Consider the following 117,139-nt stretch of genomic DNA (forward strand, 5'->3'; position numbering starts at 1 on the left):
TCTATCAAAACCTCAAGAGTTGTACATAATAAAAACATCGAAATGGCCGGATGTCAAACCTTAGATCGACTCCCTGGGCTAGGGTCTTTTTTCCCTCTCGCTTAGGATCGTTTCAAGTTAAAATACCTTTTTTAAAGTGTTTGTGATCAGGTGCGGTCGTCGACAATGACTACTGCTAGAATACATTATTATCATTCAACGATTTTTTTTTTTTTGGTGCCAGAAATATCATTATTCAACTATGTTAATGTTACTATTATCTCGTCTCAAATTATTTGGTAGTATTTTACTATCATAAAATAGATGTTTTTGAAAATTTATAACTTTATTTTAAAAAGGTAAATTTGTAAAGTATTATTATTGAATTTTATTAATATTTTTAATGTTATATTAAATTATCTTATAATTTAAAATAAGGAGTATATAGATGAAAAATTTTAAAGGAACCCATTGCGCCACATTATCTATAATCCTTCTAATAAAAATATAATATTTAAATAATATTAAATATAAATTAATTATGACAATAATAATAATAATAATAATAATAATAATAAAAGATAAAAAATAACTATTATTTTATAAATAATAAAATATCTATTTAATAATAATGAAGTACAAAATTTTATTTAATTGAAGTAATAAAAATTTATTAGATGGACCGTATTTATGGGAGAGGGGTTCCTCCCTTTCTTTTCTCTCCTTTTCTTTTTTTTTTTCCAATCCTCACCATTCATTAAATTCATAATTAAAATAAATTTATTAAATAAAATCAAATCAATGGTGGAAATAAAAAAAGGAGGGAACATGGGAGAAAATAAAGGGAGGAACCCCTCTCCCTTGTATCCATCTAAAAATATGAAACTCTACATCATCAGTCATGAGATGGAGTGTCCATGTGTCATAATGAGCTGGTATGGGTGGCCTTTCATGATTTCTTAGTTCCACATCTATTAATGAAATGGTCACTGTCTCAAATGGTTGAATGGGCCATTGCATTAGAATGAATATTTCAATGCGCCAAACATCTGGGTTGCTAATTTTTCCTCTCATTACCACTCCATTTCCATTTATTCTCACGGACCAAACATGCCCTTACAGCTTTACTGTGCACCATGATTAAATTGCTTGCTTAGAAATGCTCGAATATTTGGGCATCAATATTATTCATGCATGAACCTTCAAACGTTTTCTTCCTTTCATTTTTTAGTTGTTGGAGAAAATTAATTAATTCACCAAAACACCATCATCAGCATCAATCAATCAATTTCAATTCTAAATCTAAAATTCAAATGACCATCTACGGCACATGATTAGTGTGCTTACCAAAATATCCTTAGCAGATTGTCACTCAACACCAAGATGCATATAGCACACTACCATTATTGGAAAAATGTACTCTCTTGTCATTGCAGGTTATGTTTGCATTTTGATTATTTTTAAAAATTTAAATAACCATAATAAAAACTTATAAAATGGATTTTAAAAAAATAAATATTTTTTTTTCTTAAAATCAGCTGTATGAAAAAAAGGAGCCCAACATAGAACTGAAAAAATCTATACCATCTAGACTAATCAATCTGACTTGGTTAAAAAAAAAAAAAAAAAGACTAGTCAATCTGACAATCCACATCCATCATTACAGAAATGGTTGCACCGACTTTTTTTTTTTTTAATTAAGGCTCTTTTTATTCTTTCAGGGCCCTTTGCTAACCTAATGAGATGTGTTAATAGGGCTCGTTGAAGGCTCCTTCTCTAATTGGGCCTCTCATCACCTAACTGTTTTTGTTTTAAGTTGTTGTGTTTGTAAGGCCTAGTAAAGGTTATGTTTTGTTGCTTAATAAAATATTTGCCATGTTTGTTCCAAAAAAAATCCATATTGACTTAAAATGAAAGGTTCCTTACTAATTGCATACTAGCTCGTTCATCAAGCTAACAGGGAGAATTTTAATGTTAGGATCTAATGATCTAATTTTTGGATGTAGGAAATTTTTACTCATTGATCTAAGCTAGCCTTGTTTTATTTTTTCTAATTTTACGGTGACCTTATACCAATATATGTATATGATCACTGTACCACACAGTCAATTTTTTGGTGGACTTGTGTACAATGCATATCCCAGTAGAAAAATGATTTTGTAATATTGTTGATGTCCCAAAATTATCACCTTTGTCATACATTTTTGTGGTTATGCAAGCACTCCTCTTGGACCACAATATCGGATTTTTTTAGAAATTTTATTTAGTTCAAGATATAGGGTGTCGAATAATTTTTATATATACTTTTTAACTATACTCCTACTTTATTTATTACTTTTTTAAAAAAAATCATTCATTAAAATTTTAATTACTATTATCAAGATTTATATATATAATATTTAATGAGAGTATACATGAAAAGATGCTGACATTTTTGAAAATTTAAGATTTCAGCTAATATCATTTGTAAATAATAAATTAATTAGCTATGACTCATATTATAGTTTGAAGGAGTATGTCAAACTCAAAATTAATGTTATGTCTTTCATCAAATATATTCAATATATCATATTTGTGGGACAAGGAAAATAAAACAATAGATTTGTTCTTAAAAAAATTTCAAGAATATTTTGAAGACATTGATCGAAGATTATGTGTTATTTAATTTGGTGTGTGTATATAAAATATTCAGTTAAGTTTGATAGGAATTGATGTGGTATTGATTAATTGAATGTCCAAATTCATTTAATCCATGTCACCCATCATTCATGCTAGATATACCTGTAATTTGTTGTTATTAATTTTTAATGTGTTTGATATTTTAGTACTGGTATGAAGCAATTAAGCTATAGAGATTGGGGACAATCTTTCTTAATTAGTACCATGGATGGCCCTAGCCATTTAATCTGAGTTTTAATTTCATTATCCGATATTGAAATCGCATATATGTCATGCCATTCGTTCAAGATATCTTTATTTCAAATACATCTTAAAAATTAGATTTTTTTTTAAAAGACGATTATGGTAGGAAAAAGATTGTCACAAGGATAGTGTTCACAAGATAGTTTTGGTTGGGAAGTTTGTAATGAAGAGATTGATGAATCATGGTAATATGATCTCAGTGATTAAAAAAGCATGAACTTGTGGAAAGGTGTTGATATGATGGAGAAAGCAAATGATGCTTATATTTGCAAGTTTGATTCTAAAGAGAAGTGTTAGAGAATTTTGAGAGGAAGACCTAGTCAACTTTAGGGCAGCTATTTAATGTATGCTGATAGGAGAAGTAGCATATTCTTGAAGAAATTGATTTCAACAAGGCTCCCTTTTGGATTCAACTTCACAATTTACAATGGAAGCTATAAATGTAAGTAATGCAATCACTCTTGCTAATAGAATTGGTGAAGTTGTTATGGTTGAGAATCTATTTATCAATGGCTGAATGATTAGATTCTTCACGAGAGTGCGTGTCTTTATTGATTTGAATCGTACTTTAGTACCTAGTTTCTAGATTCCTTGTCTAGATGGCTCTAGAATTTGGATTGATGTTAGATATGAGAAGTTGCAAGATTATTGTTGTAGATATGGAAGAATCGAGCATGATATATGTAACATCCCAATTTAAATTTTAATAGTTAATTTAGGTTAATAGAAATTTTAAAAAATATTTAAGAGGTAAATAAATTAGTAGGAAATGATCATTAAATCTAACTTAGGATATAATTCTAAATTAATTTTTTTAAAAAAAATTAATTAAAAAAATTATTATTAATTAATTAATTAAAAAATATTATTAAATTATTATTATAAAAAAAAGGTATGCAAAAAAAAAGAGAAGAAGAAAAAGAGAATTGCTTTGGCCGCCGCATCAATAGTAATATAAAATAATAAAAAAAAGGGAGAGAGAGAAAAGAAGAAATAATAATAAAAAAGATGTGGGACCCACTGAATTTTTATAAAAACTCACCCGTTTCCTTTCATTTCTTCAATTCTTTTCTTGCGCGAGCTAAGGTGGAGAGAAGCGAGTCGCCGGTGCGAAATATCTAAATTTTTAAGGTAAGAGTTTTTAATAGGATATTTAGGGTGTAATTTTAAGCTTTTCAAGACTAAGTAAGTGTTCTAAAATTTTTCTTAGTCATCCTTCTTCTTTGGTTTCTGAGTTTGTAGTGGTAGAAAATTTAAGATCTGAAAGAGGGATGAATTTATGTTGAATAAATATGGTTTTTGAGGTTGTCAGTAGTATAATAAATGTTCTAGAGTATAACTTTGTTGATGATCTTTGAATTTGTGGCTCATGGATCAAATTCTAAACTAGATCTGAAAATATATATTGATTTATTGAGGTTTAGATGATTATTTGGGATGAGAAATGAATTATTATGGTTATAGGATTATGATTCTAAGCTAGAGACTCAATTTTTAATTTTTGGGTATTTTAGGTACGAATTTATGAAATAAAAAAAATTTTGATAATAGAAATTAGTTTAGAAGTTAATTTTTAGATTATTAATGTTTATTGATAATTAAAAGAGGAGTTAAAAAATTTTACTTAATAGTATTAACTCTAAATTTGTATTAAGATTGAGATTAAAATTATGTTATATTTTTAATTCTATTATTAGAATTATTTTATTAGTTTCAAAAATTGAAACTAATATTTATAAATAATATGTTATTTGTAGATTGTATTACTGGTGAAGATTATGGTGAGAGAGAAATTTTAAGGAATAATTTATTGAAAAAGCCACAAGGTAACCATGCTTTTAATTTGTGATTAGTGTTGCTTCATGTTAATTGGGTGATTATTGAGAAAATTATGAATTTTGTAATATTGTATAATTGTGCAATATTATTATAAATTTGTTTAATTATTATGGGAGGTATTGGGAGACTTGCTATTATTGTTGTATTTATGTGCCACGTGGTACGCCCCTATTGAAGCTCAATAGGTGGCTTATAAGGGCTCGGCTAATCTACCTTTGGCCGGGTAATTTAGCACCGAGTGAGGGCTACGGTTCGAGGTTAATGGGGATATAAGGATGGTTGTTTGTGTTTATTGTAATATTTCTTATATTTGTTGGAATTATATTATTTTTAATTCTCACTTAGTAAGCACACACTTAACTGTTTGTATACACTATCATAAATTGGCTTTGGTTACTAGGACTTTTGGGTCTCATTATGTGGTTAACAATTTTCAGGAGAAGAGCCACGAGTGACACGTGAAGAGTCCCAGAGGCTTAGTGGTATAGATCCACTGTCTCTTTTGGGTATTTAATTTATGATTTATAATGTGTTATATTGCCAATATTATGGCTTTTTGTTTATTGTCAATTATATGAATATATAAATGTAATCATGTCTTTCAAACTATTTCTATTTTTGGTACAATTTGGATGACTGTAATTTTAATATTAGATTTACTTTGGATTGATTAAAATGGCATGATTATAAGGTCAAATAACTGGCTTGTGTTGAAAATTGACTAAATTGCTTATTTTACTTGTTGGGAGTATAAGGATGGATAAATGTGATTTAGATTACTTGTTGGGAGTATAAGGATGGACAAATGTGATTCAGCCTAATGGCATGTGGGAGGTAAAAATTTATCTGAAATGTTATAGTGTGTGAGTTAAAGCCAATTATAAAATATTTTATATTGAAATTATTGATATAAAAATGTGTTGGGTGGCCGTAACCCAACTATAGTTGAGTTAAATTATTTAAAAAAAAATTTGGTATGTTACAATATATGATTATGCAGGGCTCTTAGACTTTTTTCAAGTGTTAGGCTAGAAAAACCTCCATTTAGAGCTTGATTGGTTGCAAATGATGTGAGGAATTGGGAAAAGGCATTGGTTACAATTAAGAGCCGAAGGAATGATGGTGCTGCTGATAAAGGAAAGATGAAAGCCCTTATTGAGGATGTGGACAAGGTTATTAAAAGAAAGAGTAATCGTCCTTTAGTGATTTAAGAAGGCATGGCTAATATTGGTGGGAAGAAGTGAAAATAGAGGAATAATGGTGGTAGTTTAGGAAAGTTTTAGGAAAACAGATGAATGTTCTAGAGCTTATGATTCTACCTCTATTAATGATTTCCATATTGTTTCCAAGGAGGTAGTGGATATTAATGGTTTGAATTCAAATCAATGAAGAATGTATATTGATGAAGTTGGATTAGTGTGATCAAGTTTGAAGAATGTTGATATGAATACTAGATTAGTAGCTTCTATTGTTCAAAATTATGGGAACCTTGAAGGCAAGGCAATTGATAAGATAAGTTTTCCTTCTCAAGAGAATGTTTCTTGTTTAGCAATGGTTTTTTGTATTAGAAGTGAGAATATCAATTCAGTGATAAAAGGTGTATAAAGAATCAACTTGAAACATGAAGTGCTGGGGGAATTGATCCTTTTGCTATAGAAAAAAGGAAGATGGTTGTGAAGGTTAAGGAGAATAAGAAAGTTGTTTATTGTCTTGTTGAGGATTTAAAGAAAGCAAGAGAAAGGAAAGCTCGGGTTAAAAGAAAAATGGTTATTGATACAAAAAGGATAGCTCATAGAGGAGGTATTTCTCCAAAAGAGTTAGCGACCATAAGGAAAATATTGAAGGGTTGCAAAATATAGGCTTTGAATTTAAAGTTGAGTTTATGTCCAATAGTGATGAGTTAATGGTTGAAGGTGTTCATGGCTAGCCTTTAACAGCCACTAAGGGGACATGAAGTTAATTTCCTATAACTGTTAAGGACTTGAAGGAGCCCTGATAGTGAAGAATCTACAAGATGCCTGTAGTAAATTTTATCCCTCAATAGTGTTTGTTATAGAGACAAAATTAATTAAAAAAAGGAATAAAAAGAGTTAGAAGAAGGTGTGGTATGCTTAATGAGTTTTATGTGAATCTTCGAGGCTTGTCAGGTGGTTTGGCTTTATGGTGGAAAGAAGAGGTGAAGCTTGAAGTCTTGCATCATTCTGCAAATATGATACATGTGTAAGTTGAGTCTATTATGATATAGGTACCTTCCTTTATCACCTTGTATATGGTCCAATAGATGAGAATTTTATATTAACAAATTGGAATAGATTGAGGGCTTTGGTGAGAGGTATTGATGGCACTTGATTGTGTCTAGGAGATTTTAATGATCCTCTGCCATAAAATGAGAAGGAGAGGGGAGACTGACAACCTTTAAGAAGATTGTGAATTTTTAAAAGGTATTATCTAATTGCAATATGTTAGATCGATCTTGAGTTTAAAGGATCACAATTTTCCTGGAATAATAAAAGGATTGGTATTGTAAATATTAAGCAAAGGATCGATCAAGGTTTGGGTAATATTGAGTTTCTTGAGCAATTTCCTAAAGCTTGGATTTTTCACTGCAAACCGGTTAGGTCTGATCATCATTTACTGTTAGTTTATCATTGTTTTCAAGATTTAGAGACTCTAAGAGCTTTCAAATTTAAGGTTAATTGGGTTTTTCATAAGGATTATCTTCTTATTGCATGCAAGGAGTCGTGCTTAGAGGGTGATTGGGCTAATTGCTTGCCTAATCAAAATATTTATTAGAATTCACCCTAATGTAGCAAGGGTCAACTTAAGTCATCTTTCAAAGAGTGATTTATGTCTAACTAAGAGGTTAGCAAGTAGAATTAGCGAGCCAATTATTGCGATTAAATTACCTAGTTGTCTACTAAACTCATAACTAAACTATAGCCTAAAAAATTGAGTGGTTTAAATTTCTCATTTTAAGAAGTTGGAATCCTAGAGATTAGTTGATATTGAAATCATTATCTTCTTTTATATTAAGTCAAATTATGCTTCCTAAACTCCCTTGAGCAAAATTGCATTGGATTTAAGAAAACTATCTTAAGCTAATTAATCTAATTAGCTCAACTCTCTAAGTCTTAGACTAAAATCCTTAGCTCATTTCACTCATTGATGTAAGAATTAGTCAAGTAAGCCATTAAATTCTCCCTTGAATTCCATAGCCTATCAAGATTGAGCTATCACAAAACTATGTCAAACTACTCAATATTAAAAGCCTCAAAATTATAAGACTATGCAACATCAACACAAGCAATTTATTAAATGAAAAATACAATACTATGTAAATTCCATATAGTGGCCAAAATATCCATTAGCAAACAAGGATAGAAATAATATCACAATTTTCTTCTCTTTATACAAACATTAAATTCACAATGGAATTACAAGGCAATAACAATTAAATCCTAAATTAAGGAATATATTCACTAAATCAAAGAGAAAAGAAAAGGAAACAAAGGAAGCTTAGATATATGAATCTCTTGATTCATCCTCCATCTTTATCTCTCTAGGATTCCACCAAAGAGCCTAGCCACTCATCTCTATCTCCATGAAAATCTTAAAGTTCTTGAGGTAGCCGAACTCCATTCTTGCTTAGATGAAGAATTTGATGCTTGGATCCTTGGAAAAGGTCAAGGAAAGGATGAGTTATAGAAGAGATAAAGAATGGTGTGTGTGTGTCTTGTGGTGATTTGAATAAGAAAATGGTGAAGAATGTAGTTGCATAGGATGGATGAAAATGAGAGAAAAATGAAAACTAAAGATGAACTTGTGAGAGAATACGAGAGAGGGTGTATGGATGATATGTGTGGTGAGATGAATGATTGTGTGATTTGAAAATTGCTTATGAATTCACGTGCAGAATGGAAATGATTTAGCTTCTAATTAATTAAAATAGAGGAAAATAAGATGAAAATGTAAATGGATACAAGTCACATGGGAAAATCATGCAAAATGGCATGCTCTTATTAACTTGTACATGATTCTAAAGTGTGTTAAATTAATCACATGCTTCGTCTAAATTTTAATTAGATCTACCCCAAGAAATACGAGCATTTACCTATCCAAATAATCAGATTTCCCTCCTTGAAATGTTTGCCTAATTGATCCACATGTGCACATCTTACTTATATCATAAAATACACATAATTCAATTTAATAAAATGTGGCATAATAAAATCTAATTAAAGTTCAACATTACATTCATATTTAGAAGAGATAATTTAGTAAAAATATCCAAGTAATAGGTACATAAAGCTATACAAAATTCACACATAAATGCAAACCTAAAACTTAGTTGAAAGAACACATTCGAAAAAGTCAATGAAAAGTGTATAATAAATGAGTTCTATCAGAAGGTCATAGTCCTCTATATTTGGTTGATGATATGGTTGAAAGGCTGCATTCTTGTAAGAAGACATTGGTTAAGTGGAGTAATTTAGAGATTTTGAATAATCGAAAGTCTATAGAAGATTTAAAGAACCAACCTGGTAAACGTCGTTCAGGCTTTTATTCCAATAAGAAGGCTATCGAGGTAAATAGGCTTAAAGGGTTAATAGAGGAAGCACGGTAAAAGGAAAAGAAATACTAGTGGCATCGACCTTGCATTCATTAGTTGAATTTTAGAGATTAAAATACAAGATTCATTCATAACTCTGTAATACAAATGAGGGTTATAAATAAAGTTTTAAGGTTGAAATTTGAGAATGGAAATTGGCTTAAGAATTCTAATGATATTGATGCAAGGTTCTCTAGTTTTTATTTTGAGTAGTTTCTGACTTTTTGCCTTCTAATTTGTATGATATGGAGGAGACTTTGAGCTATGTTTGTATTACTGTGACAAAGAAGGATAATAATCTTTTTACTAGACTTGTTGTGGAAGCTGAAATTGAAGTGGTAGTTGTTGACATATGTGCTTATGAAGTGCTTGGACCAAATGGCTTCTCAACCTTGTTCTATCAATAAGCTTAGGTTGAGGTAAAGAAGGAGTTGTGTGATATGGTTGTGAATTTTTTTAAGAATAATGCTGACTTAAAGTTACTTAATAAAACTAATATTGTGCTTATTCCTAAGGTAGATTGGCCTGAAAGTTTTAACCATTTTCGTTCAATAGGTCTTTGCAATGTTGTTCATAAGGTGATTGTAAGAATTCTCACTTGTAAAATTAAGGGCTTAATGAGTAGATGCATTTCTTAATAGTAAATGGCTTTTGTAGTTGGCAGACTTATTCAAGATAATAACATAATCACTTAAGAATCCTTTCATCATTTAAAGTTGAAGAAGACGAGTGATAAGGCTGAAGTTGCATTGAAAATTATTCTCAACAAGGCTTATGATTATGTTGATTGGTTTTTTTTTAATATAATGAAAGGAATAGGTTTTTGTGGTAGGTTTATATCTTGGATCGTGTTATGCATTTCTTCTATTAAGTTCAATTTACAAATTTATGGGAGGAATATTGGTCAAATCAATCTAGGAAGAGGAGTTCATCAGAAGGATCTATTTTCTCCCTATTTTTTTATTATGGCTGTTGATTTTCTATCTCTAATGATCCAGTTTCATGTTTGACAGGGGCGATTTAAAGGGAATTAAATTGTCCCAAAAGGGGCCTTCGCTTTCTCATTGCTTCTTCGCTAATAATGCAATGCTTTTTGTTAACGCCAAGAAGGATAGTTGCTTAGTATTGAAGAGAATTTTGAAAGTTTTTTTGTACAACTTCAGGTTAGCTTATGAATTTAGATAAATATTGTGTTTCTTCTCAACTAATGCTCAACCAAAACTTAACGATAAAATTTGTTATGTGTTAGGAATTAATGCCTCTGATAATTCAAGGAAATATTTGGGGCTTTGACACTACTGCTTTAAATTTTGCTTTAAAACTAAGTAGATCTAAAACTTTTGCTTTAAATTTTGCAACTAGTTGTATTGGGTTGAGGTTGCAAGGTTAGAAGCATAACTTATTTACTCTTACTAGAAAGGAAGTTCTTATTAAGGTTGTAGCTAATTTTATTCCTATCTATCCCATGAGTTGTTTTGCTTTTCTAAGAAAACTCGTGTAGAGAATGATAGGTTGATTTTTGAGTTTTGGTAGGGCAAAAAATGAGAGTGATAGTAATAAAATTCATTGGAGGAGTTGGGAGACAATGACCCTTGCAAGGATGATAGTGCTTGGGGTTTCAATCTTTTATGGATTTTAATAAGGCCTTGCTTGCAAAAACAACTTGGAGGCTTTTACAAAACCCTCAAGATGTGTGGTGAATTTATTTTCCTAACAATGATTTTATGAAAGCTATGAAAGGACCTAAAGCATCTTGGTACTAGTCTAACATCCTTGAAGGATAGATCTTTTGGAGAAAAGGCTATATTAGAGAATTGGTAGAGAATGTGAGGTGAAGGTATGGATAGGTGGATTGTTGGTGTAAGGGAAGGTAAATTACTGTCACTTTATAATACTGAGATTGATTTTGCTTTAATAATGGCTAGTTTCATATAGGGGGGAAATGGAATTTGAGCCCTGTTGTAAATATCATTTTAAAGAAGGAGGCTAAGTTGAATTTGCAAATCCAGCTTCCTTCTTTTGACTATGACGATTCTTCTGACTATATGGTTAAGTCTGGGTATATTGCTAGAAGCTTGAACGAAGTAAGTGTATAGCAGGATCATGGCCCTTCTTTATAGGTTCTAAGGCAATTTTAGAGGAGTGTATGGGGTTTGAATATTGTACCCAAGGTAAAACACTTTGGAGGATTTTACATGGTGCACTAGCCATTACTAAAGCTCTTTACAAAAAAATGTTTTAAGTCTCCATTTTGTTTGGCGCATAATGAGGGTGTGGAGTCTTTAGAGCTGTTCATGGTGAACAACAAATACCAAGCGTGCCAGAGACGCTGAGTTTCAATTGATAACAAAAAGGGTCTTAAACTCCCTTACCATAGTTTACTCGAATGTAAAAAGATACGAGGCTTTAGTAGAATAATGTTTGATTTTATTGAAGTACAGGGAATTACAAGTCTAAACTAGAAATTAGCTGATAAAATTAAAGGCTAAAACGTATATAATGTGAGTCTTTGGTTGAGTGTTGACTACTTTCTTTTATGTCTTCATCTTTATTTATAGTATTAAAGTGGTAGTAGCCTCTCCTTTAAAACCTAGCATGTTCTGTCGAAAAATCAATAATCTCGTGAAACTTATGGCACGATCTTTTTCTATACTCTTCATTTTGGTAATCAGCCTATTTCACTGAGATACTTGGTCGTGAAGTCTGTAAATTTTAACATTTCTTGAGATTGTGTCTTTTTGTGCCAACAATCAATGCTTGCAGCTAACAAGATTTTGACATGTTTATTCATTATGGCCTTAATCGAGCTATGGGGTTGGCCCTTTCATTTATATTGAGCCTAACGTTTCAATTACTCAGTCCAACTAGACTTGTGATCTATCTAAATGACGTTTTATATTTTAGCCTAAACAAGAGCATTTCTCGTTTTTTGGTCCTTGGACTCATGCTTATTGTTTTGGGTGTCCTTTGGATTTGTATTTTGATCAAAGTAAGAATGGGAATGTTATGCTGTGTTTTGAAATGATGATAGCAAAGGAAGGTGGTTTGTTTGATAAAGATAAATCTTTTATAGCAGCTTTGTGTTGGGAAATTTGGAAAAGTAGATGTGATTTTGTTTTTAATGTACTTAAGGTTGATCTAGGGAAGACTATTAACCGAGTTGTCAAATTGGTGAATAAGTTTCATAATGCTCGAGATCTGCTCGACAAGTCTGAGCACATGATGTGTAAGGAAGTTGTAGTTAGAAATCTTGTTTAGAAGGCACTTGAGTTTGGGTCAACGAAAATAAACTGTGACGGTGCTTTTCAAGGCAAAGGTAAACGTGTTGGAGTGGGTAAAGTTTGTAAGGATTATAAAGGTTGTTTTCTTTGTGGCTTTTACAGATCATCGAATGTTGGCTCGAGTCTTATGGCTGAATGTGTTACTGTTAAGGAAGCTTAATTGGCAAGCGAAAGATTCATGGACTCTTAAGTATGCATTGAGGTAGATTGCGAACCTTTGTTAAGTGTTTTGATTTCAGATTCCTTGAATGGATGTGATTGGCGTTATGATTATTTGTTGGAGGACGTGTTAGCTCTCAAGAAGTTAGTAGGCTGTACAGATTTTGCTTTGGTCACTTGCCAAGGTAATAGTGTTGCAAATCATCTTGCAACTTGTGGTGCTAAGAGGATAGATATGCAAGGATGGCTTTCGGTGGCACTATCCTCGTTAATGGTGTTTCTTCAAGTTAACTCTTTGAATGCTAACAGTGTGACTTTTGCCATTCCTGATAGAGCTGGTATTGGATTATGTTTCTCTGTTAGTGTTCATCACTCTGTTACTGTATTGGTTTTTTTTTTCTTTCTCGATTTTAATGTGTGTTAGTTTGTACTGATAGGTTTTTTATAGTTTTGGCTATTGGTATTTGTAAACTTTTTTTGTGATTACTAAAATTGACTTTGGTTTTGGCTGAAAAAATTATTGAATCTGCAGAATAAAAGATGGCATTTCATTCAATAATTTGAGTGAGAAACACGCACACAGTTTTCATGTTTTCACTTATAATTTTGATGCTAAACAGTGGTGAAAGACAAGCCATCAGGTCATAAGTTGATAAATTAAATGCATTTTTCAAATAGCACGTGGATTGGAGCATAATTCAGGTGAGATTTTTAATGAAAACCATAAGATGAGTATAATATGCTGAACCATAGTATAAATTATAGTTAATTAATTTATTATTTATAAAAATTGTTAGTTAAAATTTTAAATTTTTAAAAATATTTATATTTTTTATTTATATACTTTATATAAGAGCCTTGATATAATAGTAATAAAAATTTTAATGTATTATTTTTTAAAAAAATAATAAATGATGTGGGAGTATAATTAAAAGATAAATATAAAAATTATTTAATATATTATATTTTAGATCAGATAAGAGTTTTAAAAAATATCTTGTACTATGGTGAAGAGAGAATATATCAAGAAGAAGCTTTCCGTGTAATAAAAAAAAAATGCAGGACATGGCAACCGCGTAAAAAGAGGATGATGGGAAGAAAGAGTGAAAGAAAGGCAAGCAAATGTGAGGAATTTCAATTGAAAGGACTTGAATTGAAAATGGGGGCAAAAAAGAAAGCAAAATGATAAAATACTTAAAACGCTTCAAAAAGCGGCCACACCCCCTACCCTTCTATGGCGTTCCGACACCCAGAACTACCTTTTCTAGATTTGCAAGCAACTGAAGTGGGCGGTCGTGCGTTGTGCCCATGTCACCAATTGTGTTCCGTGTATGATGTGCAGTACAGTCTGAGGACCCACACCCCACTGCTCATAATCCTGTGTGTATTATTCTTTTATTCCCCATATTCATACATTATCGACTCGTGTACTCTACGTCAAAGATTTCTATTTTTTTTCCAAAATATTCAAACGGAGTCTATATTTCTGATTTTTTTTTTCTAATTTTAAAATTTTCATATTTTTTTAAAAATTACTTGTAAGTTGTAACCTAGTTATTTCTTAAAAAAAAAAAAAGACACGGCTCACGGACACACAAAAATTTTAATTTTTTAGCTAAGTAGCTGTTGATTTATGGGAATAGCCGCCTCGCCAAGAGCAGGCCACGTGTGAAGGGCTCCCAACGGCTGGATCCCACTTAGCCGAACAATTAAAAAACCTGTTACGCCTGGCCGCCTTTGGCGCCTCGTCCCCCCACTACCCAGCGGCTTCATTGCTCACGCGTGTCCTCCTACGTGAGCGTGAACACTATCATTAAATATTCATCGCCACATGCCCTTTTGTGGGTTTCGGATCACCCTGTGCTTCCTCCTACTATTCATATTCATTCTTGTCACCCACTCTAATTTGAATAATTATTTTCATAGCTGTTTTAGACATTCCGGAGCTTTTATCTGAATAACATCATCTGCTCCCAGGCATGTAAATTGTGTGAATATTAAATTAAATAAAATATCAATTCAATTCAACATTCTAAAAGTGCATAAACTTAAAACTTTCTCTTTTTTTTTATATATTTTTTTACAAAACTCAAAACTAAAATGTTACCTAAATAAATTCTTCGCATTCAACGAACGAAACTTGATAAAATAAGTACCCATTTTTAGTTTTTAGTGAATTATACAAAATTCCATTCCCTCTTTAAATATACATAGAAATATGCTTTCATTTTAAAAGGTCATATAATCATTTCATAATAAAATTGTATAGTTTCAAAGACATTAATATTAATTGTACTTTTATATAACATGTATTTTTTTTTCCCAAACTAAATTGTGTCGGTTTTACCATCTGACAGGAGGGAGACGTGACGGCAGGCAGGAATTGCGCAAGCAAGCAGTTGAACAATAATAGGTTTTTTTTTTTCCTTGAATTACTCTAAAAATATTCTTGGACCAGAATAAGTTTAAAAATAGTTTATTTTTGGATGTGAGGTGGAGCGGGATGCGTTGCGGTATTACGCGAGTGAGACATAAAGAGGAAAGAGGAAGGCGTGGGGGAAAGAAGAAGGAAGGAAGGAGGGAGGGAGGGACTCGGGAGAAACAAAAGGCGAAAGCGATACCCCTCAAGTCTCCACGGATTCCGCCGACGCACAACGTGGGTCCCACCAAAAGCGGCATTTGGCGGCACCACTCTTCTGTCTCCCCTCCTACCTCTTCCCTCCCGCGGAGGACAACGAATGGGTTGCGAGACCACCGTGTCGTTAATTATTTAATTCATTTTTCTCACAGAAGGGAGTCGGATTTAAGATTGCAGTTATTTGGACGGCAAAAGAAGTACACGTGGCCTCCACCGTATATGTTGACACGCACCCGTCAACACGGAGCTTCCCCTCCGTGGGACCCCCGTCTCTTCCCCCTCAGTCCCGTGATTTGCTTCTATCCTTTTTCCCATCCAATCCCCATCGCTGCCCCTCCCCACACCCATTCGTTGCCCCCGATTTCACATCAACGCTGCAATGCACCCTACCCCACTCTCACTCCTATTTAGATTCACCGAATAATTGAATTCACTCAATGAATAATTATCCCAGTTGGTCAAAAAATCAATAATTATCTTAATCACTTTTTCCAGATATTATTTTTCCCAAATTCAAAACAATGCTCATGATTAAAACCATTATTTATGTATGTATCCTCTCTGAAAAATTAAAATTTAATATTATATGACAACATATCTTATAAACATTTTATTGAATCAAACAATTATTATATCACATGAAACGCCCATCTTGAACCACTAATCAGATTCAAATATCACCTGTACCCACTCACTAGCAATATATTATTTTATTCTAATGACTTCTTATTCTTAGTCTCGCAAATGCCGCATTTCAATTTTTCACCACCAAACATGAAACACCCATATTACTTCACCCTATTTATTAAATGTCCGTACGATGCAGACAGCGACCATATGTAATTTGATTCATTTCTATTCCCTCGTTCCCCGTTTTATTCCTCTTCTTCCACGTTAATGTACTTGCTTTCTCCAATTTCGTTCTGGCCCGCAAAGCCATTAACTTTATAGAAAGGGCGTGTGATTTGACGTCGAAATGGGAGATCATCCGCCGGAAATCACCCATGCAAATAATTTCTGACTTAGTATTTCGTATACAGTATTTGTAAATAATTTTGTTAAAATATATCAAATTGGAATTTTCACCGTCATCAGGTTCATCTGAAACCGCAAGTTTCCGCATTCCTTCAAGATAATATCCCCCCCCCCCGGGGGGTAAACTCCTTTCAAGATAATATCTTGTGCCTGCGTGATAGTAGCACCTATGTGCGTTTGGATTTTATTTGAGAAAAATTGATTATCATGATGTTTGAATAAATTTTTAAAAATTAATTTTAATAAAATTATGGTTTGAAAAATTGGGTGTTTGGATAAAAATTTTTAAAACCAAGACTTTGGGGCCAGAACTGATTTTCTAAGTATATCCAAACAGAGCCTGAATCGTCTTAACACAAAGAGTTATGAGAAATTTATTGGACGTGCATGAAGGTTTGGCCAGTTTGGTGCAGTCCGAACCATTGATTGCAATTGATTCGCTCCTTTTATAAAATAATTAAATCACCCCCACCATCAAGATAAATATTTAAATTTAAAGTAATGGTAAAAAGAAACTACCTGGATTGGCACAACTAGGGCGGCCCACTTACAAACCCAGTAAAGATCAGACACAAGTTCGCGATTAAAAATGACCTGACGTAAAATTTGGCCGGAAACCAGCTAGGCATAGACTCCACCTATATTCATCCTCATATTAGGACTAGAATAAATATTAATGAAATCGAATGAGTTTTTTTGAAAGTTCTGGAACAGATCAAGAAAATCTTCGCCAAATGAGAAAGATAACTTCATATTGAACAGCATTTTAAAATATTGTCCTGTCAGAATATCAATTTACAAAGATGCTAGTTTTCTACACGAGTTCACGCTTGTACAAGTCCAGAAGTGCTACAGCTACGATAGTTTGATTGAGCTTTGGGTTTCTTATGCGCGACTGCGCGACTACAAAGCTTCAGGCGAATCATTATTTTTCATTCCCGGTTCAGTTCATTTCACCTGAACACGAAATGTTCCGCTAGAAAAACTAAGTCCAATTCTGGGGAAACAAAAGAAAAGAAAGTTAAATTAAACTATATCTAAACTCGAGAGGTTACAGAAAGTTAAAATGGATCCATAGATATTCGGAGCTGGTTAATTAACTTAAAAAAACAGGGGATATGAAAAAGGCCCTATTTACACCAAAGATGCAGTAATAACTAATAATTAACTTTTCTTCGGCTCTTCCCTCACATAATAGGAGATTGATGATTAGATTAGATTTAAAAAAACAAAAAATAAAAATCAGCTGGGCAGGAGAAAGCGAAATCTCAATCGTCCGATGGAGGAGCCAGGTTAAGATCAAGATTGATAGCTTTCTTAGGCTGACCATCAATGACGGAGGACGAATCGGACTCGCTTGAAGCCGCACTTCCCATTTTTGTCTTAACATCGACCGGCAACGGATATGGCTGACCCACAAACTCAGCCCTACCACCAGCAGCCGGTTCAAAATAGAAAACCGGACGCATACCTGGTACTAAACCCGCCATGCCGCCACCTCCACAACCGAACGCCATGTGGTGCGGCTGAATCGGAAGGAACGGGAACCGATCCACGACAACGCCGACATCGCAGCGGCGCGTTATATCACGCTCTGAGCCTTCTCGGCTGGAGGACTCCACGGTGCTAGTCTCGCTAGGGCTCTGGTTATTTCCGTTGAGACCGCTTTCACTGGGCAGAGGAAAGTTGGTCTTAGCCTTGGGGCCACGGAATTGCCGGGCGGCGGCGTCGTAGGCTCTTGCGGCCTCCTCCGCCGTGTCGAACGTCCCCAGCCAGACACGACTCTTCTTGCCGGGATCTCGTATTTCGGCGGCGTAACGGCCCCACGGCCTCTTGCGAACGCCCCTGTAGTGAACCTCCTTGGCATTGTTGGGCTTGCTATGCTTGATACCGAGCTTCTCCTTCACAGCCATTGTTGTGTTTCGCATGATCCAAAGAGATATAGAAAACAACCACTCGCGTATTCACAAGCTTGGGTTGTGACATGAAAGTGGTGGTTATATATAAATGTGGTACGAGAAGGCAAGGAGGCGTGATTTTCTTTCTTATTTTTTAAATTGTTTAATTTTTAATCAAGAAAAAGGGCAGAGGAATGTGATGTGTGTGAGACAGGAAAAGGGCGGGACGAGGGTGGAGTCAACCAGCGGTTTGAGAGTTTGACTGCGGGGAGAGCAGCCGCCCAAGGGTGAAAGCGAGGGGGGGGGGGAGAGATGGGTAAGGTGATGACGTGGCACGCGGGATTTTCGAGACAAGCGGCGAGGCGCTTGATGTGATGCCGGCTTTTAACCTAACGTGCCGTTATTTCGGCTCGCCTTCTGCTTTCTGCTCGCCTTTTCCGTCCACTGCGTGTATAACACTACTCTCCAAATTTTTCACATATAGTTTCAATTTTAAACTCTTTTTTTTCTTTATAAAAATTTCCAACCCGGCAACGCCTATCATCTTCTTCCCTTCAGCATGAAACCAACCTTGTTTTTTTTTTGGCCGAATGAAATCAACCTTTCGAATGATGCATTTTCAAAATACTACATCTTCTGCATTTTTAATCCACTATAGCCGGCTATATGAATTAATATGATAATTCACAAATAAATCAAAATAAAAAAGTGATTGTTTATGGTTGATTGATTATTCTCCACTCTTCATCATGAAAAAAGAATAAGCAAATTATTCGAAACATACCACTTTTGATTATAAGCAAGATGCTTATTTTTTCCTTAAATTTTCGGTGCTAAGTGAGAAGTACGATGCTTTTTTTAAAAAGGAAAAGAGAAATTAAAGAGGGGAAAGACGAGCGTGTTACACACGAAAAATAGGCAGAGTTGGTGGAGTGATTGGATTTAGTTGGATAACAAAGGACCAATTCTCACAATTGTCAGCATCCTTCGTTGCAAGCTCCTCTTTCTCTCTTCTATCTATTTCATAATTTCAGACTCGCCTTTTGAATCGTTCTTTTGGACCGACAGTTCGAGAACCGGGAGTGAACCTGACCACTTAAACAGAAACACGTGTCCTTGTCTTGCTCATGACGCGTCCTCTAAGAAGCCGGTCACGCTCTGATCATCATTTGTTTCGGTGCCTTCCATCCAATTTACGTCTTGGTCCCTTCTCTTCTCTTGCTTCTTTAACTAATCACCGTGTGCCCCCAGATCACTGACCAGCAAGCTTCCCCACGCTAATTGCAACCACGCGCGGCTGCGATGGATCTGGAGCGTGGGATTGAAAGGTGGAGTATACGGCAAAAGGGAGGAGCGTGGGAGAGATAGGGAGGCAGGCGTTGCGACGTCGTAATCGAGCTGAAATTATGCGCCAAAATAAATAAAGAGATGGATGCAAAGTTGTCATTTGTGCCTAAAATGGCAACACAGATTACGGAATTCAATTAAGGGCGGAAGTTTCCTCCTTTTTGTTTCTCGACTTTTCCATTATTTTATGACATTTTTTCCTCTTAATATTTCCTCCCCCAACGTTCGGACAATGATTGCTTGTGTCTCTTGGGACTTCAGGTTCCTGAGGGTTTATATTTATTTGCTAGTTCAAAAAGTGTTTATATTGATTTCAGGTGATTTGGCCAAAAAACAATATTTATTGCAAGAACAGTTTGGAAAAAATATATAGTTAGATCTCAAAAGATTGGGTTAATAATAATTAGATTTTTGACAATTTTTTTATTAAAATAATGAGCCACAAACGCAAACGATTGCGAACAAATGAGTCTTGATTATAAGTAAAATATTTAAGTTTTGAATATAATTTTCAATGTCAATTTATAACAGGGGCTTTTATTTGTAACTGTTTTGACTAATATCTACTACTCAGTTTTGAAGAAAATCGTCCAAGCTAATCGTGTAATCCACAGCCTTTTGCTTACAGGAAATTAGCCTTTGTCATTTGTGCTAATCCAAGCTTAGTATAGGCACGCGAGTCTATAATGAATAGTAGCACCCCCTCCCCCCCCCCCCAAACCAAGAACCTCTATTGGAAATTTTTTATCCTATTTATAAATTATTTTATTAAATTTTTATCATAACTTTTTTCACTTAATCTCTATTGAATGTAGGAAAAAATAAATATATTGTTAAAGTATACTTTTTTTATTTAAAAATATAAGACATTTTTTAAGAAGTTAGATGTTCAAAAATGTAAGTCATTTTTAATCTTTGAAAGTATAATTATTGTCTTTTTTTTAAAGTATACCTATTAATAATGACTTTATATGTATTATAGAGTATTTAATAAGAATAAATATAAAAAGATAGGATTAATTTGAAAGTATATAACTACTTTATTGGGATTAAAATTTAATTAAAAATGCTTTATATTTTTTAATGGAGGGAGTATATGTTTGACAGGGGCAATTGAAAATTATTAAATTTTTAAACAGAATTAGTAAATTCTAAGATTTTTCCCAATTTTAATAAAATATATTAAAAATATCTTATAAATAGGATCAAAAGAGCATGGGATGATATGGTAACGGCTCAATGCACCTTTTTAAAGTAAATTTAATTACTTGGTTGGAAATTATTTTATCTTTTAAGGGGAGAGAAGGCCTTGTCACTCGTAGTCACGCAAGTCTATCTTGAATTATATCAAGATGATAAAATCATTTTTGTATTCTTATAATAAATAAACAAATATCTCTCGTGTGTGTGTGTGTGTAGATAATTGAGCTGTGCAAGATGCATGTGTTAAATGCATGAGTAGAGCTGGGGAGAGTGTTGATAAAATCCAAATTAATATAATTATGACTAGAGAAGATGTGAGTAAAGTTCAATGAATGTAAGGGCGCATATAATAAATAGGCTGCCAAGCAAGCGGAAGGTAGTTGAAGTCCATTCGCGCCTCTCACCTTCCAGCGCAGACACTCTTCCTGGAAATTTTGCAGCGATGCGCGCACCGCGCCCAGTTCTGTATGAGATCTTCTTCTTTTCCTTATATGTGGCCCCACACGGCCACATTTATAATGTTCTTTAAAAAAACCTCTTTAAAATAAAAAATGGTTAATATATTTTTTTCTTGAGTAAAAGACAAATATTTTGTAAAATAAGGTTAAAGATATTGTAACCGGATTAAAACACACTTGCCTGACACAAAGGCCTGGTTTCGGAGTTTAAACTGAGATCATCCAGAGTTGTTATTAAAAATAAGAAAGAATTATATTCAAGCACTACTCAAATAAATTAATCTTAATTAAAAATTAATAACAAATTTTATTTAAAAAAAATAAGTTTATCACATCCTAACAATAACTTATTTTATATTGATCAATATTTGTAAATAATTTGCTTGATTGGTCATTGAATGTAATTATCCCTAAAAATAAAGGTTTAAACAAAGACAAAAGAAACAGAATATCATCAAATATGGTGGAAGACGATTTCCCTCCAAATCTGAGAAGGTTCAGAGTCGCCGGAGAGCATGCAAACGTCATGGGATGTGGTAGAAGCTGGTGATCTCGATGAAGAGTCTTGTCCACTTGATGGATCATTCGAGGCATTCTAGGGCAAATGATGGACCGTGAAGGTGGCGGGAGCTATTTTCCATCCAGATAACGTTCTGTGCTGCAGATCCATTTGAGAAAGATCATAACCTGAATCTGAGCAGTTTTCTTTTTCTTTGAGGAGAAACAAAGGATATTCCGACCCAAGCCAGTGGTCGAGGCGAGGAGAGAGGTCAAGCATTGTCGATATCGATCTAGTAAACCTTCTTCCTCTTTGAAATTCCTACAAATAGAAGTCTGAAAGTAGAAGCTATGATTGAGCATTTTGATGATGATCGAAAAATCAGTGATTGACCTTTTCTGATGGTTACATGTTAGAGTTGATTAAAAGGGCTAGGTGGCGGAACAACGTGACATCAAAGCAAAGTGAAGAGGCGATGGGAAAAAACTCTTCTCTGTTGGGGAGAAGGATGAGAGGTTCTCTCACTAGAGTGGGAAAAACCGAAAGTCCAAGTGGTTAATATATAATTAGACCCACTAAGCGTACTAATACTATATTTTTTTTAATAAAATGTTTACTGCTAGATTGTATAGCTAGAACATGAATAGTAATAATAAGAAAGCATTTTTTTCTCTCTAACTTCTAAGTCACTTTCAATATTTTTTATTGAAATTAAAAAAGGTTTTTTTTTTGAATTAAAAGACATGTCAAAAGACTTGAAAGTATAAAGCTTTAGTTATTCACACACTATTTGTTTAGCCCATAAATAAGTCATATATCTATTAACGAGTTTATTTAAAAATATATAAGTAAGCATTAATGTTATGAGCATCATTGATCAAGCAATCAGCCACTTTCATATTCTCACGGTTGGAATAGAAAATCTCCACTTCACTGGTGAAGAAAATTAATTTTTGTGACTTAGTAATATCTGAACATAAAGGATAATTCAAGTCCCCACTAGTTTGAAGTAAGTGGATAGCTTCAAGCAAGTTAGAATGACACTGAATTTTCTTCATGTGGTATTGCTTAGCAAGTGTAAGACCTAAATATAGCGTAGATAGTTCGACTGCAATGGGAGAACTATACCTAAGTTTATTTTGAAAAACCCAAGATTCAATTACCTCAAGCATCCTAAGAGACTCCCCTGCATGTTGCAAATCCCTGACAATACACAAAACTATCAACATCTAAGCAAAGATAGCCCTCTCATGGTGGACTCCATCTTTGTTCTCTTGTGTTTGTCCTTTGAAAGACCTTGTGCTTAAGTCTTCCATTCTCTAGCATTTCAGCTAGTTGCATTTCAGTCTTGTGTAGGATTTCCACAACTTCAAGTCATTCCCCTTTTATTGTCCCTTTCATCTACTGTTCCACAGAGACCAACAAAATAGTACAAAATGTGGTTAGACATACTTGATTGTTCTTGTTTTAGAGCCAAGATTACTCTAAATATTTCTCGTTAGCCATACTTGCAAACTAGAAGAGAAAAAAGGTTTGCATATATATGGAGTTAGTAATATATGACTACACTTGTTGGGTGACCTGACAGTCACAAAGTATGTGAATAACTATTTTCTCATTGTGACATTCAAAAGAATAATTAAAGTTTATAGAAAAACCTCTCACAACTTTGAGTGAGTTAGTGAAATTCTCTCATGGAACACTTGTCAAGAAAAGTGTTTACTGTTCAAAAAAAGGCCACTTCCACAGTTTTAGCCAAACAGGCTCTATAGGTCAATTCCCAATTCTTCAAAGAAAAAGATATATTGATTTAATGCTAAAGTTTAATTAAAGGATGCTGTCTAGCAAAAATAATCATCTTGATTTCCATTGAGTCGTTTAATCATCATAATTTTTTTCACAATCCAAAGAGGAATAAATTTAATCATCTCCCTCCAATTCCAATCACCATTGTTATGAAAAAAAGTATTCACAGAGGCTCTTGGGTCCAACAAACGATGGTTTTTATCCACATACTAGATTAGAGGTTTATTTGGAGGAGACCACAAATCCCACCAAACCTTGGCATGACATCCATTACAAATTTTCCTACAGACCAAAGAAAGTTTTAAAGGTTGTTAACTATATCTAAAAATTTCACAAATATTCAATCATTTTCTCTATGAAATCAGGAGTAGTATTCACTAGAAGCATTATTGAAAGGGAAAAAATTTGGAGATTTCATCCAACCATGAAGTTTTGATGTTTATGTTCAGTTTGCTTTAAAACTAACAAACTAATCAGGGCGCTTTAGTATTTCAGCAAACTAGATTATTTTTTGCGCCATATACAAAATTGACGATACCTGACAATTCTGGGCAGACTGTGTTCGAATCCCATCCATCGAAATGTGTAGAAAAATATCAAAATATCATTGGCACTTTAAATCCCCATAAATTGGACAAGAATTCAGCGAGTCCTTAAGCCCAGGCTTTTTAATTAATATTCTCACAACATTCAATCCCTGGGTTCAAGGACCAAAGACCCCGAAAAGAATTCCACATAGGCCTCAATGAAGGAAGTAGGCCCAGGATAGTTTGACGAGAATGCACGTAACTGGAACTGGGCTGGATAATGTTTAGTACTTCTTCTCAGTTCTCAAGAACCTTTTCGCCCAACCATGTGGTCCAGCTGTCAAAAAGGACATGCCACTTGTATAACACAAGGAAACTCTAGCACCAACCTGTCCATACGACGTGTTGTTAATAGGTAGCTTTAGAAGCTTGGGGCATATTTCCTCCTCTACATCTTCACAGCATATCTAAACAGTTCACAGAGATAAGCCATTTTCACTCTGTCTCTCTCTCTCTCTCTCTCTCTCTCTCTGTGTCTATAACTGTTCCGTGCAAACACATTCACAGAGAAGATGCCGATTGATGGATCATGTAAGTGGCATTTCCAGGCGAACCAAGAGCTGATCGCAGCATCTTCGCTCTCTGTACGAAACACGGTCATCACTTTGGAAAGTTTAAGCAAAGAAGATAAAAGGCCGACCATCCCTCTCGGCCATGGTGACCCTACAGCCTTCCCCGGCTTCCAAACCACCGTCGCGGCAGAAGACGCCATCGTCGATGCCGTCAGGTCTGCGAAATACAGTAGCTATTGCAAAAGCCTCCAAGGTCTTCTTCCGGCAAGAAGGTAGCGTAGCTTGATTCTCTCCCATGCACGGCCGTTTTCTGTGTTTCCTTTTTCCATTCTACTTCTATCAACAAATCTTTTGTAACCCTAGAGCACCGAAGCTTGAAGAACGATGATCTCACTTACTTTTCAAGCTTTGATATAGAAATTAAAGACACAAAGATACAAACACAAAAGCTAGCGCAACGCATGTAGGATGCAAGAGCGTTGTTGGTTCAATTCTCTATTTTAATATATGCCTTTTTTTTTTTATCAATACTTTAATATATGCCTTGACTGAAATCAAACTCAGTCTAACTCATAAGTATAGTGATTATTTAGCAAAGACCGACTCTGCTTATTAAGTGATTGAACAACCCCTTTAACATGAATAAATGAAGACATGAAAATGATTTTTTTATTGTATTTTTATAGCCGCTACGTCATTAATTTTATAACAGAATCTCGGTGTGCAGATAAATATGTTAAAAAAAAAAAGTTACGTCAAAGTGTTAAAATTGTTTATCCATAAGCTGATATTAGATTATTAACTATAAATTAATGAAAATTTAATTAAAATATATGAAAAACTACATAAACACAGGGATGGTTAAAAAGTATTTACAAATTATCATTTATCAATAAAATCTTTAAATTGGCGGTGAGATTTGATCCATAATGCAATATTGTAAGTTGTAAATCAAATTCTTATAAATTGAACTGATATTTGTTGGTGATGTATTCACTTAAATGCGACAGAAATGATATGTTTGTCACATTAATTTTTGGTGAAAGTTGCTCTAACTTTTTAAGTATATAGATTAGTTAACTACCTTGACTATAAACGCTACATAAAGTCTCTTTTTTTTCTTCACCCCAAAGGGCTTTCCCTCCCGATATTTTTTCCCCCCGGGCCAGCCTGCAATTGCCAAGTTGAAGAGTGTAAATAACATTTTCATCTTTCTGAAGCCTAACATTTTGTCCCGTAATACGACACATTTTTAACAAATTTACATCCTAATAAATTAGTAACTGGCATTTATACTTACATTTTTTTTTTCATGTTTACTATTATTTAATAAGTTATCTCAATTAAAAAGTCTAATTAATTACATCACTAATTAAGATTTTTTTAAAAAAATTGTATTAATTATGCTTTGTGAAGTTTACCTAATATTTTTTAGTATGATATTGATCAGAGGAGTAACATAGTTGGACAAAGGAAAAATTTCAGTCAGCCTTCTTAACCAACATAATTTAAGTCAACTCTCAAAATTCTAAAATTTTACGGTACATTTAGAGGGCTGAAATGAAATTAAAATACTGACTTTATTGTATCTGGTGAACGTAAGTGTATAAATAACTTGTGTAAGGAAAAATGAATAATTGATATAAATGAAATAAAAATTATAAATTCATAATGGTGTTATATTATTAATAAGAATTACAAATTTTACTTGTGTTAACTGTTCATTTTCTTTACATGAACAATTCATGTGCCTAACATTATTAGAATAATAATGTCATTTGAATAATCTTTTTAATTTCATTTCAATTTATGCAGTAAAATATCAACATTTTTGAAGATTGATTGAAATTATGTCAAGTCAAGCGAGTTCTCTTGCACATAATTCATCCTTAATAAATTTAAGGATTTATCTCAAGTTAAAAAGTGTAGGTGTTTGTGAAATATTACCCCGTCAGGCGTTATGAAAGGAAAATAAAAGAAAGAAAAAAAAAGCATGCATGGTTTTTTTTCAACCCCAACGGAAAAAAAAAAAAAAAAAAAAGAACCCTTGTGCTTGAAACTCCAACGAATTAACAAAAACGATGCAGGGCAGTAGCAGAATACCTCTCGCGAGATCTGCCATACAAGCTATCACCAGACCATGTATTTCTTACAGCCGGATGCAAGCAAGCCATTGAATACATTACAGCAGTCCTAGCCCGCCCTAATGCCAACATTTTGCTTCCGAGACCTGGCTTCCCTGACTACAATGCTCATGCTGCGCTTTGCCATATCGAGATTCGCATATTTGATCTTCTACCGGAAAAGGGTTGGGAGGTTGACCTTGAAGCTGTTGAAGCTGTGGCAGATGACAATACTGTCGCTATGGTCATCATAAACCCTGGCAATCCTTGCGGAAATGTTTATACTCGCCTGCATTTGATGAAGGTACCACTCGGATTCATAGCCTTTTGATTCTTAAAGCGGATATGGAAAAATGGTCTAACTGTTGATATGACATAACGACTAATGTTGAGATTACATTTGTGGCATGCAGTTTCTGAATTTGACCAATCTTATTTATATCGAACTATTGGTTTTTTGTCATGATGCTGAGAGACTTGACAGAGGAGGATGTTTGCCATAATCATTACAAAAACTTATTCTGTATGTTAAGACTTGAGAGTCTTAACTCTCAAGATTGAAGATACATACATGCAAGTATCATTCAATCAGTACATCATTAGCCAGATGCTTGATGCTCTCTCCCCTGATTAAATATGGTCATATTTTTCAAGTCAGACATCATGTATTATCTATTTTTCAACCTCTGAACATCATTCATGGAATCCTAGATGTTGATGCAAATGAATATGTTCCATTCATTAGGTGGCAGAGGCTGCTAGAAAGCTTGGGATCATTGTAATTGCTGATGAAGTTTATGCTCATCTCAACTTTGGGGAAAATCCTTTTGTTCCAATGGGGGCTTTTGCATCAATTGCTCCTGTCGTCACGCTTGGATCTATATCCAAGAGATGGCTCGTTCCTGGCTGGAGAATCGGTTGGCTTGTTACAAATGATCCTAATGACATCCTAAGAAAAACGGGGGTAATGTCTTCTATGAGGACCTTATACATCTATTCATAGGTGGCTTAGAAAAACTTCTCGATGATCATCTGTGGTGAGCTGCACTGATTTTCTTTACTTCCTTGAATTGAATTCATTTGTATTTTTTAGGTGGTCGAAAGTTTAAAATGTTGTAAAATCAATACATCTGAACCTGCCACTTTCATTCAGGTTTGTAACTTTCATGTTTTGATGTGATATCTAGTTTCACATGCCTATTTGCTAGGGCCATATATAGAGCAAGCGGGATCCCTTTTGCAATTAAGAGTAAAATTACCTGTCCGACATCTTTACTTTGTTTTATTTCTCATGAATGATGAATCAATGTCTTATATTATTGGTTTTGGTCTTACATTTCCTGATGTTATAGGAATAACAGTTTTTTCTTCTATTTTTCTTCTTTTAAATAAAACAGGGAGCACTTCCTGATATCCTTATAAAGACAAAGGTGGAATTCTTTGCTAAGATTATTAGGATCTTGAGGGACACTGCTGGCATATGCTATGCCAAAATCAAAGAGATACCTTGTTTCACCTGCCCATACAAGCCACAGGGAGCAATGTTTATGACTGTACATGTCTACATCATTATGTTTGTTGTTTTATATATAGTTTATTGTATTTCCTTCTAAAGTCACCAGAAAAATGAGATTTACGAATTTCATTCCCAGGTAAAACTAAACCTAGCACTTCTGGAAGGAATTCATGATGATACGGAGTTCTGTGTGAAGCTGGCCAGGGAGGAATCTGTCGTCGTTTTACCAGGCATGAATTTAAGTTACATCTTAGTTTCCTGTGACCTATTTCTTCTCAAGTTTCTGCAAGTAAAGTACACGTGTGATCTCTGAGTAGTGTATATATAACATGCTCATGTATTGCAGGCATGGCAGTTGGATTAAAGAACTGGCTACGCATAACTTATGCTGTTGAACCTTCAGCACTTGAAGAGGGCCTTGAGAGGATTAGAGTATTCTGCCAAAGGCACTCCAAGAAGTGATTTGGACTGATCTCATTCAATTGCAGTATCAACTATGAATCAATATACAAAAGAGCTTAACAGAAAAGGACGTCGTTGGTGTGATCAGTGACCAACAGCATTTCGTTGGATCACAGATTATCATTTGCGTTAGCTGGCACTGCTTGTTCTTCATATTTAAGAACTGAGAGTTCAAGAGGAATTCTTTAATATGTGTTTTGCTCAAGCATTGGCTTTGGTATGTTTTGCTGATAGGCCGGTTTGTTTTGTTGTTTTGTTTCTTAGTTTGCTGATATAGGTTGTACTTAGGATGCTTAATGGTTTCTTAGCTCCTTTTGCTTTCTCGTCTTAATTGCTGTAATTAGTGAGTGTAATCTGTTTTTTCAATATTAATAAAATGGACTTTTGCTTGGCCATGAGGGGGAAAATTGGCGTTTGAAATGGTTGGACCGAAGAAAAGCATGAAGAAATAAGATAGATTGAGTTTTATTGTTTTTTTTTTTTTTTCACACTAACTGGTATATTATCGTGTGTTCAGTTTGCTGCTTTTTCATTTTTGTACCTTACCAGTGAAACTTTGTGATGAATAGTTCTGATAATTAGTTGTAACAATGATTTATTAGGCTAAATATTCATTTTTAATTTTTTTATCTACTTGAAATGATTTTATATAAGACGGAAAAAAATTCGTTTTTCATTGCTTCCAAAACTATACGTATTTGTTGAGCTACATTTTCCTGGGATAACAAGGTCACGGAGAAATCATACAGAAAGGGGGGGGGGGGGGAGACAAATCCGAAATAGAAATATTTACAGGCAATGGGAGTGTTCAGAATCCTAAAATTAGCGTTCAATTAATAACTTTATATGAGCAAGCTAATCAATCTCCAATTTTCTTGATAGTGCGTTGATTGAAGGATGATATTGGAAATAATTCCTTTGAATAAGACCAGTGGCTTTTATATTCGAGTCTTCATTTTATATTTTATATTATTGATTGTTAACATCAATGTATAGTTAAGCTGATACTTCTAATTATAAAGTATCCAATGCATGCTGATGCAAAGCGACATGCAAGTCAAATACCAAGCCATGCCGTGTGAATAAAGTGGGAAATTATCATCTCCGTCAATTGTAAATAATTTTCTTTCAATTATATTTTGTAATAATATAATATCTATCATATTTAATGAACTTTTTAATAAGTTATATTATTCAGTGGCAGGTTATAAAATGATGATTTACTTCTTAAATCTCATATAATAGAGGAGAATCAATTATTCTCTTTGTCAATATTGCAAGACACTTTTCTTGAAATATCATGTTAAAAAATATGAAATACATGAGTCTTTTAGGGCACTGTTAACAAAACATCTTATTAAATGAAGGTAGATATAGAAAGATTGTTTAATTTTAAAGCTATTAACTAACTTATTGAGTATACAATTTAGTTAAAAGTAGGTTATAATTCTGAACGAAATGAGTATTAATTAAGCGAGTTTGATATGGTGGAAGCAATGGACAGAGGCTGGCGTTGGAGGATCCTTCAGCTTGGTCTTTGATAATTTTCGCAACCTGCCTGTGAGTCTCATTTCCTGACTTATAAAAATGTACTTTTAGAAATCTCCTCTGCCTCTTATGCTATGCCCTCAAAATCAGCATACTGAGATGGGCTTCAGTTAATGGGCTTGGGCTTGATTCAGTTTACCGGCAAGTGGGTCTTCATGAAGCCGTAGTCCAATTGAGCCCTGTAATGACTACACGTTTTTTTTTTGGAGAACAAATGACCACAACTACAAGTTTGCTAAATTGAAAGAGATTTTTGCTCTCCGTAAAAATTATTAAAAAAAATATTTTACTTATTAACATGAGGTGTTTAGTGTTCTTTGAAAGAGAGTATAGGGATAATAATGCATGTTAACCCTATAAAAAAATATTGAGAAAAGTACACCTAGGTTTTATGAAAAAAAAATTTATTATCAAGAGATATCATGAAATTTATAAAGTATTTTTAAATTTTAAATCTTGCACGTTTATAATTTGATAACAGGCATTTATAACTTGTTATTTACAAGTTGCAAATATCTGTTGTCAAATTATAAATACCATTTATCAAGTTATAAATGTATAAAATTTAAAAATTGAGAGTATTTTATGAATTTAATAAAATTTCTTGATAATAAATTATCATAGGTGTAATTTTTCTAAAAATGTTCTCAGAGGTGAAATCCATTTATAAAAAAAAGGGAATGCGTCAGAACTTTGAAACGAGGCAGCTACAAATGGGAACTGGATCTCCTCAGTGGTCAAATTTGATCCGTTCAAATGGTCCAAATCTGACCAATACACTCATCATACGGCTATTATAAATATATCTAAATAATTTATTTTTAAATAATAAAAAAATATATTTTAAAATATTATGTATGTGTAAAAATAAGTAAATAGACTTAGCCTATTTATATAAATAAGTCTAATTATAAATTTAAGTATATTTTTTTTTAAACCAATCATACGAAAATTTAAACAGAACATGTTATATATTTCTACAAGCGAGGTTTAACTTATTTAACAAAAATTTAATTATATTAAAATAAATAAATTTGTAGATATATACAGTCTGTCTTGTTAAATTTTAATGTGATCTGTTTAACAAAAAAAATCATGTTTAAATTTATAATTAAACTTATTTTTATGAATAGATTAAGTCTATTTATTTAAAATTTAGCTTCATACATTGATATTTTTATTTTAAAAATATTATTTATATATATTTTTTTAATAATCATGTGATACGTGCATTGATTAGATTTTGATTATTTAAATGAAACAGATTTGAACGTTGAGTGACGTTGACAGTTTGGCCGCTGAGAGGATCTGCCGATCTGATACCTGCAAACGGCAAAATAGATTGCCCACTCAGAATAGTTGCGGCACATGCAGCCATCGCCGTCCAATCGAAAGTCAGACGGCACATATTTCTTGTTTTTTCTTTGATTTTTTACTAAAATGTTATCAGATACTTCTTTTTTGAAACAGGACAAACATTATTGAAATTTAAAAGCTAAAGCAATGAAACGAAAGGTTACAAAATCCCAAATAAGCTGGTTCGTTTGTTTTGCTGTGAGTTGTCCCTGCTTTTCCTAGTAGATACCTTCTCAGTTTTTTTTTTTTTTTTTGGATAAAGAAAGAAAGCAACAAGAAAGTACTGAAACAAAAAAAAAAGAAAAAAGAAAAAGAGCATAAGGAGGCCTCAAAGAGCCTGGAGCATCAAGACCTGTCTGGACATTATAGAACCCTGGAGGTGCGGCCAAAGATCTCTTTGCCAACGCATCAGCTTCATCATAGATTCACGAGGAATCTTTTGAACAACGACATGCCAATCTCTCGCCAACAATTCTCGAATTTCTGAGATTTCTCTCCAATGCTCATGCAACTCGAAATTCCCCCCTTGAGAAAGATCAACTCGACATTCCCTTCGAAACTGATACCTTCTCAGCTTTGACGCTTGGGAGAATGATCCATTTAAATTAAGTTTTAACTAATTTTAAAGTGTTAAATTTTAAAAATTTATAAATTTAAATTTAACTTTTATAATTTTATTATGATAAATTTATAACCTATTTTTTAAATTTTAATATATGTGGAGAATTAAAAATTTATTTTTCTATTTAAATTTAAAGAACAAGTTGTAAATTCATCATAAGAAAGTTGTAAATTTCATAGCCAAACTTGCAAATTTTTAGAGTTTGATATTTTAAAATTAATTTAAATATAATTTAAATTAATTGATCATCTATCTATCAATCTCCCTTAAAACAATGAGAATTTCGTTTTAGGACTATGCTTGGTATATATTTTCTAATTACACTCAAATATCTCTAAAATAACATTACAAGTTTGGAAGATTGATATGAAATTAAGTTTCATGGCAAAATAACATTATTACCCCTAATGTTTAAACAAAAATAAATAGCATATGAGAGAAGGCATAACTTAACAAGCAATATGAGGCAATTTACAAGTACTATTAGACATGCTACAAGTGATATTAGTAATTTAATAAATTATTGATAATTTTACATAGGATGAATATTGCACAAGTAATATTCCAACATTAACAAGTAATGTAAGTGAATTTATAAGTAAAATTTCACAATTCACAAACAAAATTAAGGAGATTTACATTAATTTGAAGACAAGTACATGATTAGACTTTACAAGGCATTTTACTTATGAAGTTAGTAATTAAACAAGTTACATAGTTAGGTATTTGACAAATAATATTATGAACTTGACAAATAATGTAAGGCATTACAAGTAATATTAGAGTTCTACAAGTAATGTTAGTAATTTAATAAGTCATAAATAATTTTACATAAATTGAATATTGCACAAGTAATATTCCAATCTTAACAAGTAACATAAGAGAATTTACAAATGATATTTCATAATTTATAAGTGATCAAGGGAATTTATATTAATTTGAAGATGAATACATTATCAAACTTTACAAAACATTTTACTCATGAAGTTATACAAGCTAGTGATTACACATTTTAGGTATTTAACAAGTAATATTACAGACTTGAAAAGCAACATAAGGCAATTGACAATTAATATTAGACTTTCTATAAGTGATGTCGGTAACTTAAGTCCAACCAATCCGAATTACCGACTCTACGTTAAACTCTACTCATTTTATTTATATCTATTTTTAACTTTAAAGCTTTTCAAATCATATTAGTTATTACTTTTTTGCTTTAAAATGCTCGTAGGTATGTTTTATAAGTCCTAAATATCTAATAAGTAAAATTTTCATCCCAACACATTTAAAATAAAATTCAAGTGGTTATAATTTATTCTCTAAATTCATCTTTAATTTATAAACTGTTCTAGACAGGTTTAAAAATAATCTTTACGGTTCTTAGAATTATTAAAAGTTATATAAAATTCTTTAAAATTATTTTCTATCATTCCAAAATAGTTCTAAAGTCACCGTTCAATGTCTTTATCCAGACTTAGGATCTCTCTTTAATTTTAAATTCACCTAAATTTAGTGATATTAGATAGAATGAAAAATTATAGGACACTTACTTGATATTAGAAAGTTTCAACCCACACTTAAAATATCTAAAATGTGGCTTTTCTAAAATTTTCCTCGCTTGCAACTCGCTCTCTCTTTCTTCAATTGTTCTCGGCCGCCGCGCAAGGGCTTGGGACGCTTGCTGAAGGTGAACAAAGGGTACTCATAACAATACCCTTGCATCACCAAAGACCAAGCCAATTGGTTTCAACATACATTACTATTGTTGCTGTTGTAGTTTTCTTATCTTTTCCTTTTATTTTTAAACTATTTATTTTTTTCCGTTTTCATTTGCTTATTTTCTTGTTTTCTTTCTTTCCTTTTCTCTTCTTTCTTATTTTCTCTTTTCTCTCATATACATATACATACATACATACATACATACATACATACATACATACATACATACATACATATATATATATATATATATCAGAGTTTTTTTTTACTTTCTAACCATTTTTACAATAAATCCTATATATAATCAAAATTCTTTAAAAATAAAAAAATAAATCTTAACTATATTTGGGCTCAATATAATTTAAATAATATTCAAATAAATATAATCTTTTAAATAAAAAAATTAAGATCATATTTATTTAATCCCACTCGATTTTTATGAATTTTTCTTTTCTTGAAAATATGTTTTGAAATTAAATCCTTAATATTTATCTCATTTTGAGCAAATTCTCCTTACTTAAATACTTACATGGTAAATTGAAATTTTTAATCCCACTCAAATTTTAAATTTTATTTAAGACTCTAATAAAAGAGTTTAATATTAAAATTTAAATTCTTTTATATTATCTAATTAAAAAATTTAAAATTTATGGATCTCAAATGTAATATTTTAAATTTAAATTCCTAACCTAAATTTATTATCCACTCATTCAAATTAAAATACAACCTAAAGCCTTTGCTTGTTCGAGTTATTTGATGAAAAGACGACAACATGAGGAGACAAGATTCATTAACACTTGATTTTTATCACGCACGGATATTTTATTTGACATATTCTGGAGATGCTGGGTTACATTTTATATTAAGCTTAATTCGCCGCATTTGTTTTCATTATCTTTCACCACTAGTGAACACAAGTCGCCGGCGATATCCATCACCACTCCGAGCAGTGATCTCTCTCTCTCTCTCTCTCTCTCTCTCTCTACATGTACACATATGTATATCATCCATGCACATAATCAAGCAGGGGGAGCAATAGTAAAGGGGAAGAAGGAGAACTCAAGCTGATATAACTGGAAATTAAAGAAGATGGAGGCTAATGGATCGAGCAAGTGGCGTTTCCAGGCCAACCAAGATCTGATCGAAGCGTCTTCCCGATCCGTACGAAAAATTGTCGTCACTCTGATGGAAAGTCTCGGCAAAGAAGATACAAGGCCGGCCATCCCTCTCGGCCACGGCGACCCTTCCGTGTTCCCCTACTTCCGAACCACCGTTGTGGCGGAAGACGCCGTCGTCGACGCTATTAGGTCTGGGAATTACAATAGCTATTGCACAGACCTCCAAGGTGTTCTTCCGGCGAGAAGGTAAAGGAGTTTTGCACGACCCTTTTCGGTATGTTTTCTCTTCCGTTCCATAAATTTCTGGAATCCTATAATTACCAAAGGTTGAAGAGCACCGAAACAGAAAACTTGAAGAACGGCGATCAGTGATCACTTATTATTTTCTAGAGGAGGCATAGAGACGCAAATATGCAAACAGAGGGACCTAACATCGGTCTCGTGCTCATCGCGAGATCTAGACCGATTTATATTATCATTTAAACCCATTTGAATTTGGGCTTTGATCAAACATCTTCACGTGAAGTACAAAAATTTCCTAAATTTCCAAATCTATTCTAAAAATTTTTCAGATTAATCTACATTGGCCTGAATTAACACTCTACTTGCAAGGAGCTTGGTTTTTGAGGGGCAATATATTTTGTTATTTTATTTGAAAACATAGTATCACTCCATGACCATGGTTTTTTGCCAGTTTTATTTTTGCATTTGGGATTTATGCCCAAATATTTGGGTCTCTGCCACCTTTTTTTTTTTAGAAATTCTCTTCCACTTTACTATGTCACAATTTTTATTGAATCTACCAATCAGACTAATAGTAATACTGCCTCTACCCATTTTATAAGATACTCGATTTAGTTTTATTTTTTTTAAAAAAAATATTACATGGACTTTGACTAATTTTTTATAAAATCCAAAAATCAACGAAGCACAAGTGCTTGAAATATTTAATGCATCGTGTTAAGCATGCCATAACTGTCGCATTAAAAATCAACATCAAATCACTATAATTTTTTTTTTTAAAAAAACTACAATCATCAATCTTTATAATTTTATCGTGTTTTGTTTTAAATTTTTATAATTTTTTTAGTATTTGCAGTCAGTTTTAAAAAGATTATACTGGATGACATTTACTTTTCAAATATCTATAGTTTTAGTTTTTTTTTAATATTTTTAGTTCTTAAATAATTGAAAATACTAAAAAAAATTATAAAAACAAAAAGCAAAACCTGATAAAATTATATGGATCAAAAATTTTATTTTTTAAAATCTTATCTTATATAATTGTGTAGTATATCAGATTACTATATATTTATACTTGAATCTACAATAATCTGCCATTTATTTTTTCAACAAAATTTATATATTGACATTTGCTTTTTAAATTTTTATCCATGAAAAAATTATGCAGAGCCCGCACAAATAAAATACGTTTAGGACCTATAATAAAAAAAATAGTGATATATATAAGATTTATAGTAAAAATAATAAGCATAAGACTTGCAATAAAATTATAAATTTAATTTAGATAAAAAGGAAGGAATTATACGTGCAATTAGTGAATTTACCAAAAAAATAAATTTAATTTATGCAGAGATACTCATCCTAGAATAATACACTAAAATAAACCCTCAAAACATGGAAAGGAAACGCGAGAGCTCAGATCCTTCTTATTAGATATGTTTGAGATTCGAAACATAGCATGTCTCTATTGAGGAATTTAATTGATATTTCTGCATTAATCAACCGACCAGATATTCCCAAGATTTTCATTTCTTCCGATTATTTGGAAATTCTTTTGCTTCTCGTTGAGTTACGCAACCCTTTTCTTCCCCAGAAGTTCTACCTTTTCAATTTTAGTTGGCCCAACTTTATCTTGCAAATTTCTAGTACAGATTTGCATTTAACATTTCCATCTTTCTAAAGCCTAATACGTTGATTGCACAACAAAACTTATGCTTAAGCCTAAAAAAAAAAAAATTGTGATTAAAAGTCCAACAAATTAACAAGAACAATACAGGGCAGTAGCAGAAGACCTCTCACAAGATCTGCCATACAAGCTATCACCAGAGGACGTGTTTCTTACGTCTGGATGCAAGCAAGCTATTGAACACATTACAGCCGTGCTAGCTTGCCCTAATGCCAACATTTTGCTTCCAAGACCTGGCTTCCCGGACTATGAAGCTCATGCTATGTTTTATCATTTGGAGTTTCGCCTATTTGATCTTTTACCAGACAAGGGTTGGGAGGTTGATCTTGAAGCTGTTGAAGCTCTTGCAGATGACAATACCGTGGCTATGGTCATCATAAACCCTGGCAATCCTTGCGGAAATGTTTACACTTACCAGCATTTGATGAAGGTAATACTCGGTTTCATAGGCTTTTCATTCTTAAAATGGATAAGGAGAAATGGTCTAACTGTTGGTATAACATAACAAATAATAATTTGCAGATTACATGTGGCACTTTCTTAATCTGACTAATCTCGTTTAAAATTGAACCAATTGTGTGTTTTTTTACAGTCTCAATCCGTTTGCTAAGACTTGAGATCAGTCCCGAGTGAACCATATATATAAATGCAAGCATCACCCAAATCAATATATTATTAGCCAAATATAATGCTTAATTCACGCTAAGCCCCTGCTTAACTGTGGTCATATTATTCAATTCACGCTTATATTTACTTCTGCCTTGAGTTGCGTGCCACCATATTCGAGACAACATTCATGGAGCACAAAGGATACTAAATTTTAATGCAAATGTTTATATATGTTCATTTACTCATCATCATTCATTAGGTGGCAGAGACCGCGAGAAAGCTTGGGATCATGGTAATTTCTGATGAAGCTTATGCTCGCCTCAACTTTGGGGCAAATCCTTTTGTTCCAATGGGAACTTTTGCATCAGTTGCTCCTGTCATCACACTTGGATCTATATCCAAGAGATGGCTCGTTCCTGGTTGGAGACTCGGCTGGCTTGTTAAAAATGATCCTCATGGCATCCTAGCAAAATCTGGGGTACTGTCTCTTTCTCTATGTGCACCTTACTTCTAGTTGCATGGCTTGGAAAAACATCTCAGTGACCCTTATGGTTGAGCTGTACTAATTTTTTCTTCTTCTTTGAGTTGATTTTTTTTGCATTTTTAGGTGGTCGAAAGTTTAAAATCTTATCGAGTCATGACATCTGATGCTGCCACTTTTCTTCAGGTTCGTGACTTGCTAGCTTGTATCATATCTTTTCTTTGTTTTAAATCTCACGAATGATGAATCTTTGTCTCATTTTATGAGTGTTGGTCTTATCCAAGTTCAACTAAGTAAGTACACATTGATTGGATAGATGTTAATGGTTTGACTACATGACAAATCATACATGACAAATCATGACACAACACTAGTGTGTGTCTATGTTTTTCCGCTAGAACAAAAAAAAAAAGTTTTTTTACAACAATTAAAAAATAGTTTTTACATTGGTTTTAAAGACGAAGTTGATACAGGAAAATGATTTTTTACATCAATTAAAAATCTTTCTCCATCAAGTGCAACCCACCCGAGTTTCTACTTCGGTTTTGAGGGCAACCGATGTAGAAAGTTTTTGATAATTACAAAAATACTGCCATCCTTACTTTCTACATCGTTTGCCTTCCAATCGATGTAGAAAGTGCCCTATAAATTTTTCATTTTGTACTAGTATCCATTCCTTGAGTCTTTGTCTCCTTTGTTTAGGTTTGCCATGTTTATTTCCTGATGTTATGGGAATGACAGTTCCTTCTTCTGCATTTCTTGTGTCAAATAAAATAGGGAGCATTTCCTGAAATGATTGAAAAGACAAAGGAGGAATTCTTTTGTAAGATTCTCAAGAATCTTAGAGTCAATGTTGACATATGCTATGACAAAATCAAAGGGATACCTTACTTGATCTGCCCATACAAGCCCGAAGGATCAATGTTTATGCTTGTACGTGCCTACTAGCTACTTTGTTATGCTCCCTTATAATTTAATGTATTTCCTTCTCAAGTCACTAGAAAAATGATATTTACAAATCACACCCACAGGTAAAACTAAACCTAGCACTCTTGGATGGAATCCGTGATGATATGGACTTTTGTGAGAAGCTGGCCAGAGAGGAATCTGTCATCGTTTTACCAGGCATGAATTCCAATTCTTAATTTTTTCCTCCTTAATTTGCTGGAAGTTAAGTACACGTGTCCATGGGCACTATATATAAATTTAACAAGCTTAAGTATTAAATTATGCTAGGCGTGGCCGTGGGATTAAAGAACTGGTTACGGATAACTTTTGCTATTGAGCCTTCAGCACTTGAGGAAGGCCTTGAGAGGATTATAGTCTTCTGCCACAGGCATTCCAAGAGGTGATTTGGAACCCATTCAATTGCAGCTTCAATGTGCGTGTGTGTGAAAGAACTTAATATATAAAAGCCCTTCCCTATGATGTGGGATGTAAAATATGATTATCATAAAAAAGGGCGTTGGTGTGATGTGTGAACAGTGAACACCATTGCGTTGGATCACAGATTATCATTTTATATATTTGCTCGAGTTGTAAGGTTTATGTTAGAATTAAATTATGCGTTTGAAATTGTTGGAGAAAAAAAAAAAGCTTGCAGAAATAAGATTATTTGATTTTTGTTGTTTTTTTACTGACTAGAATTTTGTCATGTGTTTATGTCTGTTCTACAATCACATTTTAAGTTTTTACCTTACGAATGAAACTTTTTTTGAGTGAAAGGGAAAACTGTCATTATTACAAAACTGTATAGAGACATACAAGAGGAAATGCCAAAACTTTACAGACAAGAGACCAATTACATCATGGACTTAAGGTCAGAAGAATCTTTAAAAGTATGGTTAACTAAGAGTTTGTTTGGTTTCTGTTCTATTTTTTTATTTTAAAAAAATTTGTAATATAATTTTTAAATTTTTAAAAATAAAACAAGATGGAAATATATTTGGTCGTGTTAATTTAAAAATAGTTTTAAAATTAAAAAATAGGCAGACAATGATGGTTGTAGGTAGTTAATGATGGTGGTTTATCATAAAAATTGGTCAAACTAATTATATTTTTCAATATTTAAATATAATATGTTTTGAAAATGGGAAAAATAAAATGAAAACAACTTAAAGATGTTTTTACTTTTAAAAATAAAATATGAGAAAAATTATAAAAATAATTAAATCCAAAACCATTATTTAAATGAGTATTTTCATTTTTTTAAAAAAAATATAAAAGAGTTTTTGAAAACATAAACCAAAACAAGTCCTAGAACTCTAATTTGCACAAGGAAAGAATTTACAGAGTAAGATAGAGAGTATGGTGGTGGTGTAGTAGTGATTGACAAGGTTGGCATTAGATAGGGTCCTTCAGCTTGGTTTTTGATAAGTGAGTTACTGTACAAATTTATTTTCAAAGTTTCAGCCAGGCACACCTCATATGCCAAAGTATTTTTTGTGCAATTTCTTCCTAATGTTTTTCATTTTAGTACAATCTCGCCCCACCGTCACCTTTTGATTGTTTTTAGATTTTTTAGATGAGATTTCTAGTTTTTAGATTTTGGGTCTTAGATGAGATTATGATTTTGTTGGGCAATGAAAATGGCCGGAGCAAGAGAAATGCTTCAATTTTGTTTCAATTGTTTCGTCTTCTTCATGACATGCTGAAGTTTTAATATTTTTTATTTCCAATCTTCAATTCTTTTTGGATTTTATCGTGAACGAGGGAGATGGGAGAGAGGGAGAAGGGTGTGCATGGAGAAGAGAGGGAGAAAGGTGTGTAGGGAGAAACGTGGGAAGCCAACAAAGCAATTGACAGTGGAATGTTTTAATTAATGGTCAACATGGTCAAACGATTGGGTCAAGTTGACATTGTACTATTTTAAAAAATATGGAGGTGAGATTGAACCCAACAAAACTTGAGGATATGGAGTGCGTTTATGTGAAAATTTTGAAGGTTAACCTGTGATAACTTTCACAACCTCTCATTTCCTAACTTGCTTATAGATATATTCTTTTAGAAATCTCATTTGCTATATCCTCAAAACAAACCAGCATATTGAGATGGGCTTTAATGTAATGGGTTTGGGCTCGATTTATTTGACCTGTAAGTGGGCCTTCATGAAACTCTAGCCCAAATTAGCCCTAAATCACTACAAGTTATATGGAGTTGGGAGAACAAACCTTTTTATTTGAGCTTTGTCCAGTGTCTAATTATATAAGATTTTCAAAAGTGTCAAATGAAATCTTCGATAAGATTGTCTTTAATAAGATAATAATTGCATATAAAAAAAATATTCTTTGAAGTGAAATCACCATAAAAAAGGGATAATTATTTCAAGGTTCCACATAGTAATAATTGACAACATCCTAAAGTTCCACTAATTACACAAATTATTCTGAGTCCCAAGACTTTTAGATGTAATTAATTTTTTATGCACATCTAAGGGTCTTAACACTGTAGAATAATCTATGTAATTGATGGGGTAGAGTATGATGTGAGACTTTGAAATAAGGGAAAATTTCATTAATGCCGCTTGGATGTGACATAATTTCAAATGAGACCTGAAAAATTCTAAAAATTCACTGTAGGGTTAGATGATTGAAATGAAATAAACTTCTTAGTTAAATAATTAAAATACCCTTCAATTATAAGTAACATTACATAACAAGCCAAGTTATAGTTTTTACAAGCAATATTATTAGAATAATAAGCCAAGTTATGATTTTTATAAGTAACATTATTATAATAAATAATGAAGCTATGGTTTTACAAATAATATTAGTAAAATAACAAGTCAAATTATAATTTTTATTATTAATATTATGAGAATAACAAGAAATTTTGCTTATTCCAATAACATTAGTTGTTAAACCTGTAATTTGACTTACTATTTAACTAATGTTGCTTATAAGAATCATAAGTTGATTTGTTATTTTAGTAATGTTAATTTTAATTGAAGGGCATTTTGATTGTTTAATCAACTTGAGTAATAAATAATAATAATTGCTGCATATATAGCCATCATTGTTCACCTTGAAGTCATAAGTCAAAAAATCAGCTCATAGATAGAGCTGGGAATAAAAGTCAAGTTTGGCGAGCTACCTATTTAAACTCATTTTTATTAAAATTTGATCTTAAAAAATTAGTTATTTTTAGATAAATTAAGTTTCAAAGCCCAACCTTTATAAATCAAAAAAGAAGCTCAGGCTTAAGCTTGGGTGGCTCGTCAAGCTTAGCTCTCTCTCTGTTTACTTTTATTGCATTTTTTTCCTCTAAATGCATTGTCCGCTCTCTACTGGAAAAAAAAAAAAAAAGAAGAAGCTAAGTCACTCACTGGACTCTCATTCTCCTTATCCAACCACACCGCCTCTTCAACCCACGAAGGCACCTCATCTCATATACAATACGAGATCTGCAAATTCAGACTTCCCCTTGAGAGTAGGTCCACACAGAGATTTTCAATTCGAGGAGTATGATTCAAGCGAACCTCTCAACTTCTACTCAATAACCTTTCAATCTCTGCCATTTGTCAGTCAACAAAGCTATCATCTTTCATCTTCCCCTTTAACTGATTCACTAGCTCCAGCTTCAAAATATTTGTCACCTTGGAATCTTGCTTTTTTCCCAAAATGATTGCTGCCTTATAATTTCGATAAGTAATGATGCTTTTTTGCAATTTCGTCCTTAATTGATAACAGCAATCATCTGTTAAGCTATTTTAAGTGCTCATCCTCTGTGAATTAAAAGTATTTTAGCTAAATGATATTAACTCTACTGCCATCTCTATTTAAATACTATAAGACATGTTTAATTGAATCATACCTTTAATAAGTTAGTTAACTGTCTTTAAATTACACTCTTTTCATGTTTATTCTTATATAATAGGGTATCTCCATTAAAAAATCTTATCAATTATACTCATAATTAAGAGTCTTTTTTAAACAATCTAATTAATTGCATATTAAAAGACTTAAAATATCTTTTATTTTTAACATAAAACTTTATAAAAATGTTATATAATATAAAAGGGGAGAGAGAGTATAATTTCAGCTAGTTAATCGCCTTTTAATGCTATATGCATAACCTTGAATAACCTTTAAATGGTGATGGTGCAAACCAAGATCCAATTTAGAGAGATTACATCATTTTTTACTGTCACAGTTATGTTCCAAAAAATATCTCGGGCTTGGTGCGTCTAATATGCTGGACAAACATTAATTTCAGATTCTTTTCATTAATTATATTACGTCTTGAAATACTTAAAATACTTAAAATATTTTATATTTTTTAATATGATTTTTTAAGAGAGAGAATATATATATATATATGCATATAGAATTTGCCAACTTAATAATATATGCGCGCGCGTAAATAAATGGAAAGGCAAAATAACGATTTTATTTAACACAAACTAAAGTCTTTTAATTATTAAAGTTGTCTTTTAATAAAATAAAAAAAAGTAAACTAAAGTCTTTGATTGTTCGAATTTTTTAATGAAAGGATGCATGACAAACGCAAGGACAAGAATTGTTTAATCACGGATTTGGATTCAATACCTATAGCAATCACAAGCATCCAATACCTGCCTACACATGTCACCATCTTATGCTTTCAAGCACATCAATGATTCTAAGAAGTATTGTACAGCCACGTGCGTGAAACTCCTTATCCTCCTCTCTTAAATAACAATCTTGAAAATTAGAGTCAATGATGAACAGAGCATCCATGAAGACTCAGTCCATTTTAATAAAATTTAATCACTACTGTCACTTCTCCTACCCATAGTTGCTCAGCCCACACCATGTGACCTTTGACTTTGGTTTGACACGACTTAGAGTTTTCATCACCGGCATCCACAATCTGTGTCCACTGGGAAATGCATTTCTCCCCGCCGCCACTTTTCATAAGCGTCGAGAGCTCTTCATTGCCAGTAAGGCAATCTCGTCGTCCCACAAGGGGTTATTCAACTGACTCAACGGCAAAGTGAAACATTAGCACTTCTACAATAGGTAGGAAACTTCACCGGGTAAGCGAAGTAGTGAAATCCCAAAGCTGCCCGTCTTCTAGGATAAGCTTCACATTCGGCACCTGCACCATATTGCTGGAGTTGCAAATATAGGTGCCTAATATTTCAGGCGAGAAATAAGGCAAATAATGACAACATGATGCTGATTAAGAGAGGAGGATTCAGTGTTTCTCAAATATGGCCATTCAAAACTTAAAATCATTGATTTGCTTGAAAACATCGAATGGTGACACGTGTGGACAGGTATTGGATGCCTGTAAGTGCTACAGTTATTGAATCCAAATTCGTTTAATTACATCTCATATAATTGATTTCCCATTGCAAGTAATTATATTACGTCTCATATAGTTCAATTCTCTTTCAACAATGATCGCACTCGCTCTCTGTGACACACGTGTGTGTTTTTTTTTTTTCATCCACGCACACATTACCAGAATCAGGCCTGGGGTTTAACTACATCTCATATAATTGATTCCCCATTGCAAGTAATTATATTACGTCTCATATAATCCGATTCTCTTTCAACAATGATCGCACTCGCTCTCTGCGACACATACACTGCGCGTGTGTGTGTGTGTGTGTGTTTTTTTTTCCATCCATGCACACATTCCCAGAATCAGGCCTGGGGAGAGAGAGTGAAGAGGGAGAAGGAGAGCTCAAGCTGATATATCTGGAAATTGAAGAAGATGGAGGCTAATGCATCAAGCAAGTGGCGTTTCCAGGCCAACCAAGATCTGATCAAAGCGTCTTCCCGAACCGTACGAAAAATTGTCATCGCTCTAGAGGAAAGTGTAGGCAAAGAAGATAAAAGGCCTGCCATCCCTCTCGCCCAAGGAGATCCTTCTGTGTTCCCCTACTTCCGAACCTCCGTCGCAGCGGAAGACGTCGTTGTCAATGCCATTAGGTCTGGGAATTACAATAGCTATTGCCCAGGCCTCCAAGGTCTTCCTCTTGCGAGAAGGTAATGGAGTTTTCCATGACCTTTTCTGTGTATTTTTTCCTCTTCCATTCTATAAATTTCTGGTAACCTAATTACCAAAGGTTGAAGTGCATTGAAACATAAAGCCTGAAGAACGGTGGTCACTTATTATTTTTTTCAAGTTGAGGCAACAGAGACGCAAATATATTTATTTACGAACGGAGACAGACCAAACTCCATAGGTATCTTGCCTTGGTGCGAGAGAATTGTTGGTTCAAATTCTGTGCCACTGTTTTTTTTTTAATTTATACTTTACTATGTCATGAATCATGATTGATCAAATTCAAATATATTGAATCTAACTAACAGTCATATTCTTTTGCCCTATTTTATAAGACATTTTTTTTGTTTTTTTCCCCCTTGAATTTGAGCGACCAAAATTAACCCTCGAAACCTGGAAAAACAAGATCTCACATCCTTCTTAGATACGTTTGAGATTCGAAAACATAGCATGCCTATGCTATGGAATTTGTTTGACGAATATTTCTTCAGTAATCAACCTCCCACGATTTTCTTTTTTTGGCCGACAACCTCCCACGACTTTCGGTTCTTTCGATTAATTGGAAGTTGTTTTGCATCTTTTGACTATGAACATTACATAGTCCCTTTTCTTTTCCTAATGGCCGACAGAAGTTCCGCCCTTTAATTTTAAATTTTTGTTGGCCCAACTTTTTCTTGCAACGTTATAGTAGAGATCTTCAGGTAACATTCCCATCTTCCAAAAGCCTAAGTCGATGATTGCACATAACTTATGTTTAAGTTTTACCCAAACCAACAAAAAAAAAAAAAAAAAGTTCGTGCTTGAAACTCCAACAAATTAACAAGAACGATACAGGGCAGTGGCAGAAGACCTCTCGCGAGATCTACCATACAAGCTATCACCAGATGATGTGTTTCTCATGTCTGGATGCACGCAAGCCACTGAACGCTTTCTAGCAGTGCTAGCTCGCCCTAGTGCCAACATTTTGCTTCCAAGACCTGGCTTCCCTTCCTTCGAAGCTCAAGCTCTGTTTTACCTTGGAATTTCGCCTATTTGATCTTTTACCAGACAAGGGTTGTGAGGTTGATCTTGAAGCCGTTGAAGCTCTTGCAGATCACAATGCTGTGGCTATGGTCATCATAAACCCTGGCAATCCATGCGGAAATGTTTACCCTCGCCAGCATTCGATGAAGGTATTACTCGGATTCATCGCCTTTTCATTTTTAAAATGGATATGGAAAAATGGTCTAATTGTCTGTACAACATCACAATTAGGGAAAATCGCTTTCACGATCAATTAAGAATATTTATTCCAAAAAAAAAAGACTAAATAATTTTGAATTTGTTCTACAAGATCAAGATCAAAGGATTTAAATGTAATTAAAGTTTATTATAAAAAAACAATACTACCCCTCACACATACATACCATAGTAGCAGTTTAATCTGTTAGTAACCAAGGGTTATTGATTCATGCCCCTCTAGCCATCGGCAATGACAATGGTAGGAGTTTATATATATATATATATATATACATACACATATATTATATCAACTTTGTTTTGACAAATCATTACTTGTCAAAAGTTTAACTAAATATATCATTTTAAATGATTACTTATAAATATTTATAAATGATTTACTTATTAAATTATTAAAAGGGATTGTTAAAAGCATTAATATGCACAAAGTTTTATTAAATTTTTTTATTACTAAAAGTTTATTTGTCAAAAGATTAAATGTGAACATATTATTTTAATAAAATTTACTTGTGAAATTATTAAAAAAAATTATTGAAGAATATTTAACATGCACAGGCTGTTTTATAAGAATAAAATGTACTTGTCAAATGTTTATCGAACTTGTCATTTCCATTACAATGAACTTGTTACTTTTACTAATGTTTACTTGCACATCGAACAAAGTTAACAAATTTCTTAGAAAATTGACAACTTAATTTTACTAAAACAAGTAAATGACGTATATATCATCTTGACAAGTGCACTTTATGTTATAAAAGTTACATCAGGTCAATGCCATTAGGTCTGGGGATTACAATAGCTATTGCCCAGGTCTCCAAGGTCTTCCTCCCGCGAGAAAGTAACGGAGTTTTCCATGTGACCTTTTCTGCATTCCATTCTATAAATTTCTGGTAACCTTAATTACCAAAGGTTGAAGTGCACTGAAAAAAGCTCGAAGAATGGTGATCACTTAATATTTTTAAGTTGAGGTAATGAGACGCAAATATTCTATTAATTTACGAACGGAGACAGACCAAACTCCAAAGGTCTCTTGCCTTGGTGCAAGAGTTACTGGTTCAAATTCTGTGCCACTTTATTTTTTTAGCGAGAATTACTGTAAAATTTCACTGGGAATATGAAAGTACGAGAAAGTCTCGTAAAATGCTCGAGCCTGAGAGTCCCAAGTCCTTTTCAATTACGAAAATGCCCGTTTCCCCTTTCTCTATGTTCGCGGATCTGGTTTCCGTGGTCAGCAAACACATGCTCATCACTAGAAAAACAGCGGGATCATTCAAAGTTAAAGGAAATGGTCCAAAGGTTTTATTGGAATGTAATTGTATATTGAGATAAAATAAAAATTGATAAATTTTTTTATAAAATATTTATTATGTTAACAGTATTGATTTAATTAAATAATTTAATTTAATATTATAAGTTTTAAATTAATTATCTAAATATATTTTGAATAATTTAAATTCAATATCAAATTTTATTTTAGATTTAAAGTTTTTATCTTATTTAATTTTATATTATGAAAATAAAAAATATTAAAAATTTAATATTGAATTATCTTGTCCAAAATACATCTAAAAATCAATTATAAAAATTATAATATAAATTAAACCATTCAAAATCTCAGATTATATTTATGAAAAAATTATAAATTTTATTTTTATAAAATAGAAAATTAAAATTAAAATTAAAAAATTTTAAACCATTCAAATTTTTAATCTGTATAGCTCAGATGTTTCCTGATGAGCACCTCGGTGCTTAGCAGCCGAAACCAGATCCGTATCTCGCATGCTTTCTTCAATTTTCTCTTTTCCCTCTCACTCTCCTCTCCCTCTCGGTTCTCCCTACATTCCGAAACAAAACACAAGGCAACCATTTCAAATTCATCAAGCTTTGCTTTCCTCCGGCAAATGAAAATTCAACAAAGTATCCGCATATGTCACTATAACTCTCGAATCATCTTCTCCAAGGTCCACCGGACCTGGACCCATCACAATGGTTGGTTCGAGTGTTTATCCTTTGGGTGGATCAACCTGCTTCACCCCGAAAGAATCGATACGATGCTGCTTAACTACACGCACAAAGACGAGGATTGGATGAAGACCTGAAGGACACCTTGAGCCTTAGCCGGAAGTCAGTGTCGACACAGCGTCACTGAATATAGCAGGTAGTGAATTGAACCAGCGGTGAGTCGTGAGAGTGACAATAGGACCATATTGGTCATGAAGATTGTGAAGAATGGGTTCAAGTTGGAAGAAATATTTCTCAGAAAAAGTAAAGAGCCGATGATGGGAAAGTATGGAGGACCAAGAGTGAGAAGGAAAGAGGAGATGGAAGAAAACTCTATGAGAAAGAAATCAGAGAAACGGAGATGATGATTACATGGACATTTTGTAATAAATATAAAGATATTTTACGCTAAGGGATCATAAGACTTTAAGTATCCCTCCTTTAAAAATTAAATAATTTTACTGAATTTTATTTTAATAAAATAATTTTTTATTTTTAAATAATATTATTTTTAATATTTACCTTCATTTAATAAGTGTATTACTCTAAAATAAATAAAATGATTCATTTAATAGAGATATTAAAAAAAAAGACAATAATTACACTTTAAAATATTAAAAATATTTTATATTTTTAAATATATAATATTTTAAAAATACTTTATAATTTTAAATGGAGGAATTATATTTTAACATTTTGTAGAACTTCCTGTATTTTAATTTTTTTGTAGGATTTCACATAAATAGACAGATTCTCGTGCATTGCACGGGTGAATTTAATAAATTTAAAACTATTATCATGAATATCATTAATACCAACACATTTGAAATTATAAATTTTTTGGAGTTCTCCTGTTCAATTATTTTCCTTCTTTTTAGATATTTAGTTTTACACATCTTATCTTTATTTCTCGAGCCTATAATGAATTACAGAAAGAGTTTGAAAAGGTCAAATCTTTGATGATTCCATCATACGTGATGAGTTGCCAAAACTTCTGGATATTCCACATCTAAATTGAATTGTTTCTAGTTAAAGAATCTCTTTCTATGCCAAGGAATGCAGGTTGTCTTAGTAATTTACATTTTATGTGAAATTAGGAAATATTTCTTTATTTAATCTATTTTTTATAAGTATAAATATAAATCTATAGGAATCCGTATCTATTGCATCTTGAAATAAAATTGAGTTATTGATTAACCCATAGAAATATGATGTTTCACTATGTCTATAATAAAATATTTCAAATGAAAGCCATAATATGAATTGCTTTATATCAAGTCAAGTTTAAAACTGAATCTTCATGTAATCTTCATGTAATAATGTTTTCCTTTCATCCTTGCTCATAATCATTTTGCTCAAGCTTTGGAATAGAAAACACGAGAAAATATGAGTCACAGATCTAGAGCAACTTATAACGTCCTCAAATCCATATACCTACTATTGCTGTATGACAATCAATGACTTATGGGTGATGAGTAAATTTATTTTCTTGTGTTCACTATCCCACGAGTTTATCTAATGATTTAGTATATCTAATTTTCACTCGAGATAAGCTGCAAAAAGAAAAAAAATCCTTGTCCATGGAATAATGTTGTAATCAATTTAGTATATTTAATTTTTTAAAATTATCATTTCCATGACTACAAAAGGATCTTTCAGCTATGAGAAAACCAATGTACTGCCCATTCTACTTCATATGGATGTGGTTAATGCTTGACATTTTGATCTCATATTAACATGGATGAATTCTAATCAGTTGCTGGTAGCCTGGCCACGCAATTTGAAAGTAACATAAGATCTACTTGTAAGTAGCATCAATCTAAAAATTCTGGTCAATTGCTTGACTCTCTCGCCAAGTTTAATACTTTAAAGATTGCTCCATGCCTTGATCCTATTTGTTACAAAAAATATAGTTAGAATAGAGTTTAAGTTCTTGTATAAATTAATCACTTGATGAAGAAGAACGGACCAAAAAAAGGATAAAAAGAAAAAGAAAACTCAAATTTACTATCAATAAAGTAGATAAGATAATATTGCATAAATTGAATCATGAAAAATAAAAAAAAGAATTGAGTCATTACAATTTTTTCAATTTCAAACAATTTCAAATCTTTAGCCTTTCTTTTAATATCATTTGACCATATAATTGGGTCCGTTGTCTTCAGGCAAGAAATCTTGTTTTCGTTATTTCTCTCCCAGCCACTTTTTTGCCTTGTTGCACTCATTGATGATCTGAAAACAACAAAATCATATTACTTAAAACATGGGTTTATGAACAGACTCACTGTAATATCTAATGGCTTGTGTGTTATTTTATCAATTCTTTATCTTGGAGGAGACAGGAATCTACAGACATGATCAAGAATGCACTTCAACAGAGTTCTTGTAGCTCATTCTCTTGCTTCTTCATCTTTATATCGATTCTCAATTGGATCCACAGGCTACAAGATTAAAATATATATTATGATAGTGATAAAAATGCACTAGTGTAGCAAGACAAGTAGCATCATTGGACGAAAAATCCCTGATATCAATTGCTTCAATTCTTAATTGACAACATAAAAAGGTGAAGTAAAGTAAGATGTAATTAGGAGAAACAATACAACTACCTGAATAACTAATGCATAGGATTGCGTAGTCACCAAAAAGTTCTTATCTGGAGGAACTTTCTTACGCTAAAACCGGTCATATATTTGAACTGCAATGGTGTTGTCAAACTTCTCTCTCGGTGGAAACAAGTTCATATCAACTATAGTTCTTCCTTGATTTTGACTGACAACACTTACACCCATTATCTTCACCCAGCTCTGTTCCAAATATATGCCTAATGCAAACCTCAATCTCTAAATTCATTTGTTACTGAAAAAATACATAAGGTGCAGCATCCAAAATAAGTTTGACTTTCATAGGAAAGACACAACCACAAGGTGACTAAAAGGGGTTGCAATGAGTAGATCCATACAAATTTAGTCATAACCTACCAGAGACCTCATGTTAAAATGAGTATATAATAAGTTACATATTAGAAGGGCAAATGAAAATGCAATCATACAGTCCAATCAGGTAAAGTAATTATTTGACATCATTTAAAGCTTTAATTTGGTTGCCAATTAATCTCATTCACTACTACCAGCATTCATGAAGTTCTCGACTTTAGCTGCCAATTAATCTCATTCACTGCTATCTCTGCAAGAATCCCATCCAAGAGTTAGTTCATAGACAACTCAATATTCAAATTGCAAGTATGAGAACAGCTTTCTTTTCCACAAAACTGTTAGAAAGATTCAAATTTTTTTCTACCCTCCAAATGATGAATCAGTGTTGTATAAAATAAATGGAAGAGTGGTATACCTTGCCATTGTTCGAAACTTGAGCTTGAGGGAGAGATTTGCAATGTCTAGGTTTTCCAATCTCTCTCAGTATTCTTTGATTCTTTGCTCTCCGAATTGATCATAGAGAGACATTTTCTGAGTTTGGGCAGTTTGAGTTCAACCATTCTTATTGTGACTAGATTTCACTGAAGCAGTCATTCTTACCCAGATCATCATTACCTAAGACGAATGACATAGGGAAGAGCGGCCACAAAAGGAAAAAGCTATAAATCATTCTATTTTAGATGAAAACATCTGTGATATATAAAATGTTCGTGTGGAAAACTATGACTCACCATTCTTGTTGGCCATCTCACAAATTCTATTGCGGGCGACCAAATTTTTTTTTCAACTCAAGAATATAGTCATTGAATGCATGATAGGTAGGACTATCCTCAAATAAACAGTTGAGACGATTATCACTACACAAAAATGATCTTAAAAAATTAAGAAAGGTCATATATATATATATTATATATATATTGTTAATAAACAAAAACCTAAACAAAGCAAAAGGTGTGTCCTTTAGGATGGAGGAGAATTTCCAGCAAAGAAAGCCATCCTTAACTTCCTTCTCGAGGAGACCAACATAAGTGATAAGTCTAGCGACATCTAAGAGGAATGAGTTAATAAGAGGTAATTAGCAGGAGGACAATAGATAACCTCTTCAAATTTAAAATGGAGGGAAAAACAAAGGGGACCAAATAGAGGTACATGAAATAAAGTTGTAATTTTAAGAAAGTGATAAAGGATGAATGGATAATAAAATGCTTGGCGTCCACAATACTTTGATAAGTGGATACGAAGGCAAACTGTGATGAATATGAATAAGGATCACAGGAAGGAAGCCCGGCCTCCACATATGAAAACTTTTGAATCACTAGGCAATAACTGAAGGGATTATTGGAATAAGCATTGGGAACAGGGGAAGACGTGAATGATGTTGCAGAAACTGTTGAAGTTAATACACCCATTTGAAATGAGAAACGGCATTTATGAGAATGCGAAAGATAAATGGGGAAGATAGAATACTTGGTAGAAGAATAAATCCAATAAACCGCATAAGAGAATTGAAATTCTACCAAAGTAAGTTGGCCAATGGGATTGAATATATGCTGACCAATCAGAGATCAGCTACACGATTTGTTAATATATATTGATCTCCCTTTCTTTTTAATTTACACTTTACTTTATCATGAATCATGGTTGAGCAAATCCATTGAATCTAACTAACAGTCATACTCGTTGGGCCGAAACACAAAAAATAAACAAACAGTCATGCTTTTTTTAATATATAAAAAAATTAAGGGTCATACTCTTTGGCCTATTCGTGAGATATTTTGAACAGTGAGTTGTTGTTGATTTTTAACGAACCAGCTCATTATATAATTAAGACCTTATTGCTTTTCAATCGTTTAAATCTAATTTTTTGATTTAAATATACATCTTTTCATCAGTGTGGTTTTAAATAAAAATTATTTTTAAAAAAATTAACAGTAAAGAAATTGTTTTTATTTTAATTTTTTATTTATTAAAATAATTTTTAAAAAAATAAAAGTAAAAAGCTGCAACTTTGAACATCTAAATTAAATTTGCTGCTTAGAAAAAGTGGCCAAAATAATTAACTAATTCCAACCTCCCCATGGTGAAAAAAAGAAAAATATATATGTACATAGTAGCGGTATCCTCCTTCTCCTCCTTTTCTTTTCCCTTGAATATGAGGGACACAAATTAACCCTCAAAGCCTGGGAAAACAAGATCTCCATCCTTAGATACCTTTGAGATCCTTTTTAATTGTATTTGAACTATTTGTCAATTTATCCAAAAAAAAAAAGGATACGTTTGAGATTCAAAAACATAGCATGCCTATACTATGCAATTTATTTAACGAATATTTCTTCAGTAACCAACCTCTCAAGATTTTCTTTTTTCGGCCGACAACCTCCCAATATTTTCGTTTCTTTTGATTGATTGGAAATTCTTTTGTTTCTTTTGACTTTGAACGTTGCATAGCCCTGGCTGGAAAAATCACTACAAGTCTCCTCTGAGGATTTTAATTGCCAAGTGATCTCATGAAACTCTTAAGTTTCACATTCTATTATAACTTGACAAGGGAAAATGATAGCCTGAGTATAAGTTTAATATTAAGTTGTTGTTATTATTATTATTATTATTATTTATTATTTGTCAAGTTATAATTGCACAGGATTTAGAACTTGACAATGATTTGTATATTTAATAAGACTTTAAGATAATTAAAATCTTTGTATGAGACTTCTCAATCATTGGCCCTTTTCTTTTCTCAAGTGGTTGAAAGTTCCTCCCTTAAATTTTTGTTGGGCCAACTTTTTATCAAGCAAAGCTATGGTGCAGATTTACAGGCAGTATTTCCATCTTCCTGAAGCCTAATACGATGATTGCACAAAACTCATGCTTAAGTTTTGCCCCAAACTGAAACTTGTGATTTTACCCCAAAAAAAATAAAAAAATAAACTTGTGAGTAAAGCTCCAATAAATTATAAAAACGATATGGGGCAGTACCAGAAGACCTCCCACAAGATCTGCCATACAAGCTATCACCAGAGGACGCGTTTCTTCTAGATGCAAGCAAGCCAGTGAACACATTATAGCGGTGCTAGCTTGCCCTAATGCCAACGTTTTGCTTTCAAGGCCTAGCTTCCCTACCTACGAAGCTCAAGCTTTATTTTACCGTTTGGAGTTTTGCACTTTTCCCAATTTGATCTTTTACCAGACAAGGGTTGGGAGGTTGATCTTGAAGTTGTTGAAGCCCTCGCAAATCACAATACTGTAGCTATGGTCATCATAAACCTGACAATCCTTACGGAAATGTTTACACTGACCAAAATTTGATGAAGGCAATACTCGATTTCATAGTCTTCTCATTCTTAAAATGGATAAGGAGAAGTGGTCAAATTATTGTATAACATAACAAATAATAATTTGCAGATTACATGTGGCAGATTCTTAATTTGACTAATCTCATTTAAATCAAACCAATTGTTTTTTAATTTTAACAGTCTCAATCCGTTTGCTAAGACTTGAGATCGGTCTCAAGAGTCAAGAACCATATATACACATGCAAGCATCACCCAAATCAATATATTATTAGCCAATACATTGCTTAATTCTCGCTAAGCCCTGCTTAACTGGGGTCATATTATTCAAGTCACGCTTATATTTACTTCTGCCTTGTGTTTTGTGCCATATTCGAGACAACATCATGGAGCAAAACGGATTCTAAATTTTAATGTAAATGTCTATGTATGTTCATTTACTCTTTATCATTCATTAGGTGGCAGAGACTGCTAGAAAGTTGGGGATTATGATAATTTCTGATGAAGCTTATGCTCGCCTCAACTTTAGGGCAAATCCTTTTGTTCCAATAGGAACTTTTGCATCAGTTGCTCCTGTCATCACACTTGGATCTATATCCAAGAGATGGCTCATTCCTGGTTAGAGGCTCATTTGGCTTGTTAGAAATGATCCTCAAGGCATCCTAGCAAAATTTGGGTACTGTCTTTCTCTATGGGCAACTTAATTTTAGTTGCGTGGCTTGGAAAAACACCTCAGTAGCCATAATGGTTGAGCTATACTAATTTTGTTTTCTTCTTTGAGCTGAATTCGTTTGTATTTTTAGGTGGTTGAAAGTTTAAAATCTTATCGAGTCATGACATCTGATGCTGTCACTTTTCTTTAGGTTTGTGACTTGCTAGCTTGTATCATATCTTTTCTTTGTTTTACATCTCACGAGTGATAAATCTTTATTTCATATTATGAGTGTTAACTGGTCTTAACCAAGTTTAACTAAGTATACATTAATGGTTTAACGACATGACAAATCACTACACAACACTGGTGTGTATCTGTTTTCCATTCCTTGATTCTCCGTCTCCTTTGTTTAGTTTTACCGTGTTTTATTTCTTGATGTTATGGGAATGACAGTTCCATCTACATTTCGTGTCAAATAAATAGGGAGCGTTCCTGAAATGGTTGAAAGATAAAGGATGAATTCTTTTCTAAGATTTTCAAGAATCTTAAGAGTCACTGTTGACATATGCTATGACAAAATCAAAGAGATAACTTACTTGATCTGCCCATACAACCCTGAGGGATCAATGTTTATGCTCGTACGTGCCTACTAGCTACTTTGTGCTGCTCCCTTATAATTTAATCTATTTCCTTCTCAAGTCACTAGATTTGAAAAACTTGTTCATGATATTGGATTTCGTAGACTCAAAGACATCAATTAATGCTATCAAGAGGGGAGTTAATATGTGCTTTACTCTTTTTCCCTTGTTTAAGTTTTTTTTTTCCATTGGTTTTCCTAATAAAGTTTTTAATGAGGCAGTATTGAATAGCATATAAATGAATGATGTACTCTTTCTTTGACTAAGTTTTTTTCCCACAAGATTTTTCCTAATTGAAATTTTTAATAAGGCACATTCTTATATAATGAATATTCAAGGGGGTATTATGAATATTAAAAGGACAATGAATGTTCATCTTCATCACTTCTTCATCTTCATCTTCTTCCATGAAACTCCCACCATCACGAAAGTTGATTGCCCTCCCATGAAACTCCCACCATCATGAGAGTTGATTATCCTTTATTTACTTTTATCATTTATGTAACCCTTGACGTGTAAAATCATGTCTATAAATAGGGCATGTAATTTGTATGAATGGCACAATCAATAATCCATAAAAAATTATCTCATTCTCTTGTCTCTACTTTTTCTTCCAATATATTTATTTTTTTAGTTGCTTAATTTTATAAAAATTACTTCATACTTGCTTAATTTAAAAATATAATATTTTTTTAGAGTTAGATACTAAAAAAAATTTTGTGTTTTAACGTGCAATTAATGTTTTCTTCAAAAAATGGCTACAATAAACAAATTATTTTAAAGTGTGAAACACCCTATTAAATAAAAAAAATGTGAAAAGATAGTATTAATTTAAAAATATTCTATTAAAATTGCCATACATTTTTAAGGGCAAGTACTTATTTTAAAGTAAAATATCCTATTAAATAAAAATAATATTGAAAAATATTATTAGCTTGAAGATTGTTAACTAATTTGTTAAGGGTTATATTTGGTTAAAAAATACTTTGTTTTTAATGGAGAGAGAGTACATTCTTTTGGATATATATTGGTTTTTATTTATTTGAAAAACACATATTAATTATTATAAAAATGAGCATTTGCATTAGAAAAATGATAATAAAATCTCTTCAAATTATATAAATGACAAGTTGATCTTTGAAAATACTAAATTCACTGAAGTCTTTAGGGATCTCTTTGTCAATAAATTTAAATTAAAAATATCATTTTACCCATATTGAGAAGTTGTGATTTCTTGTTTATTTTTGTAATTTTTTAAACAAAAGTTATGAATGGAGTTTGTTATTTTAAAAATTTATTTTTTAATAATATAAATTATACTTGACAAATTATGATTTCTTGTTTAATTCTTGTGATTCACAAATGAAAGTTGCTATTCTTTAAGTAAAAATTGTGATTATGGCTTATTTTTCAATAACAAAAATTATGCTTTATAAATTATGATTTTGTTCAGCTTTTGTGATTTACAGAATAAAAGTTGTAATTAGAGTTTGTTATTTTCAGTAAAGATAAAATAATTTTTCATTTTAAATTTATTGATCTAGAGGTCCCTAGAGACTTTATTAAAATTATGACATTTTGAGGGCCAAGTTGTTATTATCTAATTTAGAGGATTATTTTCAATTTTCCTTTGCATTAATATAGAATTTTTTATTTAATTTGCTTAAAATATTAATTAGATTATTTTGTATATGGAAAATATTTTTAAAATTTATATCTTGTATATTGATTTAATTTCTTTATAAAATTTGAATATTTATCCTTTTCGCTCCAAATCATCAATATGTAGTGGTGTATAATTTTACATGATTTATTATTGGAAAAAACGTAGGTATTAACTTTACGTATTTAATGAATTTTGTCAATAAAATAAGAATAATTGGGTTTTAAATTAAAAAAATAAAAAATATTAATGATAAGAAACATTTACTCTATCTGTTTAAAATATAAGGCATTTTTTGAAGAGTTGAATATTAAAAAATGTAATGTATTTTTAATCTTTTGAGGTGTAATTATTGTCTTTTTTTTTAAATATTCACATTGCTAGTGATTTTATATTTAATATAGGGTGTTTAATAGGAGTAAATATAAAAAGATAGGGTTAGTTTGAAAGTAGGTAACTACTTTATTAGAAATAAAATTCAGTTAAAAATACCTTATATTTTTTAACGAAGAGAGTATAGATTAAGTGATGAGTTGAAAATTATATGATTTTTTTCCAAAACAATTGTATATATAAGCTTAAATATTTTATTTTATTTTATTTTATTATTTGATTTTTTAAGTTATGCAAAAATTAAATGAATGATATATATTGATTTTTTTAAAAAAATGCCCCCTTTAATTCAAAGGCTAGTTCTATCCTTGAGGAGTGCTTCTAGGTTACCTATTAATAAGGTTGTCATACTAAAATAGTATGATTTTTGATCTATAAAATAAATCCTTATCAACTTAAATTGAACCTTTATCTGTCATGAACTTAGCACTTGTTGCTTTTAGAATGGTCCCGAGAATCACATGTTTATAGACAATGATAGTTATCCACCTAATTTCATGTCATGAAATTGTTAAGTAATCATTTTTTTTTATCAATAAATTTCTCAGACATTCAACAATCAATTTTTCACAAATTTTATAACAAAAAATTTTTTTCTACCATTATTTAGGACAATTAAAAATATCATTTTTAATTTTAAGAGAGCATAAATTTTTTTAAAATCCAAACATCTTCAAAGTTAAATCAAGCGAAACAAAATATGAAAATATCTGAACTTTTTTTGTAATTTTTTTCTAAGTCCAGGGGTGTATTTGCCCCCAATTTCTTTGCAGCCGCCCATATTCATACAATCAATCATTTGACAACAACCCCATAATTCATACCAAGAATAACGCTATTGATTAGTGATTATAAAAAAAATTGTTTTAAGCTTTACTTTTTAATTCTTATCAATAAAATTATGAAAAAAAAGATTTCAATCATTTCTTTGTTTTGGTAAAAAAAAAACAGTTAACATGTAATATTTAGAAACATATATAAAAACATAGAGACAATTAGATTGGCGAGCATGTTAATGCTAATTCTGATTGACCGCAAGCAGAAATCGAAAATTCAAACACGAATCTCAATTTATAAAATTATCCTTTCTAAATTATTCCACTTAGTATTTTAAAAATAAGATCAAATTAAATAAAAAAGGTGAATGGGTTATGACTTTTATGATCCAACCATTAAATTAAAGTGCTCGAACGCTCGAACTAGCAACATAGTAATTAAATGCATTTAAAGATAAAGTGTTTAAGTGGTTTTGTTTCTTTTCCTTTGTTTAAACTGTTCTAATATTTTTTTTTTTCAAGTTTGTGTGTTAGTATATTTTGTTTAGGTTTTGAGTGGCTTTATTTTATTGGCTTGTGTGTGTAGTGTTTTTTTTAATGATTAATAAAATTGACTTGTATTTTGATAAAAATATATATTTTTAAAAAATATTGGCAAAAATAAAATTAGTTATCAAAGTGTGATATACTCTTTACATTAAAATAAGACATTTTTTGAGAAATTAAATGTTAAAAAATATAAGATATTTTTAATTTTTTAAAATGTAATTTTTATTTTTTAAAAGTATTTTTTATTAATATAATTTTATATTTATTGTAGGAAATTTAATAGATAAAAAATAAAAAAGATAAAATTAATTTAAAAATAAATAATTATTTTATTAAGAAATAAAATTTAATTAAAAATATTTTATATTTTTAATAGAGAGAGTAAATATTTTTAACTTCCTTCACATTAAAGTAAATATATGAAATTTATGTCAAGCGATATAACTTTATCACACAATCAATTTAAAGTCTCTAATTGGTAAAAAAAAAAATATCTGCCTTCCCTCTGTCCTTGAAAGCTAACGTTGAAATGACTCAAAATTGACAAGGGGAAAATGAGAGAGCTGGACTATATTGGAAGGGGATGAGGAAAGAAAAAAAGGAGGGATCCATCTCCTGTAGCGTCGGCACGCACTGACAAGGTCCGAAGTTACTTTTTTTTTTCCCCCCTCTTCACGACACGCCATCTGTGTTCTTGTCTTTTCCTTGTGCAAAGTCTGCACTGCCAGGGCCAATGTTACTCTTCTGCTCGTAACTTTGTCCTATACTACCACGTTCTTTTTTCTTCAATTATTGCTTTCAGACTCAGCTGAACATGTCATACGAGATAAGATCGGCTCCATCGTTTCTGCCGCCCGCCGCATTAGCAACTGGCAGCGGCGCTCGCTGGAACGGATGAAGGTGATGGGGAGCAAAGAGGACAATGTAAATCGAAGATCAGATTTTTTTTCGTCTCAGTAACAAAATCCATTTTGTCCCATAAATAAGAGTATTACCTGTTTACCTCCATTTTTCTATTTTTTTGTTCACTCTTTCAGCCCTCGTTTTCTTCTCTCTTTTTCAAAAACTAGTGCCTGTTACTAGAAAATCGGATGGTAAAGTTGGAAGAGTGCCGAGCGTCGGAGACCTTTACCCCGTAAAAGCATGACACTTATTTTTTTTCTTTGGGGCCAAAGTAAAAGCATGGCACTTGAAAATACCCATTTGGATAACAATGATAAGAAGGCTCAAAGCCTCAAACGCATCCGTATCTTTTCCAGAGGTTAATACAGATACGGTTCCTGCAGGCAGTCAAATTAATCCATCCTTCCTTCGAGGAGGAAGGAAATTGGAAGATAAAATTTTTAAAAATAAAAAAACCAATTATTTTGGAAGGAGATTAAAAGAGAAATTTTTAAAAATATAAAAAAATTACTATTTTTAAATTTTTTTACTAATAGAGTTGGGTTTAGCAAAATCAGTTAATCCCTTAAAACAGGATAATTAACATTTAATTTTTTATTGGAAGAAATGTTTATGTTTAGTAGTCCATAACCTGTCAAAAGAATTTTCTTTTTTCATATATTTTTTTCTTTTACATTCTTCTAATTTTATTTATAAAAAATTTCTAACATATTTTATTAAAATAAAAAATTTTAAAATTTATTAACTCTGTTTAAAAATATAATAAATTTTTAATTTTATTTTTATTAAATAAATATAGTTTAATAATATATATTTTTATTTTAATATTTAATGGAGGATAAAGTGAGAAATTATAACTTACAAATATGATTAAAAAATTTCTCTCTCTTTTTATAAATATAATTTGATAGAGTATTTTATTTTTATTCTTCCCTAAATCCAAACCAACCAATCTTGTTTGTATCAATATCTGTTCCATGCGTACTATAGCGTATATATCTCACTCTGAACACACACACACACACACACACACACACACACACACACACACACACACACACACACACACACACACACACACACACACACACACACACACACACACACACACATTGTGAGCGCGCGCGCGCGTTCCAAGCACGCACAATATTCAGACAGAACGAGAGAAAGAGGTGTAGAAGGAGAGCTGTGCTGAAGCTGATATCTGCAAAAGAAGATGGAGGTTAAAGGATCAAGCAAGTGGTGCTTCCAGGGCAATGAAGATCTGGTGGAAGCATCTTCACGATCCATACGAAACACCATCGTCCCTTTGATGGAAAATTTAAACAAAGAAGATAAAAGGCCGGTCATCCGTCTCGGCCACGGTGACCCTACCGCGTTCCCCTGCTTCCGAACCACCGTGGAAGCCGAAGACGCCGTCGTGGATGCCATCAGGTCTGCGAATTACAATGGATATTGTGTCAGCCTCCAAGGCATTCTTCCGGCGAGAAGGTACGTAAACAAGTTTCCCAGAGAGACTTTTTCTGTTTTTCCTTCTCCATGCAAACGTCGTAAAAAGAAAAAAAATAAAAATAAATTCTTGAGGAGCTTCTTGATGATGGCAACCACGTACACACGTAGTTAGTGTCACTTTCCAAAATAATTTTTCTCATCCCTGCATTGGTTGCTAACAACTAATCTGATTCTCTAAAAATATCGAGCACGTTCGTACTAGGAAACTCGTTACAGAATATCCTCTTACTCCTAGTATCCCACAAAGCTTCCAGAAAACAGTTGGCCAAGGGCGTTGGGTTGTCAAGTGAGCTACGACTCAATAATTTGGGAGAGATCTACTAATGATTTGCTTCATATTTGCTGAGCTGTGTAAAATCACAGTCGTTCCAGGCAAATCCTGCTCCAAAACGCCACTTCCCAATGTTCTCTCTGATGGTTTACAAATTCATTAGGGTTGAATAGTAATTTAAACTTTAAATTGTAGATTCAGGAGCAATTTAAATTTTAAACTCGCATTTATTGCATTTTGAATCTAAAGCATTTGATTTGGAACAATCAAGCCCACACAGTTACCTTAGACTAAACGACGGTTACTTTTAATGGTGGGTCCATATGTGCATCTGACATCCTGTTCTCTCCCTCTCAGCGTCCCTCTCTCACAAGTCAGCGTCTCTCTTTCATCCCCCCCTTCTCTCTTCATTTGTTCGAGTTGATGAGCCTGAAACGCGTCCACTTCGACGGCCAGTCTTCTGCTTCTCTTCCTCCTCCTCCTCTCTTACATATTCTCTATGATCTTCCAAGAATTCTCACCTTTTACTTTCACCACTCCCAACGTTCGCGCTATATGCCGCAGTTCACATTCATTTTAGAATCAAACCAAGATTTCATTTCTGTGTTTTGATCGGAATTTCATTCTTGGAAATGAGAGCGGGGTTGACCACAGGCCGCCAAACTCTAATTGCTATTATACCACGTGGCTTCAACAAAGTAGGGTTGAGCCAAATTTTTCATTTGCGTGATTCCCATGGCAGTTTAATTAATAGCCGATCTCCAAATTCTTCAAACTTGCAATAAAATGAAAACCTTAATCGGAAGAACAGTTCCAAACTCGAGCAAATGGGAAGACCCAGAGCCAGCACGGATCTGGAGAGGAAACTGAGTCGAGTAGAAGAAAGGAAGGTCCGCGGAATTGAGCAGCCTTAATATGCTTCCTCTATGCGGCAAGCAAACGCTTCCTGGACGCCGATTGGACGACAGCATTTTTACTAAGATTCTGGTACTCAACAGCGGCGGGAATTCAACCTTGGAATCTGTCTCTGGCAGAGACTCGACTACCAATGTACTCTTTCGGGATAGCTTGGATCGATTGGTAGAAAGCATATTGGAATCTTGACGAGAACGAAGACTCCTCACAGTTATTCGCCATTGCTCGGTGGTAACTGGCGGCGGAGCGCCACCACTTTGCCATGACAGCTATCGTCCGTTAAATGGGTCCGTCTTCGGTGCTTAGCAGCAAGGTGCTCGTAACTCAGAAAAAATCTGACCTGTCCAAAGATTTTTTTAATTTTAATTTTATATTTTATAAAAATAAAAATTTTTAAATTTTTTATAAATATATTTATCATCAATCTATGCAATACCAATTTAATTTAGGTAGTTTAATTTAATATTATAATTTTTATAAATTGATTATTTAGATAGATTTTGGACAATATAGATTCAATATTAAATTTTTTTAATATTTTTTATTTTAATTAATATAAAATAAAAATAAAAAAATAAAATTTTAAATTTAAATCTTGTAAATAAAAATTTAATATTAAATTTGACTGTTCAGAATACATCTAGATATTCAATTTATAAAAATTTTAACATTAAATTGAATCACTCAGATTAATCATTATTGTTCAGATTGATGATGAATGTATTTATAAAAATTTTGTAAATTTTTATTTTTATAAAAATAAAATTGAAATTAAAAAAATTTGGATGGCTCAATTTCTTTTAGATGATGAGCATAAAAACGAATCCCTATTAATGGGATGGTAGTGAGGAGATAAAGGTTTTAATTTGATCAAGAGTTTAAAGCTTCCACCGCATTTGAAATTTGATCAGAATGGTGGATCTTATTTATTCTCAATGATTAAAAAATCAAACCGGACCAAACAATATATTGATTGAACTATCGATCGATGAGGCTAACTGTTCGGTCAAGTTAAAAAATCATTTGAAGAGTTGGGCCAGATTGGACTGCTTTAGATCAAGAACTGAGATCAAGCCGGGAACTGAGTTCGGTTTTTATGTTCAACAAAATGCCCCTTTTCTTTTTCTTTTTAAATTCTTTATCAATTTTTTTTAATAATTTGATATTATGTTATATCATGTGATTTGTTAAGTCATGACAAACTTAAAATATTTGATTTTATTTTAAAGTTAAGTAGCAATTTTATATTTATTTTTTATATGTAGATTATTATATATATATATAATTTTTTTAATTTAATTATTATATCACCAATTCAACTATTAATCTAACCTAGTTAAACTATGTGAATCGATGAATCGTTGATCTTTCTGATTTAATATTCAATCTAGTTTTAAAAACATTGTTTATTCCTTTATCATTTGTGCATTCCCATTATTGAGAGAGAGAAAGAGGGACCCAAATTATCCCCATTTTTTCCCTCTCCTTTCCATCTTAATTGTTGGTTCTATTTTAATGGTTGAGATTTGATATTTTATAAAATTATTATTTTTTAATAATAATTTTATAAACATCAAATCTCAACTATTTAAAATAGATTAATGATTGAGATGAAAATTCAAGAGAAAATGAAGAGAGTAGGAAATGAAGAGAAGCCAAAACTGAGAAAGAGGGAGAGAGAACATGGTGCCGGATGAATATATACTACACAGGCCTGTCGCCAAAAGTAACGGATGTTGAGTATAGCGGGGGCCAAATTACCTCAAATCTAATCTTTTAAGGTTTAAAATACATTAAATATGAGTTTAAAATTTAAATTGCTCTTAAATTTATAATTTATGATCCAAATTGTGAGTTAACGCAATTCACTGAATAGGCTTGTTATTGTCAATTATATATTCCTCCAGATTTTTAAATCTTTTCCCAAATATTGGAAAGATTTTGATCGAGAGAAAAAGTTACACTTCAACTCAATTTTTTTAACCATCATAACTGCTTAATCCGCCGGTTTGGCCAAGTTATATTGGTTCAAAATTAGATTGATGGGTTTGATTGTGTTCATTTCTCTGGTTCAATTGAAATGTTTGACCGGCTACTTGAATGGTTCATTAATTCAACCTATTGATCTGATTTAGTTTTTAATACCATAATGTATTTATCAGTATATTTTCAAGCAAGATATTTTAAATTTATCTTTGATTTGCCTTTAGTGGCTGACCTAGAAATTTTGAACCGTGGAGCATCATATATTTACACATAAAAGGATACATTTTTAATAGAAAAAATGCATCATAATATATAACATAAAAAATTGAATATATATCATAAGTTTTCCTTCTGAAGTTGTTTTCCTGATAAATTTTCCTACGAGATATTATATCTTATTAATGAGTATAAACTCTGTGATGTTTTTATGTGGATCATAAAAGTTATGAATATAAAAAATAATAAAAATTTGACTGGCATAAGAAAATAATATTATTAATCACTACGAGCAATTAATATCTATGACATGGGACACATGATAAACATATTAGTTACATGTATTTATTGAATAAATTGCAAAAAGTTTTTGGGGGCAACTCCTTCTCTATGCAACATGTAGGTTTGTCCCTGTTTGAGTCATTGTGCCTTCAACTTTACTCAAAAAATTATTAGGCACTCTAAACTCAATTATAGATTAATTTATTTTTTAATATTAAAAATTTTTTCTCTCATCACCTTGCTATTTTCTTATTGTCTCTTTACCATCAATGGAGACCACGTTGCATTTTTTTATTATAAAATATTTAAGTTAATGTTGCTCATTGACTTTGTTTAGATAAAAGTTGAAAGGCAAAGAATACCCTTAAACTAATAATGATGATGATGATGATAAATTATTAAAAGATTGTGGAACTCATTAATGACAAACTCACATTAAACTTTTTTAACTTTAGAGAATGAGAGAGGGAATCTTTAAATAAAATTAATTCATAATTAAATTTAGGATGTCCAGTAACTCTCAGTTAACCCAAAGATATTTGATAATTAACTTTATTTCCAATCTTTGTTAAGTCCCACATTATCCAAACACAGAGGAATAATTGGTTGAGTTCAAAATGATTTCATGCACAAAATCCTAACTTTTAGTAGTTCAAAATTTCAACGTCTTTAATTAGGTTTTTTAAATCAGGCTGAGCTTAAATGTTCTTGACAGATCAAGGCCTGAGCTTTAGAAAAAATGTCTTATATGAGCTAATAGGTCAAGTTTAAGTTTGAATCTTACAATATTAAATTTTATCTAATCAAAATCTGGCTTGGCCTCTTTCAAACTTAAACAGGTAAAAGAGGCATTGAAAGTGTGAAGAAAATCAATTATTTTAATTTTTAAAAGGTTGGTCAAATTTTTTTTTAAAAGGTAAAATTGCAAGACACATAACTACATAAGGCGCAAGAATTGTCAGGTGATTATTTATTAGAAGTTATTGAATAATTGGATCACTTGGTAAATATTTTTTTTATTATATTTTTCTAGCTCGCCTGTTGTCATTAATTTTTTCACAACAAAATAATAGCTTGCAAATAAATATATAAAATAAATAAATTGTGTTAAAATGCTAAATTCATGTGTTGATATTAATTATTGATTATACATGGAAATTTATTAATTAAAACAAAATTAAAAATATGAAAAGCTACAGAATATATATTTTTCTTTAGGCCTCCACATTTAATTGTTTTAGCACTTCATAGATTTCTAGATTTTATAATATTTGATTGATTGTTGCAAGTCGTAACTTCTGCCCCCCACACCCCCCCCGGCCAAAAAAAAAAAAAAAGTGGAGTGATGTTTTCGTCCGCAAACATAGAGTGATTTGCAATTATCCATTGGGCCAAAACAAATAAACAACTATTGGCTTGATTTTCATTTTTCCCAACCAGTAGGAGCAAATTCCTCTTCCTCTTTTAAAAGAAAGATGAGAAAACCAAATTTAACGCTCGAAACCAGGAAAAGCAAGACCTAAGAACATTCTCTGATTTGGTAGTTTGAGTAAAAAAACACATATGATGCCTATATATTATGGAATGTATTTAACGTATGTTTCTTCTTTACTTGAAGCATTCCATAGATTTTCATTTCTTCTAATTACTTGTTGAGTTTAGGAAGCACACCTGTCACTGCAGTCATCAAGGTTTCCACGCAGACCGGAGTTACACAAACTGTGTCTCTAGTTTGCAGTAAACGCAGAGAGAGAAGAGAAGAGAGAAAGGAGTTTTTTGAGCTCTTCAGTAATGTACAAAAAATGAGAGAGAAGCCATATGCATGTAACTCCCACACATTTTCTTTAGTAGTTTTCGAACGCGCATGTGGCCGAGAAATTTTTCCCATGCTATTTCACATAAAAAAGAGGAAAATATATTGCACTTAAGGGCCATATTACACGTAAGAACCAATAATAATAGGAATCTGATCCACCAATGGTGGATAAATTCAACAGTTGTAAATTTTCCTGCATCTCATCATTCTTTTGCTAGAAGATTGAACAGTACATAGCCTTTTCTTCTGGGATCAATTCCCCAAAAGTTTTTTTCCTCTTTCCATGTCCCTGAAAAAAAAAAGAAAAATTTGTACTTGAGACTTCAACAAATTAACATGAGCAATACAGGGCTGTAGCAGAATACCTCTCGAGAGATCTGCCATATGAGCTATCACCAGACCATGTGATTCTTACGTCTGGATGCAGTCAAGCCATTGAACACATTATAACAGTCCTAGCTCGCCCCAATGCCAACATTTTGCTTCCAAGACCTGGCTTCCCTGACTACGATGCTCTTGCTTTGCTTTACCATTTGGAGTTTCGCCTTTTTGATCTTTTACCAGAAAAGGGCTGGGAGGTTGATCTCGAAGCTGTTGAAGCACTTGCAGATCACAATACTGTGGCTATGGTCATCATAAACCCTGGCAATCCTTGTGGAAATGTTTACACTCCCCAGCATTTGATGAAGGTATCGATCGGATTCATAGAGTTTTTATTCATAGAATGGATACGGACAAATTGTCTAACTTCTTATGTAACATAACAATTAATGTTTAGATTACGTATATGGTTGTTTCTTAATTTGACTAATCTAATCTCAAATCGAACCATCGGTCTTTCGACATGACGCTGAGAGACTTGACAGAGGGAAATGCATAGGCCACAGTCAATGTGAAACTTAATCTGTTAAGAGTCTCAAGAGTCAAGAACCGTACATGCGGGCATCATCCAATCAGTATATTGTTAGCAAAATGCTTAATTCTCGCTGAGCCCATGGTAAAATATTCATCATATTTGTCTAGTCAAGCATCATATCTACTTTCACTTTATTAATTGCCAAGTCCTAAACATTGTTAATGGAATACCAAATTCTAATGCAAGTTGATATCTTCATTAGCTCATAATCATTCATTAGGTGGCAAAGACTGCCAAAAAGCTTCGGATTATGGTGATTGCTGATGAAGTTTATGCTCATCTTCATTTCGGGGAAAATCCTTTTATTCCAATGGGAACTTTTGCAACAGTTGCTCCTGTCATCACACTTGGATCAATATCCAAGAGATGGCTCGTTCCTGGTTGGAGACTCGGTTGGCTTGTTACAAATGATCCTAACGGCATCCTGGCAAAATCTGGGGTACTGTCTCTTTCTGTGTGTGCCTTGATTTTATTTACGTGGCTCGGAAAATCTTCTCGGTGATCATTATTTATGGCTAAGCTATACTGGTTTTTTTTTTCCCCCTTCTCTGAATTGAATGCATTTGTTTTTTCTTTAGGTGTTCGAAAGTTTAAGACTGTGTAAAATCTTGACATCTGATTCTGCCACTATCCTCCAGGTTTGCAATTTCCGTGTTTTGAAATGATGTCTAGTTTCTTATATACCTATTTGCTAGTTCTTAATCAGTGTGTCCTGGTGAGTATATGCCATATAGAGGGATATATTACCATGTTTGACATAATCTTTTCTCCCCTGTATTTCTCACTAATGATGAGCTTTGGTCTTGTATTTCATGATATTATGGGAATGAATAACAGCTTCTTCTTCTATTTTTTGTGTCAAATAATATAGGGAGCAATTCCTCATATTATTGAAAAGACAAAGGAAGAATTCTTTTCTAAGATTCTCAACATTCTAAGAGTCACTGCTGATACATGTTATGACAAAATCAAAGAGATACCTTGCTTGATCTGCCCATACAAGCCAGAGGGATCAATGTTTATGCTTGTACGTGCCTAGTACATCGTTATGGTCTCTTATAATTTAATGTATTTCCTTCTCAAGTCACTAGACAAAAAAAAATGATACTTACCAATCACACCCACAGGTAAAACTAAATCTAGCTCTTTTGGAAGGAATCCATGATGATATGGACTTCTGTGTGAAGTTGATCAGGGAGGAATCTGTCGTCGTTTTACCAGGCATGGATTTCACATCTTAATTTTCTTCCATCTTATCACTTTCAATTCACTTAAAACTCTAATATGTAGTTTCTCCTCAAGTTGCGAAGTTAAGTACGCGTGTCTTGTGAGCACCGCTTATAACAAGCTCATGTATTACAGGCGTGGCTGTGGGAATAAGGAACTGGGTACGCATAACTTTTGCTGCTGAACCTTTGGCACTTGAAGAAGGCCTTGAGAGGATTAGAGTATTCTGCCAAAGGCATTCCAAGAAGTGATTTGGAAGTCATTCTATGGCAGTATCAACACATGAAAGAACTTAATTAATGGATAGCATTTATTGAATGACAGATTTTCGATTGTGTTAGTCTGTATTGCTTTGGCATTCAAGAACTTTGAGTTTGAGTGGAATATTCTCAAATATATGTTAGATCGGTTTAGCAGCTGCATTCTAGAATGGTTAAAAAGAAGTGGTCACCAAAATTTCTTTGAATGATTGATGATCATTTCTATCAGTTTGTTTTGCTTGTTCTGGACATTCAATAACTTCCATTCAAGGTAATAACATTCTTGAATATATGTTTTACTTAAATATTAAGACCAAATCTATGTTGAAATCAAATTAGAAGTTTCAAATGGTTGGGGCCAAAAAGAAAAAAAGGATTGGATAGCGCTAATGGTTGCTTATCCTTGGCAAGAGGAATGGAGAAGGAAAAAGAACCCAAGGAATGTGGCTTTTAGGGGAACAAAGTGCTGAATGCTTCGGTAGTATTTGTGAGAGGGGTCTTCAACATGCTAGTAGCTAACCTCAACAAAGAAGATCACAGACCCTTGCTTCGTCCTTGCCATGTTGACCCCACCGATTTTGATTGCTTTCAAACCATCCCTGTGGCTCCTGATGCTATCACTAGCGCCGTCCAATCTTTCTCTCCAATTGTTGCCCTCCCACCGTTGGCTAGCCTGAGGTAAGGAGGTTAGTTCAATCTTCAACTACAAGATTTTATCAGATGATGATGATGCATATGTAATGTTCGATCAAAGTCCTAAATGGGTTTATATGTGTCATCAATAACTAACAAGGTTATAGAAATTGATGTGAGTGGAAGATAATGTCTAGAAAAAATTTCAATATGAATTTTTTGATCAAACATAATAAAAAAGAGAACTTCTTCAAATTGTGAGATTCCACTACAGATTAAACGTAGTGAAATGAAATTTAAATGTTGAGGACAATGACAAAATTAACCCTCTTACACAAACACACTTGGCGTTGCTTCCTTTGCTTCTCTTATTCCTCCAGCATCCCCCTCCGACAGGTACGTTCCTCAGCATGCTGCCGTAGGTCCAGAACCACCAACAAGGCTTGCAGAACACGGTGGATTTCATGCTTCACAGCTCAACATAGAACACAATGGATTTCAAGAAAGCCATGACTTGGGCTTCACCCAAAGATTCTTTGAGAATCTCTTCCTATTTTAGTTCCCATCCAATGCCCCTTTCTTGGATTGTTATTTCAATGATATTACTGGCATTGCTCCTAATTTTTGCTTCCTCGGTTCTTGTATAATATCCAATTGGTGCTGCGGTTCGTGGATACTTCTACAATATTGGAAAACTTATATTCATCAGATTATTCTTTTGCGAAATCCGTGATTAATGCTCACTTGGATAATACTTCAAATCTAATCAATAGAAAAGTATTACCTAATCAACAAAACGGAGAATAAAATCAAGTAAAACTATACATAAAAATAATTTTAATAAAAATAATAACTTCAGTACAATGAACAACTATACTATGAGAAATTTATAACTTTTTTTATTATAATATATAATAACATTGAGAGTAAAACCAAGTAATGCCACGTGTACAAATAACTCCTATAGAAAAAGTAACTTTTTTGATTAACAGTACTAATAATAAAATTAAGTAAAATTATGTGTACAAACACCTATGGTAAAAAAATTAATTATTTCAATATGAGAAATGAACACTTTTAATATGAAGAATTTGTAAGTATCTTTTAATAAGTTCAAGCCACTAACAAGAATGGGATAATTTTAGTTTGCATTTTAATTTTATTTCATTATATTTGATTTGCAGTGAAATTTCGAACTTTATTAAGAGGCTCTCTCTCTTAGCTAGAGTTTAAAGTGAAATTTTCCCTAGTGTCCATCTAATCTCAGAAATTTATCTCTAGTATGCTTTACTAATTTTGATTCTTATCCCCCATCAATCTTGCTCTTTGCAAAAATCTTTGCAAAAAACTAATTATAATAGACAACTATTGTCGACTTTGAAGTTTGGTAAAATTTGAGTTAAATTTATTTGCAATTGCATTTCAGTAAATGTTAAACTTCTATTTATCTTTTATGGTTTTACCTTGCCAACATGTTATTTCATACTTCAAAATATTTAAAAGAAAAAATATCACTTAAAGGCTTAAAAAATGAGAATATAAAGATTTTAAATATTAAAATTTTCTCAAGAATGATGTGGTCAATTTATTACTAGTTCTTCTTAAAATCATTACTCATGTTCTATAAAATTACAAATTGATTTTTTCCCGATAACTCAAGGGTATTTATAATTTATAATTTATAATTTCTTACTATTGGATGAAAAAGCTTCGAAATATATACAAAGAGTATGAGTAATAAAGTTGGAAAGTACGAGTGGCAGCTTTTTTGCATGATTCTTAAGAGTGATTTTCTCTGCTGAAAAAATTGGAAGTTTTCTCTTCCTAAAGCTTCTGAAGTAATTTTTTTTAGCAGTGAGTGAATTCTATCCTTCCATTAAAACCAGAAACATTGAACTTCTTACTCTTAGAAATTTTGGTCCCGCCAAAGATGATGGTAATCCTACAATAGAGACCTGAGATACATGCATACGCAACTTCTTGAGCCAAATATATGTTTACTTTTACCTTCCAAATTGACATGGTAACACTACAATTACTCTAACAGGGCTGTTGCAGAACATCTGTCTTCTGATCTTCCATTCTAGTTATCACCAGACGATCTTTATATCACCATTGGTTGCACTCAAGCTATAAATATAATAACATCTGTCCTTGCACGTCCTGGCGCCGACATTCTCCTTCCAAGACTAAGCTACCCACAATTTGAAGCTCGTGCAGCTTGCAGTCGTCTTGAAGTTTGCCATTTTGATCTTCTGCCTGAGAGAGGTTGGGAGGTTGATATCAATGGTTTAGAAGCTCTTGCAGATGAGAACACTGTGGCCATGGTCATTATTAATCCTGGCAATCCTTGTGAGAATGTGTTCACAAACCAGCATTTGAAAAGGGTATTTTAAAAATGCTTCAAATTCTATTTCGTATGATCGGAAATTAAGATTGGGAAAACGGGACTGATTTTCAAGACTCTTGTAGGTTGAAGAGACTGCCAGGAAACTCGGGATCTTTGTGGTGGCTGATGAAGTTTATGCTCACATATGACCTTTGGAAGCAATCCATTTGTGCCTATGGTAGTGTTTGCATCAATGGTGCCTGTTGTTACACTTGGGTCTCTAACTCCCTGGCAAGAAGATGGATTTTTCCTGGCTGGAGAATTGGATGGATCATGACATGTGATCCAAATGGCATCTTTCAGAAATCCGGGGTCTATTGTTGATCTTAGTTAGTGTGTTGCGTGTGTCCATGCTTGCATTTTTTCAACAATGAATACAGACAAGGATTGAGTGGCAGAGTTTCTTTCATTCGGAATGTGATAGTAGACTATGCTGAAAATTATGTGATTTTGTCCTTTCTCTTTCAGATACTGACAATTATCAAGAACTATCTAGACATTACTACTGACCCTCCAGCCTTCATGCAGGTAACTGATGATGAATTCTGTCGTCAAACTAGATCTTTGATTTTATCGTTCTGTATGGTCACCGGATCAACACGGATGCATTCAGATCTTAATAAATATGTGCAAGATCGTGTCACATTTTTCTCGTTCTTTCTCTAGAATAAATTGATCTGGTTTTGTGTTTTAAGCGGCAATACCCCAAATCCTTGAGAAGACCGAAGATGATTTCTTTGCACATAATCTTGACATAATGAGAGAATCTGCAGACATATTCTATGTTAGATGCAAGGAGATCCCTTGTCTAATGTATCCTCACAAACCAGAAAGTACCATGACTGTGATGGTAAGTAGCCAAAAAAAAAAAAAAATTTCTAAAGACTGCACCGTGCTGTAATAATGACATGAGAGTACCTGCAGATATGATCAACTAGCGGCAATTTGACAAAAGCAGGTGCAGATTAATTTCTCACAAATTGAGGGCTTTATTGATGATGTGGACTACTGTGTCGAGCTAACCAAAGAGGATATGTAATTCTGCTCCCTGCTAAGGATCTCCCTGTTATAAGAATCTTGAATTCGTTGAAAGGCGATGATGAGAATAACTCAGTATTGTTGAATAATACTTATAGGCGTTATTGTGGGCCTGAAGAACTGACTTCAGATAAGTTCTGCAGATGAGCCTTCGGCTCTTGAAAATGGCCCCAGTAGAATAGAAGCCTTCGGTCTTCGTAATGCCATACATCTTCCAAGTGAAGCAACCCATCATGTTAAGACGAATCATAGGATGGTAACGCAGACAACTTCATGTTGGAATTCAGTGCACTTCAATACCCGTTGTTGGAAGTAAAGAGAATTTCTGAATGGGCATCTCTCATATGCGTGCTGCTATATATCTAGCAATCTGTTCACTTTGTGAAAGTCCAACCTTGTTCCTCTGCTATCAACTTTGCTAGATAATTACGTTTTAATTTAAATTCACTTGATAACATGAACATGTTGGGATTTCCAATTGATAATAACATTAGGAAACTTTGTCCTTTGGGATCTTTTCCTTGTTAACATTTTTCCTTGCGTTGCGCCACTTAGAAAAGAATCTAGCGACGGGCATGCAGTGCACAAGCCAGTTTCAGTTTCAAATGATTTGGTATCCGTTTGAAGGCACAAGAATTCAAGCACGACCTTAACTAAAAGCTCAACGCATTTTGGAGGTCCTGTTAAAGGCGCAAGCGCTAATTCATCAAGATCTTTTTTTATTTTGGGCACACATAATCATTCATTTTATTTTCCAATATACCAACAAATCCTGTGCAAAAATGAGCGGCTGTAACTACGTACCTACCACGACTCGGCCAAGCCAGGCCCTTTCACGGAAATGATTCAACAAGAGAGAGGACATTCGAGTCAAATTAATATCTCCACAATGGAAGGCTGTCCAAGAGGAGTTTTAAAATTGATTTTAACATAATTAAAGATATTTAAATAATTTAGTTAAAAAAATTTTAAATGTATAAATTACTATAAAGGGCATTAATTTTTTAAAATGTAAATATTAATTTTAAATATATAATATTATTAAATTTATTGAAATCTATTTAATGTATATGATATTATTAAATTTTAGCATAAGAATTTACTTTTACTATTATTATTGATTTGCCATCTATTGAAGTGGAATACACAAACCTTTTACAAAAAAAACCAAGCCACTGATGGCATCAGAATATGTATCAATGGAGATGAGAGGAGGGCGAAACACAGCTAGTGTGGAGATATATTATTATATTGAAGCCCGAATGGGAGAGGCATATCTAGTAAGAAAAAAAATTCTGACAACTAATAAATGAACTAATGGCATAATTGAATTAAACAAGCTACTTCTTTCAGCTTATGGAAAAACATGGATTGGGTATAAATAATTGATTATGAAAAAAATAGGGGCATTTGGGTATTTTTCACCCAAACCATGGCTTTACCCAAAATAATCAATTATTTTTTGTATCCAAACAGGTACTATCTGATTCTGCATTGATTGCTGAATAACTTCATGTAACAAGATGTGATGACTTAAAATTCATTTTCAACGCATATGACTAATCAAGCGATCAAGGCATTGGGCACTGAAGACCCTGTATTAAGGTACAACCTTTGAAAAAAAAAAAAAAAAGTTTACAATCTTTCATAAATCACAAATAGAGAACCAAAAGCTACAATTGATCGGAGTTTTGAAGTTAGTTTTAACTTGTCCGTCCAGTGGTTCAATCAGAGCACCTGCTAATTCTGCAGTCAATGTATCGCCATGCAGATTTCTATACAAAGATAGCTTCAATCTTCACACTTATTATACGTCATCACTGCAATCTGATTAAACAAAAAAGAGCAGTAGATTCCTTAATTGCTGGTCCTATAACGTTAAGGAAGTAGATAAAGAAAGGAAAAGAAACAGTATTTGCATAATTTATGGGTATTATGAAGTAATCCAGCATCACCCATAACCATATAGAACAGATGTTTATACTTTAATTAATGAAGCAAAGAAGGAACAGGCTGATTTTATGAAATTTCAGGGAACTTCTAACAAGACTATAGAGTGGCATTATATCATATTGGTTATATTTGTAATCCCTCTGCTTATGTGTATAAAGCAAACTAGTTTCTTTTGATGAAAATTTGAAAGACAAAAATGACACCGCTCATTTTCATGACGGTAAATTGATTTGAACAGGACAATTCAAAATATACAAAGAAAAGATCTATAATAGAATGTGCGACATATCAGGGAACCAGGCTACATAATGTATTTTAACATGTAATCTCAATACACAAGCACACAAATGTGCTCTACATAAAGCTCAGTAAATAATCATAGATATCTTTTTTCCTAATGCTGATATAACAAAATTTTGTTCAAGGCGCAATATCATAAGTCCAAGTCATGCCATCTTTGCTTCTTGATCTTCATCTAGTCTTCTTTCGCCCTACAGATAAAAGGAGTGCATGTGGCTTCACTGATAGATTTAACTAATTGCATGTTGGGGGAAGACAACAATGTAGGCAATAGGTTAATGTACCAAATTGGTGTAAGCAGTGAATCATTTAACAAATGAAGAGCCATGTTAGATTCCAAATAAAGTATGATTGACTTTTACATTGTTTCTCAAGAGACTTCAAAAATTTCAGCCCAAGAATCAATAGAAACAGTAACTTACTCTGAACAATTTTGAAGAAAGAATATCAAGGAATCCTACAGATGCTTAGCTACCTAAACCAAAAGTAGAATACAAGAGTCGTCAGGCAACCTAGCAACACTAGAATTACCATTTTAATGCACTAAAAAAAAAAAAAATAAACATGGCCAAAATCCCGGTGACTCATAAAGAGAAGATTCAGTCAAGGTTTAGTTGTAATAACCATTAGACAGTTAAAAAATATTAGAGATTAGCTGACCCAAAGAATACAAAATATGAGAAGGCATCACTGCAAAATTTTGTAGTCTTAAATCTTCTCTCAATGTATAAATTAAATGTCTATTCATTGTAAATTTTAATCCGATAAGTTCAATTTCAACACATCTGTAATATTTCAAACAGCATAGCTGCATGGGCATCCATACTAGGTCGACATGAATCTAGAACTGGCAGGAAGTTACCTTCAGGCAGCCGCCCATAACGGCAACTAGAGATGGTGAGCATGGAAGTCATTAGTGTAGAAGCAGTTGCAGTATGATATGGCAGCATCGTTTCCACACAAAAGCTCAACTCAACTGGGCACCTTATCATACAATCAGTTCCACGCATAAAATTAGTGTTGCAGCAGAGCACAATAATTGCTCCATTTCTAACACGGAAGCACACATCGAGGTAATGCAAAATTCCGCACCCCATATGGTAGTTGAAAAGATTCTTATAAGGGTCAATAAACTTTTACCAGATCTTAAAATAGTTTAGATCAAATGCTACTCTAGAATCTTTGAAACAAATAACATTTTCTTCTTCTTCCTTGGAAAATGGAAGTGATTCAAGAGAGCAAAAAGCTTCATTTCTAATTTGCACTTGACTTACATTTTTCTCGGAGACCATAAAAGGTAATTATTATACGCGTTATTAATGTACCTGAATCTTGCGCAACTTACCTGATTGTGGAATAGAAGAGAGGTTTACTGGAGGCGAAGCGGAATGGAGAACGAGGCGCTTTAACTTCCGATGCAAGACGAAAGGCAAAGCGACGACTCGAGCACGATCGGAAGATTGATCTGACGGCGGAGGAGGCCATTTCGTGGATGTTTGGTTGACACTTGCAAACTCCAAGATCAGCGAGGCCTTGTGCAGGGATTTTGGGGATAGTTCCGAGACAGGAGGAGTTTGGTTCTAGTTTTTGTAGCTGAGGGGAGAGAAATAATTGGCAAGCCGGATGAGCCATGTTATTTATAATTCATTTAATAAAAATATTTTAAATAATTTAAATAGAATTTTGTACAATAATTTTTTAATTAATTTTATTTTTATAATAAAATATATATTTAATTTTTTACTTTTTATCTCTCTACTATTATTAATATAATAATTAATTTATATTTAATAATATAGAAATATTATATTTTTATTGAATAAATTATAAATTATTTGTTGTATTCAACCTATTTAAAATTTTTTTATAGAGGGGATGAGATTGGGAGGGAGAAGCGGCGTTTGTCTTTTTCCCTAATTATAAAATTTAGTTGTAATTGTGAAGAGCTAAACATAATTTTAATTTTATTTACCTATTGACTGGAATTCTAATTTTATTATGCATAAGCTAGAGTAACCCATTTTTTATATATATATATATATATATAATTGGTTTATATATGATATGAAAATAAAATTTTGTTTACATTATTGAAGTAAAAATTGTATAAATGCATATTTATCAATTTATAGTTGGCAAAAAATATTTATCAATTTATAATTAGCTCTTTTTTTAAAAAAATTAAATAAATATCATTAAAATATCTCCCTCTCTTGTTAAACCAAACATTTCCTAAAAAAGAAAAGATAACATAATTTTGGGTTTCACACTTTTCTCATATTTTATTATTGATCCCTCCATATTTGTAGGTATTTTAAATTCTTACACTTTTATTATTCAATATTTTAAATCTCTTTAAAGTACCTATACTTTGTTCAAAAATATTAAAAAAAAAGTGGAAGGATTTAAAACATAAAAAAAATATAAGGATCAATTGCAAAATGTGAAGAAAGTATAAAAATTTGACACAATAGGAGGTAAACTATTCAAAAAATTAATTATTTGTATTTGATTTTTTTATTAAATTTTAAATTGAACTTAAAGTTATATTTTTTTTAAAAAAAAAAAAGACAAACATTACCTTAAACCCTGATTGGTCATGGGGATAGTCCTTCCCGGGTAATTGTCAATGCGGATCAGATTGGGTCGGGAGGTGGATACATATAGTTACATACAGATTATTCATCTTGGCCAACGCTCGCACGTGTCCACGTGACAAGGTTCACTTCGTCTTCTTCGGTTTTCTCCATCACTCCATGCCCTAAGGCCTGAGCTTTTTGTGTCCATCTGATTCTTCTTCTTTCTCGTTTCGACTTAAACTGACGTTATCCCAGCTGACTTGCAGAGGACAATATGGCTTCGTTGTTCAAGGTATGCTTTTTCTCTCTATTTGCTTCGCACGAAAGTTGGTTGTATCTAGTTTTGTTGATTTAGGTATTTAAGTTGCTGATACATGCTATCTTTAACTTCGATCAGAGTTTAGGAAAACTAATATGCGAAGGTTGAAAGCATAGATTTTGGTGGGAAAACGGAGTACCTGCATTTTATATGTGATTGACCATAAAACCTTGCACATTTCAGTTTTCTTTGCCATATGCTGGGAAAAATCAATCATACATTGATAAAAGGAAAAATGAAATTGCAGCAGTTGCAGAATTAATATAATCATTTGAATTGGAACTACTTATTACCTTGTAGACGAAAAAATTCTTTTCTTTTCTTTTTTTCTTTGGGTTAAGAAAGGATTCTCTGTTGCATACACACGAGAAAGGGAAGTAGGTTCCTTTTATGTCCATCGCCTTGCTCTTCCCTTGTCTAATGCAGAGGTTTAGGTGTTTATATTCAATCTTAAATGCTAAATCTATTTAATTCAAAAAGTAAGCGGTTTAGTTTACAGTATTTACCTTCTTTCTTTTCTATTTTGCTTCTAGGATCTATCCAAGCTTTCAGCTTATCGAGATAGAAAATTTCCAGGAACACAAGAGGAATTTGAGCAAGCGCTTCTGTCTTCAACAACTGTTTATGTGGGAAATATGTCGTTTTACACAACAGAAGAGCAAGTTTATGAACTTTTTTCTCGTGCCGGAGAAATTAAGAAAATTATCATGGGATTGGACAAAAACACGAAAACTCCCTGTGGCTTTTGTTTTGTTTTGTAAGCCTCCTTTCCCAGTTATAAATGATATGTAGACTAGGATCAAGATTTTCTGTATTTCGTGAATTCTCATGGAAGAGGTTCTGTTATATTTTCTACACATCCTGTGCATGTATGTATATGCTCTATTAATTTTCTAACATGGTTGAGAAGTTTTCTGCGAACAATTATCTTTAAGGTGCCATAAAATAATCTGTGGCAGTTAATGCTATTGTAGTGGTAAATCGTACTTTATTCATGCTTGTATGTTTCAAGGAGACTAAGGTGCTATGCACCATGCTTTCATTACTACGTCTGGGTGTCATTTGACTGCATCAAGTGAGCTACCTTTCCACATTTCTTTATTTCCCTTCTTTTGTTCTCCTCTTGCTTGCTTCTCCCTTAAGTTTTGCAAAATTGATTTCTCTGATTGATAATTACAATCATCATTAGATCCAATCGGCAAGGTCCATAACATAGTATGAAATCCATCTCTTGGAAGAATATTAAAACATCTGTAATTTTTAAGCGCAAAAAGACTTCTAAATTCACCTATCACTCTGAACGGACAAATATTTGCCTCTGCAAATTGTCAACTTAACTTGTTGGCATCCATTATCTTCTCACTTGTCATCAGCTGACAAATGTCTCCTTTCTGTTATCTGTTTGCTTATTTGGTGTTAAGATATTATTTCTGATTTGCGATTCAAAAATATAATCTACTCTTTTCTTGCTTCCAAGGATGTTAATTTATCTCAACTTTTATATTTAGGACATTGGTGGTGGCTGAATAAACTAATGCATAAGGTTCTTAGAGATTCTTTACTGGGACTTTGTGTTGAAATTCTTCTAATGTCTTGAATAGTCTATTCTTGTGTTGAATATACGTTCTTAGTTGTAGTGATTTGTTAGCCACTCTTGTAGAATAGTGATTGCTGATTGTATCTGTTATCATCTATCAGATACTATTCTCGAGAAGATACTGAAGATGCTGTCAAATACATAAGTGGGACAATACTTGATGATCGTCCTATTCGTGTAGATTTTGACTGGGGATTCCAGGATGGAAGACAATGGGGTCGTGGTCGTAGTGGTGGTCAAGTAAGTTGCTGTGCCTATGCTGTTTAAGGTGCTTCTGGTCCTGACTGATGCAAACTTTTTTTTCCTCATTTTATGCAGGTTCGTGATGAATATCGGACTGATTATGATCCTGATATCCTTTTAGATGTTAAATTTTCACTGAAGTCCAATTTTCTTCTGTATAATGAAAGTGATACTGGTACTAGTGTCAGCTACATGAATGTAGTCATACCTGAAAGCTCAGGCTCTGTTTAATATATACTAGCATGGAGCGTTGATAATTAAGCTGTACAATAACATGGTGAAATATAATATTTTGTCATTACTGAACAGATATCTTCTTTTAAATGTGTTTTACATGTTTGCTGGACCTTTCTAATAATATTTTGAAGGGGATTTCAAAATTTCTAGAATGCTAATTGCCAATGCTAAAATGTATAATGAATTAAAAGTGTACTATATTAGGCCTTAGATTCAAACCTCTGTTGTGTCACATATCAAATAGAATAAATACAAATGTGAAGGTGATCTAGAACTCATAATTTAACTATATTCTTGAAGGTCTAAATAAGTTGGTCTTTAAATAAGATTTTGAGAGTATTTTCAACTTGATTGATGGCTGTACTTATTATCCTAGTATTTTCTTGGTTTCCTTAATTATTTAAACGTAGAGGTGGCTATGGAAAGTTAGTTCAGAAAGAGTTGGAAGCACAAAGGCAGCTTGTTGATTATGGTGCTGGTTCTTTGGGCTCTTTTCCACCAGTTTTGCAACCATCCTGTAAGTGACTCAGAACAGATGTTGAGCTGATTGGACTATTGGTGTTCACATTTTCCACTTATTATAAAATCAAATAAGATCCTAGTCCATGTATTTATGTTAATATTCAGAATTAAAGATTGTCTAGTCCTAATGCTTGAATTTTTGGATATGGTATGTGTAAAATTGTGAACACTCCAATACAAAGGCATCATCACAATTTTTGTGGGGTCTAAGCTTTATGAGATTCTGAGTCAATATGCAACACAAGGCATGCTCAACGATCTGCTAGTTATATTAGCCTGATTGATGCAGCGTCATATTTGTTATGCAGTACAGGCATATGCTACAAAATGATGCCTACCATAGGCAGTTACTCTTTTGGGCTTTTTTGCATTTTGATTGAAGTTTATGGCTGACTAAAATAGAAGTTGAGAAGACTTGCTTGTTCATCTGTGCTATAGATTTGATTTCGTCCTTTTAGCCAGTCCTACTATAATGTGAACTGCTTATGACTTGTCAAATGTGTTATTATGAGACATCTAAGAAGCACGGGCGCTTAAAAAATAGAGCTGTATGTGTTCCATATGAGAAACCTATATGACATGATGTGACACTTCAAATTTTGTTGTTAGCTTGCTGCGGTGTCTGTGTTGTGTCATTGCATGCTTGTTAGTAAAACACTGAATTAGAGATGGAAATAACTGAGTATATAAAGGTAAGGAACACGTGTTGGTTTATGGGGAGCTATCATGGTAATTCTTTATCATATGGTTTGACCTTGTCTGCCTTTCAAACTAAACGGTTATGCAATTTTGCTCCTGCAGATGGCAGACATGGTGGTTCTCATCGGTGTGGCAGAGGTATCTCCTAAAGACTTTTTTTACTGTTTGGCATTTTGGAATTTCAGAAGCACACAAAATGGTTTTTTTATTGATCTGTTCTTCAAACCAACATCTATATAATTTTAATGTCTCTTTAAAATGATAGATTACCATAAGAAGAGACACAGAGATGATGATCGCCATGCCTACGAATCCTCAAAAAGATCATCAGATCATGAATCTCGGAGGAACTCTGATCATGACTCTAGACCGGTAAACAAACACAAGTCTTATGATGCTTCAGGCTGATGATTATTTTTAATAGCTAACCAATTTTGCCATAGACCACGGGCTTATTCTCTCACTTCAAGGCGTGATTTGATGCTTCATTCATTTGTCAAATTTTGATGCTTCATGTCTCACAACAATAACTTTTTCTGATGCAGGAAAAAAATCCACGATTTCGTGAGAGTGGTGATTCTGATGATGACGAGGAAGATGATCGAAAAAGAAAATCTTAGCATTGGCATTTAGTTTGTATTGAAAATACTTCTATCAACATGCATTCTGGATAGCCAAAAAGAATCAGAAAACACGAATCATCTAAAACGCTAACAGATTGTGGCCTGTAGTTTCATTGCAAATTGGAAAGAATCACATTTTATATTACAAACTTGTTCTGAAATTCTAGGTTGGATCTGTTTCTTGTGGCCGTGCTTATTTTCTTTTTTTCTCTAACAGGGAACTCGGGTTTTTATTTTACTTACATTACTTTGGCCATAATGGTCAGACATGATTTGACTTGTAAAGATCTGATGCATCCAAAATCCAAATCGCAGTCTGTATTTGTGCATGAACACTGATTTTCATGCAGGGAACGCGCATCGTTACAATTTTTTCCCCCACGGCATACAAAACTTTCATTGACCAAAATACGGACAACAGTAAATACAACAAAAAGGGGCTGCAACAATACTGATTACAAAGGTTCTGATCTCTCTTCACAGATAATAGCTGATGTTTCATTCGTTCCTCCGGTGTCTTCTTGCACGTTCTATAATATCCTGAAATGGGTGCTCCAAACTTTCCGCTCTGGTCAACAAGTTTAGCATCTGCACTCTCGATGAACAGGTGTGCTTCGCTACAAATACACGTTTTTTGACCATGGTTCATAAATAGTAAGCAAATACAATAAGTTATCATTAAAAAAGAAATATATAAATTGATCTCATTTAGAAAGGACCTTAAGAGAGGAATTGGCAACAAACCTAAACGTAAAGTACCATATATGCGTTCAGAGTGCAGCTTTTCTTTTATACGACTGCAGGAAGCAGATGCCATAGTTTCGAATCTTGGGTACGCTGTAAACTAGCCAGCTCTTGTATATCCTCGACTAGAGCCTATGGTCATTGCAAATTTGCAATGGTCAACTTATTTGAGTTGAGAAGGGCTACTATCAGCACTTTTCAGGGTGAAGGTTCAAATCTTAAAAAATGACTGACGTAATAATTAACACGACCTTAAGGAGGTCATTCTATCGATACCTTGCTACTACCATAAGGTTTCCTCATGGGGGGTTTTGATTAGTTGGGGCAAGCAATGAATTCAGAATATCTCAAGATACTAAATAGTTTATACAAAAAAAAAACAAAAAAGAAAAGGTGAGTTTTTAATTAAGAAATCCAATTCTCTTATTACCCGTCAGTGACTAGGATTGATTTTCTTTTCCCTATGTTCATATATTTATTTATCTATATTATTCTTTTTTATCTCTCTCTAGTTTTGTATACTTATTTTTGTGACTTCAAAAAAAACTCTGATGGTATAATATATAATCTCTTGCATGGAATGCAAAACTAACAATACCAAAACTGAACTAGCAGGGCTGGATCTCTGGTAATCAAGGGCATGTTTGATTTCTATTCTCATTTTTTTTTCTAAAAATTATTTTGTAATACAATTTTTAAAATTATTTTTTAAAACAAAATGAAATGAAATTCGTTTGGTTGCATTAATTTAAAAACAATTTTAAAATTAAAGATAGAGTGATAGTGATGGTTATAAACAATTAATAATAATAATTTATAATACAAATTGGTTAAAATAACTATAATTTTTAATAATTAAATGTAGAACATTTTAAAAACAAGAAAAATAAAATAAAAATAATTTGAAGTTGTTTCTATTTTTTGTTTTAAAAAAAATGAAAATAATTTGAAAACAATTAAATAAAAATACTTATCCAAACAAGTTCTTAAATTTTTCTGTTTTCAAACAAAAATATAGTTTCTAAAAATAGAAAACAAACAAGGCTTAAGAATCTGAACTTGTGTTTGCACAATAACAAAAATGAATGGCATTCTAAGATGGAGATGAGTGATGACAGAGGCTTTCAAAATCTAAACTCTAAATCATTTTAGTTGAAATGTTTTCAAAAAAAAAAAAATCAAAGAAAGAATGGGACCAACATGTGCAGAAAATAATGGAAAGTTGCTAAATTTGAATTTCATTTGGGAAGCGGTAAACGCATTGGTTGCGGTTTCGAGTTTAGATAGTAAAAATGCATACACGTGATTGCAGTGCGAAGAAACGAAGTGTATCCAACTAATGAAGATCAAGGGGAAAGACTCAAGGTTGAGTTTGATCTTCTTCTTTAGCATAATCCAAGTGCAGATATCCGGTTGGCAAGATACCATTTCTGCGGGGAAGTCTCTTTCAGGAAATGACACCATCATGTCAAAAGGAGGAGTATTTGAAATGGGTTTCTTTTCACATGCCTGTGACTCTAACAGATACAACTTAGGCATTTGGTACGAAGGGCTTCCAATGCATGTGAGAACAGTGGTTTGGGTCGCCAACATTCTCTGATCCAATTTCTGCTTCGTTGGAATTTCGTAGAGATGGTAACTTTAGTTCTGCTCTCCCCATCTGGTCATATATGTTGGTCACACTGATGGGAGCTTTATCACGCCTCTTCCGAATGCTACAGTTGGTGTTCTTGGCAATGATGGGAATTTCTTTGTTAGAGAGAGATTCAATTCATCCAGTATATTATGGCAGAGTTCTGACGAACCCACCATTACTATCTTCGTGGTTCACAATTTGTACACTGTATGTCACTGAGGCCCTGGAAAAATACAAATTGCTGATCTCTATCTTGACTACTTTGGCTACTCAAGCGCGACCAGCGTGCGGAACTCGGATGAATCTATGTTATTTTCTGTCAGGCAGCACCATGGTCTATTCAGACATGTGCCGGATGTAAATGGGCAGCTCCAGCTATTTGGTTGGTGGAATGGTATACCACGTTGGAAATGGGTCCTTCACATACCACATTACCCTTGTCCCTGTTTTTGTGATGTATTTACCCTTTGTGATCCAAAGAATCCGACGCCTTAAAGGATTTGTGCCCACTAATCAGCACGATTGGGATTTGGGGATTCAACAATGCACAAGGAGAATTAATCTGCATTGCTCCTGCCGCAGGAAAGACAAGTTCTTTGTTATTCCCAATATAATGTATCCATTGAGACCACAACTTTTACAAGCTAACAATTCTGATTAATGCCGAATGACATGCTTAGAAGATTGTTCTTGCACTGCTTATGCATGTGATAGTGACCAATGCTTTACTTGGAACGAACCGCTTTCAAATATTCAGCAGCTTTGATCACATGCAGAGATGGTAGGAGATTTTTATGTTCGAATTGCAGCATCTGAGATGGTGGAAAGTGGAAATAAGGACCATTCGAGGATTGTTGTCGTAGTAGTGTCAGTTCTTACCTCTCTTGTCATTGGTGTTATTGTGATGATGATAACTTTGTGGGTGAAATTGTGTCGCCGTGGAGGTTCCTTGGAGCCAATGGGTGATGCTCTCATGCATTTCAAGGTCCGAGACTTGAAAACAGCAGCGAAGAATTTCACAGCGAAGCTAGGAGGAGGTTTTAGTACTGTTTATAGAGGCAAATTCCCCAATTCAACTTTGGCTGCGGTGGAGCAACTTAAAGGTCAAATGCATGAAGAAAAACAGCTTCGAGCAGAAGTGAGCACAATTGGAGTAATCCAGCCTAAGAGGCTTTTGTTTAGAACGTTCAACAAGGTACTTGGTTTATGATTACATGCCAAATGGTTCTCTTGAATTTCATCTATTCAAATAGAGTGATAAAATTTTGGATTGGGTGAGAAGATTCAATATCGCACTGGGAACTGCAAAAGGATTGGCTTACTTGCAAGAATCATGCAGAGATTGCATCATACATTGTGATATCAAACCAGAGAACATTTTGTTCGGTGCTGACTTTGGACTTGCGAAGCTTTTAGGTAAAAAATTCAGCCCTGTTCTCACCAGCATGAGAACGAGAGTGAATGTTTTTCAGGTGAAGCTATCACTGCAAAAGTTGATGTGTATAGCTACGGTCAAGTGTTGTTGTTCGAGATTATTTCTGGCAGAAGAAACATTGACCAATCAAATGACGAGTTAAGTAACTATTTTCCACTATCGGTTTTCAATGCGCTAAATAACCGAGGGGAAGTGGTGAGATAGCAGATCCTAAGTTGGAGGGTGAAGTGAATGTATAAGAGTTGACAAGAATATGCAAGATTGCTTGTTGGTGCATTCGAGATCATGCAAGATAGACCAACCATGGCTCAAGTTATTCAAATTTTTGAAGGACTTCTTCAAGTAGATATGCCTCCCATTCCACAGTTTTTTCAATCCCTTACAAAAGGCTCCATGAAAACAAGTCATGTGGAGGGAAGCGAGGCTTATAGTACATCCATTTTGTCAACTTACAGTTTCAGCTTTCAACCACCTGAGTTTTTCCATTTTTTTTTCAAGTTACAGAAAAATATAAATGGTTTGGATGGTTTAAAAGAATTCTTCAAACATAGTCGGGTTAATTAGCAGTTACTATGTAGTCAGAATCCTCCATTGCAATTTCACCGACATCATACTTACGATATACTAACATGTTTTTTACGCTTTTAATAATCTTTGCCCAAACAGGTGCATCCTATTTTCTATAATTCTATAATTGATTAGTATGCATAGTGAGGTCAAGGCCCAATTTCTTCAACAAGCGACATGAGAAAAATAAGCGGAAAGAGCTTTCCAACAACAATTTCATCATGAGCTTAATACATGAATAGAAATAGTATAAATAATGAACATGTGATTCTATTATGATAGAACATACCATTTTTATAAAAGGAGATTGTCTTTAGTGATCTTGATAATCATCCATCTTGTGATCAGCCAAGAATTTATATATTCATGGTTCTTTTGTGATTAGAACTTATCATTATACAACTATATATTGAGTGAAGAAATGCAAAATAGAACCGGGATACTATTTCCTCTAGCCTTATTTATTAATTATTTTTCAGCATGTTTTGTCAAAATAAAAAAATTAAATATTATTAACTCTGTTTTAAAATTTAATAAATTTTCATCTCTATTCCCTTATAAAAACACAAAAAAACTATTTTTAATAATTTTTTTCTGACATCTAATAAGAACAGAAAGATAAATATAAACATAAAAAATAGTAAAATGCTTATAAATAAAATTAAAATTAATCTTTTTTTTCTATTTTATAAATAGTCGAAGAGGAGTACAGAATTTTTTTCTTACAAAATGACAATTGTGAAAGAAAATTTATGCAAAATTAAGACCTTTGAGTTGCAAATTCATAATGTTTCAGCTGTAAATTTCTGATATTTTATTTGTAAACGATCCTTGATATTTTTCAAAGGCCTTTATTTGTCATTCTCCCTTTTTCTCTCGTGTAACTTCTCTTCATTTATATGCTAAACTAGAATGATTTGAGTACGGTAAAGTGAATTAGCCAAATTCCCCAGTTTTCAAGTCCATTGTGTTTGTTTTGATGCTGTCCCATCATATTCCTCATGTTTCTAATTGTTTGCTTGGGCAGATTCAACCTATTCACCACGTGATATAGTACAGTTCACTTGTTGAGATAGTGAGGAATGACCAAAGCTAAATGTTGCAGGTTCAGCAACACCAGGACAATAAGTGAAAGCGGCTTGTCGACGATTAATTCTTCCTCGAGCTTAATTAATTTGTTAGGAGAGAGATACAAAAGATGTGCTTCTGGTTCCATAGGAACATGCAACGGTAAAATCTCCGAAACCAAAGAGTTGTCCATCATGACTGGGAATATAGATGATTATTTTCTCGTGACCCCTCGTTACATACTCAAGTAATTTTAGAGTTCAAACTCGGCAAATCATCAGATTTCACGGACAAAGAATAGAGCAAAATTTTGTTGCAGGCTCAATCAAGTAACGTTACAACAATATCACTAGTAGTTTCACTAATCTGTTTTTCCATGCATGGAGCTCAGGAGTCACTCGGAAATCAGGAAGTATCAAACTGTAGCCATCATTCCATTTACCCCAGATATCAGCTGAGCATGAAATGTATACCATCCTAGGGTGCCCCACCAATGGCATGCTAATTGAATACTATCTCCAATTCTTGAGAGTTCATATATCTTAGGTCTGTTTCCAGGAAGACGCAAGCTCATATATCTTACTCAACTTCTTTGATGATTCTCCTTTTCCGCAATGGCGCTGTTTTGATGCTACCTGGGGCACTGTGAGCTTTCCTTCTTTCATCCTTTCTTTTCCTAGCATCGGCCATGACGCGCATGAGACTAGTGGCTTTGAATATTGGTTTTGGCAAGTGTCTGTGCCTGTTGAGCAAAACCAAAAGAAATAAGTGTCAAGCATGTCGCAAGGTTTCATCGCCCTAAAAAAAAATATAATGTATGACAAATTTTGTTACTCAATAACAGTTCACAAGAATGGTCATATCTTACCTCACAATACGTTTCACTTCAGGGAGGTGCTTGTAGCGGTTCTTTAGGGCTTCATTATAATCATGCTTCTTCCTTTCCCTAGGGAGAACCTGCAGCACAATCACAATAAATGATCAAGGCACGAAAGATATCAAATATAGAAATCAGTTTATCAACTAATCATCAAATAAATATTATAAATGAGCATAATAGTCCAGTACATTAGCTCCAAGAAAATGCCTCTATACTTAATGAAGGACAAAATGCATTCATAAATTTGACCAAAAATAAGTAATGAAAAGATTAGAGGGTGAGGATGACAACTTACAACTCCAAGTTGTTCTGATGCTCTGGCCTTCCAAAGCCTGAGATTAGTGTCGTCACTTCCTGAAATCACATAACTCGCATCACAGCTGAATTTAACACAGAATACCCTGCACGACAAAGAAATAGATCAAATCATCTCAAGAATTCTTTAACTTCAAGTGTTTAACTGTCATGTAAGCAAAAAAAAAGGGGGGGGGGAACCCTTCGTGCAAGGTGTAAAAACCAACTGAACCTTTGCATTCTCTTAGTATGATAGATCTCCCTGCTGTGGCCACCATTATACTGGAAAATTCTTACCTATAACAAGAAAATGCCAATAAGCAAAAGGGAAATCTGAAAAGAATAGATTAATAGGTTAAAGCAGATTCAAAGGAGTAACTGTTCTATCATATGATCCAGTGACAAATTCCCGGCCAGTTGGTGAGTAGTCAATATCCATGCTGGAAGATGGGCAAAAAACTTAATGTCAGAATTAAATGCAACTGCTCCAAAGAAAATGAGAAAAATATTTGAAGACCATTAATCTCACACAGCAGAAACATGATCTTTGTGAACACATTTGGCTTCATCAAGTTTCCTAGCATCATAGCTATAGCAATTACCATCTTCATTTGCCTGGATATCAAAGGAATTTGTAGATCAGGAAACACAATTCACTACATTTCCAAACTAAAAAGATGAACTTATGCACACATGTCCCAACAACTAAAGATGCACAAATACAAGCACATGTGTTGAGTGCGATACAATACCTCTCATACAACAAATTTTAAAGTATTAAGATTTGTAATTGCATTCCATAAGGAGTTAAAAAGAATAGATTAATCAACACAAAAATTATGTATATCTTCAAGCAGTTAACACAAAAAATTAACATAAAAAAATTTGAGCTTCTAACAAATATTTTACAAGTGATCTGAAAATATTAATAACAAAATATTGACTTTCGGGTAAGTTTTAAGTTGTTTTGGAATATTTCAAAGAAAAAATAATAATAAAAATTTAAAATCTATTACATGCATTGTAAAGTATAGTATATGTGTCGTATCAGATGCATATCAAATATGAGAATGTCTAAGCAATGTCTAAGCAATTTAACTTCAGAAACACTCGCTAGATAGCTGATGAACTTACAGCAGTGAAGTTTAATGGCTCCCTTGGATTCCAAGATAAAGAATTGGTTTTGGTCTGTAACAATGAAGTAAAAGTCAGTGCTGCCATGGATATATATATATATATATATATTCAAAAAGCAAAAAAAGGCACCAGTTATAAAAGATTGAAAGGTATCAACTAGCTAAGAATCAAATCCATAATCCATAATGAAATAAATGTGAAATACATGCTTTACTAAAAAGAACTTAACTATACAAAAACTCTTGCCACATAGAAATTGGAACGCATTAACACAAGTATAATTTGACTCATGTAGTTAATTGCCAGAAACATGAATATCAAGGGCCAGCCACTAGTGTTCCAAAGCAAGGTAAAAATTTGTGATCATTACCATCATTATGATTTTCCTGACAGGGGAAGCCATACGCAAATCATATAATGTTATGCTCCGGTCACTGCAAAAAGAAAGTAGATTAAAAAAACTTAACCCAGGAACACAAGTAAAATAACCTGATCATCATTTTTCTAATTGCATTCAATAAGGAGTTTAAAGCAAACATGACTTGAAATTTGAATGAAGATTAGTTAGATGCTATATAAAGGAAACCAAATCCTTGATCATATTCCATTTGTGAAATGAGATGCTTAGCATAGTTTCCTCCTTAATTTTTGGTCAATATAGTCCTTCTATGATGCACAAATACTAATACATGTATCACATGGATATTTATATTTTTAAAAATATAGGATACGATAGATTTCCAATACATGCATATATATTCATAAAAAATTATAAATCAAAAATATAATTTCAACTCAGAAAATATCCAAACTAGCATACATACATAGTCCTTTATAGTAATACCAAGGAAAACTTTGCCATTAATTATATTTTTATTTTCTCTATATCTAATTGCCTACCACCTAGTCCTTACTACTACATATAGTATCAATATCTCCTCCTCCTCAACCATCATAAAATTGCATTCCCACGTTTTTATAATTAAGAAAAATGCAATCTTTATTCTTTTAATACATCTAAAACTTATTTTTTTTTTAAGAAAAATCTAATCTTTCACTTTAAAAGAAAATAAAAAAAGATATTAGTAATAAAAAGTTTAATATCACAATCTTTAATGTATTGGCTTTGAAGTGTCAACTCGCAATCTAGAAGCATTGGATACACATCGAAAATTAAAAAATAACATTCTGATGCTTTACGAATACATATCAAAGAAGTATTGACAAATCAATATTGTATCCAATACAAATACATAAGGCAATTTCAAGCATAACATACTGGATTTTACCTACCGAAATTAATTAATTAATCAAGGATAACAAGGTAAAATTGAGCATTAACTGGTTTAAGGATGGTTAGTATTGATTAACGGACCTTTTGGTTTTGGGTATAGCTTCTGGATCAAATTCAAAAGTGTTTTGGGCCACCTAGGCCCAAATTGGGTTAGGGGAAGTTAATAAACTCAGGTTGTGAGATTCAACTTACAGTTGGGAAATTTAGCTGACAAAGTGTGAGTTTAGGAGTTAGAAGTGGTGTTTATGTGGTTGATTAGTGATGATGGGTGTTGTTAATTGTAAATTAATCTTGTGACAAAGTGTTTGAGCTCAACTCTAGCTTGGGAAGCAAGTGATATAAGGGGCAACCTTTGAGTTCTTAAAGGTTTGAAGTAACCATAAGATTCTATCTTATGTTAATTTTTTGTTAGATTAATTATGATTGTTTATGAACTCGATGAATGTTTTTCATAACTAAATAAACTTGAAATCATGTCTCTTAAGGTTTAATTTGATATTTTTATCATTTTGGAAAATGTGCAAGTGCAGCAAATTTGAAGCCAGAGCAATGAATTAATGTTAAACTGAATATGCCATTTTGAATATTTAAATTGTGAACTAAACTCTAGCATGTGAATTATTGACATGTTGGGTATGTATGATTGTGACATTGATTATGTTGGCATGAACATAAATTGAACAGGAGATTACCTTAGGAGGAGTTAGTAATATTGTTTCCACGTGGATATTACAAACATCATGGGTGACCTTGATAATTGGTTTAGGGTCGGGCCTTCCTAAATCTCACCTAAAAATAGGTGTAAGCATAGGTTGTCCAAACCCCTAGCCCTTAACATCATCCTAAATTGGGTAAAGGTCAAGGCCTTCAACACCCTAATGAATTCAAGAATTGGGAACTTCATGGTTGAAAGTGAGCATAGCACTTTTGGCCAAATAACTCCTCACGATTGATGGACTTAGGCTAGTCCATTCACACAGAATTAGCCCTATTAAATTATCAGCTCAAATATTCAATCAGCAATATATGGAGGAAATAAAGAATAATTTGATCATGCATCCATGATATCGTGAGATTTGATGTTGTGTTGTACACTTGAATGCTTTTAAATGCTCAATTTGCATGCCTTAATTGATTTGACTTGCATGTACATGATTTAGGGTTTCCTTGATTATTGAGCAGTTCTACTTACCCTTATTTAACATTTTACAAGCACTAGCTCCTTGAAAGGACAAGGGAAAAGCTCTTAAGGATAAGGAATCCTCATTCCTACTATAGGCCTCTGATTTTAATTTTCATATATATGTAATTTGATAGTGATATTGCTAACTAGGACAATTATTTTGTTTACTTACACCATTGCATATCATTTATGTTGATTGGTTGTATTTAATACCATAAGTGTTGTTGTATGATCCGTTAATGTCTAATCAAGGCCCAAATACTAGTATAAGTAGGTTGATGATTAGTTTGATAGATGTAAATGGATATTTAGTGAGTTTATGCTATTTACCTCCCCTGTGCTTTTTGATGAAATTAGGATTGAGGAGTAAAAATGTGATTTGAGTCATATACATGAAGGCTAAGGAATCCTCATTCCTACTATAGGCCTCCGATTTTAATTTTCATATATATGTAATTTAATAGTGATATTGCTAACTAGGACAATTATTTTATTTACTTACACCATTGCATATTATTTATATTGATTGGTTGTATTTAATCCCATAAGTGTTGTTGTATATGACCTTTACTGTCTAATCAAGGTCTAACTACTAGTATGAGTAGGTTGATGATTATTTTGATGGATGTAAATAGATATTTAGTGAGTTTATGCTATTTACCTCCCCTATGCTTTTTGATGAAATTAGGATTGAAAAGTAAAAATGTGATTTGAGTCATATATATGTGTTAAGGTGCATTGTATGGGTTATCCTAAGTCCCTTGAGCTTGGTTTAAGTAGTTGTGCGAGCTTTTGGCACTTAAATTTCAATTTGGACACCTTGGAGGTTTAAAAGTGTGAAAAAGGACCAACTTTTTGATATGATGTAATTTGAAAATAAAACCAATGTCATCAACTAGTTCACTAAATAAGCCTTATAAGGACAACTAGATCATCTCAATTGAAGATTGGACGGGGGCTCGAGGCACGTCAAAAGTTTGCCCTCAAAGCTGTGTTTTGATAGCAAATATGTTCATACTCTGTGTAGTGCACCGCAATGCATGGTACAAAACAGGTTAGTCATGGTGCAGTGAAGCTTAGCTGCAGTAGATGCTCTGGAATTTTAATAAATTGATATTTTTTACTCCTTTGTCTTTATTGTTTCCAACTTGAAGGGTATCCCATGCTTCCACATACTTTTGAACTCTGATTTATGCGTGTTTGGGCCTTGAAATGATTTGAAATATTTATTTAACTTGGGATCCCAATGATTTGCTAAACTTTACTTGTTTATTGATGGGCTTAAATCTTTTCTAGTATACTAGTATCTAATATCTAGGTTTTAATTCTTTCTACCATGGTAAGGTCTATTCATTTATTGCATATTTTAAATTACATATTATAAGTTCAATTCTATTAACCATAATAGACCTTTAACCTTAGTCTTTTCCTTTTCTATTATGGTTAGCTCTTTTTAACTACAGTTATTTCTTTTTTACCATGCTAAGGTAACTAGAATAGTAAATCCCTAATTACCATGGTAATATTTGGTGTTATGGTTAAGTTGTTGGAGTTAACTAGGCAATATAACATAAAGTACCAGTACTTCATAGTCCTTTCACTCTTTTGCAAATGGACGAGTCCATATATATCCCAGCATACCTAGCTGACGTTGCCAATAGATTTGGTTCTCCAGGATTGAACCGGACAGATATTACTGAATCTGATCCCCATTCAAAACTGTTAACTGGCTGAGACCTGTACAAGGGAAGAATATCATCAGGAAATAAATAATTAATGAATTAATAATTCAGACACAGCTTAAAGAAAGTACACTGATCAGAAACTGAAATCAAAACCTGTTGTGGTTCCATATATCTACTTGAGCACCAACAGTAGCAAACAGCTCACCATCCCACTGGTGATCAACACCCCTAAAATTTAAAAATGAAAATTAAAAAAATAAAAGCCTTAGAAGAAGCAGGGGTTCTAATATCTATATGATATACATTAAAATTCACTCCAATACTTACCAAAATGCATTCTTCCAAAGATAAACACTAATGGGCTGCAATAGTGGTTTACAAAATTGTCAGCAAGAATATGCTTTAAAAAATCATATCTAGCACAAAACTAATGATCAATAAAACACATGAGAATGCACCACCTTAGCAGAATTCTCAGTTGAGCCACCTAACTCAATAGGTGCAGCAATAGGAATATTCCAAAGTCTGACACTGAAGCAAGAATGTCCAGTTTTGATCATATAAATTAGCTACTAAAGCCCAAAACCAAAAGATAAGAAAGCTTGGTAACATGGAAAGAGATTACTGAATGGGGGAAAAATGATCCTTACGAGCAATCAGTTCCACATGATACAAGAATTCGTCCATCTGTAGATACTGTCAGGCCTCGTACAGCACCTTGATGGCCAGGAAATTGACAAACTGTACGCCTTTTTATTTCCAAAAACAAGCAATGAATGCTACTTACACAGGAACACCAAAAAAGTTGCAGGATAAAAAGTATGGATCTTGTGTTTAAACTCTCCAAGAGAAAATATCTCGCATCATGGGTGCAAAATGTCTGTGATTCAACACATGTCAAAAATTCATACTCGGCACGACAACACAAAAAAAGTTTAATTCATAGGCCAACACTTCAATTTTTGTTGAAAGTATGAACATATGCATGTAGAAAAAATTCCACACATAGATTTTGATGCCCATTAGGCTTTTTTCTGATCATTAAGAGTTCCCATGTAAATCACACAAACATGTTCCACATTGCAAAAAGAATATTATATAGTATTTGACTGCATTAGAATCATGGATAAGCAACATTTTTAAATCAAACTAAGCAAATTTTTTACCTTGAAGACATATCCCAGAGCCGAATATCTGCAAACACAATGATCAGTGTTACAAGTTTACTTGCACTTAGGCAATCCAACATACTCAGCCTAAATTGATAAAGCAGTAAAACCAGAGTCACAAAATAGGAGATAGGCTGATAATGAATACAATTTAAAATACCATGAAAATGACTGAAGTGTAAAGTTACAATTCATGACTCAATGACAATAAGAACAGTACTAGTAAATTGATATAGGAGGCATTTACTACAGAAATAATTGCTATAAATTAAAAAAAAAAATCAACTTGCTCAAAGTTAGGGAGTCAATTACGCAAGGTATGACTAAGTTTTAATTGGATATATTTCATAATTATTACTATATGAAAAAGACAGTAGATTGTACCCCAAAAAATGGTACACAACGAAAGATTCTGTAACTGAAATTGGCTTCTCTAAACTTTAGTACTTAACATTAAACAAGCAAGGTTGTATTTGCTTTAAGGAGGCTCAAAAGTTAATAATTTTATCAAGCTTGAAGCCTTGAAGACATTCAAGTTTCAAACAACAAATTCAAGTTCCAAATCCCAATTATTTTAATGTCTACATTGTGGACATCTCCACGTTCAGTAAATTAGATAGATATTAGTCAGTTTGGAAAAACAACGTCCTGTTCTCTCACTACGTATCTCATTCCTCAAACAGGAGCTAAACAGTATTCTTTGATTCGTTATGTACACAATTTATCTATCCTGAAGCTAACTATCAGCCTGAACCATGCAGAATTATGCCGCATGAAATATTCCTAAAGTATAAGGGCAAATCTATTAATTCAAGCGAATATAACTAAATAAAAAAAATAGGATCAAAACAAGAGAAAAGTACCTCCATCCATTGAACCTGAGAAAATCCCTTTCAAATGATTAGGGTTCTTCGCCATACACGAAATAGCGTCTATATGCCCATCCATTGCACCCATAAAAGGTCTTGCAAAAATCTGAATTTTCCAAATTAGAAACTTCACACCAAAAAAAAATTCTGAAGCTAAACAAAACAATTTTACCTTCTCCAACTTAGCCGCATTAAGGGCGCGCACATACTCCACTGCCTTCTCTTGACTACGAATGCTCGGGTCATAATTGTGGAATACCCTCTTTTCCAGTTCCAATAAACAAAAACACAAATTCAGATAGAGGAAAGAAAAAAGTAACTTCGCTATTCAGAAGAAACCAAAAAAAAACAACAGAAGCAGAGCATGCATTACCTGAAGATCATTACTTCGTTCTCGAGTGAACTCATCAGCAGAGCGTGATATAACCTTAACCTTCATTGTATCCAAGGAACAAAAATATTCACGACGGCTACCCAAAAGACCTGACTTTAGTACATCGCCCGTTGCAGGGGCCAAGTAGCCTCTGGACTCCCTTGTTAAGCAGCTGGCTTGAACGGTGCGTGTAACGGAACGAGGGCAAACAGTAAATTACAACCCTAAAATATCAAAAAATAAAAATAATTATAAAACTAATCTAAAAATTATACATGCAAAACAGTTATACATTATTTTTAGATTAAACTAAAAAGAATAAAAAAATCATGACAGTAACAAAATAATCTATTACATGATAAATATAACAGTTTATGTATAGTTATCACTGGTGGAATAAAAAAAGAATTACTTTCAATAAGAAAAGATGTGAGCCATTAAAAATAAATAAATTTCAGAGTAAACGGGAAACAAAGCCAATGAAAAATGTGATTAATCAAAAGTGTTCATGACATGAAATGCAATTGTCTTTTTTTTTTTTTTTGTCTCTGGGGAAACAATAGAATTCTGGGATTGCACGGATGTGGGTTCTGGAAGATTTTGTTGCAATTATCACCGATTTTGGCATGCTGTCTCTCCCGAAATGTAATTTATTATTTACTATATTTTTAAGAACATCCATTAAAACTTATCTATAAAGTATCAATATGACTGGCCCAATGAAAGTAGTTAGTATCTCGTAATTAGTAAACTATATTTTAAATTCTCAATGAAAAAAATTACTTACAACTAGTACTTAACCGTATTTTGAATAGAATTAACAAGAATGTTTGTCCACGTTGAAAAAAACATATCTATGAAGCAGATTATATTGTGTTAAAATATTAAATGATTTTCTTTATTTTTACTCGAAGTTTTAATAACAATCTCATAACTTGAGCTAGCGCTTTATGATGTCTTTGACAAGTATCATTGATCTTGGATATTTTTAAACAAATTATGTAACAAATTTCCTGTACGAAGAAGCCTTGACAATCTTATAACATAGACAGGAGAGAGTATTTGTATAATGCTTGGCTTGGATGGAGAGAAAATATAAAGGAAAACAGAGAGAAAAAAATGATTTTTCTGCTGCTCAAATGGGGAAGAAAAATAGATGAGAAAATAAAGAGTGTGTCATGTTTTCTTTTCAATTTTTTTTCTCCACATATGAAGAGATTTTTAGAGGAAATTTGTTGTTCTAATGCCCTTCCCTCTCCCGCATTTTCTTCAGCATCTGAACCATCCCTGCGCCTCTACCCTCATGACTTTCCTTTTCTTTTTTGACACTTTGTAGTGATCTCACCAAAGCTATGTCTTATTGTATATATGGATTACAATTAATTGTCATTGATTATCCCCTTTTAATACTTTAAATACAAAAATAATATACTTTCACTAAATTCTTTGGTTTTAAAATATAATAACATGAAAAAAAATTTTAATAAATACATTAATTTTAAATTATTTTGATAAAGTTAATTTTAATATAATTTTTGAGACTCCTACAAATATAACCTATATTATAAAATTAAACCAAATAAATAATTAAACATTTATTATATTTTATATTATCACCAGCTTATTATATTTGCCACATTGTATATCAATGTAAACCAACCACATCACATTACCAAATTTTTTATTAATATTTCCTGGGTATAAAATTTTTTTTGTTCGATTGGCTAATTTATCCTATTTTTTTCCTTCAATTTATTCTTATAAAAACAATTATGTGAAACAGAGGAGAAGCATCGGTCCAAGTACAAGTCTTGCAAATCTGCAGAATTCTGGAAGGGAAAAAATTGTAAACGGGAATGTTGAAATGATATGCCATACTTTCGATATTTTAAGTAAAACTAATCAGAATCATGAGTTAACCAGTTCAAGCGAACCTATTATGACTTATATAGGCATTAGAGAAAATTACATAAAATCCCACACACACAAATTAATAATTACAAAATTCATCATCATTAGTCTTAATTCAATTATCAATGACTCTTATAAAATTAATTTCTTGTGTGGGATTCAAATGTAATTCTCCCTACGTGTTATAAATTTATATCTCATTGAATAGTATTTATTCTCTCAAAACACCTTTAATCCACAGGCATTGACTTTCCAGAACGCCACCGAATAATCCCATGTCCGATTTCGAAGTCACAATCACAACTAACAAGCGGGGATGACTAAATTTCAAACTAGAATAAACAGATATAAACGACAAATACTATAACAATTACAGTAACCTGCTGAAGTTGGCTTTCCTTGGTCTCTCACTTGTAATTATCGGGCATGCAAGGTCAAACAACCAACGCTGCTCTTGAATTCTTAGGAATTCAATAGTCACAGGACATTATGGACCCCTCCAAAAAGCAAACTAAATTTCTTCATTCCAAAAGGGGAAAAATACTTTAATTTAAATACACTTTTTTTTTTGCAACGTATTTCAGCCAGTTTTTCTAAAAGCATACTAATCAGATGCTTAAAATTGAGAGGGGAAGGGTAGAAAAATAAGAAGAGGCCGCATTTCTGGTTCTCTAGTCTTCCCTGTACTCTGGATTCTCCTTCAAAATAACAAAACCTTCAAGAATGGGCGAAAGCGGGATATATCTGCAGCAAAAAGGACAACAGCATTTGGTAATAATCAGACTGAAAATATGGTAACCTAAAAGTTTGAGATAGTTGTGTATTCACTTTTCCGTGGCCAACTCTGCCCTATCGCCAGCAGCAAGGAGGACAGGCGTGGAGTGAGTCTGAAAACCTGTGATTGTCTTAGGACGACCTGCTTGCCCAACAACATCTACAGCTTGACCCACGCGAACAGGTACAGACAGAGGTTTCAAGTTTTCATCCACAGTCAACAACATCCTCGGCTGTTGCAACGTTTAAAAAAAAAAAATTCTTTAGACCTGAGTCTCAGCATGTGACTAGACAGGACATGTGACTCAACATGAAAACAAACCTGCATTGCCAAAACGAGGAAGTAAAGAACATAGTGATATTTTCCCAACACAATGGCTTTCATGTCAAGGCATGTGTGCAACATGGTAACTAATCCAGCAAGGGCAGTCCTGTGAGGAGAGAAGTAGAATAATTTCATTCAGAAACAATTACAACAAAGCAATGCGTGTCACTTTTGGTTTTCTTTCACATGATAGATGAAAGAAAACTTGGAAGGTAGAAAATAGCAGCCTGGGTGAGTGAGGAACCACATACGGTGATAGCAAGAACCGATCAGAATGATATGGATTAAGTGTTAACAAGCCCTTCCCCAAATGTACAAGACCTTGGGCAATTCGCACCTGTAGAAGGGGCAACAGCAATTTAGTGTCCATACAAAAACCACAAGTCAGGAAATTCTTAAGCAACTTGGATGAAGCATACACAAAATAGAAGGCTGGTGTCCTTGTAGTAATAGCTTGAAAGATTGCGAAGCATGCCAGCAATTCGTGCATTGTTGGTCCCTGCACCTATTAGACCCAGGGAGATAACTGCGGCCTGTAGTATGAAAATTGTTATCTCAGCCACAACCAGTAAGCAGAAAACAGACCAGAAACATCGAAACAAAGCTGGCTCCAATATCTTACCATTGCTACTTCTGAATCAGTGTCATGGCTCAACCTGCTTAAGGTATCCATCACATTGACCTGTCATGAACATCCGATCGACAGCATTAGAACAACTCTCAGGATGACTAAAATATTTATTTCGAACAATCTACCTAAGATGACAAGAATTATAGGCTAATTGTGTTAGAAACCACCAAGTACTTACAACTCAATCTTAGGTCAAACATCACAAAACTGTTCACAACTATAGTTTACAGTATCTACCCTTGTTAAGTATACAAATAAACAAGGAAGTAGTTACAGTTACATCATTAGGCAAGTCATTGGTTTCAAGAGAAAATAAACTCAATCATACAGCTCTTGTAAGCAAAATAACGGGCTTGTTTGGCAATCTATTCTAGGTACAATTTTCTATTTTCCAAAACAAAAACAAAAAAAATTTGAGTGGAAACGTGTTTTCAGAAAATATTTTGGAGAACCAAGAAAAAAAACCCCAATATTGTTCTAAAGAAGAAAAACAAAAATATCTTTAAGGTGTTCTAGGATTAGTATTCTGAAGAACAAGAGAAAATGCAAAAAACACCTACATTTTTTTTTGGTTCTCAGAACATATTTTACAAAACATTAGTTCTCAAACCAATAAAATAAAAACAGTTTCAAACAAGCCCAACATTTCATCAGGTGATTAACTAGGCCATTATCCCAGTGGAATCAAGAGCGCATTTTACACAATCATTGTTCCCAGAATGAAAAACCACAGGAAAGCAAGCTTGTACTTGCCTTTGGGTTTGATATGCATAGTAGACCAAGTGCCAACGGTACTGCTCGGCGGATATTCTGCTCTCCATATTGTAGAAGATGTTCTAATGATCGAATTGCCATCTCAAGACCCAGTTCTTCAGCCATTGCAACCATAGCAATTCCAATAACAGCAGGACCTTGGTGCATTTCACCTTTATCGAGATGTTGCGAACAATGACCTAAAAGATTTTGCACCTGATTGGAAGCATAAACAATTATAAATGTTTGCAACAGGGAAGGGGGAATTGCAATTAAACTGCCATAAAATGCACCTTGAGAACATTCCCAGTTCCAGCATAGGCACATGATAATAGTGTCATGTCACAATATTTTCTGATTTTTTCATGAAAGGTCTTTGAAACTTCTGCTGTTGCCTCCACATTTTCCTGGTATCACCAAATAAGGTTTTTTGAGAAAATAGAAATGGTGCTACTGGAAAAATCTCTATGATGCTGCCAAACATCTTTGTACCTGCTTCCCAAGGTAAAGAAGGCCAAGGCCAAGAGGTAAAAGCCGTGTGAGGGGCTCTCCCAGTTCTGCCTCACTGCGGTCCATTAATGCAAATATAATTGCTTGCGCAACTTCTTCATTGCAAGAACCCACATAGATCAAGCCCAATGAAATTGCAGTAAAAGCCACCACATCAAGTGAAGCTTTTGCATCATTTAGTATAGGTGTCAATTTGTAGCGTAACTGACAAAACCATGGACAAGGTAAGATTTTTTCCCCAAAAGAACAAACAAGGCCGCTTGGATACAAACAGAATCCCAAATATAAAATCAGCATTCAGCAGACAAAAATGAAGAGGAACAGTTCACCTGCTCATTCTGAGAGCCTGCATAGGCAATTCCCAGCCCCATAATAGCACCAATCCTAATTGATGAATCTTCTTTGTCAGTATAATCACCTAAAAGTGCCATCGCCTGAAAAAGAATCGAATAAGATACAACATAGAAATCGAAATGATATACAACAGTCTGAGCAAAGTAATAAATAAAGGCACGCACAGGATCACAATCATTCTTGATGCTACAATTGACAATCCCCACTCCCAATAAAGCACCAGCAATCACATGTGTATCATTACTATGGAAGTACTTGTCAATTTGAGCAAGTCCAGAGTCAACATCCCAGAGTAAAATCATACCCTGTAATAATGCACAGATTTGTAAATAAAGGTTTTACAGTCCATAAGGCAAAAGGACAATGCAGTAATAGAATGCATACCAGACTTGCTGCAGCACTAGTCTTCCCATGTTCCTTATTTTTGAAAAGCCAATTTCCAGAAGAGCCACCACTTGAGGAGTCTGATGCAACAGTCATTAACTTGTCCTGCACAGAAAGAAAAAGACAAAAGGCATCAGAACAAATCAAAGCCCCCCCCCCAAAAAAAAAACGCAACCCTACCAACTATGAACACATACCTGACCAAAGCCAGCATTTACCAATGCATTCACAAAAGTAGCAGCCAGGTTCTGTCTAGCTGAATCAACACTAGCACTAGTACTAGCCCGACCATCAAGCAAGTGTGCCTATGGGAGAAAAAACAGTAAATTATGGGGCTGAAAACAATCCAAGAAAATGAAATACTCAAGACAACAAATAGCATAGCAAAAACCACTCTTCCTTATACATTTGAACCTTGAGCACAATCACTAATTGAAATACCATCCAACAAAGATTCCAAGCCAATTGCAAAGAGTTTTATTAACTATTGCAGCTATCAGTATAGAGTAGTACATTACCCAAAAAAAAAACTTACAAAAATAAACATTATTATCAACTATTAAAATTGAAGGTAATTATCTCTATCTCTGGAAGGAGAACTTCTTAAAAGAAATAAAATTTTAAAGAAACCTAGCCAGCACAAAGAGTCATATCAAGTCCAGTCTTGTTCAAGAAAAAGGGAAATATCATCACAATTCACACCTTGTATATATCTTCAGGGGATTTAGGCTCCATTACTTCAATATCACGAGCAAGGGACAGATATCCTTCACTTAACTTGGAGTTGTTTATGATATCCTGCAGCACCTCTCTGTCATCATCATCGGCAACCATCTCCTCATCTAGCTCAAAAGTAATTCCCTGCATGGAAATAGTAATCAACAAATCAAATATCTGATACAAAAACAATCTTAAATAAGGCAAGAACATATTTCCAATGCCCTCTATTTGTATGAAAAAATTATACACTGTAGTAAATGAATTTCCAACTTTTTTTAAGAAATGAGGGGCCAATCATATAGATATAAACGCAACAGTAACCTCCAACACATACTAGTCATGGCACGGAATAAGTCCCGGTTATCTTTAGGTTTTAACTACCATGAGTTATTAACTTAGTACAATCAATGCATGATGTAAATATCATCAAGAAAACAGAACAGGTTCAAAGAGGAAGTCCACATGAAACATGCAAAGATGGTCATCAAGCACTGACAGATAATTCAAGACTTACATGCCGAGCAAGTATGTAACAGAACTGCTTCTTTCGCAGAAGATCATCACAAGAAGTAAAAACTTGCCTCACATACTGTCAATGATACAGCAAATTGTTAGTTTTGAACTACAAAAAAAAAATCTAAAAATAAAGGGATAAAAAATATTTGTCCTACACTGTAAGATTTAATTCATTTGAACTAGTGTTTCACAGATGAATAATTTGCAATAAAAAAAAGTATAATCACTAATGTCAGAGTCAGAAGACTTCAAAAGGAGGAAAAATAAATCAATTAACAACAGAGTCACACCTGCAGGTTATCCAGATACAGTGCAATCTGAAGTGCATTTGGATATTCTTCAAATTTTAGATAGATCATATAGGCAATGTCCGACACTAACATATCATCTGGCCCAGGAAGATATCTGAAAATACAAAAATTATAAATTTTTTACTTGAGTGTATGAGAGAAGAGGAACAAGAGGTCAATTTATTAACCTCAATCCTAAACAATAACTATGGCCACAAGACAGCTTCCCCACATGAAACACTGCAATTTCCCCCTCCCATTTGACCAGGCTACGCATCAAACTCTACCTAGTAAACTTATCCTCCCTAAAATACCAAACATGTAACTCCAGCAGTAAAGCTCATACTGAGGATGGAATCTCAGAAATTATAACTGCATAAACACATTGTGATTCACTATATTATGCCACTTGTACAGATGACTCCTGATCCAGAATGCCATTGACCACAATTGTGGCACAAGGTCCAAATGTAGGTGATAATGTCAAGAGAAATTTCTGAATCTCAAAGCAGTAGTCACTTCAAAACCAACCCAGGACATCACTTAAGTATCAAATTATAACTTAATTCATCTGCCTATGAGAAGGAAAATAATAATAAAAAACATCTACAAGAGCGTAGAATGACATGACAAGTTCATGAGTAATGTGATACAAATGTTCCCCTTCCTTCATAAAAGTTCTAAATTCAAGTGATTTGAATGAAGCATCAAATGCCAAGCCCAAAAAACAGCATGAGATATGGACCTTAATGCACTTACCGTGCTGAACTGGTCAGATACAAGCAAGTCCGCTTAAAATTTGTCTTGTCAACATGTTCAACCAACATATCAAGGTCTTCAACCTATAATTGAACATTTGATTACATAAAATCAACTTCAGCTTACCATCTTAAGCAGTTAGTATGGAGCTTGAAAAGGGATTTAACAGGTTACCTCCATCAAGAGATCAACGGCTTCCGGTTCTGCATTGTGCTGTAATAGGATTCAAATTTGTCAAAACAAACATATCTTTGTCCAACGCATTTATTCCATAGTTCATCAATCTTAAAGGCCTAGATTTCCATACTTCACGACATAAAGATTGAGATATACCATACCTTCATGTGGAAAGCAACTATTTGTTGCACCAGCTCCATAAGATCATCAATAGGAGCCTCTTCGCTCTGCAAAAGAGAATCATAGAAAATTTAGATTGAGAAGAAACTTTCTAATTGGGGAAAAACTGAGAAGTGAGAGCCAAATAACCCCTCAGCTAAAGTGGATACACAGGTAAAACTAGTGGATACAGGTCCAGGTTGCCATTCTAAATGTATAATGAACACTCTTTCCGAACAAAGTAATCTTCTTTGACAACTGTTGACATTTAACGTAAGGGCACCATTGCAACTTGATTCTAGTTACCACATAATATCATGTAGAATAATGCTAATGTATCTTCAATCCATTTCATTTTGGTGTATATTACCAAAATGCCTTAAAAATAAACAACTTCTAGTGGCTTTAAGTTCCAACTTTTGAAAACACAAAATAGTTTATAGTTTAAACTATAATTACACTTCAGGTAATGCTAGTGTGCTCAATTATTCATTGGAACAAAAATACACAAAATACTAAAGGAGCATCAGCAACAATTTTAACAAACATAAGATTATCTTTTGGATTAGCCAAGTGCCTAACCTGTCGTTTAGCATACTCCTGAGCAATTTCTCCTGCCAAATTCCTGAAAAAAAGAAACATAAAAGATAAAACTAGTGAAAATAAGATCTATCCATAACTCTGACAGTCAAGTTGAGTCACAAGCCCAATCTAAAATTTCCTCATTGCATACTGCTACATCATACCAATCCATCCCAATCATTTTAAAACAAGTCGCTTCACCAAAAACACGATGCTCACCTTACATACTCATGGCCCCATGACCCAATGTCACCATCTGAACCCAACAATCTGTACTTAAGGCTTTCCTGACAGTCCATACAACATGACACAATAAAATGTATAATGTTAGAAACAGGTCATGCATTAATCAAAAAGAAAACTTTACGGGATTTAAAAGAGATGTTAACCAACATCATTAGAGATTACGTGAGAAATGCATATCAAATGGCACAAGGATATATACATTGGAAAAGCTGCTGCACCACTAACATTTCATAAACAACCAACAATAGTAGTTAAAGAGGCCACGTAAATATGAAGTACTTAAAGGGAAAGTCTTACACGTTCTCCCTCAGCAGACATTGTCAATGCCAAAACTGATAATATGTCAGCCAAGTACTTCTGCATTAAGTAGAGAACAACTGACTAAGAATAAGATCATCATACCAATCTTATTTAAGACGGAAATACAAATAACGCATATGATACCTTCAAATCAGATTCTGCCATAGTCTCATAATATGCTTTCAGAGTTCCATAATGGGGGCGCAGAAACTTCAGTGGCTTTGGAACAGACGTCATGGAGCTTGTTGACGTACGAATTTCCTGTCTGCAACATAAGTATACATCCAATGTTAACCCAGAATACAAATTCCTGCTCAAAACAGCTCACATCCCTTTCAACTACTTTAAATGAACCAAGTATCATTTAATTCAATGATCAAGTACATGTATGCTAACCTCATACTCTCCAGAGCCACCTTTTGCAAGCCGGGGTCTGGATCCTGAACCCTCTCAACATACAATTCCAGCTGTTGCTTTAACGCTAAATCCTCGTCCGACTGCAGGCACAATTCAAACAAATCTATGACATTCCAACTTTCAATAGAAAATTGACACGAGCCAGGTGGATCGAAAGAGGAGAGGAAAAAAAAACAAAAAGGGAAGTAGCCCAAACCCCTATTCTGGGAAAGAATACGTATTCATTCAAGGCGTCAAACCTAAACTTCCAGTAGCTATACTAGCAAAATTTAAGCTGCTAGTAAAAATCTGTTATGGAAAACAGAGATTTTGGAAACTTCTTTTATTATGCGTTAGGTACTTCAGTTCAATCTTGACAAAATTCGAATCCAGAATCAGTGACAAGACCCCAGAAAACTACAACCTACTCTCCTCTTGACTCACCAGATCTTCGTTCTCGACCTTCTTCTTCGCCAAGACGTCATCTTTGCCTTCTTTGGTGGTACCACTCCCACTGGCACCGCCGGCAGTACGGTTTGGATCGGGCGCCATTGCGAATTCCCCAACAAACTTAAACCCTAATTGGAAAATACTGCGAAAAGAAGAGCAAGCATTGAACGGTGAAAACAATTGAACAATTGAGGTTCTAGTTCGAGGACAGAGAGCACAAGGAGAAGGAAATACCAGAGCTCAGGTTCTTGGAGAAACACTGGAAATGAAAATCTTCCAAGCAAGCAACTTTGTATTGTATGTATCAGCGAGCTTTCGTGTTGCCTAGGATTTCATGCAATGTTCTTCATTAGCTTGGCCCAAAAGCCTTTGTGGATCATCCAAGAATTAGCCTCGGGACCCAATTTCGTGGGCCCAGATATTGGGCTTTGTGGAGTTGGATCTAAATTTGGGCTTCACTTGGTTGGACTTTCGTCAAAACAATGGACTGGCTTTGTGCCAAAAAAATTAAAAAAAAAACGTTGGGTGAAAGTTTTTACCTCTTAGGCCCAAAAAAGGGAGAAAATTTAAATGCATTCAATAAAGCACTTCATTTTCTACCCAAAAATAATAATAATAAAGCACTTCATGATTGGATATTCTTAAAAAAATCCCCCCAAGTGTCATGTCTTATTGAAAAACTTTGCTGTAAAAAGAAATTTCAGTTGCTGAACTCATTAGACTTGCTTTTCTAGACCCAACATTATTTGCGCTGCAAAGCAAAATGGCAATAAAAATGGAGTAAAATGGACAAGTCTGCTTTAATGACTTCTCGTGCTGTACTTATTGTGTGTGTCTGTCTTGAGTGGATTCTCTTTTTTCAAAATTGACTTACAAGCATATATGATTGCAGGTGCGCTCCTAAGCAAAAGGATTTGCTTATTCATTATTTATATATGCTTTTGCTTTAGAAATTTTGAGAAAATGAAGATTATTCATCTAGGCTCGTATTCGTCATGTGGCTGCATAAGTGCCTACGTGGATAAATGTAAAAATCAGTTATAGAGGTCAAAATTATAGTTTTATAAAAATATATACAGAAATCCATGTTGTATATTAAAATTAATTATGAATTTAAAACCATGCTTTTTTAAAAGTATCCAAACACCAGTTATATATGCCAATTAATTATAAATCCAAAATCATAATTTTCTTGAAAATATTCATACACATTTATCATGTCAAAATTGATTATAAATTCAAAAACATGATTTATAAAATAGTTTATATGATTTTTAGATACTTTATAAAAATATCACTAAAAATAAGTAATAGTAACTAGCTTATAAGACAATCATGAGTTTGGATTTATAATTAACTTTGGCATGTATAGGAGTGTTTGGATATTTATTTAAAAAAAAAACTAATGTTTTGAGTTTATAATTGATTTTGACATGTGTAATGATTGTTTGGATTTTTTTTAAAACTAAGATTTTAAGTTCATAGTTGACTTTTCACATATAATAGGATATTTGAATGTATTTTTCACGCAACCATGATTTGACTATATTTTCAATTATGTTTTCAGTAAATACTGACAATGTTCAGCAACACAGGGGTTAACAGTCCAGTTCAAGTTCTCTTAGCTTTATTTAAGACAATACACTAGTTTATTCTTAACAATTTTTTTTTTTGTAACGTTGTCATGTTTTCTAAACTACATTCTTAATGTGTTTCCATATGCAAGAACACAAAATTATAGTGTACTATTGCACACAAAAGGAAAATAAACTATAAGACAATTGACAACCCACACTCATCATATCATATACACTCTCTTTGAAATCATCAAAAGAAAGAATATAAAGGAAACATAGATCAAGGCACTTATCCCTACAATGTCCCATTTCTCAAGTAAACCCAGTGTCACTCATTTCTTCGCTTTACTTTTATTCTTAAACTTAAGGTTTTAAACGAACTTGCCTCTTTCCATGAGCCTAGTTGCAAGTGTAAGTATCAGCACCAATGCTTGCGTTGATTCTGCTGCAGGTACCGGTGATGAGCAGGTGACAGGAGAAGAAGGACAATAGGAAGAGGAAGAAGAAAAGGGAAGAAAGGTGGTGGGAAGTGATTTGAGGATGGAATGGGGAAGGCTCATCATACATAACTTTGTTGGTCACGTTGGGGAGAGATAATGAACAAAGAAGTAAACATGCTATGATCCATTTACATTCAAGACACTAATAACATTAGGCAGTTTTTGAGTTTGTAGGTTTGGGTTTGAAATTTTTCATTTCAAACCTCACATTTAAAATTTTGAGATAGTTTAAAAAATTTTAAATGAAAAAGAAAGATCGGTTGAGATTTGAAATGAAAATAAAAAATTAAGAGTGATGAATTTATATTTATTTTTTAATCAATGAGAAGTGAGAGTTAAAAAGGAGAAGAGATACAATAATTGCATAAATATTAATAGTAAAAATGTGAAAAGAACAAAAAAGTTTGAAATGGCTGTAATTTCAAATAATTAAGGGTAAAGAAAATTTAAAATTACAAAAAACTATAATAAAAAAATAGATTTGATTTTAAGATCCATATTTTTTTGTGTATCCAAATGAGAAATTTAATTTAAATTTTTATAAATCTAGACACATTATTATGGAAAGCTTTGGTTCTCATAAGATTCAGTTGTTTCACAATTTATTTAGACTCTCACAATATTTATCCCCAATGAGCCTAAAAAATACTCCTGAAGAATAAGAAGGGAGCAAATGAGCAAGTCATTATGTGGAAGATATTGCACTATAAAAAAAATGTAGCGTGCATGAAACTTTTCTAACTTATCGCAATCAAAAGGTTTCGTTTCCCTCTCTTGTTGTTTGATTAATGAAGCTAACATGCATTGTAGCTAGTGCAAGTCTTAATTTAGTGATCCGCCATTTTGAAAATAGAAGTTTATACGCTCAGAACAAGAAAATAAATAATAATATATTCAAAGCAAAAAGAATCGATTGTGAAAAACTCATATGGTGTCAATCGGATCTGAAAGGAGATTAATCTTTTCATTCGTCAAATAGAAAATATTCCCAACATTTTTAAAGAAGCCTGCCCATTAAGTGTTCAACTCTTGAAGTTTCAATTCTTTGCTGCCAACACATGAAATCTTGGAAGATTGTTACTATCTTTGATGACGCAAAGGAAAAAGATGGCGAGTAATAATCCAATAGAGATACCAACTAGTCTAGTCTCTTACAACACGATTAACTAAGATTTAAATTTTTGTTAGGAGAGATACTCATATCTATGGTATGTTTGAGAGTATATAATAGAACGAAAAGAAACAATCTTTAATATAATAGAGTGGGATAGAGTGAAATAACATGGGATTATATTGTTTAGGAGTTTTATTAAATGAATAAATGATTTTATTTCATCATTATTTAAGAATAATTATAAAATTAATATATTTGAATTAGATTATAACTATATTGTTTAGTTTTACGGTGAGTGAGAGTAAAAGAGTGAGGAGGGATGACAAGGATGAGAGTAATTTTGTAATAATGTTATTTATATCATATCATTTTATAGTATTCTTCTTGACATTACTAGTACACAACCACACTTGCAATATATAATGGTAATTAGGAGTTATTAAACAGTTAATCTTACCTTGATCGAGAAGGGTTAAAATTAATTCACAAGTTTTGAAAATAATTAGGACCTTAAAACCCTTCAAACTAGTAGTTTGAGATCAAACTAATAAGTTTTTAAAGGCATTGAAAGCATGAAATGACATAACAATGAAGCACATAACAAAACAAGGACAGGAAGGTCATTTTTGCCTATTTTAGTATGTATATTGCTGCTTGTGTGCCATGTATCGCATAAAGCTGTACAAAAAACCCATTAATCCAAGTAATTTGGTATAATTTGAGCAAATCAAGTCCAATCCGACTCAAGTAAAAAAACAACTTGATGTAAGAATTAGACCAACCAGACTGGGTTGATTGTCCGGGTTGGATTAGACTCTAGACTAAGCTACTAGACTTCTTAGTATAGTTTAACTTGATGTTGTGGTATGAATATCATGCCATACTTACATTTCACCATAACATATCAATCTCATCGATATCCATGCATACAATGAGAAGGGCCTAAATAGGATATTATCACAAATTCATGACCAATTATCACTAAACAAATGCTTTAATATATTTTGATTTCTCAAGACATGAGGATTAGAATGTAAATAAGTTTAAATATAAAATAATAATAATACCCCTTCTTTATTACTTTATTTTTTTGAAAAAAAAATCAACCAACCATCGAAGCTCCAATTGTGAGGATGGCTATGGATTTAAACCCATGATCCCTTAGTTGTCTAGAGAGCTTATAGCCACCAAATTACCAAGCCCACCAAATCATATTAGGCAACATATATATATGAGCGCACGCGCGTATTTATATGTAATAACCTAAGCTTTCAAGCTACTTCCATGCTATAACATAATGGTATATTGTTAATTTTTAAGTAACACTTGTTATCTAACTATTGTTACTTGCAAATCTAACATAGTTTATCACAAAATCAAAAGTTAAAAAATTCATGTATTTTACAAGTTTTTATTTGTGAGTTAACATTTAAATATCATTAAAATAATGTGTTCATTCAGGTAATAAATTTAATTTTCAAATTACTAGTTTGCTATAACATAATAGTAACTTGTTAATTCTTGAACATCATTCATTACGCTACTGATGTTACTTTTTAATTTGACATAGTCCATTCCAAGTTAGAAAAGTTATGCATTTCATAAGTTTTCATTTGTGAATTAATATTTAAAATATATGAATTTTTAAAATTAGAATGTACTGGTCTATTTTTGTGAAAAAACTTATTCCAACGATCATTGATTGCGATTTTCCCATACAAAAAAGTTGGACTTTGTTGTCAACAAAAATTTGGGCTGCTCTTAGCTGGCCTTTGGTCAAACAATGGACTGGATTTGTACCAAAGCAGAAATCCTATAAAAAAATGGACTGGATCATGGTGGATACGGACAAATCATGTCATTTTCAATTGATGCCTAATGTGAAGAGGGAGAAAATTTTAGGCCCAACCAAAGGAGAAAACTCGAATGCCGCCCCTTTTTTTAATTTTGTTGTATTGCTTATAGATATTTTATTATTAGAAACAATTATATTTAAAACATAATTAGACCATTGAATATGAGTATTTTTTTAGTAAAAATTTAAAATTTGATTTACCATGTTGCAAGGAACCGACCATTTTCATTAGACCCAGTCCACATTGATAAATACTACCTTTCTTTTTACCATTTTTAATAAAGCATTCCACAATTGGATATTCTTAAATCAATTCCTCCACACATCACATGTCTTGTTGATTAACTTTGTCGTGAGAGAAATTCAAATAAATTTTAAAAATTGAAGACGTGAATCAACTAATAACATGGTAAAGTGTCATCACTAGATGATGGGATGGATTTGATTCCTCTTAATACATTCTTTCAACACTCCCGACATATACAATTTCATTAATTTATTTAATTTAATGGTGCAAGATTGTCAATCACAACATTAAACTAAATACATTATTCATTTCATTATCATGGTAAAGAAGCACTATGACATTTAAGTGGTAATAATAAATGCATGGCCATTAAATTAGACGGATAATCAAATAAAGCATTATGACATTTAAGTGGTAATGATAAATGCATGGCCATTAAATTAGGTGGATAATCAAATAAAGAGATATGGTAATTGATTGTGTATAAAGAGATATATTCAAAGAAGGGAGTGGGAGAAGTCAAATCTAACAAAACCTGTTAATTGAAAATGTGAATTCAATGAACCATGACGTGATAAAGCGACAAAAACAAAAGATTTTGTTTTTTTTTCTGGCTTGCAGTCAAAAATAAAAGAGATATTTGACTTTCATGTTTATCATTCCCTGTAGATAATACATTACTACAAAATAAGCTTACAGGAGCGCTTTTTTTTACCTTAGGGAGCGCTTTTGAAGTGCTCCCGTATCGAGCGCTCCGAAATGTTCAGGAACACTTTTTTTAAGCGCTCCTGAATGTACGCTATACAGGAGCGCTTTTAGAAAAGCGCTCCCGTAAGAGCGCTAGAGTACACGTCATGTACAGGAGCGCTCTATGTAAGAGCACTCCTGTATGATACATACCGGAGCGCTCTCTATAGGGGAATACAGGAGCGCTCTTGTAAAAAGCACTCTTGTATTCCCCCATACAGGAACGCTCTTTATGGGAGCACTCTCGTATGATGACAACTTACTAAAAGAGCGCTCCCATATATTATATTTATTTTTTTAAAATTAAATTTTTCAAATTTCTCCTTTTAAATATCTTTAATAATGGCAAATCATAATATCAAAAACTAATTTAAAAATAATATCAACATAAAAATTTTATATACAAGAAAAAAATTTAAAACTGATACAACAATTTTAATTTTTTAACTAACCTAGTTTAATTTCTAACAAGCCTAACAAATGAAACTATTGTTATTTTTTTAACATTGAAATCCAACTACCTATCACAAACAGCCAATAATATATTCTGACTATTCTTCAACTAAATCTTCTATTTGCTCTATAGTAAAATGCGAATATCTTGCTTCAACAAAATACTACATAAGATATGAAAGCAATATATAAGTAATTAACATTATATTAACTTAATTTCAAAGCCATGTGGGTTCATTCCGTCAGTGGCTAGTGCAAGGCGTAAGTTTCTATCTTCAATCCCAAACTCAAGGTATATAAGATCAAACTTTTTCCATTGAGGAGAATCTGCAGGATGCCGTAGCTTGCTATCCTTAATTCTCTCATCAGCATGCCATGTTAAGTGTTTAGCATATTCTACAATGCTATATAAGCGTCTAAATCTTGGTATGATTGAAAAATGCCACAATGCCTTCGTTGGGCTACATCCATTTCTTTTGTACCGTGATGCATCACATTTTGGACACTTTTCTAAGGTTGAATACTCTTTTTGAAAGAGGACACAATCATTTGGACATGCATGTATCTTCTCATAGCTCATTCCAATATAACAGAGCACTTTTTTAGCTTCATAAGTATTAGGTGGAAGCTCATTGTACTCAAGTAAAATTTCATATAAGAGTTCAAGCAAATTCGTGAAACTCTTATCGCTCCATCCATTCACTGCTTTTAGGTTGTATAGTTTTAAAATAACTGATAGTTTTGTGAATTTTTTACAATCGGGGTATAATGGTTTATCAGCATCACTCTTCAATTTCTCAAACATCTCAGGATAGTCTCTAAGATCCTCTTCAATCACATCAATCATTTCATCAAAACGGTCAACATCATATGTCCCACTACCACGATCAAATATTGAGTAGCTCGCATTATCCCTCCAATCACTTGCATTATTCCTTGTCTCCCCATGCATGGTCCAACAAGTATAAGTTGGATCAATCCCATTACATATTAAATGATATTTCAATTCGATTGGCTTTACTCTATTTCCATAGCAACATTTCAAACAAGAACATATGACTCCACGGGGGTCTTGATCACGATAAAATGCAAATTCAATGAATTCATCTATACCATCCCAATATTCTCTAGATAGTCGATTAACCGACATTCACTTACGATCCATGTCACTAATATGATTACCAAAATTCAATAAACAAAAGACTTAGATTTCTATAAAAAAAAATTCAACAGCATCTTTCTTAAAAGAACAATCTCCGAAATGATCAAATAATAGAATTTCACAACACAATACATCTAAACTAAAAAAATCAATTCATCCAAATAAAAATTTAGTACCATAATGCATCTAAATTCTATCAATTAATTGTAATTTAATTAATAACAATAATATCCCATAAAAGTATATTTCATAAATAAAATAAAAATATTCAAGTAGTTTCCTCAACTTTAATCTAAATTATCAACTACAAATACTCCATAATTTTAATATAAATAACTTCAATTCATATATTATCTATAATATTTATTATTAAAAAATATTTAAAATTTATTCTCAAATATATATAAATTAATTATTAAAAAAAATACCTTCAAAGTGTAGTCTTCACGGCAGCAGCGACGTTGATTCCTCCGCTGTACAGCAGCGACGCACAGCCGCAACGGAGGTCTTCACGGGGTCCCTTCCTCTAGTGTACAGCAACAGCACAGATCTAAAACAGAGATGCAAATCTGGAACAGCAAACAGCAAAATGGATGGATGGTGATCTGCAACAGCAATACAGATCTGGAATAGCAGAATAGATGGAGGCGCAGCGACGGCAATGCAGAGACCAGACAGCGATGGAGGCGACGGCGATGCAGAGATCGAACAGCGATGCAAAGCAGAGATCGGACAGTGGCGGCGGTGGTGGCGCGGAGATGGACGGCGATAGCGACGCAGGGGCGGATGGCGCCGCAAGGGAGGACGACAACGGCGACACAGAGGCGGACGGCGATGCGGCACAAAAACAGAGAGAGATGTGGGACACAGAGAAGGAATGAGAGGCAATAAAAGAGAGAGAGGTTTGAAAGAAACTAAATGGAGAAAAGAAAACTGACTCTTTCGGAGCTTCTTCCGGAGCGCTCCGGAAGATAATGCTCCGAAAGGTGTTCTTTTGGAGCGCTCTTGAACGAGCGCTCTGGAAAAGCTCATCTTCCGGAGCGTTTAAGTACGAGCGCTCCTGAAGGTATTTTTAAATTTTTTGTAATATTTTATATATATTAATTAGGAGCGTTATCTTATTGAGAAACCTGACATACAAGAGCGCTTATTTAGAAAAGCGCTTCGGTAAATTCCGCATTCACATTTTGGAGCGCTTATTTAAAAAGTGCTCCTAAATACTTGCTCCTAAAGATATATTCTGTAGTAGTGATACAATCATAGCTAGATGTCTCATGTATGTACTGGCATGTCTTGAGATTCATAAAACATGGTTGACACAACTTGTCAATGCTTTTCAATCCAATATTTGCCTGTAATGCTGGCAAAACGAAAGTTAAAAAGATTGCATCTGATTTAACTGAAAATATATATTACAATTACACCGCCTATATATATAGAAATAAAGAAAATTGGGGGTATAGTGAAAGAACTAGATCTTACCCCCACAGAGTTTCCTCTGTACCGAACAAAAAAGCAAAAGTGAAAAAGAAAAAGGGCACAAGAGAGATAATTATTGCATGCATGCATGCCTGCAGCATCCGAGGATTAATGGACAAACTCATCATCTTATCAAGCAATAACTTTGTGCATAATTCTAGATTATGTCTAAACTGTAAATCAAGTTACACATTAAGTAACCTCGCATCTTCTTTTCAACATAAATTGTCTGGTTCTGTGGTAAGTTTAATGATCATTTCTCTTGCTAAAGTTATACCATCTCTTCTATAGAAATTTCGGTTGCACCAAGGACTAAAGTGAACTCATTAGGTTCACTTTTCTGGACCCAACATTTTTTGGCTCTTCAAAGCAAAACATGAATAAATGTAGAGTAAAATGGACACATTTACTTTAATGAGTTATTCCATTGCACTTATTGTGTCTGTCTTAAATGACTTCTCTTCATTAAAAATTGACTTACAAGCATATGTATATGATTACTGGTCCTAAGCAAAAGGACTGCGTAATCATGATTTATATATGCTTTTGCTTTAGAAATTTTGAGAAAATGAAGAGTATTTAAGACAAGAGAATAACAGTTTCGTC

At 33.1% G+C, this 117,139-nt stretch overlaps 9 protein-coding genes and 3 pseudogenes across 15 annotated transcripts in view; 7 read left to right on the top strand and 5 right to left on the bottom strand.

Moving 5' to 3' along the window:
- LOC129313347 (phospholipid-transporting ATPase 2) overlaps positions 1-142 on the bottom strand; it is a 14,728-nt gene extending 14,586 nt beyond the window's left edge. The window contains exon 1 of one of the 2 annotated variants that reach the window (XM_054956348.1): positions 60-142. The gene's annotated coding sequence lies outside the window, so the exon portion shown is untranslated. The remainder of the gene's footprint in view (positions 1-59) is intronic. The other variant, XM_054956347.1, reaches the window with a different exon arrangement.
- Positions 143-17,457: 17,315 nt separating this feature from the next.
- LOC129313009 (ethylene-responsive transcription factor 4) lies at positions 17,458-18,527 on the bottom strand. Its single transcript, XM_054955825.1, has one exon. It carries the CDS (start codon positions 18,388-18,390, stop codon positions 17,731-17,733), a length of 660 nt encoding a protein of 219 aa, XP_054811800.1. The 5' UTR covers positions 18,391-18,527; the 3' UTR covers positions 17,458-17,730.
- Positions 18,528-24,675: 6,148 nt separating this feature from the next.
- LOC129313792 (tyrosine aminotransferase-like) lies at positions 24,676-29,266 on the top strand. 3 transcript variants are annotated; one of them, XM_054957185.1, is made up of 7 exons: positions 24,676-25,044; positions 26,860-27,199; positions 27,641-27,894; positions 28,024-28,048; positions 28,293-28,448; positions 28,548-28,641; positions 28,758-29,266. In XM_054957185.1, exons 1-7 carry the CDS (start codon positions 24,773-24,775, stop codon positions 28,871-28,873), a joined length of 1,257 nt encoding a protein of 418 aa, XP_054813160.1. In that variant the 5' UTR covers positions 24,676-24,772; the 3' UTR covers positions 28,874-29,266. The 3 variants fall into 3 exon arrangements, with proteins under 3 accessions (XP_054813160.1, XP_054813158.1, XP_054813159.1); XM_054957183.1 differs by having other exon boundaries at positions 27,641-27,859; positions 27,989-28,048; XM_054957184.1 differs by lacking the exon at positions 28,024-28,048 and having other exon boundaries at positions 27,641-27,859.
- A 5,743-nt stretch (positions 29,267-35,009) lies between these two features.
- On the top strand, positions 35,010-39,802 carry LOC129312928 (S-alkyl-thiohydroximate lyase SUR1-like). Its single transcript, XM_054955722.1, has 7 exons — positions 35,010-35,482; positions 37,257-37,596; positions 38,035-38,253; positions 38,383-38,442; positions 39,034-39,189; positions 39,288-39,381; positions 39,493-39,802. The coding sequence occupies exons 1-7, from the start codon at positions 35,208-35,210 to the stop codon at positions 39,606-39,608; spliced, it is 1,260 nt and encodes a 419-aa protein (XP_054811697.1). The 5' UTR covers positions 35,010-35,207; the 3' UTR covers positions 39,609-39,802.
- A 5,022-nt stretch (positions 39,803-44,824) lies between these two features.
- On the top strand, positions 44,825-55,581 carry LOC129313250 (S-alkyl-thiohydroximate lyase SUR1-like; annotated as a pseudogene).
- A 5,839-nt stretch (positions 55,582-61,420) lies between these two features.
- LOC129312317 (S-alkyl-thiohydroximate lyase SUR1-like) lies at positions 61,421-69,940 on the top strand. The gene is made up of 7 exons (XM_054954857.1): positions 61,421-61,786; positions 67,643-67,982; positions 68,430-68,648; positions 68,788-68,847; positions 69,081-69,236; positions 69,337-69,430; positions 69,572-69,940. Exons 1-7 carry the CDS (start codon positions 61,512-61,514, stop codon positions 69,685-69,687), a joined length of 1,260 nt encoding a protein of 419 aa, XP_054810832.1. The 5' UTR covers positions 61,421-61,511; the 3' UTR covers positions 69,688-69,940.
- LOC129313251 (probable aminotransferase TAT2) lies at positions 69,703-74,072 on the top strand (annotated as a pseudogene).
- Positions 74,073-75,285: 1,213 nt separating this feature from the next.
- LOC129313799 (protein NUCLEAR FUSION DEFECTIVE 6, mitochondrial-like) lies at positions 75,286-77,611 on the bottom strand. 4 transcript variants are annotated; one of them, XM_054957203.1, is made up of 4 exons: positions 77,355-77,611; positions 76,872-76,993; positions 76,432-76,484; positions 75,286-75,583 (listed from the first exon to the last, which is right to left on the bottom strand). In XM_054957203.1, the coding sequence occupies exons 1-3, from the start codon at positions 77,492-77,494 to the stop codon at positions 76,477-76,479; spliced, it is 270 nt and encodes an 89-aa protein (XP_054813178.1). In that variant the 5' UTR covers positions 77,495-77,611; the 3' UTR covers positions 75,286-75,583; positions 76,432-76,476. The 4 variants fall into 4 exon arrangements, with proteins under 4 accessions (XP_054813178.1, XP_054813176.1, XP_054813177.1 ...); XM_054957202.1 differs by lacking the exon at positions 75,286-75,583 and adding an exon at positions 75,919-76,200; XM_054957201.1 differs by lacking the exon at positions 76,432-76,484.
- Positions 77,612-78,689: 1,078 nt separating this feature from the next.
- Positions 78,690-82,989, top strand: LOC129314470 (nuclear cap-binding protein subunit 2). Its single transcript, XM_054957910.1, has 8 exons — positions 78,690-78,880; positions 79,441-79,664; positions 80,606-80,744; positions 80,823-80,856; positions 81,391-81,501; positions 82,308-82,343; positions 82,471-82,577; positions 82,751-82,989. The coding sequence occupies exons 1-8, from the start codon at positions 78,863-78,865 to the stop codon at positions 82,823-82,825; spliced, it is 744 nt and encodes a 247-aa protein (XP_054813885.1). The 5' UTR covers positions 78,690-78,862; the 3' UTR covers positions 82,826-82,989.
- A 145-nt stretch (positions 82,990-83,134) lies between these two features.
- Positions 83,135-87,133, top strand: LOC129314469 (G-type lectin S-receptor-like serine/threonine-protein kinase At2g19130; annotated as a pseudogene).
- A 1,340-nt stretch (positions 87,134-88,473) lies between these two features.
- LOC129313712 (uncharacterized) lies at positions 88,474-97,345 on the bottom strand. The gene is made up of 17 exons (XM_054957032.1): positions 97,163-97,345; positions 96,962-97,051; positions 96,784-96,895; positions 95,918-95,945; positions 95,402-95,500; positions 95,213-95,282; positions 95,079-95,113; positions 94,905-94,979; positions 94,708-94,803; positions 90,960-91,023; positions 90,587-90,640; positions 89,982-90,067; positions 89,832-89,892; positions 89,685-89,749; positions 89,454-89,559; positions 89,147-89,235; positions 88,474-89,020 (listed from the first exon to the last, which is right to left on the bottom strand). Exons 1-17 carry the CDS (start codon positions 97,226-97,228, stop codon positions 88,858-88,860), a joined length of 1,359 nt encoding a protein of 452 aa, XP_054813007.1. The 5' UTR covers positions 97,229-97,345; the 3' UTR covers positions 88,474-88,857.
- Positions 97,346-99,449: 2,104 nt separating this feature from the next.
- Positions 99,450-107,745, bottom strand: LOC129314290 (26S proteasome non-ATPase regulatory subunit 2 homolog A). The gene is made up of 26 exons (XM_054957688.1): positions 107,634-107,745; positions 107,394-107,541; positions 106,950-107,050; positions 106,698-106,818; positions 106,551-106,610; positions 106,227-106,294; positions 106,008-106,050; positions 105,428-105,493; positions 105,264-105,302; positions 105,090-105,172; positions 104,331-104,445; positions 104,039-104,113; positions 103,507-103,665; positions 103,002-103,109; positions 102,805-102,909; positions 102,585-102,725; positions 102,396-102,500; positions 102,049-102,270; positions 101,850-101,963; positions 101,557-101,772; positions 100,795-100,854; positions 100,592-100,705; positions 100,424-100,509; positions 100,170-100,278; positions 99,902-100,080; positions 99,450-99,817 (listed from the first exon to the last, which is right to left on the bottom strand). Exons 2-26 carry the CDS (start codon positions 107,499-107,501, stop codon positions 99,745-99,747), a joined length of 2,670 nt encoding a protein of 889 aa, XP_054813663.1. The 5' UTR covers positions 107,502-107,541; positions 107,634-107,745; the 3' UTR covers positions 99,450-99,744.
- Positions 107,746-117,139: the final 9,394 nt, after the last annotated feature.

The sequence above is a fragment of the Prosopis cineraria genome, unplaced genomic scaffold (assembly GCF_029017545.1).
Source record: "Prosopis cineraria cultivar Desert tree isolate PC_DT_omini unplaced genomic scaffold, ASM2901754v1 PC6, whole genome shotgun sequence".
Classification (NCBI taxonomy): Eukaryota; Viridiplantae; Streptophyta; class Magnoliopsida; order Fabales; family Fabaceae; genus Prosopis; species Prosopis cineraria.

Excerpts from the sequence above, each read along its gene's own strand:
- LOC129313009 (XM_054955825.1), bottom strand. The coding sequence starts at position 18,390 with ATGCGAAACACAACAATGGCTGTGAAGGAGAAGCTCGGTATCAAGCAT.
- LOC129313792 (XM_054957185.1), top strand. The coding sequence starts at position 24,773 with ATGCCGATTGATGGATCATGTAAGTGGCATTTCCAGGCGAACCAAGAG. Across the intron at positions 27,200-27,640 it reads CTCGCCTGCATTTGATGAAG|GTGGCAGAGGCTGCTAGAAA; the intron begins GTACCACTCGGA and ends TCCATTCATTAG. Across the intron at positions 28,449-28,547 it reads AGGGAGCAATGTTTATGACT|GTAAAACTAAACCTAGCACT; the intron begins GTACATGTCTAC and ends TTTCATTCCCAG.
- LOC129312928 (XM_054955722.1), top strand. The coding sequence starts at position 35,208 with ATGGAGGCTAATGGATCGAGCAAGTGGCGTTTCCAGGCCAACCAAGAT. Across the intron at positions 38,254-38,382 it reads GCATCCTAGCAAAATCTGGG|GTGGTCGAAAGTTTAAAATC; the intron begins GTACTGTCTCTT and ends TTGCATTTTTAG. Across the intron at positions 39,382-39,492 it reads ATCTGTCATCGTTTTACCAG|GCGTGGCCGTGGGATTAAAG; the intron begins GCATGAATTCCA and ends AAATTATGCTAG.
- LOC129312317 (XM_054954857.1), top strand. The coding sequence starts at position 61,512 with ATGGAGGTTAAAGGATCAAGCAAGTGGTGCTTCCAGGGCAATGAAGAT. Across the intron at positions 67,983-68,429 it reads CTCCCCAGCATTTGATGAAG|GTGGCAAAGACTGCCAAAAA; the intron begins GTATCGATCGGA and ends ATCATTCATTAG. Across the intron at positions 69,431-69,571 it reads ATCTGTCGTCGTTTTACCAG|GCGTGGCTGTGGGAATAAGG; the intron begins GCATGGATTTCA and ends CATGTATTACAG.
- LOC129313799 (XM_054957201.1), bottom strand. The coding sequence starts at position 77,494 with ATGGCCTCCTCCGCCGTCAGATCAATCTTCCGATCGTGCTCGAGTCGT. Across the intron at positions 76,994-77,354 it reads CTCTTCTATTCCACAATCAG|GTGCCCAGTTGAGTTGAGCT; the intron begins GTAAGTTGCGCA and ends TTGTATGATAAG. Across the intron at positions 75,584-76,871 it reads TTATGGGCGGCTGCCTGAAG|ATTGCAGTGATGACGTATAA; the intron begins GTAACTTCCTGC and ends TTGTTTAATCAG.
- LOC129314470 (XM_054957910.1), top strand. Across the intron at positions 80,857-81,390 it reads TCGGACTGATTATGATCCTG|GTAGAGGTGGCTATGGAAAG; the intron begins ATATCCTTTTAG and ends AATTATTTAAAC. Across the intron at positions 82,344-82,470 it reads TTCTCATCGGTGTGGCAGAG|ATTACCATAAGAAGAGACAC; the intron begins GTATCTCCTAAA and ends TTAAAATGATAG.
- LOC129313712 (XM_054957032.1), bottom strand. The coding sequence starts at position 97,228 with ATGAAGGTTAAGGTTATATCACGCTCTGCTGATGAGTTCACTCGAGAA. Across the intron at positions 95,283-95,401 it reads TCATGTGGAACTGATTGCTC|TGTCAGACTTTGGAATATTC; the intron begins GTAAGGATCATT and ends TTCTTGCTTCAG. Across the intron at positions 94,804-94,904 it reads GATATATGGAACCACAACAG|GTCTCAGCCAGTTAACAGTT; the intron begins GTTTTGATTTCA and ends TCCCTTGTACAG.
- LOC129314290 (XM_054957688.1), bottom strand. The coding sequence starts at position 107,501 with ATGGCGCCCGATCCAAACCGTACTGCCGGCGGTGCCAGTGGGAGTGGT. Across the intron at positions 107,051-107,393 it reads AGGTCGAGAACGAAGATCTG|TCGGACGAGGATTTAGCGTT; the intron begins GTGAGTCAAGAG and ends TTGTGCCTGCAG. Across the intron at positions 105,494-106,007 it reads AGGAGTATGCTAAACGACAG|AGCGAAGAGGCTCCTATTGA; the intron begins GTTAGGCACTTG and ends TCTCTTTTGCAG.